The sequence below is a fragment of the Lingula anatina genome, chromosome 5, assembly GCF_051362555.1.
Source record: "Lingula anatina isolate TDL-2025a chromosome 5, LinAna3.0, whole genome shotgun sequence".
Taxonomy (NCBI): domain Eukaryota; kingdom Metazoa; phylum Brachiopoda; class Lingulata; order Lingulida; family Lingulidae; genus Lingula; species Lingula anatina.
The window spans coordinates 2368475-2512653 of record NC_141771.1 but is presented as its reverse complement, the minus strand read 5'-3'; the positions used below and the strand labels follow the sequence as shown (position 1 = coordinate 2512653).

Sequence of the window (144179 nt, the reverse complement as noted above, 5' to 3'; positions counted from 1 at the left end):
ACCTTCCGCTGCAAAGGGGCTGCTATTTCATGACGACAATTGAAATGTAATTTTTTTCTGGTTGTGTAGGTTATTGTTTCTGCGACGCCATGCTACGACTTAACGCCGTGCTGTCGTAAAGTCCCACGTCGCGGAGAGTTCAGAGCGCTCGATAAAGCAATCAACTGTCTACTGACTGTCATCTACTTCAGTAAAAACGTCAGTGATCCAAGATGCCGACAGATACTGAACTCGTTCACGCTGGAGCTACTATACCCAATAAACAGTTTAGTGGTCCTGCATGCATGTTGGAGAGAAATAGAAACGAAGCAGGATCGAAATGGCTTTAGTCAGTGTGAACGAAGCCTAAGTCACCGGTTTGCTCTGCCGTTGTGCCTTCTAGCCGAAGTGAATTAATGGAGTATATAATAGACGCCGGGTTAGATGCGAATGATATTGGAACATTTCCTCTGTCTCCGTAGGTTGGTTAGACTGGCAGACATGGTTGTCGCTTACTCACATCGATGTGGCGACCAAATCTCTTTTTGTGATCAGTCAACAACAGAAATTCAGTCGTCCTACTTACATGTGGGAAGCATTTTTAAAATATTATTGTTATTTTAATTCGTTCTGCGGGTGTTACCCACCCCCAACCCGGCTCGAAGACCCCTGCTCCCATGAGGCATTTCACCAGCTTTATTTTTCGCACATAAGAGCAGCGGTGTACTGGAGCGGGCTTAAGTCGTGTTTTGGATATGTTCCCCATAATTTTCTTTGCTGATTTCACGTGTCCGATTTATTAAAACATCTCACTTTTGGGAATATAACTTTTTTCATATTATATTACGAAAATGGCAGTTACGTTAGAGATCGTTAGATTCTTTTAGATTCCTTTTAGTCGCGCCCCACATGACTTCCATTCACGACACACAAAAAAAGATGAAAAAAGACAACAAATTTTACAGACAACTCGAGTTTAACCACTGCATTACCCATATTTCATTATTACTCTTTTCACTTCAACCTGGCGTTACACATCTACAAATCAAGGGTTAGACATCAAACTTGTATTAGTTGGAATGAAGAGGAGGAAAAGCTTTGTTTCTTTGATTGCGACAGTTGAGACAAACCTGCAATGTTTTGTTGTATTTGAAACCAACACGCAACAACTGAAATTGTTCACATCAGACCAGCAGACTGCAAGAACAGGTGCTCTTGTTCGAAAAAGAGAGAGTACGCAGGTGTGTGTGTGTGTGTGCGTGTGGGAGTGTGTGCGTTCGTGCGCGTGTGTCTGGAAGGGGATGCTGATTCTGCATGGCTGACACCTTGATCAGTTAAAGAATCCAAAAACCACTTAAAATGATTTAAAATACCACACTTGTGTATTATGATAAAATGAATGGCATTAATAACAATAGTGATTTTTTCCTTGTCCGTTTTGATAATACAGAAACTAACTCTGCTATGTTACGAGCAAAAACAACGTGGCGAGTTTTCTACTTCTAGCTGACGACACAACAACGACGTTTTTGGGATGAAACCTGAAATAACGATTTCAAATAGATCTCCCTTGCCCGAATAGTTATCAATATACGCGTAGTGTTCTCATGAGTAATCTGACATTTCTGACATATTTTTTGAAACAAGAAATAATTCATTGCATTCATAAAATATTGTTTTCCCAAATAATTTGATAATTTTCCAATAGGTAAACAAGAAGTATTTTTCTTCATTTAATTATTTTATTCTGATCAATAGGTATTTCATACTGTGAGATATACATGTACGTCCAAAGTTCTTTCTCTGTCGTGATATGTCACACTGCTGTCTGCTTTGTAGATTCATATTTTTGTCTTTCTGCATTTTTTAATTGTACATTGTTGAATGTTTGCTGAAGTCAGTATTTATAGATATACATTGTAACATTGCTGCTACCATATTGATACAGTGGCGCAAAGTGTGGCATCAATTAGCCATGCTCATGATGAATATTGTTCAGAAATACAATCTACATTGTGGTACAAAAAAAACATTGTGTTGTTTTTTGTATCTTTGTATTTATCTTTTGTAGGCTCATGCTCTTAATGTAAATATATAACTAACACATAATGTTTACGGTATGCAAAATATGATGGTTTTGTTAGAATATCAACCAATTGGCATTGCAGAGGAAATTCGAAGTTAACAGTGACAAGTCAAGAATTATACAGTGGTAAACGTATGCTGGGCTGTACATGTACCTTACATAACCCGGTACATGTACATCATGCCCCCGTGAACATCGGCGATCCAATCTTCGACCCTTCTAATCTCTACTTTCTTCCATAGCCCATTGTCTTCGTGGATCTTCAACCAGTCGTCCCAGCTCTTGCCGTCATACCCGGAGTTCGGAACATTATCTTCCCTGGTTGCTATGAAAACATACCCACCTGAAGAGACAGAAGAAGCATCGTGACCCACAATGGACTGAAGATCTTATATGATTGATTGATTGATTTTTAGCCATTACCTACAGTAAGGTAGAATGAGTCTACATGTAGGGCCTGCTTTCTGAATTTAAACCAATGCACAAGCAAGCCTATGAAGCGCTTGCTTCAGAAATGTAGACTGTTATTCTTAAGCGCAATGTTAAACTATCCCCTCTAATATACCTGATTTTGTGATCCGAATCAGTTCTGGAAGGCAACCGGCATTTGCATGGTTAGCCGCCACACTGCCAATGCACACCACGCAGTCATAATAACCTGTAAAACAGTGAATTGATTTTGATTTCCTATAGCAAGTAATAGTAGGGGAGCCAAACTCCAAAAGCCTTCAAAAAAGGGTAGTAAAAAAAATTTACTGATATAAAATTTTCGAACATATCGTTGGAGAGCCTGATACCTGGGGTTTATGAATCTGCTTATTGGACAAATGGGCTCAATTGCGAAAGTGCCCAAAAATCCAAGATGGCCGCCAGCCATGGTGAATACACAGAATAAGCATCAATTATGAAAAGTGATTAATAATATTTCTTTGCTGAAGTGTAGATTACTTATATTATGTATATATTGTGGAAATATGTACTTCCTGGGAGTCTGTTGCAATAATTTGTCAATTGGATTCAAAATGGCCGCTTCATCCAAGATGGCGGACAATATTTCACTATTTTTTTTCAATTAAGTCATGTTTTCTTCAATCTAGAATTTCTTTTAATCGTGATATAAGCAAACTGTCATCAAATATAGCTTTTCTATAATATTTCACACATTTCTGTTGTCTGCATGCACTATGGAGGCTTTTTGATTAAGAGAAAAATCCAATATGGCCGCCACATGCCCCTCACCATTATGAGTCAGAAGCACAATGTATATCTTTTTGAAAGTTGAAATACCTTATAAAATGAAGTATATTTTATTTTTATTTTACAATATGCAGGTATAGGACAATTGTTTTAAATTTTAAAGGTAAATTTGAGATGGTGTCTTGACCCAAGATGGCTGCTTTATTCAAGATGGCGGCCAAGATTTTGCCAATTTTTGCAGTTAAGTCATGTTTTATTTAATCTAGAATTACTTTCAATCATGATAGAAGCAACACAAAATCAAATATAAAATATGTACAGTATGACCTGTATTTTTCTCTCTCTCTACAGTATAAAGCTTAATGATTAGAAGAAAATCCAACATGGCCACCATGTACCCCGACTGTTATGGCCTAAAGGTGCCCACAGCATGCACCTTATTTGCAAGATCAAATATCTTCTTAAATGAAGTATATTTCATGTTTCCTTTGCAGTTTATTGATAAAGGACAATTGTTTATTTTTAAAGGTAAAGTTAAGACCATATCTTTTTTTCAATATGGCTTCTTTATCCAAGATGGCTGCCATTATTTTACCAATTTTTGCAACTGAGGCATATGTTCTATGCTCTAGAAATTATTTCAACCATGGTAAAAGCTATATTTCAAGAAATATAGATTCTCTTAAATATTTCCTACGTTTTAATATCTGTAAAGAATACGTTTAGGCCTTTTTCATTGGATTTTTCTCTAATTTATAATGGTAAGGTGTATATGGATACCCCTTACCATTATAAATCAATGGTACCATGTGTACTTTACTGATAGTTGAAATCTCTTATTTAATGAAGTATATTTTTCAGTTGGCAGTGATATATATTTTATAGATGACATTCAATTCTAGATGGCATGTAATGAACTTTTCCTTATATATGGAGTGAATGACGTAAACTTTAAAAATTTAGGATGCTTAATTCAAGTGTGGGCTTGAATTAGGAAATTACAATTTCGCCTAACTTAGTGGATAATGCAATCTAAAGATTCCATGGTTCATGTCAGATTTACATAAGGTCGCGCAAAGAAAACCCAAGTCCACATAATGACCAGTTAAATGATTTATTTGTTGATGTTTCTAAGTCTCCAACTCCTAACTTCTTGAAAACACGTCTGTCCCGTCTTTCCCAATCTCTTCTGCTCTTCTTCTTTCTCTCCCAAAGGTATCAATTCTCATCGCTTATATACCAATTTCTTATCTTATGTGGATCTAAACGTTAATTGCTAACAATTGTATAGTTAAATTCTTCACATGAGCATTATACAAAGAGGCCGCCACAAATCTCAAGAGCTGTTGGACCACAACAGGTTACATCATGTGATCTCATAAAATATCTTTATCTTAATGTCGGACACGACAGGCATGTATGTTACTATAATGTTGCCATGGAACATTACTTTTAACTTAACAATTAATATTAAGTTGGGCTTATTTAGATGATATATTGACCTTTAAAACTTGATTTCAGAGGTAAAACAGGATTACAAACAGATTTCAAAGTATGTGGTAATTATCCTTCACATGGTATATGAAAAATTATGAACTTTTTTTTCAATATAAAGCACCTATCTAATGAAGGAATAATTAATTGAATTTTTTTCTTGTATGAATTTTTTGGATCACAAACTTCAAAAAAAAAAAAAAAAAAAAAAGAAAAACAGGCTTATGTTAACTTTTCATAACATCTCCTGTGTTTGATATTTTTGCTGTGGAATGTTGATCCATCATTCCTGACAAGCTCTCTCCAACTATAACATGTTTCCACAGCTCTGGATGCTGTCCTGACAGTTATTTTTTTGGATAAAGGCTTGGGGAAGATGCTGGCCATACCAAACTAACCAGCAGTTTTGTTAGCAGTTTCGTAGTTCTCTGCAGAGTGAAGCCTTTTTTGTCCATAAAAATGAGTTGCTATTGGCTGTGCACCTGAATATGAAGGGACACTACATTGAACAATACTTCTTCCCTGTATCTAGCTCTGTTAAAGTATCATGGAATAACAACCAAGGACAATCTGTGGTCAAGTGTGTATCCATCTCTTAACATTATGAATCCTCCACCATCCTGCTGCCTTGGAAGGATACAATACATGTATGTTCCACAGGTTTCACCAGCTGAAATCAGCATAGTAGATACAGGGACAAGATCCACGTGTCCAAATAAAACATCTCGAGTACCCTATGTTATGGTTCCTTCAGTACATTGCCCATGGGTGAAAAATCTTTTTGTGCTTGGTGATCAGATTTTCTTTTCCCAAAGGAGAGTGGAAACTAAAGGATCAGACTCATCTCAGATTCCTCCTGAGGAAACCTGGTGTTACAGTGGATTGGAGACTTGGAGCATTTAGTACTTGGGTATTTCATCAAGCATATGGGTAAAGAGGTCATGGGTATATTCCTCAGAACCTAGCTATACACATAGGTCACTGCAGGTTGCAAAAATTGGAAGGTTTCTTCCAATTCACACATTGATATTTGTCTTACATGAAGCACTTATGGTCCACATGGGTGTGATTTGAGTACAGTTTATGAGCTTACTGGGCGCAGTTTCATCACCTCTTCTTATAAGCATGGGAAGTGCAAATGCTTGGCATTTTGCAACCTTTTCCAGCATGGAGGGGAATGTCACCACCTTACAGTTACGTGGTATTATGGAAGAGGTGCGCATGATTTTTGTACAGCTATATGGATTTTGGGGTCTTTAGATATGACCAAAGGCCCTGCATATTTGCTTTTTGCAAAGCAGATCTTAGGTCTCTCCTACCAACTGAGGATGCTCTTCATTTCTATACTTTATGAGCTTTACCCTTACCAAAATATTAGGCCAGTTGCAAATTTGCTGCAATATTGCTGCAAATCTGCTGCAAATTGCAATTCCTTCTTTCCATTTTGCTGCAATATTCTGCAAATTAGCAGAAATAAAATTAAGATCTAAAATCTAGACTTAATGATGTGGGACATAATAAATTGCTAAATAGCAAAATGCATAGTTGTGGCCACCATCTGTATTCCCCAAAAAAAAATTGCAACTAGAAAGGCACTCCGAGAGCACAGACCTCCACCAAGGCAGCAAAGTCTCCACCCAAGGTCGTTTCACCCCTAAATTTTCATTCTATAATGATTAAGTTTATTTTTATTGATTGATTCGAATCACCACCAAATACTAATCATCTGTTAATTCCTTGGCCCACTTCTGACAGTTCCTGAAAATTTCATCAAAATCGGTCCATGACTTAATTTTTTTATTTTTGATTATTGGTTATCATTGATCCAGATCACCACCAAAAACTAATCACTTCTAAGTTAACCCATTTCTGACCTACCCTGAAAATTCCATCGAAATTCATCCATAACTTTTTATGTTGATGACAAACAAACGAGTGAAAACATAACCTACTTGGCGGAGGTAACTAAAACACCAATGTAATAAATGAAACTAGTATCTGTTGCATAGTTCAATGAATGTTGTGTGAAGTTTCAATAAAATATGAGTTTACCTTTGATTCCATGAAGCGAAATTGGCATGGAATCGGAATTATTATTATACAAAACCTTCGAGCTTCTTTTTGATAAACAAATAAATAGATAATGATGTCATTCTAGACATGTACTTTGACAACATAGTTCTTATGCTGTAAAATACAATGGTCCAAGAACATGCATATGAAAGTGAAAAAAACTTGTAAATAATTGACTGTGAATAAACATGCCATCTTAAATTTATCTGCAAAAAGTGAAAACATTCTCATATACACATATATTGTAAAATAAAAATGAAATGTATTTCAACAAAGGAGATGTTTCAACTTTTGATGAGATACGTGATTTTGATTCATATGAAGGTAATGATAAGGGATTTATAGTGGCCATTTTGGGTGTTTCTATAAGCATAAAGCCATCATTCTGTATATATATAGTAAAAAATGCAAAAGTTAGGGTAGAGTATCTATGTTTGATGAAATTTTGCTTCTAGAAGATTGAAAGAAATTCTGACGTAAAGAAAAGGAATTAAATTGCAAAATTGGTCAAATTTTGGCTGCCATCTTGGATAGAGTGGCCATATTGGATTTAAAGGCAGTCTATAATTAACCTTTATAAAATTAAAACACGTGTACTTTACCCATATGTTTTAAAATGAAAGTATAATGTACTTCATTAAATGAGATATACCAACTTTTGATCTGATATATGTTTCGCCTTTGACACATATTGGTAAGGGGTGTATGGCAGCCATATTGGATTTTTCTCTAATAATCAAACTTTAATTATGCATTCAGATAGCAAAAATGCACACAGTATTGAAAAGATTCTATATTTGATAAAATTTAGCTTTTTCCATGATTGAAAGTAGTTCTAGATTACAGAAACCATGGCTTCATTGCAAAAACTTGTGAAAATTTGGCCGCCATCTTGGATAAAGTAGCCATCTTGGATTGAGATAGCTCTTTGAATTTAACTTTAAAATATTGAAGCAATTCCCCTTTACCCCAAAATTGTAAAATAGAAATAGCACTTGCTTCATTAAAGTAGATATTTGAACTTTTTTATAAAAGACAGATGGTACCTTGACTCATAATGGTAAGGGTTGTGTGGCGGCCATATTGAATTTTTTTTGTATTCACAAAGCCTCTATATTATACATAGATGGTACAAATGCAGGAAATAGTAGAGGCAATCTTTATTTGATAAATGTCTGCTCATATCAATATTGAAAGAAATTCTAGATCAATGAAAAGAGGATTTAATTGCAAAAAATGTTGAAATATTGGCCGCCATCTTGGATAGAGCAGCCATTTTGAATCCAATTGACCAATTCCTGCTACAGATCACCAGATAGTATATATTTCCACAATATATGGACAATAAAAATATCTACCCTGAAACAAACTGAAAATATCAACCATTTTTCATAATTTATCCATTTATTGCATATTCCTTAGGGGTGGCGGCCATCTTGGATTTTTGGGCACTTTCGCAATTGAGCCCATTTGTCCAATAAGCAGATTCATAAACCCCAGATATCAGGCTCTCCGACAATATATTCGAAAATTTTATATCATTAAATTTTTTTTTCACCCTTTTTTTTAGCCTTGGCTCCCCTACTATAACGGAATTTCTTAAATTAAATATTCTTTGAATACATAAAAATGACCAATTGAAATAACTTGATGGACCACGTCATTTCCTTGTTTTGACATTTTGGCCATGCGGCAGGGAAAGGGAACCGATTATATTCCCCACTCCCCACACTTAAATAGGATCCTGTGCATTGCACTGTTTACATGTGGGGCTCAAAAGCTTTTGAAATGCTACATAAAACCACTGACCCTATACTTTGCCAAGGATCACAGATGCTCACCAGAGCAATAGGCATTTAAATAAGGGGCTTACACTGGGCATTAGTATTTCAAATGGTTGAACAAGTGGGTTTAAGTTTCCAACCACGGGAAGTCATGCATTGGTGCATCCAATGTGTGTGTACAAACGTTAATGAAAAGTTTTCTGAAAAAAAAAAAGAGACTGCAGGGGATAAGTAGAAGGTAAATTAAAAGTTGCGTAAATTTCCAAGAAAAATCGTTATCTTGCTATTTAAAAACTACCACGTATTGTGTGTCTTAAAACGTTTTTTATTGTAGAATCAAACCTGAATCGATGTCCAATCGGCTCGGCCCTAACAAACTGCACATACTCCTCTTGTAAATCCCTTTCTGATTGGCTACATCTAACATCTCCTGACTTCCGTCTAGAGCCTCCAAGTTTGTGAATCCAAGATTCTGCAACTGTCAATAAAATTCAGTGAGCTGATGTTTAACAAGCCAGTATTCTTAGTTTGAAAGAAATCGTCATCACCAGCAGTATAATATGAGAGTAAAATTTACAAGCTGCTTATAAGAGAAACCAAAGAACTCGTACAAGAAATGAGACTGGTTTAAAAAATGTTACCCGTGGAATGGAGACAAAAAAAAAAAAAAAAAAAAAAAAAAAAGCAGGATCTTATTCATACCTCTTTCCCGACCAAACCAGTTCCAGCCCCTGCGTCCAGTATCAAAACATCTTTGTTTTCTCCAAACAGCTGGGCTATTTTCTGCGCACTCAATTTTGGACCGTTGTAATGAATGTCCTGTAAAACTATCAACTTTGAGAAATTTTTACTTCAAATTAGGATTAAATTTAAGTCGATGTAACATTTAATATGGTATATTTCAGTTTATGAGGTATGGGTAGGTTCACATGTATATTTTTATGAACTTTATCTCATACAATTTGAATAGAGAAATGAACAGTTTACCTATAAACCTAGGCCTACTATGCACCTTGAACAAATTTAGAATAAACCGGATCACTACTTTTAATGTAATTAAAGACCCATACCTAGCCGCTTGAGAGCAGAAATAGGACGTCACCTCTGACCCTTTGCATGATTAAGCATTGGTATGACTGTTCATTTCTGGGCGCGTCACGTTTTGGTGATTTGGAAATTATGCAGCTTAAAAAAATCGCATTTTTATGATTGCTTTATCATTTTAAATCAGCCATGTATTTTTAATGCCCCACTGATAAAGATAACTCTGTATAACTTCGAAAAAATCCGAAAAATGTAAGGTAACTATTATTTTGTTTTGGCGATTATTAATGATACAAGGCTTGAGTATATATACTTTATATATAAATGCGTTGTTCCTGGGACGTGACCTTAAGGGATCCTTCTGTCAGACTTGTTCTTGTAACAAGACCACTTTTTAAATATAACCACACTTAAAGAATAGCTTAAAAGAATATCAGATATCGGTGACTTGGAGGACACCAGATGCTTGAACTATGTTTGTATGTATCCATAGTAACTTATAACTTGAACTTTTAGTCCCCGTATACAAACCATAACATTCAGATGCCGTGTGTATTAGCTTATGGAATATTGTTTTCCTAACAGTAAAGTCCTATACAATAATTGCATAAAGAATCGGTTATATTACCACATTGTCTCGGTCATAGTCTGGTGCCCACTGTCTATAGAGGTCCTGACTGGTTTCCACACTATCAGCCGCCGCACTTAAATCTGTGATTATATCCCATACTTCTTCCATACGTGAGGTGGACATTTTGCAACGAAAAAACTGAAATGAAATTGTACAAATATCGATAATAAAATCGTGTCTGTTGAACCAAAGTAACCCACAAAATAACCTTACGACAGACTGTGGCAGTTGATAAAATATCGGAGGATTCAAATGCAGATGCTAAATACTTCACAATTGTGAACCACATTTGCAACAAAATCTCTTGTAACATTGTTGTGCTTGATGCAGATTTAAATCCTTGATATTGTATAAATATGAGAAACGTTTACTTAATTATACTGTAAATTAGATATCGGTACTCACCTCACTCTTGTATCAGCCAAAGTGTGAACGGCCTGAATCAACTGATAAGTAAAACACCTTAAACATTGAGGGACACTCTGTATTGGGGTCAGCGTGCACTTTTATCACTTGCGCTCTCTCAGGTCGTGCAAGGCCGGTGGGCAGGATGCTCACACGTGGTCGTTGATGTCATCTATGAAACCTGAAGATGTTTTATATTGGATGCATGATGCCCTTCCCCCCAGTCGAGTTGCCAGAATGCCAAGCCTGCATTGTTCTGTCCCGTAAACTTTTCTTTGCAGAATTGAATTCCTTTTGGCTAGACTAGTAAAATTAACTACTTCCGAGGCATTGAGCAAAATTCAATCTGTACGCCAATTTTTTGTGGGAAAATAGAAAAACAGCCAGAAGTCGAAAATATATTTTATTTGTGGCTCTATTTTCCGTTGGAAGAACAGAGTTGGATAATCGATCGGTAGCTTCCATGCAATCCACGTTAATGGTATTTAAAAATCAAAGTGGCCACCAAAAGATACAGAAGAGGGTAAAGAAGAACCGTAAAATCAGTATTTTTCTGATAAAATTAGTCCCATTAAAAAACCATACCCGCCTTTGTTTTGCTTTTTTTTGTTAGCCATGGTCCTAAGCTATCGGTCACCATTTCGTTCAACCATTTCCTGCTGGGGCCCTACGGCACCCTCGTTTGCGAATATGGAGAGTTATTGTATATGTGGCCTACATGTTCACTGTAACATGGCAAATTAAACGATGAAAGTGAGGTAGGTCTTTTATCCTTGGAAGTTGGAACCTATCTACTTATATAAGTTTATCGAATTATCTGACAGATAACTAATTAAATAACGGGAAACGTACACAGAGCTACCCTTATATAACCTGGTACACGTATATAACACCCACATAAATACCGGCCAGCCAATTTTCCACCTTCTTAATCTCTACTTTCTTCCACAGTCCGTTGTCTTCGTGGATATTCAGCCAGTCGTCCCAGCTCTTGCCGTCATAACCACATTCTGGAATGAGCCCCTCCCTCGTTGCTATGACAACATAGCCACCTGTAGAGAGAGTATTTGCAGCCTGACTCACATCAATTGACTGCATGGATGTGATTTTTATTTAAAAAGTATGACTCACAGTAGTGTAAGGATGCAGCTACATTCTGTTTTCCAAATTTTTAAGAATCAATTTGAAAATCAATTATCCAGGACGGGTGTGGACCACTTGGTACACAAATATACAACATAACCAAAACTACCATCTAGTAGCATATGCCCCCTAACATACCAGACTTTGTGATCCGTATCAGTTCTGGAAGGCAACCAGCATTGGCGTGGTCCGCCGCCATTGTACCAACACACACCACACATTCATACTGTCCTGCAAACAAAAAACTGACTTTGCTTTTTAAAGCAGGTAGGTGTTTTTATCACGATGTTCTACAAACGGCCGATGATTACGAACTATAAGATTTTTTACGATTTTGGTAGTGTGACAGGTAAACGAAGGCGTCAAAAGTTCTTTAATCAATCAATCGATCAATCATATAGACTGCAGTTGAGCGTCAACATCATTAGCATGTGGTCCTCCATGACACATGATACCAGAACATTAATTACTCTGCTCTAAATAAAGTTCTACTGCATACTGTATGCCTTTAATTGTCTTTTATATGCTAGCATTTATAAGCAGTAAATACGAATTATCGCACCGTGAATCACCTGGATCAATATCCAACCTGTTCGGCCCTAACAAACTGCAAATACTTCTCTTGTAAATTCCTTTCTGATTGGCTACATCTAACATGTACTGACTTCCGTCTAGAGCCTCTAGGTTTGTGAATCCTAGATTCTGAAGCTGTCAATAAAAGTTATAAGCTGCTGTAGAATAATTCAACGTTCGTAGTTTGAAGGCAATCGCCTTTAAAACATGAAGGTAAAATTGACCAGCTGCTTATGAGGGAAAAATGAAGAAATCATATAAGCTGCTAAAATGTTACCCGGGAAAAGATAAGGTAAAGAAGTAAAAGCAGGATCTTGTTCATACCTCTTTCCCGACCAAACCGGTCCCCGCCCCCGCGTCCAGTATCAAAACATCTTTGTTTTCTCCGAACAGTTCGTTTATTTTCTGGGCAGTAAATTTTGGGCCATAGTAGTGATTGACCTGTGAGAGTGAAAGTTCCAAAATCATGAATTTTTTAATTACATAAAATTCCTTTAGAAATTATCAATATACAGTATATGTTACATGTATTATCACAGGAGTATACTGTTCCTTTTATTAGTTTTCCAGTGGATCATTACACGCGGTATATGCTCAGGTTCGCCTCCCTAACCTAGAGAACTCTGCCGTCATCGAAACATACCTTTATCATTTCCATACAGTGGCAAATATGTGTACAATAAGGGGTACCGGAGGAGATCAGCATTGGTCCAAATTGTGTCGGAAGTGACGTGAAATAGTGTAAGACGTAAAGCTGAGTGGTCATTTTTAGCTGGAGGTAAATGGGAATGAAGGCGTGGGCTTGGAGAAAAGAGCAGTTATTCTAACATCACGTAAATAATTCTTAGATATAGACATATCAGATTATATTAATGTCAAAATTCCACATGACAACAATTTATTGCCTCCCGGGAATTCTTTTCCCTTTACTCTCTTTGTCGCGCTGGCGATCGATGCAGCATGTATTTCAAAACAAGTTGTCAAATTAAGCACGATTTTGCACATTTCGTGACACGTTTTCATATCATGTGCCTATTGTTTCTACAAGTATTCTCTGTCCAAAATGCGTAAAGACGAAATGTTATCTTACCATGTTGTTTGAAAAACTGCTTTTTTCTCCGAGTCCACGTTTTCTCTACCGTTCACCTCCAGCTAAAAAATGACCACTCAGCATCGCGTCTTACACCACTTGACGTCACACTTCCGGCACAATTCTGACCAATGCTGATTTCCTCCGGTACCCCCTATTGCACCACAATTGTGCGTCCATTGCCAGAAAGGCCTATACAAAATGTTTAAAAAATGCTTTTATTACCAAACTTGATTGGTCATAGTATTGCGCCCGGTATTGACCGTAGGAGTTCTGACTTGTTTCTGCATCCCAAATATCTATTTGGCGTGTCGTGGACATTTTATATAATTCTGAAATTAAATTACACATAAATTTTTCTCTAAAATTCGTGTTCGTTGATTAAAAAAGAAAAAACACAAAGAATCGCCTAGCGACAAATATATTGAGGGATTGATATGATATTGAGGGGTTGAAAAACACGTAGTCTCTGTAAAGTTTAAACTATTCAATGACACAAATGTAGTGGAGGAGGTTAGTCTCTCAAGGGAGGCAGGAAGGAGGCTTTATATAGATTCTCCGTGGTTGCAGAATGGATATACAGTGGTTGATCTGTGTTTGTCACGTAAAGCCTAGATTACATTTGAAATGCAATGCCCGCACGGTGCAAGTTTACTGCCCGTAATACCCTTTTCGTACGGTTTCTTAGCGGAGTAGTCAAGTAGCCAGAACGCTTATCCTGCAATGTTTTTTCATGTAAACATTTTTTTATTTGCTGAAATGCATTCTTCAGGTCGAGAGAAGCAAAATAAGCTTGGTTGCTATTTCCAAAACATTGAGCATTTTTCAATATGGCCCTCAATTTATGAGGAAAAATAGAAAAACGATCAGAAGTCCCAGGGTAAACTTTATTAAGAGCTTCTTTAAATGTTTATCCTATTAGGAGAGCACAGCAAGACTAGTGAATACACTTAAAATATAGTAAAAAAGCCAAAATGGCAGTCAAAACAAAACATTTACGTGCTTAAGTGTATTCAATAGTACTGTTGTGCTCTCCTGATAGGATACACGTTCAAAAAAAGCTGTCAATAAAGGTTACCCTGCAACTTGTGGTCGTTTTTCTATATTTCCTCATAAATTGACGACCATATTGAAAAATGCTCAATGTCTCGGAAATAGCAACCAAACGATAGAACGATATTCAGGATCGTACGTCCCCTGCGATTTTCGGGTGTTACGGAGGCCGTGGAGGTCGTAGAGGTAGAGGAAAATCTGTCTTGCGAGACGCTAGGGCCACATGAGATGTCCCAAAAATCGCAGGGGACGTACTATCCTGAAATTCGTGCGTCCGGTTGTGCCCGAGGCTTTACCCATCGGCACAACGCTGTACAGACGTTAGCATAACGTCGGCTAGTTAACCAGCCGACGTTGGACCCACGTCTTTTGTCCAACCGTAGGCATGTGGTGCCAATGTTGGATTTCTGAAGGTTTGACTGCCAACGTTGTCCCGATGTCATATGCCCTACTAATCATCATTACGTTAATAATTTCTTTCAGTATAAAAGCGTCTTATTTACGCAACATCTTTTTAGAGTCTTCAGCTGAGGTGAGCTCTCTGGACAGGAGAGAGGACGAACATTACTACCACTAACAGCACATGTATTCCAACAAAAAACAAAGATGATGATCACGCATTGATCTTAGGGGTTCCGAGTCTTAAACGAATTAATGTACGAATACTAACACTGAATATCATCACTTACTTGCAATAATCTTGAATGCTTTTTTCTGTTTCATAGGAACGATCATAAATGCGTCTAATGCAGCTGCTGTCTGCACTGAGACTGTTATGAGGTCAAATCGAGATGCGCAATGATGGAGTTTCAATTCAAGATACCCCTCTACTGGCTATTGCAATAGGATTAGAGCATGAAAATGCACACATTTACTGAATTAAAACTATAATTAAGGCTAAAAATGTCATCGTCATAAATCGAAGTTTGGCTGTTCCAATCTTTTACTTATGCCAGACACGACACAGCTTAATGTAACCAAACGGTCTTTGGATCCATCGTGAGTGTTGAACGCATGTCAGATGAACACATTTTACACGTACTGTATAAGCCTCGTGCTTAAGGAGTAAATATAATATGGTAATGCTCTTGCCATTCAAAGACGTTTAAGTATCTTCCGAAGGATTCAGATTTTGCAATGACTTTTCTTGTGAAAATGCAAAAATGTACAGCCCGTGTGAAATAAATGTTTTCGTTTAAAACCATGTCCATTATATAAAAACATAAATAGTCCTGGGATATCACAAAGAAACTCTCTATTCTAATCATGATAGGAAATTCACAGTACCTGCCGTGATTTGAAAATTAGATTTTTTTTCACAACTGTTCACTCACCTGCATAAACGATGCTCCAACCTTGACGCTCTGCACTGCACTGTGCCTGTTATTGCCATCGCCTTTTCACGTTGAATTGTGATACAATATGCGTATTAATACCTTTCTGACAATTGAAAGTAGAGCACAGACACTGAGTATCTACACAGAGAGTCAAGGGGACTGCCTTTTTGGTCGCTTTCACGGGAGCGGACTAACTAGTCCACGGATCAAATACACACGATTTTCAAAGGTTTGTGTTATCTTGGTTTTATTTCAATGAATATTTTGACAATTTCTTTGTATATTTTTTTCAACTGAGAAATCAAGATAAGCTGAAACGTCTACAGTGTATTCAAAATATTGATGTCTGTTTTAAAATTGAAAAGTGACAATCACATCACACCTACAATCCACAAAAGATATTTAACAACATAGGGTGTCTCTTTTTATTTAGTTTATGCCCATGCGTTGCTATTGATTGCTAAGCTCTGACATAATTAGATCACCTTGTCTAGCTCTACTGGTTTCTCGCCAGATGCAGGTTCTCGCATGGTTTAACACTATGCAAGGACAGATTTATTTATTTAAGACTTATTCGACAGGCCTTGATTACATTTAAAGTCAAATGTGTTCAACTTGTAAATTTACCGACTATAGGGGATGTACATTCAAATACGGGATCACAGATTTTAAAAGCTTAGTTTGAACAAAAGCTGGCGGGTTGTTCTCTATTAATTTGATTACTGCCTTCCAAAGCTTCAAGATTAATTTTAAAGTAAAGCATGCGTATGATGTTTATTTTATAAATTAAGTACTGACTAACTGCCACTTTAACATTGACCTACTGAGCTACAGTAAAAAAAAAAAAAAAAAAAAAAAAAAAAAACGTCTAGGAAGAAATTCAGGACTGGCGCCACTAGATTTCTGAAATTTTAGCCTGCTGCACGCAGCTAGGATATTCAATACAGATGGGCTTGCTTTAAATCGATTGTATTAATTTCTTTCTGACAGGTACATGAGGTGTTTCTCTACATTATCTGTTCTATAAACGTAGTGGGATACTTTTAATTCCAGGCGATGGCTGCTCACAGGTGATCAATTATACATGTATGTATATGAGTGTGATAGTTTTTTTCCAATGGAACCATATTTATATCTAAGTATCTATAAATTAACCAAATGACTTGCAAATGCACTAGCCATTCCGAGATAAAATTGATAAATAACTATTTAAATGACGGGAAACGTGCACAAGGTTACCATTATATAACCTGGTACACGTAAATGACGCCCACATAAACACCGGAAAGCCAATTTTCAACATTTCTAATATCTACTTTCTTCCATAGCCCGTTGTCTTCGTGAATCTTCAGCCAGTCGTCCCAACTCTTGCCGTCATATCCACAATCTGGAATGTGTATCTCTCTCATCGCTATGACAACATAGCCACCTGTACAGAAAGCAATGCAACATGATTCGCAGCAATTGACTGGATGTGCTTTTAATTAAAACCCTATCACATTAAGTGATAGCACGTAGCTACCTCTTCATTTTTTAAACTTTTAAGTTTAAAAAATGAAGAAGTAGCTACGTGCTATCACTTAATGCTATCATTAATTTAAAAATTAATGATCCAGAAAAGGTAAGGACCACTTACAAATATGGAGTTTACAAATATGAAGTTTAATAAAAAGCTTAACCTTAACTACTTTTTCGAGGACTATATCTCCTTACATACCAGACTTAGTGATCCGAATCAGTTCTGGAAGGCAACCAGCATTGGCGTGGCCTGCTGCCATAGTACCAACACACACCACGCAGTCATACTGTCCTGGAAACAATAAATAGGTATGTATTAATGAACCTTTTCCTCCAAAGAACCGAACACGAAGAATGAGATTTTTTACGTTTATAGTGGTGTGACAGGAAAGAAACTCGACATCAATATCTGAAACCCGTTGCATGACACTGTTTCCATTTGTCGTTTCAAACTACAATGTAAGGTAAGAAAATATGACCCCAAGACGAGACATGAACATTGGCCACATTTTACACTTTGAAAGTCTATAGCTATCTCTGATGTGCCTATACAAATAACATTAAAGTCACGCAAGATGCATTGGGCATTCACATTTATCGGAAATTGAACTTTCATTGACATTTCAACATATTCCTCTTTATCATCAAGATGTAAGCCCACGCTGCCCCAAACCATTGGTAAAGTTATGGTCTAATTACTCGATTCACAGATTTTAAAATTTTGAGCCTCTTCCCTTGTGCGGTAGTAGGAGTGGTGAGATGGAGACGCATGTGCTTCACAGTACCCGTGACAATAAAAATAATTATTACCAACTGGAAACCATGTTAATAGACTGCATTTTTATAACAGTTTTACAACAGAAATTGCTGGAATTTCTATGTGAATTTTGAATACTCTGCTGTAAGAAATTCTACCGAACAATGTATGCATTTTAATGCTCTATAGATTCTTGCATTTATAAGCAGTAAAGACAAACTGTCGCATCGTGAATCACCTGAATCAACATCCAGTCTGTCAGGCCCTAGCAAACTGCAAATACTGCTCTTGTAAACTCTTTTCTTATTGGCTACATCTAACATCTCCTGACTTCCGTCTAGAGCCACCAGGTTTGTGAATCCCAGATTCTGCAGCTGTCAAGAAAAATCAGTGAAATGCATTCCAACAATTCAGTGTTCGTAGTTTGAAAGAATCCGCCACTTAAAGTTGAAAGTAAATTGACAAGCTGCTTATGAGAGATTGAAGAAATAATTTAACAAAAATAAGAAAAGACAGGTAAAATGTTACCAGGGAAATTAAATGAATCTACTTATAAATCTAATACTGTACTAATAAATACTTCATAGTAGAATCTTGCTCATACCTCTTCCCCCACCAAACCAGTTCCTGCCCCTGCGTCCAGAATCAAAGCATCTTTGTTTTCTCCAAACAGTTCGTCTATTGTCCGGGCAGTAAATTTTGGTCCGTTGTATTGAATGTCCTATGAAAGTGAAAGTACCAATTTCATGGCGTTTTTCTACTAACAATGGGCTCCGACAGCCTTTTATGAGGATAAACATATACACATATATGTATTTTCTCGGGATAATACTTGAAATCTAATGTTTACGCCATCGACCTTAACCTTAATATCTTTATTTAATGGATTTTCCAATAAACCATTACTCGCGGTATATGCTCAGTTTCGCCTACGTGACGTACACTGCACAGTTCTTCATGTTTCCCGTTGTGACAGGAATGGTAGTTCTATAAATGGAAGTCCCGTGTCCCATCCGATTGGTTCAAATTAGGATTGGTCGTATTGGGCTCAGCATATTGAAAGATTTCGCCTGAACAAAGTAATGGGGAACGGATTGCGGTTCTTAGAGGACCACCATTCCTGTCACACCATAGAAAGATATCTTCGTCATTTCTATGCAGTGGTAAACATGTTTATTCGTACGGTACATGCACCATACTTGTTTTTAATAACCAGAAAGGCGTATACAAAATGTATAAAGAATTGCTTTTATTACCGCATTATCTTGGTCAAAGTTTGGTGCCCACTGACGGTAGAGGTTCAAGCTCTTTCCCACATTGTTAGTCGCCGCATTTACTCCTTTGACCATAGTCCATATTTCTTCCTGCCGTGTTGTGGACATTTTGTATAATTCTGAAATCAAATTGAGCATATTTTTCCTAAAATCGTGTTCGTTGATTTTAATTACACCAAGAATAGGAGCAATTGTAACATTTGATATCATAATCAAGCACGCAAAGTTCACGGAGGAGGTTTGTCTCTCAAAGGAGTAGGGAAGGAGGTTTAATTTAAGAACCTCTGTGGTTGGAAAATGGATATCCAGTTGTCGCCACGTCTGTGTTCGCCACGTAATGGATTCTCTGTGTATTCGGGCGATGCTTCTTTCCCGTTACGTCCATCACGCGTCACCCTTGGTCGATCATTAGCGTCCTTTGAAGGATGAAATTTTGAGGTGACATGGGGAATTTTCTTCTTCGTTTCTACCCTTTTGTCTCCCATGAGTTTAAAAGCAGCGGAAGTACATTATATATATATATACACACACTGGACAAAAGAAGTGTCACCCCTACTGAGCTAATACTATGGGGGAGATAAATGACTGTGGAATGATATGCTCCTGGTATCATTTTATTAACATCAAATTTCACAAAAAAAAAAACACAAAATAAGAACAAAATATACATTCTACCAAAATGTGTAGTTTCAAGTCCAAAATTAGTACTGAGTGGCATAGCCACGTGACCTAATAATAGGTGCCAGTCTACGAAGCAAGGATTCATTTAATTGTCTGATGCGTTCAGGGCTTATGCTGGCCCAAGCATGAAACACTGAATATAACAGAGTTTCTCTGCTGGTTAGACGGGCATTTCTAAAAAGTTTTGACATATCATTCCACACATTTTCTATTATGTTTGTATCCGGACTCTGGGCAGGCCACATCACCCTGCGAATGTCCTGTTGGTCAAACCAAACATCAACTGCTCTGGGCCTGTGACATGGAGCATTGTCATCCTGGTGAACAGATGGATAATTCCTTTCACCAAACATGTTAGTAATAGATGGTAGCAAGCCTGACTCCAAAACATCGATATATTTCTAGTGATTCATGTTTCCATTAACCACTATCAATTCGCCCAAGCCATGAATGCTGATGCAGCCCCACACCATGATGAATATGCTGCTCCGGTTTCGAAAATTCAGTGCATGTGGTTCAAATGCTTTACCAGCAGTTTGCCAGCATAGTGCCCGTCTGTCATCAGAGGTCAGACCAAAGCGACACTCATCAGAAAAAAATATATAGGACCAATTGTCATGAACTGTCCAGTTCCAGATCCTGTTGACCCTAGTTTACTCTACGTTGCCTGTTTTGTAACGATATAAGAGGTTTCAGTCTTGCTACCCTGCTGTACACTCTCTGAGCATGTAACCGACGCCTAGCAATTTTCACAGACAAATTCTTATGTGTGAAATTGTTCCACTGTGTTGTCAACTGACAAGCAGTGTCGAACAACCTGGACATCAAAATCAGTCGTCGGTCTTCACGGCCAGTATTTTTTCTTGGACGACCCTTCAGAGGCAATCTGTCTCTTGATCCAGTGTTTCTATACCGAGACCAGACCCTGTGCACGGTTCTGACTGAACAATTCAATTGTATCGATATTCTGACATTGCTTATATTCCGCCTCTTCAGGTTAATAACTTGCACCTATAACCGTTGGATAATTACCTGTATCTTGCCATACTGGAGGAAGACAGGAATAACATTTGCTGTACATTCACAAGACCAACAATACAATTCCATGGTATAGCGGTTTTATACTCATTAGTCACATTATAAGTAGACCAGGCATTATAAGTACCCAAGATCTGCCTACTTTCACTACTCTGAGTTAGGGGGTGACACTTCTTTTGTCCAGTGTATATATATATATATATAACATAATCTTACACATCAACAACTTTATCTTTGACATCCCATTGTAGATTTGCTTCCTCAGGCGACTGAATTCTAGGTCAAAACGTCAATTAAGCATGTCTATACAGATGTACAATGCATTTGAAGCAGGATCAGATTTGTATACCGGAGAGGCGGAGGGTATAAGCAGACTATAAGCACGACTAAGGGTGCATTAAACTGTGGCAATAAAAACATATATTTAAAAGGGGCAATTTTCAATAATATTAGAGAAAGAAGAAAAAACAGAAAAATAGATGAGTATATGAAAGATATATACATTTTGTTCAGCATTCGCAACATTTGAAGGACACCGTGCATATATAGTAAAGTAGGCCTGCTACAGCACATATCGGATGAGTAGAAATCCCACATCTGAGGCAGTCAGCCGGCCATGTCCAACTCAATTATCAGATTTTAAAGGGGTTAGAAATGTGCAACGGATAAACCTCAATTTTGCCCGAAAATGTAACTCTACTCACGGTGCGGCGACGGTCTGCTCTCTGATGTGGAATGTAGAGTAGTATACGGTTGCTCGTGTACAACGCTGTGCAAGGCTGGTATTAGGTAAGATATTTATTAGGCACTGTCACGAGATGTGATACATTCCCAGCTGTCTCGTGAATTTGGGACAAGTGGGGGCCAGTGCTAGTCCGCCCCCGGGGCAAGTCCCCACATCCCCTTATCTCGAAATTGACACGATGAATCTCGCCTTTCGGTATTTTGGGAGGTCCCGTGGTATGTGTAAGAATAATAATACAAAAATTGCGGGTGCAACGCACCTTAAACGTGACTTGCAAGCCAAAACTCCTATTTCACCTTGGAAAGTAATTTGGTGTCTATTTTTGTGAGTTGCGTATAGATATTCAGTTATAGTAACTTATGTGCATTCTATGCAGGCTGTAATTGGCCTGTGTTGTGACAAATAATTTTTTGCATAACTCTTGAAAATATTGTTCAGTCACGTAATGCTTAAAAACTTTAGAAGATACCACTGGGGGGAGGTCCACCCCTTTTTTATCAGTCTAGTTTGTATATATGGCCGGTACATGTATATCTAGGGTGAAGACTCTGATGGAGACTAAAGAAAATGATATTCTCATTTTAATGTTATAACTAAACCTCTATCAAAATATACTGACAGTCAATGAAAACGCATAAGAAAACTTTCTTGTCCTTTTTTTATTTTTTTTTACCGAGAATCGATTCCAACCGTATAAACGTGTACAAATGCACTTGTTTGGTCATAAGAGAGTGAGCTGACCACTATTTCATATTTCACATATTTCAAGACAAATTTCAGGATAGGAGAAGTGTACATGTTCAGAAGATGAAAACTTGCAGACATGTTCATGAGTAGAAATTAAACATTGGCATTGAAAGTAAATACTATATAAGTATCCAACGTTCCCTTTAATTGTTTTGCGGTATATCCCCCGTTAAGGACATTTTAAAGATATCGACTAAGATGGAAATAACTTATGGAATTCTTTAACGTCTTCAAACATGAATGATATGATATAAAGGCCATTTTTTGAGCCAGTAACTGACAATGAGACAATTTAACATTTTCTGTTTTCCAAAGGTTTCAAGGCTTTCCCGCTTCATTTCTGAGACCACATTTCGTAAGCCCCGCCGGTCTGCGTAGACCAATCCAACTTTGCGGGGACTCTCGTTGTTTCAGTCGCACTCGTAAACTCACAGACTTTCTATATACTACTCAACGCCTATGTTTTCATTTATAAATGAAATGTTCATCTTGTAATATTGATAGGGGCAATAGGGGATGCACATTGGAATACAGGATTATTTTATCAGACATAAAGCAGTGATACAGTATTGGATGTAAACAGACATCAGGTAATAGATATCAGCAAAGACACGGCTACATTTAGAAAAGTAGGGGAATCGTCTGGTAAGTAATACATACAATGGTATGCAGCGAATGTAACGCTCCAAGCAAACTCTGCGCGTGATCAGTTTTAAAATGAACTTGACTTTGGGACATTTAGTATCTTGTGAAAGCGAGCTCTGAGAAAACTGATTGTTAAAATCAGTTTCACCTTAACTGTATGTTTAAGTATTTTCGACTTAAGTGTTCATCATTTGTTTTTATAGACCCATACAAGGTGAACATTTTTTATCGAAATAATGGTCATCAATCCGAGAGTTCTGCTGCAACTGATAGCTGTTGAAATAGTCGTTTCATTGAATGCTGTTAAGGTAGGGACAGACTAGCGGCCCTTAATTTGTGCTTGGCTGCAGATAATTGCCAGAAACTTAGACCCCATTCCCATAGATTTTAGATCGATCTATCCCTGTGGGGAGTCTCACTAGATTACTGTCAGCTTAGCCGGCTTAAGCGTCTGTCCCGCCTACTAAAAGCTGTAAGGGGGTAATTAACTATGGTGCGCGAACGTCTGACTGCAATTTAGCGTGAACCCCCAGGGAGTTAGGTCGATCTAAATCTTAATCTCTGGATCGATCTAAATCTGTGGGAATGCGCCCTAAGGTTGCTCATGGAAATCGGTTATGAACCTTCCCCTTAGCCATATCGCACTAAGTTAATTCCTCGGGGATTCTCGCTAAATTTCATTCAGTTTGAGTGGATTAAAAGTCTGGCACACCCCCTTGTGACTTTGCGGTCCACGATGTTGTTCATGGTGTTTCTGGAGGGCGTGCCAGAAAATTAAGCATTATTACATTTACTGCGCCTTGGCGAGAATCTCTGCTGAGATAGATCGATCCTGCTAGTACAATTAGGTTATGGGAACGCAGTCTTAGATTTTAGTATGAGTTAACACTATTTATACGTGTTTACACTATCAGTATGATGTTTACACTATTAATAATATGTTTTCCGTGAAATAAAGTTTTCATTTAACTGTGGTTGTGGTTTATATATTTGCATGTGTATGTACCGGGGTATGTGTTTCGTATATTATTTACGTATAACCTTGTTAATCCGCAGGAGTCCAATGTGAATTTTACTGTGCACTGGCTTTCTAAGCATAAAGCAGTCTTCGACATCTTTGACGTTAACAAAGACGGTGTGGTAACCAAAGAGGAACACATCGATTTGACAACAGAGCGAGCCAAACGGGTCTTGGAACCTTGGCGGGCTAAGGCCGTGTACGGGATCATGTCCGACTCATATAAAACCTGGTGGTCGAACAAAGACACCAACTATGCAACATCCATAACATTTGAAGAGTTGATCCCAGCTCTCGAGAAGGAAGTCGAGTATACAAGTGAGGCAATCATCCAAAACTGTTGGGATTGGTTTCACACATTTGACCTCGACTGCGATGAGAAGCTGGCGGTAGACGAGTATTCCAAATTCCTTACGGTGTTCCGCAACACAGCCCCCGTTCAAAACGTTTTTAAAGCTATCGACCGAGATGGGAATGGTGTAATAAATGGCAAAGAATTCCTTTACGGATTTCAGCATACATGGTATAACACCAAAGCCAGTTCCGCTGATTTTATTCTAGGTGCTCACCACTGAGGAATTTCGGTGTAAATATAAAGGGGAATTAGATTCATCCTCTTTTCTTAAATATTACATAAATCCTCCTCATGCCATTGCTTTGCCTTTCCATTGTTTTTCCAGTTCCCTGTGCAGTGGTATATAATTCAGGTGCAAGGGTAGGCTATTAAATATTCCTAGCAGGTGTGGAGCTTTCTTTTTCGATTCCCTAGTCAAAGTTGTGCTTATTTATTTAGATATATGTGTGTGTGTGTGTGTGTGTGTGTGCTCTTGTGCACGCATTCTAACCGAGGACACACACCCGCCCGAAACCCACTAACCGAGGACACACCTCCAACCGAGGACGTCCTCGGTTGACATAAGCAGTGGAATGCATAAAGGGGCCCATTTCAAGTTAGGTGGTGAAATTTGACGCTATTCTGAGCCAGTCCTCGGTTATGCTGTATAGCGCGGGCCAAATTCCCGCCACGAGTGTATCAGAAATACTGTCCAACTTTTTGTCTGAAATCGGGCTATACACACGCGTCCTCGGTTGTGCTGTAAAGGGCGGACCAAATTCCGCGTCCTCGGTTGTGCTGTAAAGGGCAGACTAAACTGAAACTATTGTTATATCTCAGATGTCTATATATTCAGTAAGTTCATATTTTTAAACTAAAGGTCTTCTTTATCAAATTAAGCTCTCCTAGGCCGTTACGTAACTACATAACTATCATCGCACTGTACATATTACGGCACGCTTCTTTATTAGTACAACTGACTTGGAGTGGTTTAAATAAAGAAGAACTGTCTGAATTTGTGGCTCACTCGTTAGATCTTAGGACCGACAATCTTTTGAGGGTGCAAGAATTACTCTGAAGTATCAAATAAACGTACCGGTACGTTAATTAATTTTCCAAATTTCTTCCCGCCGGTACGCTCCATTTTCACCCAGTACGCTTATTAATTTTTCAAAAATCTTCCACCCGGTATGTTTATTAAATACATATTGTACCGGTGGGAAATTACACAAGTACAAGTCACGCTTTTTATTTTCTTAAATTGAAGTATAATGAGAAGAAAATTGAGATCTCAACTCATTACCGACTGTTCTACCAACAGCACTGGAAAGTAGGTCAAGCGGAAGTCGCTCTCTGAACACAACAGTACATGCGTCACCTGATTTCAGTTCCTGTAAATAGACGTGCTTTCCCTTCAACAGTGACAACTACTCATGTACATCGATCGAATGATGCAATGTCGCAAGGTGATAGGTACCATGGCCCATAGGAGCCTACGCGTGCGTCTTTTAGACGCCCCTTTACATGAGAAAACGACAAGGCCTATGCCGAGTTCGTCTTTTACTACAGAGCTTTGAGAGCCGAAAATGGCATGGCTGTGTCTCTTTTGCCTCTTACTGAACTCCAGAGATGCGAGATTAACACGACCCATGTCGCGTTTGTCTCTCAAAAGACACTGTTATAAAACATGAAATAGGCATTACGTGTGATTTTCGCAGCTGAATAAGTAGACCCTTATAAACGAAGTTGACGTGACCTTAGAGTCATGTCGCTTTCAACTTTTACAAACCTCCAACAAAATCTATCTCCACACAGACGCGCGCGACATGTACTATTGGACATGGGTCAGTTGAAAGCGACATTAACCTAAATGGCTCATGTTACTTTCAGCCAATTAATTTGAAACAGAAGGACCGTCTTAAAACCCTTTATATTTGAATCCTTGAAAATAAAAATATGAGGCCATATAATTATTACAAGCAATTAGCCACACTGTTAATTATCTAGATAGCACTAAATTATGATGGGATTCAAATGAAAAAAATGTTTTGGGACAGCACAACACTGTTTCAAATTAATTGGATTTGACATATAAGAGTTGGCTGAAAGTAACATGAGCCCTTTAGGTTAATAGGGTTTCAACTGACCCATGTCCAATAGTACATGTCGCGCGCGTCTGTGTGGAGATAGATTTTGTTGGAGGTTTGTAAGAGTTGAAAGCGACATGACTCTCAAGTTACATCAACTTCGTTTATAAGGGTCTCGCAATCTCGCATCTGTGGAGTTCAGTAAGTGGCAAAAGAGACACAGCCATGTCATTTTCGGCTCTCAAAGCTCTGTAGTAAAAGACGAACTCGGCATAGGCCTTGTCGTTTTCGCATGTAAAGGGGCGTCTAAAAGACGCACGCGTAGGCTCCTATGGGCCATGGTAGATAGGATCATATTTATAGCTAAGGAGGTCATTTCAAGTGCAGCAAAGAAGTTGTGCCTGTTTTCAAACGTCAATTATTTCATGCCGATTTATGATTTAAACGATGTTAAATCACATTTCTATGTAAGATAAACCCTTAGGAGTTTACAGGTATGCAAAACGAACCTTACATCTGAGAATAAATTTACTATGAATAACGTCTCCGTATGGCTCTCGGAGGCGGCTTAGGTGCGACATATCTGGGTCTTCGGCCCCTGACGATTATGAAATTTAACTCTTGGCAAATATATATATATATATATATATATATATATATATATATATATATATATATATATATTTATATAAATTAGATATCCCGTTTTTAAGATAAATTATAATACTGAGTGAATTTTACCTGGTGAATTTTTTTTTTTTTTACAATGATCAAAAGCTAGCTTTTTTCTTTCTCTTCTTCTTCTTTACTTTTATTTATTTATTTCATTTTTTTTTTTTTGGGGGGGGGGGAGTGGTGCAAAGGTTTTTTCCACCCAGTACTTTTATTCCATCCAGTACTTTTATTAAATTTCGAGATTTTTTACACCCAGTACTTTTATTCCATCAGTACTTTATTAAATTTTGAGATTTTTTCCACCCAGTACTTTTATTCCATCAGTTCTTTTATTCAATACTTCAGAGTAAATGAAAAGGGTAAATGGATCGTCCGTAAACCCCCTTTACACTGGGGCGGCGTCCTTTGTGCGACCAAGAAACTGGCATCACTGTGGTCGTAGAAAGGAGGTACAAGCATTGCTTTGGTTGAAAAAAATGAATATTTGGTGATTGGCCAGTTGTCAGAAAGTTAAGTATTATAATTTTGTACTCTCAAATGGATCCGTACTACAGGACGCAGAAAGGACGCCGTCCAGTGTAAAGGGCCCCTTAGCTAACTATGAATTAATCTACCCCTGACAGTTTGAAGAAGGCTATGACATTATGAAACATTTATTATTATATAATGGCTCTGCGAACTACAGTCACTTCTTTTCACCTGTAGATCTGACCTGTTTGTTATACACCTGGCTGCTAGAATAAATACTAAATCTAACAACTGAAGTGAAATTATATTTTGAATGGGCCCCTGTCGGTCCATGTCGCTAACACAGAGCACACATATTCATAAACACCGCATTTGCAAGAACCGCTTTGTGAAATAAAAAAAGAAAAAAAAAAGACGCCCCGACAATTACGCGTCCTGATATATAGGCCTACAGTTCGGATATGCACACGGCAAAAACGATTAAGGGACCGTTCCCAGATCCTATCGTACTAACTATGGATCGATCTCTCCCAGAAGGAATGCTATATAAATTGCAATCAACGTAATCGGTGTGATCTGGCCAATTTTACAAAGTTGCTGTTTTTCCCTTTTCTCAGCATAATATTATATGCGATGCAACATTTTAAAGAGAACCGATAGGTCTATTTTCATGAAACTCACAGAACTGATGAATATTAGTTAAACGCAGGTCAAGTTTGAAAATCTTCATAATGGGCTGCTTTTTTTTTTCAGAAAATTTGCTGTTGTTTTTGCTTTTTTCAGCATACATGCAACACTGTAAACACAGTTCAAGGAGAAGCAATAGGTCTATTGTCATGAAACTCACAGAACTGATGATTATTGGTAAAAGGGTTGTCAAGATCAAAAATCGGCATATCCGGGCCATTTTTTGTCAAAAGTTATGCTGTTTTTTTCTGCCATTTTCAGCATATAAGTAACACTGTAAGTACATTTCAGGGAGAACCGATAGGCCTGTTGTCATTAAACTCACAGGAGTGATCAATGTTACCAATATACAAATCAAGTTTGAAAATAGGATTGATTGGTTGAGTTTTGTGGAAGTTGTGCCTTGTTTTGATATATATAAGTGGTTTTCCTCAGATTTGATTGTCAGGCATGTTGACAGTTTCGTTATTGAACTAACAAGATATGTAAATATGTTAGTGTTTGTCTGAAATTTTCTGCATCTTTACAACATTGCTAGTTGATTATATAAATATGACGGTAAACATGTTATCATGTACTGTGTAATACAGTGTCTCAAAATGGAGGCAATTGGGCGATTATTTTCAAAAGTTTTGCATTTTTCTCCTTTTTTCATTGTACATGCAACACTGTAAACACATTTCAAGGAGAACCAATAGGCCTCTTTTCATAAAACTCACAGAACTGATGATTATAAGTAAAAGAATGGTCAAGATTGAAAATCAGCATGACCAGGCCCTTTTCTTTCAAATGTTATGCTGTTTTTTTTTTTTCAGCATATAAGTAACACTGTAAGCACATTTCAGGGAGAACCAATAAGCCTGTTTTCATGAAACTCACAGGAGTAATCAATGTTATCTATATACAAATCAAGTTTAAAAATAAGATTGATTGGTTGAGTTTTGAGGGACTTCAGCTTTTATTTGTATATAAGTGGTTTTCCTCAGATTTGATTGTCAGGCATGTTGACAGTTTCGTTATTGAACTAACTAGATATGTAAATATGTTAGTGTTTGTCTGAAATTTTCTGCATCTTTACAACATTGCTAGTTGATTATATAAATATGACGGTAAACATGTTATCACGTACTGTGTAATACAGTGTCTCAAAATGGAGGAAATGGGGTGATTATTTTCAAAAGTTTTGCATTTTTTTTCTCCTTTTTTCAGTGTACATGCAACACTGTAAACACACTTCAAGGAGAACCAATAGGCCTGTTTTCATGAAACTCAGAGAACTGATGATTATTAGTAAATTAAAAAGAATGATCAAGATTGAAAATCAGCATGACCAGGCCCTTCTCTTTCAAATGTTATGCTGTTTTTTTTCAGCATATATGTAACACTGTAAGCACATTTCAAGGAGAACCAATAAGCCTGTTTTCATGAAACTCACAGAACTGATTATTATGAGTAAAAGAATGGTCAAGATTGAAAATCAGCATGACCAGGCCCTTTTCTTTCAAATTTTATGCAGTTTTTTTTTCAGCATATAAGTAACACTGTAAGCACATTTCAGGGAGAACCGATAGGCCTGTTGTCATTAAACTCACAAGAGTGATCAATGTTATCTATATACAAATCAAATTTAAAAATAAGATAGATTGTGTAACGGATTTTATGTTGGTACTTCAGTCCGTACAGTGTTAAAAGGGATGCGTCATTGTTTTAAAGGTTCAAATCCAAGAAACAAACTGCTGATGTAAAAAGGTTCAAAATGTTTATTAAAATCCAACAAAAAGCAATGTGGTAATAATGCCCACTCTGATATTCAGTTATTGTCTTTAAGTCCACGTTAATTATGTGTCCTTTGGATATATTCAGTTAATGTCCAGTTTTAGTTCTGCATAAACTTCCAATCGGTGGGAGACTGTGACAGCAGTGGCTCCTCTTCTACCGGCCCACAGCTACAAGTGCCAACACGGTGCGCACCTTTGGGAGAGTCTAAGCGGTAGACTTCCCTCCTTCAATCAACGCCTTAGGGTGCTGGCACGGCGCACACCCTCGGGACAGCTTGCTTCCCGTTTTCCAACCAGCCACTTGCCTAGAGTTCCGACACGACCCGGACTCTCCGACCAATCACCTACTTAGCGTTCTGTCACGGCAGAAACCCACGGGAGAGCCCAACTTCCCGTTCTCCGTCCAGCCACCTGCTAAGGGTCCCGACACGGCGTAAACCCTGCGACAAACCACCTGCCTTGGATTCTGTCACGGCACGAACCCACGGGAGAGCCCAACTTCCCGTTCTCCGTCCAGCCACCTGCTAAGGGTCCCGACACAGCGTAAACCCGGCGACACCAACCAACAACTAAGGGTCCCGACTCTGCGTGAACCCTGCGACACCAACCAACTGCTTTTACTACCGCCCCAGTGAACCTGCCAGAGAGAACAAGTCCTCTCAATCGGAACCTCGAGTGTAGCTCTACTGCGTCTGGGTATCTTCACCCAACGAGTGCTTGGCAGCTGAAAATGGGGTGGATGGTGGCTCTTACCCAGGGGGTTTTTGGACAGGGAGAGAACCACTGCTAAACGTGTTTACACTCACGTGTAACTACCGTTTAGCAGAAAAGTCGAGTTTTCTGAAAATCTTCTGAATCTCCGCAATAGATATTTACAGGGCTTATTACAACAGCACTGGTAGATTAAAAAGGAATAAATTATACATTAACTAAGTTTAAATATTCAGCGCATGAGTCAAATGCACTTAAAGGCACTTTTTTTCTGTGTTCACAATAATTTAATTGAATTTTTCATTACAATTGGTTGAGTTCTGAGGGACTTCAGCTTTTATTTGTATATAAGTGGTTTTCCTCAGATTTGATTGTCAGGCATGTTGACAGTTTCGTTATTGAATTAACTAGATATGTAAATATGTTAGTGTTTCTCTGAAATTTTCTGCATCTTTACAACATTGCTAGTTGATTATATAAATATGACGGTAAACATGTTATCATGTACTGTGTAATACAGTGTCTCAAAATGGAGGAAATGGGGTGATTATTTTCAAAAGTTTTGCATTTTTTTCTCCTTTTTTCAGTGTACATGCAACACTGTTAACATATTTCAAGGAGAACCAATAAGCCTGTTTTCATGAAACTCACAGAACTGATGATTATTAGTAAAAGAATGGTCAAGATTGAAAATCAGCAAGACCAGGCCCTTTTCTTTCAAATGTTATGTTTTTTTTTTTCAGCATATATGTAACACTGTAAGCACATTTCAGGGAGAACCAATAACTTAAAGCCTGTTTTCATGAAACTCACAGAACTGATGATTATTAGTAAAAGCATATTAGTAACACTGTAAGCACATTTCAGGGAGAACCGATAGGCCTGTTGTCATTAAACTCACAAGAGTGATCAATGTTATTTATATACAAATCAAATTTAAAAATAAGATTGATTGGTTGAGTTTTGAGGGACTTCAGCTTTTATTTGTATATAAGTGGTTTTCCTCATATTTGATTGTCAGGCATGTAAACAGTCTCATTATTGAATTTACTAGATATGTAAAATGGGTTGTTTGACAATTTCTGCGTCTTGACAATATTGCTAGTTGATTATATAAAAATGGTGGTAAACCTGTTATCTTGTATTGTGTAAAAAAAGTGCCAAAATGGAAATGAACTCGTATCATTGTAGTTTGTCAGATTCAATCATTCACAATGTTCGGAATGGAGGAAATTGGACATTTAAACTTGTTATATTGATATTTTTGCCATCTCAACACTTTCTTTAGTTGATCATGTGAAATGGCAGTAAACTGTATTATTTTATGTAAAAAAGTTAAAAATGGAAAGAAACCCATTTCAGTACAGTGCTCTCTTGTATACATTTAGCATTTTCAAAGTATGACTTTGGAGTTCCATGAACCTGAAAACCTTTGCTAGTCACATTTTCTGAATATTCATGATACTAATATTTTATTATAAAAAATTGATGATCATTATGCTGTTAAGCATTATATAATATTGCATCAAATTGAAAGAAAGCACAATTTTGGGTGCTGCTGGCATGATGTCCTCAATTGTAAAATTGTGTACTGTGCAAGTCTGTATCCAATGGACGACACTTTGTGTTATCAAAATATAAAATTCATGATAATAAAAGAGTGCTAAATAGAAAATAAGCATTATGAAAATAAAATGTTTGAAAACGAATTTCTTTGGTCTTTTATTTTATTTCATCAGTATCCTTTCTTTTCCTAAATTAATTGATGTTTTATCTCATAATCTTCAATTCTAAAAAAGTGGCAAAGCCCAGCATTAAATATTGTATAACTGTTCATTTAATCATCACCTCTGGTGTTATTTTGGAATTTACCTTAAATATGAAAGAATTTCATAAAAATGTGAATTGCTGCAAAGTAACGCTATATAAAATTTGCTTTGCATTAAAAGTACAATCATTATTACATGTAGATGCATGCATGTCCTCGGTTGTAATGTGTAGTGTCTGTCCGTGTGTGTGTCCGTGTGTGTCCTCGGTTAGAATGTAAAATTCTTGTCAGCAAAAAATTAGTTTTTATAAAAAATTAATTTATAACATTCATACTCGAATAGATTTTACCCTAAATTGAATGTTTTTATTTTGATTTAACCAAGGAATAAGATGTCCTCGGTTGTATGGTGTTGTGCTGATGTCCTCGGTTGGTACACATAGACAAGTATGTGTGTGCGCGTGCATTAGTGCGTTCTTGCGGGTTACTGCTTTGTAACTGACAACTGACAGGTTCACTATTTTCAAAGGTACTTATTATCTTGTTTTTAGTTCAATAAGTAATTGGTCAATATCAAATCCTTTCTCAATTAATGACTTCCAACGTTTACAACGTATTAAAAATATTGCTGTTTGTTTCTAAATTTAAAATGACAATCACATCATGCCTACAATCCTTTGATCCATTTCGTTTTAAAGCATTTGAAAAAGGAGATTGAAGATGTCCTTTCGTCAATTATACAACTGAATCTTGTGCATTTAAATGACTTGTATTGAAGTAGCATTTGAAAGAAATGAACTGTCATATAGTCTAAAATTCAATTTCGTAAATATTGGTTTCATGGCTTGTATTTTAAATTGCACGGTCTATTGAACACATTAAAAATTAATACTATAGCAATAATAACAATAATAATTATTATTATCGTCTGTAAGTCTCAATAGCTGTCAATCTCTTAAAATATATTATATTTGAAGTGAAACGTAAATAGGTTTGATGATTATATTCTTTATGACAAAAAATAGTAAATAAAGCTTTGCACTAGGAATCTAAGCGTGTTTCCAAACCTATCTGCCTATGTACATCTATCAAATACTGTCAACAGGCGCCATTTAATAATAATAATAATAATAATAATAATAATAATAATAATAATAATAATTTATTGTCATATTTATACAAATATAAAATGAAAATGAAACATGCATAAATTTTCGTTGTCATTGAAGCCCATATTGCAATGTAAGTCCTTGATTACATTTAAAGAAAAAGGTGTTCAACTTGTAAATTTGGCGACGATAGGGGATGTACATTGGAATACGGGATTTGAAAAAACTTAGAACTTGAGAAAAAGCTGGTGAGTTGTTGTCTATTAATTTGAAACCTTCCAAAGCTTCAAGAATAATTGTGCATGAAATGTTTATTACTTAAATTTCATTGTTACGCGCTGCCAATTTAACACTTACCTCTTGAGTTACAGTAAAAAAAGAAAGGCCTGGGAGGAACTTGACGATTGGCGCCACTATATTTGTTTTCTGAGAAGGCTACGCGCAGCTACACATCGGACCATAAGCGAAACCGTGTTCCTCATTAACTTATTGGAAGTTAGATTTCAATTATTTAATTTTTTTCCTGATTTTTTAATTGTGCCGTATTTTCGAATGTTCCTCTTTTTCTTTAATAATATATTAATAATAGTAATATATTTATTTAAAGTCTAAAATCCATAAAATATGTTCTGTAGACTTTACAAAATTAAAAAACAAAAAAAAAAAAAAAAAAACAAAAAAAAAAAAAAAAGTTAAGATGAATTGAATTAATCAAATTATGACCTAAGAGTCTGAGTTAAGATAATGATGTCCAGTTAATATTTCCGAGTTATAAAATATTCTTTAATAAAATTTGTTAAAAAGGTAAGTTTCTAAAGCTTTTTTTAAAATCCTCCACTGAGCTAATGCTTCTCAAGTCCAAAGGTAATTTATTCCACTCACGTGGTGCCGCGTACTGGAATGATTTTTCACCAAAATATTTCAGTCTTGCATTCTGTGGTTTTAGTAATAATTGATCCTTAGATCTTAAGGTACGATTTGGTGTGTAATGAGATACAAGTTCACAAATAAAATCTGGTGCAAGTCCATAAAAAGCCGCATGAGCATGAGTTAAAAGTTTGCCAGTGAAGTTGTTTTAATATCGGTGTCATGTGATTCTCTATAGAATTTCGGGTAAGAAGACGTGCTGATATATTTTGAATGCGTTGGACTTTCTTTGTTCTTTCTATGCCGCATCCATAGAGCAAGGAGTTACAGTAATCAAGCCTTGATGTTACTAGGGCATGCATGAATGATCGTGGCAGTGGCAGAATCTGTTAAATTATTTCGTAGGGAACTGATGTTTTTTATGTAATACAAACAAGATTTTTTCACATCGGCTCTCACTTTTCACTTCCTATTGTAGAAGAACATACTCAGTCGAGCAAAATAAAATATAGTACATGTGTATTCAGAGCTTTGTCCAGCTTCCAAACTTTTCTGATAGACCAAGGTGTACGATCAATGTCGTAAATAAAAAAGGACGTGTACCCCTTGCAAAATATAGAAAAAAGTCACTCAAAATGATATTCATATCTAAAAGGGATAAACATTTGACCATGCAGCAAACACAGAAGGGAGTTTTGACCCTCAGGGTTTTTAGAAGTTTAAGTTTATCCAAAAAATTAATTGCACGTCATTTTGGCACCATGGCATGATCGAAACGCGTGGACTGCGTTGTCCAATACTAAGATATGACTTTGATCCTCTTTAATTATGGTCAGTCCAGAATACGAATAAATATCATTTGCTTTTTACTTTTGTCTGTAACATTTTGCTGATTGCAGTAGTTGTAACACCTTTTTGGTGTGAGAGCTGCATACGATATATGGCATTAGGTAGAATAGATTATTAAAAAGTCGCGTTCTCCAAAACAAATATGTGAATTTGATTCTCTATAATTAGTCAGTTGAACAATCTTCCAGAATATTAATAAATATCATCTGTTTATGACTTTTTATTGTAACATTTCACGGATTGCCGTAGGGTAATGCTACTTTGGTATTGGAGTAACATGAGACGTATCGTATTGGGCTGAATAGATATATTTTAACCTTCAAATGCAATTCTGTTGATAAAATGCTACTCACTTAACGTGTATTCGAGTCTGCAGTAACATCTATACATTTATTCCAGAATGTAAAAAGCCACAATAACTTAGCATCGTTTTTGTCCTGGCAGCCCACATGACAATTAAGTTCCATGTTTACATTTTGAAATAAAGAAATGTTCAACTTGCAATGGTAAAATTGAAAAAGGGATGCATATCTAAATACGGGATAGCTGTTATTACATTGAAGGCAATGAAACATTCTTGGGTCTTCAACAGTTTGATATATCAGACAAAATACTGCCGCATTAGAAGAGTTGAAAAACCAAACGGTAAGGCACGTGATGCGCGTTTCGCAGTCTGCTCGTGTTCAAAACACACCTTGACAAAGTGTCTGGATACGTGTAAACATTTTCTTTTGTTTTGTTTGACACGGGTTTATTTTTGAACATTACACGTGTGTTTGGGCATTCCCTGTCTCGTGTGGACTGAAAAGCATTTCGTTGATTTACGTGACAATTTTAACTTGACAACCCGCGTGAAAATGTAGTTGTGTTTACATTAAAGGGATAATAACTCTTCGCTTTGGCAAAAAAAAAAAAAAAAAAAAAAAAAAAAAAAAAAAAAAAATTCCTGGAGTAAACAACAAATTTCCCATACTTAACAGTGGTTAATGAACCCATTTTTACATTCAAAGTTAGACCCAGTTTTTTTTTTCTTTGCAGTTTTTTTTGGAATATTTTTGTTATGTGAAGGGCTACCTTGCATTGTAAATGTGGATAATAGAGATGAGTTTGAAAAGAATGAAGAGCAATCATTTATTCAGTATTAACTTAAAATAGGCGCAGCTTTAAGGATTAATATCTCATAGGACTCCAAGGCACATTTTTCTATAACTGGATTGGAATTTACTACGATTACCGGAGACGAAGGTCACGGACATACCAAGAGACTCAAGGAAAGAAGTTCTGAAAAAAAAAAATGATAATTATTATAATTATAATAATAATGTAATCTCATGACAAATTTCACAAGAAATGTAGATGTCCAGAAAATGAAATCTGTGTAAACAAGAAATATCAGTGGTCAAATACCACTAAAAGCACTAGAATATAATTTGTTTTGTCTTTTTTTCACTTGACAACCCGCATGAAAATGTAGTTCTGTGTTTACATTATATGAAAAAAACATTACAGCTAGAAAAACTGGAAATATGGTATCATCGTCTTTTCGCTATAAAACACCGTTGTATCTTCAACAAAACAGCAGTACTGCAACACAACGGATCCGACAAGGCACGATTCAAAGAGAAGAGTAGGACACTATGGTAAGTCGATTCTAGGACAATTTCCCCCCGGACAATTCCCCCCCGGACTATTCCCCCCGGACAATTCCCCCCCGGACAATTCCCCCCCGGACGATCCCCCCCCAAGAAATATATATTTATATACAAATATAAAGTAGAAAGTGTAAAGTTTAAAACATTTCATCTATTTTATTAACATTTTTAGTGTGATAATATAACTTCACCATGAAACAAATTATTTTATAACAAATTCCCTTTTCATTGAGTACAAGTACAGGAAGATTTATTAAGTATCTAATGGAAGTATTACCACCTATCCTTCAGGTAAAAGTGGGGTAAACAGATGAACAGGTAAACAGATATTTTATAAATATTTTAGTGTGGTGGGTGGTGGGTGGTGGTCAAGCAATTAAAAGTGACAAATAGTCACAGGGATACCTGGAGAAGCGAGAAAATCTGTTTACCCCACCTCTCCCTAGAGATGCAGCTTGATTCAAGACTTACTGAATCAAGGGGGGGGGGGAGAAATAAAGCAATTAAAAGTAACAGTTAATTCATCAAAGGGCTACCTGGATGAGTGAGATCATCTGTTTACCCCTTCTTTACCTGGAGATATATATTCTTTGATCAGATTTGTAATAAAATGTTCTGTACTTCTATCTCGAAAATTTCATGTACTTGAACTCCAAGAAAATAAATTGTTTAATAGAATTAATATTATCTATCCTTGATTTGCATCATCACACTAAGAAATATTCAAAAATGGGTGAAAAGAACTTTGAACTTTGTATTCTTTACTTTATATTTGTATATAAATATATATATTCTTTGGGGGGGAATCGTCCGGGGGGGAATTGTCCTGGGGGGGAATTGTCCGGGGGGGAATTGTCCGGGGGGAATAGTCCGGGGGGGAATTGTCCGGGGGGGAATTGTCCTGATACCTGGTAAGTCATATAAACAACGTCGGTAGTCAAATTGATATTTTCTATTTACATTTCTCTTGTTCACAGACTGGGTAGAGAGAGATCTAGTTGATAACAGTGCATACGAATCAAATTTCGGTCATCGAGTCTGCTGAGGACAAAAAATTGGTAAAGCAGATATACCAGACGACACAGTGGTAGTGAGTGAGGGGGGAAGGGAGGGTGGCACTTGCTAGACTTTTGTGTTGTGCATATATATATTTTTTCAGAAACCTCGCCAGGGTAAAATTATAAAAATGTCAGCTATGAAGCACAGAGTCACGCTGCTGTTGGTGACGGTGGGAAGCATTGCCTATACTTTTGGTGTAAAGGTAGGTCCACACAGGTGTCCTGCTATTAAACCTTGTCTGAAAGCCATTGCCAAAAGCTAAAGGATCATAGAAAAATGGTCTATAAGAACATTATTACATTACATACTTTAAATCATATCAGACTGCAATGTGTGAACTTGAAAATCAATTTACTCCTAGCATAGGTGAAACCGTCTTTGACATAAACATGTAAGATTTAAGACCTATATAACGACAATATTTTTTGGAGATTTTTTAAAATTGTACTGAATTTACGGTGAGATACCTCTTATTTTTCGTCTCCCGCAGGACTCCAAGGAACATTTTACTAAGCACTGGATTGTTAAGTTTAAGTCGTTCTTTGACCACAGTGACGTCAATGGAGACGGAGTAGTCACTAAAGAGGAATACATCGATGCAACAACAGAGAGAGCTAGAAAGGTCTTGGAATCCTGGAGAGCTAAGGCCGTGTATGGTATTATGTCCAAAATGTATCTATATTGGTGGTCTAACGCAAACACAAACTATAAGACATCCATGACGTTCGAGGAATGGTTTCCAGCCATAGAGAAGGAACTCGGCAATTCAAGGGAAGAGGTCTTCCGGGACTCCTGGGATTGGTTTTACACGTTTGACCTCGACTGTGATGAAAAAATGACGGTAGATGAGTATTCCAACTTCCTTTATGTAATCGGCAACACGGCCCCTGTCCAAGACATATTTAAAGTCATTGACCATGATGACAATGGTATTCTTGATGGTGAAGAATTCACAAACGCATTCCATCATGCATTTTTTGACCAAAATGCCAATCCCGATGAAATTATATTTGGCTCCCGAAAAATGACGATATGAGGTAAAATGAAGAAGCAGTCGGGTCGTCAAGTTTTTGCCTTAAGCTAGCTCATAACTTTTTTGCTTTTTAAATATGTCACTGCTTTGCTGATTACTCTCTGTACTTTATTTGAAGAATTCATTGATAATACTGTTATGTTACACTTTAGGCATAATAGGCTGTTAAGTGCAGCTTTTGACTTTGGTTTACTATCAGATATATCTAGGTGGAATGTTTCTCTTTTTTCTATGAACTTCTGGTTTTAGTGCTGCTCATTCAGTGGGGCAATATACAATATATGTATGCATAGTTTTGTTCAGTTGTAATTAATTCCTATTTTAAACTCAGTTCTAAAAGACCAATGCTTACGAACAATGAAGTAGCTCAAAACGGACGTGTTCCCCTCTTGAAATTTAGAAAAGTGACACAAAATTAAATTCACAAATGAACGGGATACTGTTTGGCCATAAAGTGAACACAGCAGAGAGCTTTAACCCTCAGGACTGTCAGAAGTTTGACTTTATCCAAACTATTAAGTCTAAGTCCTTTAGGTACCATGCCCAAATCTACATGTGTGGATTGTATTCTCCAAAATTAATATGTGACTTTGATTCTCTCTATAAAAGGTCAGTCGAGCAGACTTCAGGAATATGCATTAATAGCATTTGTTAATAACTTTTTTTGTTATACTTTGCCGTAGGGATAATGGTATTGGGGTTACAAATGATGTAGGGTATTAAGTGGAATAGATATGTTTAAACCTATATACACTATTCTTTCGACAAAATGCTACTCACTAAACCTATAATCGAGTCTTCAGTCACATCTGCACATATAGTCTAGAATGTATGAAGTCACAATAACTAATTAGCATCTTTGTTGTCCTGTCCGTGTTCACATTTGAAAAAAAAAATTCAACTTGCAAAATTGACAATGGTAAGGAATGCACATTTAAATACGGGATAGCTGTTATCACACTAAAGGCAAGATTACATAATTATACTTAACCAGACATTATTCCTTCCAAGTCGGACAAAACATTTCAGTATTCAAAGAGTCAAAATATCAACTGGTAAGGTACGTGTAGTGAGTTTCGCAGTCCTAGTGTGTTCAAAACACACCTTGGCACCTTGGATACTTGTGATTAGTGAATGTAGTTTTGAACGATTCCCACCTAACCTGCCTACCACTGAAATGTCTTTATAATTGTAATATTAAAATATTTAAATGACATCCCATTGTAAAAGGGATATACATTTGATTGTGCCTTTTTGATCAGACAATTAGGTTGTTCTGAATGTACCATTCATAAGACAGAATAAATTTAAAAGCCTGCATAAATATAGGCGAGTGGGATGGGTTCTTCTATTCAGGGGATCCTTAGCAAAATGCTGAGATGTGGCTTTGAATGTGTACTGACAAAACAACAAAGGGGCTAATTAGTTATGGTGTTATGACTGTCATTGATCGTGTGATGGGGTGAGGGATTGGTGATCGGTCTTGTACTGCTACACGGACATGCCTATAAAGGGTATAGTTTCAGGGCCTTTTATTTCAAATAAATTGATAATAAAGACCTATTTAACAAGAATTTAGACTAATATTTTAGACTAACATTTATAAATTAAAATCGGTGCACCTCTACGGATTTATATCTCATAGGACTCCAAGGCACATTTTACTAAACACTCTCTTGCATAATTTATAAGGATTTAGAACTGGATTGGAGTATACTACGAATGCCGGATACTAAGTCACGGTCATACCAAGAGATACAAGGGAAGTGGCTTTGTATAATAATAATATAGTCTCAAGACAAATTTCACGAGAAATGATGTCTAGAAGACGTAAACTGTGTAAATAAGAAATATCAGTGAACAAACACTGCTAAAAACGCTAGCATATAATTTGTTTTGTCTTTTGTCACTTGAAAACCAGCATGAAAATGTAGTTCTGTGTTTACATTATATGACAAAACTTTACAGCTAGAAAAACTGGACGCATAGGGGGACTTAAATATTAAATAATTAAATGTGGTATCACCACCGTCTCTTTTGCTATAAAACACCATTGGATCTTCATCAAAACACCAGTACTGCTACATAACGCATCCAACAAGACACGATTCTAAGAGCTAGAATAGTTGGACACTATTGGTAAGTCATATAAACAACGTCACATGACAGGGTCGGTATTCAAATGGTTGTTTTCTATTTACATGTACATTTACCTTGTTCACAGACTGGGAAGAGTGAGATCTAATTGATAACGGTGCATATGAATAAAAATTCGGTTATCCGGTCTGATGGGGACAAAAAAACGGTAAACGGATATACCAGACGATACAGCAGTTAAGGGGGGGGGGGGGGTATGTGGCACCTGCTGGAATTATATTGATATACATAAATTTTTTCAGAAACCTCGCCGGGGTAAAGATCATACACATGTCAGTCATGAAACACAGAGTCACGCTGCTGTTGGTGAGGGTTGAAAGCATTGTCTCTTTTAGGTGTGGAAAGGCTGTCGTCAATCAGTAAAAGATATTGTGTTCTGGTTTATTGACCTAATGACCCCTTGCCTTAATTTTGAGTTATGTTAACAAACTACCCTAAGGCAATACATCCGTATAATAGCGGGTATATGGAGGTAAGACATAGGCAAAAATGACAAATAAAGACAAATTGACCTTTGAACTTGAAAGCAATGGGCACGTACAAGGTCATGTGAAGGTCATGGGATAAATTTGACCCCAAATTCTAAAAGAGCATATGCGAATTGGGTGGGGGGGGGGGGGGGTCAACAAAACATCACTTTTACCCCACGTCAATATTTCTCCATGAAATAACCAAATGACCTGGAAAATGATGGTCAAGGTCAAATTTGACATTTGATTTGGCGGTTTAGGTATATGTTTGGGGTAGTTTACTATATCATGCTATGACCCCGGGTCTGATGGGGCAATGATTTGCAATTGGTTAAGCCGATTTAAAAGACGATGCAGTGGTTATGCTTGAGAGAGGGGCATGTTGAACCTGCGGGGCTTTGAAATTATACTTAAATGTGGTTTTCTTGCAGAAATCTCGCCAGGGTAAAAATCATAGACATGTCAGTCATGAAGCACAGAGTCATGCTGCTCTTGTTGGTGGTTCGAAGCATTGCCTCTAAATATGGTGTAAAGGTAGGTCCACACAGGTGTCCTCCTATTAAACCGTTGTCTGAAAGCCATTACCAGTAGCTTAAAGAGCATAGAGAAATAGGGTAGGAACATAATCACATTATTTATATGCATCACAGCCTGCACACTTGGAAATCAATTTTACTTGCCCCATAAATAAACTGCCTTCGATTATTATAACGTGAAGGATTTAAGAATATGTTATATTTTTTAGAATTTGTTTTATTGTCCCGAATTCACAGTGTGTAAATTCTTATTTTTGTCTTTGGATGTACCCTTTCATATCCCGTAGGACTCCAAGGCACATTTAAATGAGCACAGGATAGCTAAATTTCAGTCATATTTTGACATCATCGACCACAACAGAGACGGAGTAGTTACTAAAGAGTAATACATCGATGCAACAGCGGAGAGAGCTGGAAAGGTCTTGGAATCCTGGCGAGCGAAGGCCGTATATGGTATTATGTCCGAACTGTATCTGTATTGGTGGTCTAACAAAAATACCAACTATAAGACATCCATAACATTCGAGGAATGGCTTCTGGCTATTGAGGAGCTTGGTTATTCACGCGAAGAGCTCTTCCGGGACTCCTGGGAATGGTTTCACATATTTGACCTCGACTGCGATGACAAACTGACTTTAGATGAATATTCCAACTTTCTTTTTGTAATGCGCAACAAAACCCCTGTTCAAGACGTATTTAAAGGTATTGACCATAATGAAAATGATATCCTTGATGATGAAGAATTTACAAACGCATTCCATCATGCATTTTTTGATGAAAAGGCTAATCCCAAGGAAATGGTATTAGGCCCCCGAAATTAACGATGTAAATTGAAGTGAAGAAGCATTTCAGTTATAACATTTTCCCTATAAGCTAGTCCATATCTCTTTCATTTATCAAACCTGTCAATACTGGTATCTCCGTGTATCTCTACACTATAATTATAACATTCAGTAACAATATTGTTATGTCACACTTGAGACATAGGTTGTTAAGTGGAGGTTTTGGTTTCGGTTGATTGTCATATTAATCTAGGATGAATGCTCCTTTTTTTCTTTTCACTTACAATTGTAGAAGTACATATTCAGTAGAGCAAAAATACTATTTATAGTTATGTTCAGTTTCCAAAAGTTTCCGATGGACCAAGGTGTACGATCAATATCGTTAAAAAAAAGACGTGTTCCCCTCTTCCCCTGCAATTAAGTTCCACGCTTACATTTGAAAATAAAGAAAAGTTCAACTTGCAATTGTAAAATTGAAAGGGGGTATTGTATTTTTAAATGCGGAATAGCTGTTTTCACATTGAAGGCAATAATACATTATTGGGTCTTAATTATTTTTATAAATTTATCAGACAAAACACTGCCGCATTAGAAGAGTTGGAAAACCAAGCGGTAAGGTACGTAGTGCGTTTCGCGTCTAAATGTGCTCAAAACACACCTTGGCAAAGTATCTGGATACGTGTGATTAGTGAGGGTAAATTGAATGAATCTGATCTGATCTGGCTACGGTTACCACTGAAATGTCTTTATACCACTAACATTTTAAATATCATGTCCCTTCATGAAGGGATATATTTTTGATCATGCAGTAGACATAGGAATAATACTGATATAGAAAACTTTTTTTCAGAGACCTCGCCAGGGTAAAAATCATAGACATGTCAGTCATGAAGCACAGAGTCACGCTGCTGTTGGTGGTGGTTGAGAACATAGTCTCTACCTATAGTGTTAAGTAATTGACTGCATCCCCCTTTAGGCAAAGGTTTTATGATTAATTCTTGTAGTTAATAACCTGAATTATTCATTTCTGCTTGTTTCCAGCTTGAAAAAGTGTCTGTTTTTACCGGAAACAAGCAAATCAAAGATGGCCGCCAATAAATAGATTTGTCAACTGAAAATACAAGAATTGATTTTAAAGTTACTTAACGACTAAATATTATTAAAATTTACACGAATCACAAGTACTTAGGCATTCTTTGATTTTTCAGTCATTTTACATTTTTTCAAGATAGCGACCGAATCCAAAATGGCGGCCATTTCCTTACTTTTTGTGAAAAAATATGAATACCTAAATTTATAACTTTTTTATTAACTATAAATTAGGTATATTTTAAGGATTTATAACTTGATTGGAGTTTACTACGATAAATGGAAACGAAAGTCGCAGTCATAACAAGAGACACAGTGGAAGTGGCTCATAATAATAATAATAATAATAATAATAATAATAATAATAATAACTAGACTGCAACTGGCTAAAGCCAGTGGCGGAGGATTCCCCTGCAAAATGGGTGTGGAAATGCTCTTACAAGGCCATATGAAGGTCATGGGTTAAATTTGACCCCATATTCTGAAAGAGCATGTGCGAATGGGGGGGGGGGGGGGGGGGTTAACAAAACACCACTTTAAGCCCACGTCAATATTTCTCCATTAAATAGCCAAATGACCTTGAAAATGAGGGTCAAGGTCAAATTTGACATTTGATTTGGCAGTTTTGGGTATATGTTTGGGGTAGTTTACTATAGCATCCTATGACCAAAAACCAGTCTTTCATGGAGAAATTGCCAAACTCAAGATTTCTGCAATGTCATAAATATTTAAAAATCTATAATTAAAAAAAATAATTAGGCAGTCGCTACCAAAGTAAAGCTAACCTTAGACATATATATATAGGGCATCATTTGCCACTATGATCGGGGCTCTGCGCCTTCCGGTTTTTGAGATCTCGGAAACAAACCTTTTTTGAGCTAGTTTGGCCATTAGCGGCCTTGACCTTGACCTACTTGCATAAAAGTGGGTCTTTATCTGTATCATATGGCTTATACTTTAGGCCTAATGGCAATTTCAAATTTTACAAATTTTGCCTTTAAAAGCTCCTGTGACCTTGAAAAGTAGGTCAAGGTCACTGAAACTGGGTCTATGGCATATTCTTACCATAGGCTATTTTTGACAATTATTTCAGATTTTTTGCGAAAAAAAAAAAAAAAAAAAAAAAAACGCGCTGAAAGAATAACTATAATAATAATACCAAAAACAATAGTTTTCCCCTATGGGGAATCCTAATGATAGTCTGAAGACAAATTTCAAGAGTAGTGTAGATGTCCAGAAGACGAAAACCGTGAAAACAAGGAGTATCAGTGTACACATACTGCTAAAAACGCTAGCATATAATTTATTTTGTCTTTTCAATCTTGACAGCCCGCATGAAAATGTAGTTCTGTGTTTACATTATATGACAAAGCGTTACAGCTAGAAAACTTGACGTAATGGAGGACTGATAATTAAATATGGGATCAAAGTCTGCTATAAAGTGACACTGTGTCTACAACAAAGCAGCAGTTCTGCGAAACAACGGATCCGACAAGACACGGTTCTAAGAGAACAGTAGGAAAAACACCTGGTAAGTCATATATGCAATGTCACAGAACTGGTACGGTAGACAAATGTTTTTAAAATATTAAAATATTTTCCATTACCCCTATCCACTGGCTAGATACAGATCCACAGGGGGGTAGTTGATAACGATGCATATTAATGAATTGCAGTGATCGGGTCTGATTGGGCAATGGTTTGCATTTGGTTAAGCCGATTTAAAAGGCAATGCAGTGGTTATGCTTGGGGAGGGGGCATGTTGAACCTGCGGGACTTTGGAATTATACTGACATGCATATATTTTTTCAGAAATCTCGCCAGGGTAAAACTTATAGTCCGTCATGAAACACAGAGTTATGTTGCTGTTGGTGGTGGTTGAAAGCATTGCCTCTGCCTATGAAGTAAAGGTAGGTCCACGCAGGTGTCCTGCTATTAACCCTTGTCTGAAAGCCGTTACCAGAAGCTTAAAGAGCATAGAAAATGGTCTATAAGAACAGAATTACTTTACATATTTTAAATGTATCACAGACTGCTGTGTGAAAGCTTGGAAATCAATTTACTAAAATACTCTCACCAATTTTGATATTAAAGGGATAAGAACTCTTCGTTTTGTCCAAAAAATAAATTTTCCTGGAGTAAACAACAATATTCCCATACTAACCGATGGTTAATGAATCTATTTTTACATTCAAAGTTAGTCCCTTGTTTTTTTCTAAAAAGTTTGTTTTTTTGTTAAAGTCTCTTAAGAGAGTATAACAGAGTATAGCCATCAATGGAGGTCACGGGGTCTGAAGACAAACTAAGATATCAGAATAATAGCTATAACTGCTGTTTTGTCGTAAAACAGAATATATTATATTTCTATGAGTTATTTACAATGGTTTTTATTGTGAAATATAGATCTCATACGAAGAGTTATTATCCCTTTAATGTGAAGGATTTAAAAATATGGTAATGCATTTTTTCTTTAGAGTTTTATTAATTGTCCCGAATTCGCAATGTGTAAATGTCTATTTTCGTCTTTGGATGTACCTTTTTATATCCCATAGGACTCCAAGGCACATTTTACTAAGCACCGAATTGCTAAATTAAAGTCAATTTTTGACATCACTGACCCCAATGGAGATGGCATAGTCACTAAAGAGGAATACATCGATGCAACAACAGAGCGAGCTGGAAAGGTCTTGGAATCCTGGCGAGCCAAAGCCGTATATGGTAAAATGTCCAAACTGTATCTATATTGGTTTTCTAACGAAAATACCAACTTTAAGACATCTATAACATTCGAGGAATGGCTTCCGGCTGTTAAGAAGGAGCTTGGTTATTCACGCGAAGAGCTCTTCCGGGACTCCTGGGAATGGTTTCACATATTTGACCTCGACTGCAATGACAAACTGACTTTAGATGAATATTCCAACTTTCTTTTTGTAATGCGCAACAAAACCCCTGTTCAAGACGTATTTAAAGGTATTGACCATGATGAAAATGATATCCTTGATGATGAAGAATTTACAAGCGCATTCCATCATGCATTTTTTGATGAAAAGGCTAATCCCAGTGAAATGGTATTAGGCCCCCGAAATTAACGATGTAAACTGAAGTGAAGAAGCATTTCATTAAAGCTAGTCCATATCTCTTTCATTTATCAAACTTGTCACTACTGGTATCTCTGTGTATCTCTACACTATATTTATAACATTCAATAACAATATTGTTATGTCACACTTGAGACATAGGCTGTTAAGTGGATGTTTTGGTTTCGGTTGATTGTCATATTAATCTAGGATGAATGCTCCTTTTTTTCTTTTCACTTACAATTGTAGAAGAACATATTCAGTAGAGCAAAAATACTATTCATAGTTATGTTCAGTTTCCAAATTTTCCGATGGACCAAGGTGTACTATCAATGTCGTTAAAAAAAGACGTGTTCCCCATGCAAAATATAGAAAAAGTGACTCAAAATGATATACATACGGGAAAGGGATAAACGTTTTACCATACAGCAAACACAGAAGGGAGTTTTGACCCTCAGGATTGTCAGGAGTTTGAGTTTATCCAAAAAATTAGTTGTACGCCATTTTGGTTCCATGGCAAGATCGAAGGGATTGAGTGGAATGTGTTCTCCAATACTAAGATATGACTTTGATCTTCTTTATTAATGGTCAGTCGAACAATTTTCCAGAATATGAATAAATATCATTCATTTATGACTTTTGTTTGTAACATTTTGCAGATTGCAGTAGGTGTAACACTTTTTTGGTGTGAGAGCTACATATGATATATGGCATTAGGTAGAAATCACTATCAAAAAGTTGCGTTCTCCAAAACAAATATTTCACTTTTATTCTCTCTGTAATTGGTCAGTTGTACAATCCAGAATATAAATAAATCTCATTGTTTATGACTTTTTCTTGTAACATTTCGCGGATTGCTATAGGGGTAATGCTACTTTTGTATAGGAGTAACACAAGATATATGGTATTATGTGGAATAGATATGTTTTATCCTTGATATGCCATTCTGTCGACAAAATGCTACTCACTAAACAAACGTGTATTCCAGTCTGCAGTCAAATCTTTTCATTTATTCTAGAATTTAAAAAAGCCACAATAACTTAATAGCATCGTTTTTGTCCTGGCAGCCCACATTGCAATTAAGTTCCACGCTTACATTTGAAAATAAAGAAAAGTTCAACTTGCAATTGTGAAATTAAAAGGGGGTATCGTATTTTTAAATGCGGAATAGCTGTTATCACATTGAAGGCAATAATACATTATTGGGTCTTAATTATTTTTATAAATTTATCAGACAAAACACTGCCTTATTAGAAGAGTTGGAAAACCAAGCGGTAAGGTACGTGTAGTGCGTCTCGCAGTCTGAATGTGCTTAAAACACACCTTGGCAAATTATATGGATACGCGTGATTAGTGAGGGTAAATTGAATGAATCTGATCTGACCTGGCTACGGTTACCACTGAAATGTCTTTATACATGTACCTCTAATATTATGTCCCTTCATGAAAGGGATATATTTTTGAACATGCAGTAGACATACGAATAATACTGATATAGATAACTTTTTTCAGAGACCTCGCCAGGGTAAAAATCATAGACATGTCAGTCATGAAGCACAGAGTCATGCTGCTGTTGTTGGTGGTTGAGAGCATAGTCTCTACCTATAGTGTAAAGGTAGGTCCACACAGGTGTCCTGCTAATAACCTTTGTCTGAAAGCCTTGCCAGAAGCTTAAAGATCATAGGGATATGGTCTATAAAAACAAAGTCACATTACATTATTTACATGCATCACAGACTGAGGCATGTGAGCTTAGAGATAGATTTACACGTACCATAAGTGAAAGTGTGTTTCATATTAACTTACAGGAAGTAGGACTTAAATTATGACAGTTTTTTAAAGATTTTTTTTTAAATTCTCAGTGTGTATCTTTCTATTTATCGCATTTGAATACACCTTCTTATTTCCCGCAGGACTCCAAGGGATATTTTACCAAGCATTGGATTGCTAAGTTTAAGTCATTCTTCAACATCACTGACCCCAATGGAGATGGCGTAGTCACTAAAAAGGAATACATCGATGCAACAGCAAAGCGAGCTGGAAAAGTCTTGGAATCCTGGCGAGCTAAGGCCATATATGGTATTATGTCCGAACTGTATCTATATTGGTGGTCTAACAAAAATACCAATTATAAGACATCCATGACATTCGAAGAATTGCTCCCAGCTTTCGAGAAGGAGCTCGGTAATTCAAGCGAACAGGTGTTCCGTGACTCCTGGGATTGGTTTCACACATTTGACCTCGACTGCAATGACAAGCTGACAGTAGATGAGTATTCCAAGTTCCTTTTTGTAATCCGCAACAAGGCCCCTGTTCAAGACATATTTAAAGTCATTGACCATGATGAGAATGGTATCCTAGATGGTGAAGAATTCACAAACGCATTCCATCATGCATTTTTTGACCAAAAGTCCAATCCCGATGAAATGATATTAGGCTCCCGAAATTGACAAAGTAAGCTGAAGTGAAGAAGCACTTCAGTTATAGCCTTTTTCCCTATAAGCTAGTTCATATCTTTTTCATTTTTCAAACCTGTCACTACTGGTATCTCTGTGTATTTCTACACTATATATTTATAACATTCAATAACAATATTGTTATGTTACACTTGATACATAGGTTCTTAAGTGGGGCTTTTGGTTTCGGTTTATTGTCAGATTAATCTAGGATGAATGTTCCTCTTTTTCTTTTCACTTCCGATTGTAGAAAAACATATTCAGTAGAGCAAAATAAAATATAGTACATTTGTATTCATACCTGTGTTCAATTTCCAAACTTTTCTGATAGACCAAGGTGTATGATCAATGTCGTAAATAAAAAAGGACGTTTTCCCCTTGCAAAATATAGATAGAAGTGACTCAAAATGATGTTCATACGTGAAAGAGATAAAAGTTTTACCATACAGCAAACACAGAAGGGACTTTTGACTCTCAGGATTGTCAGAAGTTTGAGTTTATCCAAAAAATTAATTGTACTCCATTTTGGTACCATGGCAAGATCGAAACGCATAGACTGCGTTCTCCAATACTAACTTTGATCCTCTTTATTAATGGTCAGTCGAACATTCTTCCAGAATATGAATAAATATCATTTATTTATAACTTTTGTCTGTAACATTGCAGTAGGTGTAACGCTTTTTTGGTGTGAGAGCTACAGACGATATACGACATTAGGTAGAAATCACTATTAAAAAGTTGCGTTCTCCAAAACAAATATGTGACTTTGATTCTGTCTATAATTGGTCAGTTGAACAATCTTCCAGAATATGAAAAAATATCATTTGTGTATGACTTTTTGTTGTAACATTTCACGGATTGCCGTAGGGGTAATGCTGCTTTGGTATTGGAGTAACATAAGATACATGGTATTAGGTGGAATAGGTATATTGCCATTCTGTCGATAAAATGCTACTCAGTCGTGTATTCCAGTCTGCAGTTACATCTGTACATTTATTTTAGAATGTATAATGCATCTTTTTTGTCCTGGCAGCCCACATGGCAATTATGTTCCATGCTTACATTTGGAAATAAAGAAATGTTCAACTTGTAATTGTGAAATTGAAAGGGGATGCATATTCAAATACGGGATAGCAGTTATCACACTGAATGCATTATTGGGTCTTTAACAGACAATATTCCCTTTAGGCTTGATATATCAGAAAAAACACCGCCGTATTAGAAGAGTTGAAAAACCAAACGGTAAGGTACGGGTAGTGCGTTTTGCAGCTTGAATGTGCTCAAAACATACCTTGGTAAAGTCTGTATACGTGTGATTAGTGAGGGTAAATTAAATGAATCTGATTTGACCTGGCTACGGTAACCACTGAAATGTCTTTATACCACTAATATTTTAAATATTTGTCCTTTCATGAAAGGGGCATATTTTTGATCATGCAGTAGACATAGGAGGGAGTTTCGGCTCTTTGAATTGTCAGGCAATTGGGTTGTTCTAAATGTACCACACATAAGTTAAGACAGAATATTTTTTAAAGCATGCCTAATTGTATGCGCGTGGGGTGCGTTCTCTTATACAGAGGATACTGAACGAAAAATACTGAAATGTGGCTTTGACAGTGTGCTGCCAAGAAAAGAAATATCAGCGAACAAACACTGCTAGAAGCATTAGCGTGTAATTTGTTTTCTCTATTTTCACTTGACAACCCGCGTGAGTAAGTAGCTCTGTGTTTACATCAAATGAAAAAACTTTGCACCACCAACAACTTTGCAATTTTTTTTCAGAAAGCTGGCCAGGGTAAAAATCATAAACATGTCAGTCATGAAGCACAGAGTCATGCTGCTGTTGGTGGTGGTTGAAAGCATTGTGTAAAGGTAGGTCCACACAGGTGTCCTGCAGCTGCCCTTGTCTAAAAGCCATTGTCAGGAGCTAAAAGATAAGACCATAAAAAATCACATTTCATGATTTAAATACATCACTGACTGCAGCGTGCTAGCTTGAAAATCAATTTACTCGTACCATAAGTGAAACCGTATTTGATATAAACATGTAGGATTTAAGACATATCTCATGGTAAAAAAATTTTTAGGAATTTTTTCAATTGTACCGAATTTTCGTTGTGGTACTTTCTATTTTTCGTCTCAATGGTTCCAAACCTGTCCAATAGACCAAAGTGTACTATCAATGTTGTAAATCAAAAATGACTTTTTTCCCTTGAAAAATATAGGAAACTGACACAAAATGACATTCATACGTGAAAGGGATAAACATGATTTTAGGGCTTTTATTTCAAATAAATTGGAATATTTTTGCTATGTGAAGGGCTACCTTGCACTGTTAATGTGGATAATAAATACCAATTTAACAAGAGTTTAGACCAATCTTTTAAAGCAACAGTTATAATTTGAAATCAGTGCACCTCTATGGATTTTTATTTCATAGGACTCTAAGACACATTTTACTAAGCTCTGGATTGCATAATTTATAAGGATTTATTACTGGATTGGAGTTTACTACGATTATCAGGGACGAAGGTCACGGTCATACAGGGGAATAATAATAATAATAATATAACCTCAGGTCAAATTTCACGAGAAATGTAGATGTCCAGAAGATGAAAACTGTGCAAACAAGAAATATTAGCGAACAAATACTGCTAAAAGCACTACCATATAATTTTTTTTCACTTGACAACCGGCATGAAAATGTTGTTCGGTGTTTACATTATATGACAAAACTTTTTCACCTAGAAAAACTGGACGCATAGGACTTAAAATTAAATATGGGATCATCGTCTGCTATAAAACACCATTGTACCTACAACAAAACAGCAGTTCTGCGAAACAACGGATTCGACAAGACACGGTTCTAAGAGAACAGTAGGAAAACCACCTGGTAAGTCATATATGCAATGCTACATAACGGGGTCGGTAGTCAAATACATGTAGTTACTATTATTTGTTTACATTATCCGTATCCACAGTCAAGATCTAGTTGATCTAGTCTAGACAGATGTAGTTGATAACGGTGCCTACGTATGGTACACACCACAGGGCAATAGAAGTGTCACCCCCTGAATCAGAGAAATCAAAGTTATAATGCCTGTTCTACTTATAACGTGACTAATGAGTATAAAACCGCTGTACCATGGAATTGTATTGTTGGTATTTTTGTGAAATTTTATGTTAATAAAATGATACCAGGAGCTTATCATTCCACATCCATTTATGTCCCCCAAAGTATTGGTTCAGTAGGGTCGACACTTCTTTTGTCCAATGTGTGTACTTTGGTGATAGAGTCTGATGGGGACAAAAATTTGGTAAAGCCGATTTAAAAGATGATGCAGTGGTTATAATGAGGGGGAGGGGCGTGTGACACCTCCTAGACATAGGAATTGTACTGATATGCGTTTTTTGGTTTTCAGAAACCTGGCCTGGTAAAAATCATAGACATGTCAGTCATGAAACACAGAGTCATGCTGCTGTTGGTGGTGGTTGAAAGCATTGTGTATACAAATGGTGTAAAGGTAGGCCTACACAGATGTCATGCTGTTAACACAGAAAAATGGTCTATAATAATAATCACATTACATAATTTATATGCATAATAAACTGCAATATGCGAGCTTGGAAAGCAATTTACTCGCACCATAAATAAAACTGCCTTGATATTAACGTGAAGGATTTAAGAATATGGTAATTCTTTTTTTTTTTTTTAGAATTTTATCAATTGTCCCGTATTCACAGTGTGTAAATTCCTATTTTCGTCTTTGGGTGTACCCTTTTATATCCCGTAGGACTTTAAGGCACATTTTACTAAACACCGGATTGCTAAATTAAAGTCAGTTTTTAGCATCACTGACCCCAACGGAGACTGTGTAGTCACTAAAAAGGAATACATCGATGCAACAGCAAAGCGAGCTGGAAAAGTCTTGGAATCCTGGCGAGCTAAGGCCATATATGGTATTATGTCCGAACTGTATCTATATTGGTGGTCTAACAAAAATACCAACTTTAAGACATCCATGACATTCGAAGAGTTGCTCCCAGCTTTCGAGAAGGAGCTCGGTAATTCAAGCGAACAGGTGTTCCGTGACTCCTGGGATTGGTTTCACACATTTGACCTCGACTGCGATGACAAGCTGACAGTAGATGAGTATTCCAAGTTCCTTTTTGTAATCCGCAACAAGGCCCCTGTTCAAGACATATTTAGAGTCATTGACCATGATGAGAATGGTATCCTAGATGGTGAAGAATTCACAAACGCATTCCATCATGCATTTTTTGACCAAAAGTCCAATCCCGATGAAATGATATTAGGCTCCCGAAATTGACAAAGTAAGCTGAAGTGAAGAAGCACTTCAGTTATAGCCTTTTTCCCTTTAAGCTAGTTCATATCTTTTTTCATTTTTCAAACCTATCACTACTGGTATCTCTGTGTATTTCTACACTATGTTTATAACATTCAATAACAATATTGTTATGTTACACTTGATACATACATGTAGGTTCTTAAGTGGGGCTTTTGGTTTCGGTTTATTGTCAGATTAATCTAGGATGAATGTTCCTCTTTTTCTTTTCACTTCCGATTGTAGAAAAACATATTCAGTAGAGCAAAATAAAATATAGTACATGTGTATTCATACCTGTGTTCAATTTCCAAACTTTTCCGATAGACCAAGGTGCACGATCAATGTCGTTAATAAAAAAGGACGTGTTCCCCTTGCAAAATATAGAAAAAAAAGTGACTCAAAATGACATTCATACCTGAAAGGGATAAACATTTGACCATACAGCAAACACAGAAGGGAGTTTTGACCCTCAGGATTGTCAGAAGTTTGAGTTTATCCAAAAAATTAATTGTACTCCATTTTGGTACCATGGCAAGATCGAAACGCATAGACTGCGTTCTCCAATACTAACTTTGATCCTCTTTATTAATGGTCAGTCGAACATTCTTCCAGAATATGAATAAATATCATTTATTTATAACTTTTGTCTGTAACATTGCAGTAGGTGTAACGCTTTTTTGGTGTGAGAGCTACAGACGATATACGACATTAGGTAGAAATCACTATTAAAAAGTTGCGTTCTCCAAAACAAATATGTGACTTTGATTCTGTCTATAATTGGTCAGTTGAACAATCTTCCAGAATATGAAAAAATATCATTTGTGTATGACTTTTTGTTGTAACATTTCACGGATTGCCGTAGGGGTAATGCTGCTTTGGTATTGGAGTAACATAAGATACATGGTATTAGGTGGAATAGGTATATTGCCATTCTGTCGATAAAATGCTACTCAGTCGTGTATTCCAGTCTGCAGTTACATCTGTACATTTATTTTAGAATGTATAATGCATCTTTTTTGTCCTGGCAGCCCACATGGCAATTATGTTCCATGCTTACATTTGGAAATAAAGAAATGTTCAACTTGTAATTGTGAAATTGAAAGGGGATGCATATTCAAATACGGGATAGCAGTTATCACACTGAATGCATTATTGGGTCTTTAACAGACAATATTCCCTTTAGGCTTGATATATCAGAAAAAACACCGCCGTATTAGAAGAGTTGAAAAACCAAACGGTAAGGTACGGGTAGTGCGTTTTGCAGCTTGAATGTGCTCAAAACATACCTTGGTAAAGTCTGTATACGTGTGATTAGTGAGGGTAAATTAAATGAATCTGATTTGACCTGGCTTCGGTAACCACTGAAATGTCTTTATACCACTAATATTTTAAATATTATGTCCTTTCATGAAAGGGGCATATTTTTGATCATGCAGTAGACATAGGAGGGAGTTTCGGCTCTTTGAATTGTCAGGCAATTGGGTTGTTCTAAATGTACCACACATAAGTTAAGACAGAATATTTTTTAAAGCATGCCTAATTGTATGCGCGTGGGGTGCGTTCTCTTATACAGAGGATACTGAACGAAAAATACTGAAATGTGGCTTTGAAAGTGTGCTGCCAAGAAAAGAAATATCAGCGAACAAACACTGCTAGAAGCATTAGCGTGTAATTTGTTTTCTCTATTTTCACTTGACAACCCGCGTGAGTAAGTAGCTCTGTGTTTACATCAAATGAAAAAACTTTGCACCACCAACAACTTTGCAATTTTTTTTCAGAAAGCTGGCCAGGGTAAAAATCATAAACATGTCAGTCATGAAGCACAGAGTCATGCTGCTGTTGGTGGTGGTTGAAAGCATTGTGTAAAGGTAGGTCCACACAGGTGTCCTGCAGCTGCCCTTGTCTAAAAGCCATTGTCAGGAGCTAAAAGATAAGACCATATAAAATCACATTTCATGATTTAAATACATCACTGACTGCAGCGTGCTAGCTTGAAAATCAATTTACTCGTACCATAAGTGAAACCGTATTTGATATAAACATGTAGGATTTAAGACATATCTCATGGTAAAAAATTTTTTAGGAATTTTTTCAATTGTACCGAATTTTCGTTGTGGTACTTTCTATTTTTCGTCTCAATGGTTCCAAACCTGTCCAATAGACCAAAGTGTACTATCAGTGTTGTAAATCCAAAATGACTTTTTTCCCTTGAAAAATATAGGAAACTGACACAAAATGACATTCATACGTGAAAGGGATAAACATGATTTTAGGGCTTTTATTTCAAATAAATTGGAATATTTTTGCTATGTGAAGGGCTACCTTGCACTGTTAATGTGGATAATAAATACCAATTTAACAAGAGTTTAGACCAATCTTTTAGAGCAACAGTTATAATTTAAAATCAGTGCACCTCTATGGATTTATATTTCATAAGACTCCAAGACACATTTTACTAAGCTCTGGATTGCATAATTTATAAGGATTTATTACTGGATTGGAGTTTACTACGATTATCGGGGACGAAGGTCACGGTCATACAGGGGAATAATGATAATAATAATATAACCTCAAGTCAAATTTCACGAGAAATGTAGATGTCCAGAAGATGAAAACTGTGCAAACAAGAAATATTAGCGAACAAATACTGCTAAAAGCACTACCATATAATTTTTTTTCACTTGACAACCGGCATGAAAATGTTGTTCGGTGTTTACATTATATGACACTTTTCACCTAGAAAAACTGGACGCATAGGACTTAAAATTAAATATGGGATCATCGTCTGCTATAAAACACCATTGTACCTACAACAAAACAGCAGTTCTGCGAAACAACGGATTCGACAAGACACGGTTCTAAGAGAACAGTAGGAAAACCAGCTGGTAAGTCATATATGCAATGCTACATAACGGGGTCGGTAGTCAAATACATGTAGTTACTATTATTTGTTTACATTATCCGTATCCACAGTCAAGATCTAGTTGATCTAGTCTAGACAGATGTAGTTGATAACGGTGCCTACGTATGATACACACCACAGGACGATAGAAGTGTCACCCCCTGAATCAGAGTAATCAGAGTTATAATGCCTGTTCTACTTATAACGTGACTAATGAGTATAAAACCGCTGTACCATGGAATTGTATTGTTGGTATTTTTGTGAAATTTTATGTTAATAAAATGATACCAGGAGCTTATCATTCCACATCCATTTATGTCCCCCAAAGTATTGGTTCAGTAGGGTCGACACTTCTTTTGTCCAATGTGTGTACTTTGGTGATCGAGTCTGATGGGGACAAAAATTTGGTAAAGCCGATTTAAAAGATGATGCAGTGGTTATAATGAGGGGGAGGGGCGTGTGACACCTCCTAGACATAGGAATTGTACTGATATGCGTTTTTTGTTTTCAGAAACCTGGCCAGGGTAAAAATCATAGACATGTCAGTCATGAAACACAGAGTCATGCTGCTGTTGGTGGTGGTTGAAAGCATTGTGTATACAAATGGTGTAAAGGTAGGCCTACACAGATGTCCTGCTATTAACACAGAAAAATGGTCTATAATAATAATCACATTACATAATTTATATGCATAATAAACTGCAATATGCGAGCTTGGAAAGCAATTTACTCGCACCATAAATAAAACTGCCTTGATATTAACGTGAAGGATTTAAGAATATGGTAATTCTTTTTTTTTTAGAATTTTATCAATTGTCCCGTATTCACAGTGTGTAAATTCCTATTTTCGTCTTTGGGTGTACCCTTTTATATCCCGTAGGAATTTAAGGCACATTTTACTAAGCACCGGATTGCTAAATTAAAGTCAGTTTTTAGCATCACTGACCCCAACGGAGACGGTGTAGTCACTAAAGAGGAATTCATTGATGCAACAGCAAAGCGAGCTGGAAAAGTCTTGGAATCCTGGCGAGCTAAAGCAGTATATGGTATTATGTCCGAACTGTATCTATATTGGTGGTCTAACGAAAATACCAACTTTAAGACATCAATAACATTCGAAGAATGGCTTCCGGCTATTGAGAAGGAGCTCGGTGATTCAAGCGAACAGGTGTTCCGGGACTCCTGGGATTGGTTTCACACATTTGACCTCGACTGTGATGACAAACTGACTGTAGATGAGTATTCCAACTTCCTGTTTGTAATCCGCAACACGGCCCCTGTTCAAGACATATTTAAAGTGGTTGACCATGATGAGAATGGTATTCTTGAAGGTGAAGAATTTACAAACGAATTCCATCATGCATTTTTTGATCAAAAGTCCAATCCCGATGAACTGATATTAGGCTCCCGAAATTGATGATGTAAGCTAAATGAAGAAGCATTTCGGCTGTAACCCTTTTCCTATAAGCTAACTATTAACTTTTCCATTTTTCAAATCTGCCACAGCTTTTTAGGTGTATTTCTAAACTATATCATAACAATTATTTATAATATTGTTTATGCTACACGTGAAGCGTAGGTTGTAAAGTGCGGCTTCGGTTTACTGTCATAGGGGGATGTTTCTCCTTTTTCCTTTATGTTCTGGTTGTAGTGCTAAATACTCAGTCGAATTAAATAAAATATTTGAATTCATAGTTTTGTTCAATTGTAATTAACTCCTATCTTAAAGAAGGTTTCTAAATATGTTCAATTGACAAACAATGCCGTCGATCAAAATGGACCTGTTCCCCTTGTAAATATATATTCCTTGCCCCACTTCTGACAGTTCCTCAAAATCGGTTCATAACTTTTTGAGTTATGTTGATGACAGACAGACAGACAAACAAACAGACAAACAGGGGTGAAAACATAACCTCATTGGCGGCGGTAATAAGTTATAACTTTCATGTGCCATTCTGTCAACAAAATGCTACTCAGTAAACGTGTATTCGAGTCTGCAGTCACATATGTACATTTATTCTAGAATGAGTAGAGCCACAATAACTAAATAGCATCTTTTTTGTCCTGGAAGCCCACATGGCAATCAAGTTCCATGCTATCATTTGGAAATAAAAATATGTTCAACTAGCAATTGTAAAATTGAAAGGGGATGCTCCTCTAAATACGGGATAGCTGTTATCATATTGAAGGCATTATTGGGTCTTTAACAGTTTATATTCCCTCCGGGCTTGATATATCACACAAAACACTGCCGTATTAGAAGATTTGAAAAAGCCAAGGTATATGTAGTGCGTTTCGCAGTGTGTATGTGCTCAAAACACACCTTGGTAAAGTGTCTATTTGAGTTATGTTGATGACAGACAAACAAACAGACAAACAGGGGTGAAAACATAACCTCCTTGGCAGAGGTTATTATTCAAATCTTATTTAATAATGAAAGACAGTTCGTTTTAAAAGTGCATTTAATAGAGGAGTGAAAGACATATCCCATTTGCGGTATTTTATGGACTAAAGAGGGGCATTTTTCATATTCTATATATCCTTTACTTAAATATCTGAATGCAAATATAAAACTATCAATGTCTCCTGCACCATGCGCAATCCAAATATCATGTCAAGATTTGACAGGGTGCAGGGGAGTACAGGTACATAATGCATAATACATATAAACAACCAAGCAAATTTTATTGATTGTGAAAGAGTACGTAAAGCAACTGTGGATAGAGGTGAAGCAATGAATTTATTAAGTGGCATGCATTAGTTAAACAAGACATGTTATATTACTATAAGTAGTAATAAGGCTAAAATCTATTGATATTGTAAAATTTTCATCTTCAGGTGGCCTAGAGAAAAGTATAAAAAACTGTCTGTTACACCTTATTTTAAGTCAGTTTGGCAAAAATATATTAGGATACTCGCATCGAGCAGTTTTATTATAATTCGTGTAGCAGAATGTGCATGCGTGGGTGTGAGTATATTATATTTTCTTTATCTATGTATTCAGTATTTTGTATCTGGTGTGAAAGAAAAAAAAATATTGTTCAGCCGAAAAGCAGTAAAATTAAGTCATATGTATGTGTGATGTGCATTGCATTGTCTGTAGGATGTCTTTATAGAACGCGATACATGTAAATGATGCCAGTATGGATATCGGCAAAATACCCATCTTTCTTCTGTACATCTACTTTACTCCAAAGTCTGTTGTCTTCGTGTATCTTCAGCCAGTCGTCCCAGCTCTTGCCGTCATACCCACAGTCTGGGATGTGTATTTCCCTTGTTGCTATGACGATATATCCACCTGTTTAAATACGAGATATATTATCAATACCATCAATTGGTCGCAGGGCTATATGTTACTATCAGTTATTACCTACATGGACATTTAAGATGAGAATGCCTTCAATTCAGTGACACCATCATGTGCCTGCGGAGTCGCTATATAAATACCGACACATGTAGTGAGCACAATAAATATTAAAACCACGAAGCACTAAAGAGGATCATATAATCGCAGAACTTAATTAAGATACTACCATAATTTATAATCTCCATAAAGCATTTTGGGGGAGATATACGCGTATTTCCTAACATACCAGATTTCGTGATCCGAATCAGTTCTGGAAGACAGCTTGCATTGGCATTGCCCTTCGCCACAGTACCAACACACACCACACAGTCGTAATGGTCTGGAAATCAGTTTAATTAATGCATTGTTTTGCATAAAGTCACCAAAGCTGTACTGTGTATACCACGGAAGTTTACCTTCAGCATATTCTGCTTTATGTCTCGAATTCTGTCATAGAGAATATAAAGATGTAACCAAGGAAACTGATCAATTAATGAAGCCGATGCTGCAGCGAGTAAATTGACTCCCTTGTAAGCTACACTTGAATGGAAAAATATGATGAAGGTTTGCATCACTGCTTAATTGACGCATTTGAAACTACAACTAACACAATTTATGCAGTGCACCTGAATCAATATCCAGTCTGTTCGGTCCTAGCCAATCGCAGATACGCCTCTTGTAAACTCCCTTTTTATTGGCTACATCTAGCATCCCCTGACTTCCGTCAAGTGCATCCAGGTTTTTAAATCCCAGTTTCTGAAGCTGAAAATATTTTTTTAAATCTTAACTAAGAAAAATCTCAGATTATTCTATTTGGTGTCAAGTCACAATATATAAACCGCCAACGTCCAGATGGAAGTTTCCAATGGAGCGAAAAAGAATAATGAAAACGGAGGTATATTCTTGTCTGAAGAGCCTATATACTAACTCGAAGTTTTAAATAATTATTTAGCCAAAAGAGTACATACTTCTTCCCCGACAAGGCCGGAACCCGCCCCAGCGTCCAATATCAGAGCATCTTTGTTTTCTCCGAGCAACAGAGCGACTGACTGTGCACTCATCTCTGCCCCTTTGTAAAGAGAACCCTGTAACAAAGGATTGGTTTGTATCATCATTTATTCCCTACAATTCTGTCTATGAATTGGTTTATCTTCATTTGTTGCTTTTGACGTGAAAGTTGTGTGAATGTATCTGAACCCGTCTTGCAGAGAAAATTGTGCAGTCCGGTGAACTTTTTGTATATCCTTAAGGAAATTAAACTATGGCATAATGCTGACTGTCATATAAGTAGCATCCAGATTTTAATGTCAACTAATAAAAGTGCATATCAAATACAACAATACTGAGAACACTTCACATTGTTGTAAATGCAAGTTTTCAGTTTCAGAAATATTTTTGTTAGCACAAGTGTATCGACCTCTTTTATATTCTTGGACTTCGGCTGCTGTAAATGGGATCAAAAAGCTGTACATTACCATGCTTTTGTCATAATCTGCCGCCCACTTGTCGTAGATATTGGCCAACTCCTCTCTGCTGTTTCCATTCTGGGTTGCTGCAGCGATGCAAGTCCATAAATCCCCTTGGTTTGCTGTAGACATTTTTTACAGAATCCTGAAATGCATATGTTCACTCATTTATATGCTTATATAATATGTGTTCACTGCTTTGATATTACTTACAGTGTCTCCCTGTCCCAGCATCTGCATTATACTTACCATGCTAGAGATATAGGCCTACTACAAACATTTTTGTGAGAAGACATACGAATTTAATTTTAAGGCAACGTCATAAGAACACTAGTGCAATAACTAATTACTGCAACTTCACTACAACAAAACAACAACAACAACAGTAATAATAATAATAATAATAATAATAATAATAATAATAATAATAATAATAATAATAAATATAAGGGGAATTCAGACTAAGAATTGTGTTGAATCAGCAGAAGTGTGGTGTCAATTTCCCGTACACCCATATCACCCTCCCCCTATTTTGACAATGACAAACTGTATGATGAATGAAATTTACTGCTAGAAATAGTACTTTCCACACCGCTGACCACGACCAGTGGCATGTTTCACGTGCTGGTACGTTTTATAAAACTGGTTCAAAACTGACCTTTGCCTACGTGTGCTTTGATGTTGTAAGTTGAGAATCGGGTATGAACTTTCCGCAATATGTCAAGTTGGCACTTAAATTACTGCAGCTATGCAGTCAATGGTGCATATGACCTGTAACTCTTTTTTGTAGGTTGTTACGGGTCACCTAATCACTGATACTCTGGCAGTGTGGAATATTTCAGATACGCAACCCTACTGCTCATATGTATCACATCTAATATACCCTTACACTTGAACAACACCTGGGCATATTTGAATTCAGATAAGTAATGTGTTATTATGACAGATGGTGTCTTGATTGCACAGTTAACCAAGACATCGATTACAGTACCCACCTTATGCTCTTGTTTAAAATGCGATGTGACTACTGACGTGTCAGGTCACGTGACGTCTGCAATATGGGGCCACAGTTCCCTGAGGATGTGATAAAGGACGAAACGTCGGAGTCTCTGCATAATATATACCAGATCTACGTAAGTATCCAGTACGAATGCAAAATGTTGTATGGGTCCGTCATTGACAATAGGTTTTAGAATGATGTTTAAAGAAGGAATCTTTCATGTTCGGTTTGTTTTATTTTTTTTTATTGTAATTAGATATTTGTTAAATATGTACATCTCGATTTTATGTGATGTCGTGTGTGTTACATGTAATTTAATATAAATGTGTGTGTGTGTCTGCATGTTCGAGCGTGAGAGAGAGAGAGAGAGAGAGAGAGGGAGGGGAGGGCAGTTGTACAGGAGAAATCGATGTCACACATCCTTTTATTTTGTTGAAACTTAGTCAAAATGTGTAAAGTGTGATGTTATGCCAAACATTGTATCTGAAAAGTCAACAAGTATGATGTCAGAAAATTTTGTCAGTATAAATAAAAAGGATTTTGTAGTTAATGCAGAATTAGCAGCTGTATCAGTAAATGGAAGTCCTGACAAGGCACATGCAGTGCTGTGCCACAGGTTCAGATAAGAAGGCCAACTAGAGTAACGAAAACATGTTGAAAGATTTCGAGAAGTAGCTGTTTTTTTTTTTTGTTCACTTTATGTAGATAAAAATATAAAGGGTTTAAGAACATGTCGTTTATACATACACTGTTAGCTTACAATAATGTTAAACCAGATCAGTAGGTAAGGTTTGAGGAGATTAGTCGTTTTTGGAAATTAAGCTGCTGGATTTTACTGTACCTTGATCTACATTAATACATTTTATATAGTGTCACTCTGTGGACTTCACTGCAGAGGTGTATCATTAATATCCAGCAATTCGTGATATGTTCATTTCAGTGTTTTGCAAGATGGCAGCCGCAAACAGAGAAGAAGTATTGGCCAAGGCCACTCGTGCAAACACGGCGACCAACAGCTTAGAAGAGACCTTGGAACTCTACCGTCAGTGGGCGCCTTTGTATGATAAAGACCAAGAGGTAATTATTCCAATTATACCCAATGATAAAGTAAAGGATATTAAGGAGCAGTATTAAAACAGGATAGACAAATCCGCATTGACGCGGAATGATACAATGACACAACTTAAACTAACGAAAGAAAAAATTATTATTTTACAGGACTTCCCGTCCAAGGGACCAGGTATGGTTGCCCGGGCAGTCGACCTGTTATTTGGCGACAACAAAGATGTTTTGATATTGGACGCTGGAGCAGGCACTGGGGTGTCTGGGAAAGAGGTACGTGTAAGATCTCTCTCTCTCTCTCTAGATGTATACATACATCTTAATCCGTCCCAGTTTGGAAGTACAGGGCAAAGACCACAGCTCCCCAGAAGCCTTAGTAAGTGCTTTATTCAACTACGGTAATGAGAGACTGTCGGTTTTATTTCTTCTCTTCATCCTAACGGCATGGTGACTTCTACTGTGGAGATCCGTCTCCGTTTTATTTCTATTGGTAAAACAATGGTTGTCCGGAATCTTGATAAATCTCGGTAAATCAGGAAAATTATTATTAGATGCATTTCATTTTACTCACGTAAAAGAAACGTACTGGTTGCACTGATGATGGGTTCAAGTCTAAGGCCAAGGATTTGCAAATTTTAATAGTGTGGAACTTTACTTTACAGCTTCAAAAACTCGGTTTCTCAAACCTGGAGGCTCTTGACGGGTGCCAGGCGATGTTAGATATAGCCAATCAGAAAGGGTATTACAAAAGGACTATTTGTGATTTGTTAGGATCAAACAGACTGGATATTGATTCAGGTGATTCAAAATGTGTTTTACATAGTTTCCTACTTGACACAGAATAAAAAGGAAACAACGTTATTTGAATGTGGGTACGTAGTAATAGAGAGGTCTTCAGCCAAATTAACTACGCTCGTTTGAACGGGTCATGTATTACCGTTCTTTTGTTTTTGCGCGATATTGAATCCATATAGACAAAGCCATAGCCTTCGCCCTGGACCGCCTATATATAGGGTGAATTTTTTTTTGTAACATATAGGCCTTCTGGAGTCGACGGATACCATTATATACATGTACTAAATTACTATTTCGTATCGGAGTTACTGTTATACTTTTAGTGTTCTTTTAGTTAAATTACGATATGTAAATATTGTAGAGAACAAGGGATTCAAAATGCAGTCGTTTCATTTACATACTAGTAAGTATCTTAACTGGAAATAGACGGGCGGTACGTACATGTAAGCTTAGTCGCTCTATAAATGACATGTCCCGCACGAAAATGCAGTAGTATCGAAATAGCAAAAAAGCATTAACGCAGTAGTGGTGTAGAGCATATTTGCAGTAGAAATGCAGCATAACCTACTGCAATTCTACTCCAAAAAGTACATAGGTTTGTACAGAGAGGAGCATAAATGCAGTAGATTAGCAGCATGATAGAAGCATGTTTCAAATATGCTAATTAGGTCCCAAATTGAAGCAGATTTGAAGCATGTTTGCAGTATGATTGCAGTAGTCTACTGCGCTGGAGTATCTACTGCGTTTTCTTGCGGGGTTACTCATCGGGCTGGTGAGTTTGCAGTAGAAATGCAGCATAGCCTACTGCAATTCTACTCCAAAAAGTACATAGGTTTGTACAGAGAGGAGCATAAATGCAGTAGATTAGCAGCATGATAGAAGCATGTTTCAAATATGCTAATTAGGTCCCAAATTGAAGCAGATTTGAAGCATGTTTGCAGTATGATTGCAGTAGTCTACTGCGCTGGAGTATCTACTGCGTTTTCTTGCGGGGTTACTCATCGGGCTGGTGAGTTGCCTTTTACAAAAATATTCCAGTGAGAAACTAGTCTGTTTCCTTTATAATTTTTATTACAACTTTGAAATGTCTTAGGTCATTATGACTGCGTCGTATGTGTTGGCACTATGGCGGCGGGCAACGCCAATGCTGGTTGCTTGCCTGAACTTATCAGGATAACAAAATCTGGTATGGTTATTTGTACATTTATGCGTGTTTATCTGTATATTCGTGCTTCTGTTAAGGTTTGAAACACACACACACACACACACACACACACACACACACACATGCGCTATCTGTTTGGGTTAGAGAAAATATATCGTGATTGACGAACTGTTAGCATTAATACTCACACCACACTGATATTGATTTTAAATATAAAAGACGATATGCTATTCGTATCCTTCACAATGTTAAAACAAATATTAACTAATACTTATGATTCATGCATTACCTGTAGCTACCTGTTGTAAATTGTGCTGAATGGATTATCTTTACAGGCGGGTATGTTGTCATAGCAACGAGAGAGATACACATCCCAGAATGTGGATATGACGGCAAGAGCTGGGACGACTGGCTGAAGATCCACGAAGACAACGGGCTGTGGAAGAAAGTAGAGATAAAGAAAGCGGATGACTATTTTTGCGGATACAAGGGCATCGTTTATGTTTATCATATCATGTAAAGTCCAGTCCTCCACCCTTTAACTGTGATATCCGCAGATGTGGCATAAGAGAAATGTGAATTTAACAGCGTGCACTTTATCTTGTGTTAGTATATATCAACCCACTACCATACTGTTGCATTATAAAATAGAACATTCAAAAATAAAGGCTATTTTTTTCTCAGAACCCAAGATGTCACTTTTTTCGCAAATCGTTGGATTATATCTTTTTTCGTGACGTAATAGAGCACGATAAGTGCGGTTTAAGTTTTGAGTAGTCTTTGCCTTTTCAATGTCCACTGTGGAGTTGCCCCGGGTAATGTCCGACCATATGAACAGTCTTGATAAGCAGACCAGAAAGGAAGGGAGGGTATAAAAATGCAGGATTGGGTAAAGTAATAGCGGCGACAAGAGTTTTGAAATAAATAAAGAAAACAACATCTTCTTTATACTCCCACCGAGAAGACGGCAATCTCAGATGAAGGGCAGCATGACATGCAAGGTGTCTTGCCGATTAATCTATAGATTCAGTTCAAGTTTGATCTGTTGTGTAGCTGGTAAAAGAATAGAGATCAGTGCCCATCCCCGCCTAAGCATCATTAAAGAAAATTGTTGACGTTGACTTAATGGTAACCACCAGCAATAGATCGTTGTCCAATCGATCAGTTCTGCTAAACTATACCGGATTTTTTATGCAAAAGGTAATTTGCCCAGACCCAGGAGGGCCTGCATTCGTTTTCGCGCCTTCCCGATCCCGGGGCCAGCTCGTAGGTGTGGGCAGGTGACATGCCTCATCTGGGACCGGACCCAGGGGAGCCTGCATTCGTTTTCGTGTCTTCAGCATCATTAAAGAAAATTGTTGGCGTTGACTTTATGGTAACCACCAGCAATAGATCGTTGTCCAATCGATCAGTTCTGCTAAACTATACCGGATTTTTTATGCAAAAGGTAATTTGCCCGGACCCAGGGGAGCCTGGATTCGTTTTCGCGCCTTCCCGATCCCGGGGCCAGCTCGTAGGTGTGGCCAGGTGACATGCCTCATCTGGGACCGGACCCAGGGGAGCCTGCATTCGTTTTCGCGCCTTCACGATCCCGGGGCCAGCTCGCAGCTGTGTGTAGGTGGACACGCCTCATCTGGGACTCGAACTCGTGACTGCCCTCGTGACACCCGTTACCATGGTAGATGATGGGTTTAGATGTTTTAGCAGCCATGCACTCTACCGTTTGCGCCGCGAGTGCCCCTCCCACCCTCCGTGGTCACGTGATCCCTCTTATAGTAATCAAACAAAAAATTTGAAATTATTTCTATTAGCAAAAGTTACTGCGGACGTTGTGGAATTCGAACCCACGAAGGATAGTTTTCTTGTATCTCGGTCAGCGTAGTTACCACGCAGCCAGGGAGGCTTCGTTACAAGCGCTCGATCAATTGCAAACTTTCTACTTTGTCACGTATAGGGCCGGTGTAACATGAAAATCTGACTCCCATGAAAATCTGACTCCCCCAGTCAGATTTTCATAATGAAATTCTGACTCCCCCCATGAAAATTTGACTCCCCCTCCACAAAACTTCATAAATCTTATGTTATTTGAGTATATGACTGTGATCTTGTAGTATGTAAAATGGAGGATACATTGGCACTTTTTTAGTTTGCAGGTGAATATTTTCATGAAAAAATAAGAAAATTAAAAATGTGCACTTAACCGCCCATTGTCTCCCCTATGAAAAAGCTATTTATTTGATATTGGATGATCATTTCTACATCTTTCCTTTAAATTAACTTTATGAAGATTATGTTGGAAATATTTGAGAGTTTGATGGTAAACTATTGGGTGAAAAAACTAAATAAACAAGAAAAATAGAAAATTAAAAATGTGCATTTTATCACCCAATAACTCCCCTATGAAAAGGCTATCTATTAAATATTTGATGATCATTTCAACACCTTTCCTTAACTTTTACTTTATGAAGATTTTATTGGATATATTTGAAAGTTTGATGGTAAAATATTGAGTGAAAAAACAAAACAAATAATTAAAAAAAAAAAAAAAACATGAAAAATAAGAAAATTAAAAACGTGCATTTTATCATCCAATAACTCCCTATGAAAAAGCTATCTATTTAATATTTGATGATCATTTCAACACTTTTCCTTTTAGGACACTTTATGAAAACTATATTGGAAATATTAAAAGTTTGATGATAAAATAATGAGTGAAATAATGAAAAAGAAATCATGAAAATCTTCATTTTTATACTCATGAGATTTGGACTCCCATGAAGAAAAAGACCTATTTTATATTCAGTCACCATACCATTGTTTTCCACATAGTTTGCACAGAGATGTACATTTTGTTATTATTTGAAAGTTTGGTGGTGAAAATTTTGGTGAATATCTTTAAAACAAGTATTCATCTTACTACCTGTAGGTTTTGCACTTCCATGTCAAAACGCTACATTTTTAACTCAAGAAATTGGCCCCATCGCATTTTTACTGAATTCTTATATAGCATACCCAGCATTTTACCATTTAAACTTTCAAATATTTCCAATATATATTCTTCATAAAGTATCCTTAAAGGAAAGATGTCAGAATGATCATCAAATATCAAATAAATAGCTTTTTCATAGGGGAGTCATTGGGTGTTAGAATATAAATCTTTAATTTTTCTTATTTTTAATGTGTTTTTTTTTTCACCCAATTTTTTAACCATCAAACTTTCAAGTACTTTCAATATATTCCTCATAAAGTATCCTCACAGAAAAGATGTTGAAATGGTCATCAGATGTCAAATAAAAAGCTTTTTCATAGGGGAGTCTTGGGTGGTAAAATACAAATCTTTAATTTTTTTTATTTTTTCATGAAAATTTTCACCTGCAAACTAACAAAAAGTGCCAATGTGTCCTCCATTATGCATACAACAAGATCATAGTCATTTACTCAAATTAAATGAGATTTGTGAATGTTTTTTTGGGGGGAGTCAAAATTTCATAGGGGGAGTCACATTTTCATAATGAAAATCTGACTGGGGAGTCGCATTTTAAGGGAGTCAGATTTTCATGGTACACCGGGCCAGCTAGTTGTTGAGGTGAATTGACATGCGTCACCTGGGATTTGAACTCGTGCCTTGCTGTCACCATGGTTTTCTGATTGCTTGTTTTTTTGTTTTTTTTTTTTTGCAACAATTTTTTTCGCAAGCACTCTACCAACTGCGCTGTGACTGACCTACCCACCCTCCGCACCTACGAGTTTCCTCTTATAGTAATCAAACGAAAATTTTAGAAATTATTTCAAGCAAAAAAAAAAAAAAAAAAAAAAAAAAAAAAAAAAAAAAAAAAAAGAAAGAAAAATCACAGTGGAGATCTCAAGATTTGAACCCACGTCTAGCTGTGCGTAGTTCTGTAGAAGACAGCGGTGATAACACGGAAACACAGAATCTTTGGTGGTAGCAAAGGGATCAAATGGAAACTTTCTACTTTCTCACAGAGAGGGCCAGTTTCGCTGTACATGTATTAATCTGCCATAACAATCAATAGGCCGAGAGCCGTACTCACTAATTCATCCCGTACATCGATAGTCTGCAAACATGGTATTATTGTACCACCAGCGTTGGCGCTGGCGGTACACATGGTTTTAGTCCCGTCCGGATCTTTCTGCCGGCTCAGCCGCCATGTTACCGTTACCGCTTCTCCTCCTAGACGGTAAGGGCCTCCGTACCCATCTCTTGGATTTAGGTCACCAATAATCTCAACTCGTTCCACGTAAAATTTGGGCTTTGTCGGTATTGGAGTCTAGGTGTGGCACTCATTGCAATGCACCCTTGTCCAAAAATGGCAAAATTAAATGCTAATTATCTACCCTACGGAAGGAATTATGGGAAAAATTTCTACAGACGGCTTGCCAAAAGTCATATGTGTAGTTTTCAAATATGCCCTTGGATTTGACCTTTGACCTTAATTTCAAGGTCAAACGGGCCAAAATTTAAAAAAAAACGAAATTTTTTACGAAAAAAAATTATTGGCGCTGTTATTCAGACACTACAGACTTAACCAAAAATATTATTGGAAAGTGTTACCCTTTGGGTCATCTTTCATCTCCGTGAATTTGGGGTCAATCGGTGCATTTTCACGGGAGTAGCGGCCATAAGATACCGAAACTGAAAACTGTCTCTAATTCGGGAACCGTTAATGCTAGAGAACCATTCTTTTTTTGCATTTTGTAGAGCTTGTAAAGCCCAACAATAATTGTGGTCTCCGTTTTTTTGTATTCCATACGGTTTTCGAGTTACGCTGTATCAAAAAGTACATATTGGTGGTGAAGGCAAAATGTGCAGTACGGTAATGGATAATAAACTTTGAACCCCGGGAAAATAAAACATAGGGCTTAGCGAGGCAGACAACTTCTGGTAAAAAATGACATTATTTCATGAAATTTGAACATCTGGAACTTCTGAGCAACTCCCATTTCAAGAATTTCAACCAAAATGACCTTTTCTTTATTTTAATTAATTTTTTCTGTAGGAAATTTATGGCACGTTATTGTAACTCCAAAATTACAACATTTAGTCCCTTATATCTCCAAAACTGACAGAGATAGGTCCATAGTAACTATTGAATTTGAATAGGAAGTCATATACTGGCAATCTTAATGAGACCTTGAAATTGACCTTATACCTACTTTTCATCATGAATTGAACTTTTCAAATTTTGGTACCCTTTTATCTCCAAAACTGGCAGTGATAGGTCCATATTTACTATTGAAGTTGAATAGGAAGTCATATACTGGTAATCTTACTCTGACCTTGAAATTGAACTTTGACCTACTTTACACCATAAACTAAACTTTGCACCTTTTTTAATGCTTCCACTTTCAAAACTGGTAAAGATACGCCCATAGTTACTATTGAATTTGAATATCAAGTCATTATAGACAATTTACTGTGACCTTAAAATTGACCTTTGGCCTACCTTTCACCATGAACTTAACTTTGCAAATTTTGGTTCCCTTTTATCCCAAAACTGACAAAGATACGCCCATAGTTACTATTGAATTTGAATAGAAAGTCATTAGAGGCAATTTACAGTGACCTTAAAATTGACCTTTTACCTACTTTTCATCATGAATTGAACTTTACACATTTTGGTTCCCTTTTATCTCCAAAACTGGCAGAGATAGGTCCATAGTTACTATTGAACTTGAATAAGAAGTTATATACTTGAAATTTACTGTGACCTTGAATTTGACCTTTGACCTACCTTACAATGAACTGAACTTTGATTGTACCATTTTCAGTTATATATATTTTTTGCATATTTTGAGAATTATTGTTGATTGCATTTTTTACAGCTTGTCAAACACAAGACTGGTGGTGGTGTCCATTTTTTTGTGTGTGTGGGGTCTATACCAATGCGCTTACTCCAGCTGGTGGTACAATATTTGGAGGCGGTATCGCCTCTCTGATCCTCTAGTTATCAATGTTGTTAAAATTCATCATTTGCACACGAGCACTTATTTGAGAATCCGACACGGAGTGTTCCCAGATAGATTACTTTTCTACTTTGAGTATTAGTTTTATATTTTTAGAAACCGAAGGGATGGGGGTTCAGGACCGCTCCTCTATATTATTTTGGGTGGTGTGTGTGTGTGTGTGTGTGTGTGTGTGTGTGTGTGTGTTGAGTTACTGTGGAAAAAGTTACATAGATTAGTAGGCCTATATGAAGGGATGGATGGATAGGCATAAAAAAAAAAGTAAATAGATGAAAACATACTTCTGAAATGAATATTTCACGAATGAAACCTTTGTGTTAGCAATAGCAGAAACAAGCGAAATGAATTGAAGCATAATTATAGAATTAATATCAAATGAATTAAACCTTTGTGAAACACAATAACTTCAATTTTGTGTATAAAGCGAAAAAAATAGATTTATTATGAACATTTGATCATGATAAATTTTAGTGAAAACATATCCCAGTCGTCTGTATGTAAAAATCTGTATTATTATGGTAACCTTCGGTTCTACTTTTACCTAACGCTCTTTTTTTAATTTTATTCCTTTTCAATACTACTCTGCCCAATATTTTAACCTGGCCACATTATTTCAGAATGATTTTATGTACATTAGAACGGTTTAATTGTGTGCTTTTATTCTGTGAATTATGATGCGATTTTATTTATGTAGGCTATTCTTGAACGTGTTTTACCCTTGAGGTTTAATGAATAAATAAATAAATAAATAAATAAATAAACAAATAAATAAATAAATGTTTATATCTATCTGAAGGTGCGAGCCTCTATGTATGAAGCACAGAGCACGGATCCAGCAGCGCCAGCGACGACTGCTGACGAACAGAATGACGACAGCAACGCAGAAAGTGCCACCTTACTCACCCCTAGTGGACGCAAGACGATGACAAGATACCCCACCCTCAAAACTTATAAGGTGAAAAGTCAATAATAAATATATGTGAGAGCATCATCACCACATGGACTGTTTTTTTGTGACACTTGCTTTAGTCTTGAAGAAATTTACACGATTTATTTGTTTGGAAGTTCATATTGTCTTTGTAAGATATAGATTGGAAGAGAAAACATTGCTTTACTTTGAGCTAAGAAATGTTGAACTTAAATTTTCACAAAAATTGTTATTGTTTTACTTGGCATTTTTTTAATAAAGGGCTATATTTCTATCATATTGAAATAAATAAATCTGCTTATTTTATTTGTATTTTTATTATTCTTTTTTAAAAAGGACTTCGAAGACCATGGCAATAAAAAAAAATTGAACTTAAATTTTCACACGAATTGAAATAATTTTATACTTGGCATTTTTTTTCTTCATAAAGGGCCAGGCGCCATTTAGGCTATAGGGTCTATTTCTATCATATTGAAATACATCATTTCGCTTTATTTAATTATTTTATTTATTTATTTATTTATTTATTTATTTATTTATTATTATTATCATTTTTATATTTTTAGTTAATTTTTCATTTATTTTATTCTTTTGTTTAAAGGACTTCGAAGACTTCATGGCATATTTGAAGCCCAGCGCGAACTGGAGAGAAAACAAAAGGAAGAAGAAGACTCTCTCTTTAAGAAATTCCACTTGCAAAAGGAAGAGCGTATGCGGAAGCTGGTACATGTAGAAGAGATTATGGCAGAAAAAGAAACCTCTGTCAAAGAACTCGTCGCTCTCTTCGACAGGTTAGGGATGAAGAGTCCTAGCCGAATTATCAAAGGGACTCAATTAGTTTGGAAAGGCGCCCCCCTAAAGCGAAGCAGACGACGCAGGGGCTGATGATGATGATGACGACGACGTCATCACCGAGGACCTGAATCTGGATGACGACGCTTCTGAAGGAGATACAAGCGCGACCAGCTTGCTGGAGAAAAGTAAGCACATTGATGACGAATACCAAAGTCGTCTTGACGAGAGAATGCAGGAGCTGATGCGATCTCTAGAACAACAAGAGCAAGAGGAGCTTGCCAAACTGGTAGAGAAACACAGCAAAGAGATGCTGTCACTAATAGCTGAGAAGGTGAGACTTTAATAATAATAATAATTATAATAATAATAATAATATTAATGTGTATTCTAAAATCCATATAAAATGTTCAGTAGACTTTACATGGATAAAATGAACATAATAAGATGAATAAAGCTCCCAAACCTACTCTAAATACAGCGGAATTCGCTTGATTTGACGTTCAGTCGCGAGACTTTGTGTCATCTCGGAGAGATTCCGCCTCAATAGTTTGAACATTCCAGAAGTGAGTGTGCTAGTGCTATCAAACTGAATACAGCTGTTGCAATAGAAGCAGAGGACTAAATTGTGATAGTGGTGAAAGTCAAGTCGTGGGCGCATCGTATTGTGTATTTGTTTATTTTCACAAGGTGTTTATGCTCATGTATCTAAAATTGATGAAGTCTAAAACAGATATAGACCTAGTCACTTATTTTAACTATTACTAACTTGCAGTTCTTATTTTATTCATTATGACTTTATCTGGTAAAAGTGTAGCCTAATAATGTCTTTAATTTTCATTCGTTTATTATTTTATTTCAATTCATTTATTTATTTTTATTGTGATCATTATTTTTTTTTACCTTTCGACCAGGCCGGTTCAGTAAACAGAAGTATTAATTGACTGAACTCCCCCTACTCGTCAATTAGTGCTTTTTATCAACAATTTTAATCAGTATCTGCAGAAACCACATTTCCGAGGCCAATCTGACAGTACGACATTTTGTCTCGGGATTTTGATTTTTTATAAATGAGCAAACCTTGTGTTTCTTAACTCGCAATAAAACTTTGAAACATTTCAGGAAAGAGAGATCGACACAGAGAATGATTTCAACCGATCACTACCGCCAGATGTCGCTCCACCAGAGGTTAAAAAGATGGACCTCTTTGAAAAGTCGGATTCCGCCGTCCAACGCCTCGATATGCAAGCGATCGAGGTCAGTATTGTATGGCTTTATTTATTTATTTATTTATTTATTTATTTATTTATTTATTTGAATGCGGTTGGATTGTTTGAATTTCCGCCATTATTTTAACCACAGGGTATTCCAAGTCTTTTTATCATCCAGATACGGAAATATAGTTTCTTCCTGCATCTTATTATTCAATAATGCATTTATCTTTGTGCTGATATAAAACAACAATATAACATCCAAAATGTAAAATATCGGTGTGTATATTTACCGTTGCAATGTATAAGCATAGGCAACTCAAAGCTTTAATCGTCAATAAAACATGTTTCTATTTAGAGGTGAGATAGCAATCGGTATGGGGCGTAACTTCATCCCTAATAACACATTTTCGTTAAACAAAGGCATTATTTTGCTTAATCAACAATAAAATCTGAACGAAGTCTTTCAAGACAAATCGCTGGCAGAATGGTGTCATTAAATTGGTGTTGAAACGGTGTTCGTAGATTCTCAGGTAAAGGAGAAATTTGAGAAAACAATCTTTCAATATTTTACCACAAAGTCGCAATTATGACCTCACTCGTAAGATAACATACGTGTAAATGTTAATTAATTTAGTCACTGACCACTGAAGATTTATCTATTATCCAAACGAATGTATGTGAGGCAGTTAATGAGGAGCTTTGGCAAAAGCTAACAGTATCCGTAACTAAAAGAAAAAAACAAGATATGTTTCTTTTAGACTCTTCCTACCTCAAAACGCCTACATTAGTGAATGAACCTGTGCAGATGCCAAGACGAAATAAAACTTACAGAACGGTATACAAGTGTCAACGTTGACTGATTAAAATAAATCTATTTTATCTTGATTATTTAAATATCTATTGATATTCTTATTTTTATTGATCAGTAATTTTATTTGAATTCTATTTATTGATCTAACGCTTCGTGGGTTGCCAGGGTAGATAATAAAGTTTGACCTTTAAAAAGGATGAAAGTCGATCGCTGTGTGATGCAGGAGCAAATAATATTTGTCTAACTCTATAACACATGCCTTCTGGAGGAAAGCAGCCAGACGTGTTTTATTGTGTTGCTTTGGAAGAAATAACAATGAGTCCATTTGAAAAATCGTTGTTTTGAGAATTTAGTTCCATTCTTGCGCAGTGGGGTCACACGTAGTCTAGATATCACACGCAGTGGCGGAATTAGAGCGGGTGGGTGGGGGTCAATGGGGTCCTGACCCCCCTTCGATTTCTTAAAAAAAAGAAAAAAAATCACACCAATGGTCCCCTCTTGAAATTAGAATGTTGACTAGCTGAATCATACTTCTAAACAGTACCAAATACCAACATTTTTCGGGGCCTTTTAGCAGGCCCTTGGCCCCACGCCAAGGGGGACAGGGGAGGGGTCAGTTTCGCATCCGCGGACTATCTGAAGACGGTCAAAAATGGAGGATGGTTCAACAAAGATAATTTGGAAGACTGCCAGAAAATATATCTGGATCCGCCTCTGCCCTTGCCTGTCATACTACCAAGCCTTCACAAACGGTGTGTTTGGTACTCTCTAGCCACAGGGGGCGCTAGTAGGCTGGTACAAAAATGTTGAAAACCCCACAGTGTGATTCTGTACAGTGTTTTGGGGGGGATTGTGATATCAGGGGGTATATGGTGGGGTGGGGTGGGGGGTTGCTGGGGTGAGGTGTAATCGATACAGTGTGGGAGATGTGGGGGGGGGGGGGGGGGGAGGGTTGAGATAAAATATGTTCTGTTTGGGCTTAATACCCAGGCTAAGAATTCTCAGTAGGCCTACACCGGCTGAGTAACCCATTTGAGCGACGAGAGGGGGAGGGAGGAGGGGGGGGAGGAGGGTTTTTCTATCCAGGACAAGAAATCAAGAAATCAAGTTCAGTAAACAAATTAAAAAGAATCCTTCCGTTGAGACAAAATATTCAAACACTGAAAACCGTACTGGCAGACTCGATTTTGGAAATGAATTAAAATGAATAAAGAAAGCGAAATATTAAATAATCCCAAAATCAATGCAATGTTTCATAACTATGAAATGCCGCAACACACTTCTTATTAAAAACACCTTGACGCTTTCGTCGCAAACGGGAAATGTGGCTTTGTGCAAACATCACCAGTGAATTTAATAACCGTTTTGAATCGCGGTGGCTTCTATTATTATTAAAACCCGTCAAGATTCACCACCAGATCAATGTAAGCAAGTGGGGGGGGGTTAAAATAAACATTTTCTGTTTGGACTCCCTACCAAGGCCAAGAATTCTCAGTCCACCAGCTGAATAACTCATCATGAGAGCGACGACGGGGTTGGGGGGGGGGGTATCTAACCAGGACAGGATGGGGAGGTGTGAGACCAAGTATTTTTTTACTCCGTTTACGCATCAAAGTGCAGGAAAGTTGACCCCAGATTCTCTGTACAGCAGCATAAAGCTCTGCCAGAGAGACACCACGTTGTTACCTCGTCAGCTGTAGAAACACAAGTTCAGTAATCAAATTAAAAAGAAGTGTTCCGTTGAGACATAATTTTTAGCACTGACAAACCAAACTCAGGTTTGGAAATAAATTAAAATGAATAAAGAAAGCGAAATATCTGAATATGACAAAAGCCAATGCATTGTTTCATAACTATGAAATGCGGCAACACACTTCTTATTAAAAACACCTTGACGTTGGTGTCGTAAACGGGAAATGTGGCTATGTGCAGACATCACCAATGAAATTAATAACCGTTATGAAACGCAGCGGCTTCAATTATTATTAAAACCCCGTCAAGATTTACCACCAGACCAATGTAAGTGAGGGGAGAGGGGGGGGGGGTAGTTGAAATAAACGTTTTCTGCTTGGGCTACCTACCAAGGCCAAGAATTCTCTGTCCGCCAACTGAATACCTAATGAGATCGAAGAGGGTGGGTGGGTGAGGGGGGCTGGGGGTAAGGGGGGTTTCTATCCAGGACAGGGGGCTGTGAAACCAAGCATTTTTTGCTCCTTTTACGTACTAATTTCAAAAAAAAGTTGAAGCCAAATTCTCTGTACAGCAGCAGAAAGCTCTTCCAGGGAGACGCGACGTTGTTACCTCGTCAGCTGTAGAAACACAAGTTCAGTAATCAAATTAAAAAGAATTGTTCCGTTGAGACATAATTTTTAGCACTGACAAACCAAACTCAGGTTTGGAAATAAATTAAAATGAATAAAGAAAGCGAAATATCTGAATATGACAAAAGCCAATGCATTGTTTCATAACTATGAAATGCGGCAACACACTTCTTATTAAAAACACCTTGACGTTGGTGACGTAAACGGGAAATGTGGCTATGTGCAGACATCACCAATGAAATTAATAACCGTTATGAAACGCAGCGGCTTCAATTATTATTAAAACCCCGTCAAGATTTACCACCAGACCAATGTAAGTGAGGGGAGAGGGGGGGGGGTAGTTGAAATAAACGTTTTCTGCTTGGGCTACCTACCAAGGCCAAGAATTCTCTGTCCGCCAAATGAATACCTAATGAGATCGAAGAGGGTGGGTGGGTGAGGGGGGCTGGGGGTAAGGGGAGTTTCTATCCAGGACAGGGGGCTGTGAAACCAAGCATTTTTTGCTCCTTTTACGTACTAATTTCAAAAAAAAAAGTTGAAGCCAAATTCTCTGTACAGCAGCAGAAAACTCTTCCAGGGAGACGCGACGTTGTTACCTCGTCAGCTGTAGAAACACAAGTTCAGTAATCAAATTAAAAAGAATTGTTCCGTTGAGACATAATTTTTAGCACTGACAAACCAAACTCAGGTTTGGAAATAAATTAAAATGAATAAAGAAAGCGAAATATCTGAATATGACAAAAGCCAATGCATTGTTTCATAACTGAAATGCGGCAACACACTTCTTATTAAAAACACCTTGACGTTGGTGTCGTAAACGGGAAATGTGGCTATGTGCAGACATCACCAATGAAATTAATAACCGTTATGAAACGCAGCGGCTTCAATTATTATTAAAACCCCGTCAAGATTTACCACCAGACCAATGTAAGTAAGGGGAGAGGGGGGGGTAGTTTAAATAAACGTTTTCTGCTTGGGCTACCTACCAAGGCCAAGAATTCTCTGTCCGCCAAATGAATACCTAATGAGATCGAAGAGGGTGGGTGGGTGAGGGGGGCTGGGGGTAAGGGGGGTTTCTATCCAGGACGGGGGGCTGTGAAACCAAGCATTTTTTGCTCCTTTTACGTACTAATTTAAAAAAAAAAGTTGAAGCCAAATTCTCTGTACAGCAGCAGAAAACTCTTCCAGGGAGACGCGACGTTGTTACGTCGTCAGCTGTAGAAACACAAGTTCAGTAAACAAATTAAAAATAATTGTTCCATTGAGACATAATTTTAAACACTGACAAACCGTACTGGCAAACTGAATTAAAATGACTTTAGAAAGCGAAAATTTGAATAAGCCCAAAATCATTGCATTGTTTCATAACTATGAAATGCGGCAACACACTTCTTATTAAAAACACCTTGACTTTGGCGTCGCAAACGAGAAATGTGGCTTTGTGCATATATCTCCAATGACATTTATAACCGCTATGATGGTTCCAATTTAAATTAAAAACCCGTCAAGATTCATCACCAGACCAGACAAATGTTATTGAGTGAGACGTCTGCACCTGGAAATTATAGCCACCTTTGTGACTTTTGTGTTCTTTTGTCACAGTTACGAGTAAATACGGCAGCTTTCATCTCTAGGACGAGAGTGACTAGCATTCCTTATTAATTTTAATGGTAAAACATTTGTATATTCCCTTGCAATAAATAAATAAATAAATAAATAAATAAATACAGTAAGTTTAATTATGGAGAGACGATATTCAAATTTTCTAATGGATTTTTATCATTGGTGCAATTTTACCTTAATCACGCTTCTTGATTTCGTGAGGACAGGTTGTACTCCTTCTTCAAGCGGGGTATGACTAAGACTTTTTTACAATTGTTATTAAAGGTTGCGAAATCCGACGATTTGACTACATTTACAGACCTTGTAAGGAACCTTACCAAGGACTGCTGTAACGAATTAGAAAAAGCAAGGTGCGAGTCATTCTTATTATTTAACATTACTTAAGGCCAGCATTGCATTCTGATATCTGTTTTATTTTATTTTATTTATTTTGATTTTAATTAATTTTAATTTTAATCTTATTTATTTATTATTTCCCCGAACAAACACACACTGAGCATGATTGCAATTGCATATTAGAAAAATGACTGATTTTTTGAAGAACATTTGCCTATTTTATCTCATATACTACTTAGTGAAATTCTTAGGGCAGATGCAACATCATTGATTTTAACATTTCTTTAATCTGTTTTTGCGCTGTCTAAACCAACAAGGCGCACGTTTGTTTTATTTTTTAAATATAATTTTAATAATTTAATTTAATATCTAAAAATGTTACACGCTTTCAGAGCCATATTCCGTTGGATTACCGTAAAGAACCTGAACAAGATGGAGTTCAGCGATGACCTTGACCCAGACACTCCCCTGGGACTGCTTAGAGGGATCAAACTGGGGATTGAAAGTTATCATGTTCTTTTTAAACGACTATGCAGGTAAACCTCATTGCCTCTTTTGTCTCATGAAACTCTATACCACTTTCAGTGAAGATTTTATTCGAGGAAACCACCTGCAACGTCGAGGGTGGGCTAAACTGTATTCTGGATTCTGGGTTGGGGGGGAGTTGGCATAGCAAGTACCCCTCAATCTTATCTTCGGTGGTATCCACCTCTTCTTCTTATTTTTCTTGAACTTCTTTTCTTCTTCTTTTCTTTTCTCAATGAAACCCTGTGTCCTCATTCTAACAGTGAACTGAATGTATCCGTCGAGTCTTTCTTCCTTATGACTGCTTATTTTCGGGGATTCAATTAAATTGATGTAACTTTTTATTATTTATTTTTGTCATTTCAAAAACATTTTTTTAGACATTTATTTAGTCTTTGTTCCTTAAAGCTGCCTTTTTTCGGGAAGTCAATCAAAATTCATTTTTAATTTTTATTTATTTATTTTTTTTGGGGGGGGGTTCTATAGTTTTAGCTCACGATGATGACTCTGGAATTCGGACATTGCCTTTATATGCATGCAAGTACTTTTATTTGAGTATATCGAATTTATTTGCTTATTATGCAATAAAAATATATGTCAGATAGTTTTTACTTTTGAACCATGACTTTGAACTGAGAAGAGGGGGTTGAACCTAATGCATGGTTATATAAAAATAAAAATAAACAGAAATCAACATCAAGTGCAAAGGAGTAAAAAAAAATTTTTACAAAACAACCCGGTATTCTAAAAATAGTCCACAACACCTTTGAACTCCAGAACCTCGGATACAAAATACTTATGTGTCCGAGCCTCAACTTAACCAAAATGGCCCTCATGTGTCCCAAACCTTTTGATATTAAGACACCCTGAAGTTCAACGTTTATATTATAGTTCGTTAGTTTTAAAATGACAAGTTTGGCCAAAATGGGTAATACTTCCTAGATCGCAAACCTCAGCCTCAGATACTTTGACTTCAAGGAGACGCCGCCCCCCCTTTCCTTGCGCTCCCAATTAGTATTAATACTAATGGGAAGATAGCTACCAGTATCACTTATTTTTCAATCCAATCATTAACGTGCAAGTTGAAAGGATTAATACCCCATCTCAGCCCTTCCCACAAAACTGCCGCCGTTGTCACTCATCCTTACATGTCAATGAAACAAAATTGCTAATACTCGCGTTTTATTTATCATTAAATATGCTTTATTCATACCTTCTTCACCAGGCTGAACTGGTGAAAATGTGCAAAGATAAAAAGTAATAGTAATAAATAAATGAATAGATAAAAAAATAAATAAAGAAAGAAAGAAAATGAAATAAAGAAAAATAGAAAATTACATATATAGCAATGCATCGTTATTACACATACATATCCAGTATTTCATGATGATAAGCTAGGTGCGGTCTTAATGCCGAGTCAACTGCTCACAGCACTGATCATACGCTAGCATCACACTACAAGTACATGACTAAGATATTGAAATTAATTATTCACGAGCCTGTTTTCTACTATGTGAAATGAACCTAAACATTTGCAGTAATTATTCACATCACTAAGTGGAAGATGCAGCGCAGTTTCTTTTCATAAAAGCGAGGTTAAATTAAGAAATTTGGCTAAAGATATTATTACAGTCTCGTTTGGGTTGTTCATTATGATGGAGAATTTATCTTTGTTGTTAAAATGTGTAAAGCATGTGTGGCCGCTTTGCACTATTTGAAAGAGTTCTTTTCTGTATTCAGTATACAGAGAGCAGGTATTTAAAAAGTGCTCTGAATCCTATAACTCTAGTGTGGAAAATGCGACATTTTCTTTTTTCATCTGGTGTTGGTTAACCATTGACATGGCGATCTGTTTCAATGTGCAAATTGTGGTTGCTGATTCTAAATTTGGTTAGGGCTTGGCGTAATTCTTTATCTTGAATTATATCAAGGTATTTTTCTTTCCCAAAATAAAGTTTAATAGTTTTATACGTTTATACGTTCTCAGCTTGAGATTTTCTTGTGATACTTTGCTAGCCAAAGTTGTATATTGCTGTCTCTAAGTATAACACTAAAATTCTTCATGAACTTTTTGTCCGTTTTCTCTTTGAACCATACATGCCCAAAACCATTTTCTACAATAATTTTCTCTCCGTGGCATAGCGTGGCTTGTGTTATGAAGGCCAGTGCTTGAAAGAAGATCAAAGTGTTTTAATTCATCTAGGTATGCCCGTTTAAGTGGAACACAGTCATCTTATTATAAAATATTGACCCAGTATTTAATTACTTGTATCTGAATTTGGCGCCCAAGTTCCCCCCGAACAGCATAATCACTAGATTTAGAATGCACCCCTAAAAGGTGCTAGCGAATTTGGAGATGTATTTTTTCTGTTGGGGACTTATCATAAAATGGAGTGTAACCCAATGTTACAGCTCCATATGCTGCAACTTGGAAAATCATTGTTTCATAAAGTCTATTTTCTTTTAAGGAGATGGGATTGTTACTAGCTTGACTGAAGAAGGCTTTATATATACATTTTGTTGTGCAGGGGCTAGTGTGCCAGACCTTGTGAAAAGGAGACCTACATGTAGTTACACATGTAGCTAGCTTGTTACTACTGGCACCAACTGGTTATGAAAGTAAAAAAAAAACTCTCTATTTCCAACAGTGTGACCATGTATTTCTTCCTTAACATTAAAAATAACAACTTTCGTCTTTTTTTAATGAATAGTTAACCTCTAACTATGACAGTGTTTTTCTAAGCATTTTAAACTACTGGTATTCTGAAGGCCTGAGGCACTTGCCAAAAACAAAACTAGATCGTCTGCATAAAAAAGACCAGTAAAAGGTTTGGTGGGGCTTTGCTTTTTGATTTATCTGTAAGTCTAAGTATGCCATCAATTAATATATTCAAAAATAAAGGGTTCAGTGTGTCTCACTTTTGAACTTCTCTAAATTTTGGGAATGAATTTATTTCAAAGAAATAATGGAAGGTATTGCTTCTTTTGGCAAAACATCCTTATTGATCTAAAACCGCATATAAGTAATTTCCACTGAAACCAGTTTGGTAGGCTCCTTTAATTGGGTTTCATTAATGGAGCATGTCATTTTTTCAATTCAAGCCGTGTAAAATCGGCTCCCTTCCTCTTCTTGCTGAGTTGTGCGTCATTCTGCCGGGGATGACAAAAACACGATCATATTTCAACTTTAATTTCAGGCCTGCAAATCTTAAAGGTCAAATAATAAAACTAAATTGTTTATAGCCTGAAATTTTAGGTAATTTTCTCTGAAACGTCAAAGACTACCTCCGTTGACAAGTTTCCAGATTTTTAATTTACCTTTACACAATGTAGGGGCATATCCAATGAAACTGTCGGTCTACGTGGATCGATCCAACTCCGCAGGGGGTCTCGCTGAATGAAAGCAGATCAACAGCTTACCTCCCGGCGCCGAGCAGAACAGAAAAGCTGGGGATTCTACGACCACGTTGATTTCAAGAGTGGGCGTGTTCATTTGTTGACCTGATTGCATTCACCTTGAGTCCCCGCAAAGCTGGATCGATGTGCTTAGAACGATAGTCTCAGTAGGAATTAGCCCTTAGTGACGGGTGCAACGTGGTAGCGTATCAAATGTTAGAGACAATTGTCTAGATCCACCCAGATGGGGCGTGTCAACCGAAAGGATTTTCAAACCTGTCATCTATCGAAACGCCCACGGGAAGAGCACAGAATTCTATATAAACCGACGGCAACGCAGTTTTAAAGTTATTGCAAACGTTCAAGTTTGAGACGCCAAATTCCACTCACGGAGAACATCAGTCGACAATAAGGAGAAGAAACAAGTTTACGAAAATGAACAACTTCGTCAAGCTGTTTGTTGTCTTCGTTCTGGGTTTGAACCTGTTTCACCGTGGCGATATGTTACAGTTAGCAGGTACTTGGTATTGTACTCATATTGTCGTTATTCTCAATTGCTGGTAACCGAAAATGCTGTCTTTTTGTATTTGTGCTCTTACTGTGTTTGTAGATTTGTTATTTAAATGATCTGCCTTAAAGTACATGAACAAAACGTTTAAATTGACAAGATGCAATGGCGCAAGCTAGCGCGATACCTTTAGTTTTGACTTACAGGAACGTTTTCTCAAACTCCCGCGATAACACTACAAGGACAGGTAGACATGAGGGGGTAGTTTTACCAGTTCCGTCTTCCCTGAGCACGCGCAAGAGCCAAGATAACTTTTATCACGAATGACGTACGGTGAAATCGTAAATAGTATTTTCAAGGTTACAGGCTGTGGCGAGCTTACTATATATTGCGTGCAGGGACATTTCTCCCCATATGACATTGAGGTTATGTGGGAAAATATCGGTTTGCCGGTTGAAATGTTAGCGCGTTGAAATACCCCAACAGTCTCATTACAGTTGCCTTACATCCTCCGTGTGGCTTCCTCGAAAATGGAGCCGTTGTTGCCGCGGATTTTAGCCATGGTTACAACTGGGCGCACGAATTTTAGGATCGTATGTTTTTGGGTTTGAACCTGTTTCACAGTGGCGATATGTTACAGTTAACAGTTAACTGTTTTCTCAAACAGTTTACAGTTACTTGGTGTTGTATTCTCATTGTCGTTATTCCCAATTGCTGGTAATCGAAAATGCTGCATTTGTTATTTAAATGACCTGCCTTAAAGTACACGTACAAAACGCTTAAACTGACAAGAAGCAATGGCGCAAGCTAGCGCGATACCTTTAATTTTGACTTACAGGATCGTTTTCTCAAACGCCCTCGATAATGCTACAAGAAAGGTTAATAGTATTTTCAAGGTTACAGGCTGTGGCGAGGTTACTATATATTGCGTGCAGGGACATTTTTTCCCCTATGACATTGAGGTTATGTGGGAAAATATCGGTTTGCCGGTTGAAAAGTTAGCGCGTTAAAAACCCCAACAGTCTCATTACAGTTGCCTTACATCCTCCGTGTGGCTTCCTTGAAAATCAATCTCTACGACTGTGGCACCCATTTAAGCCACGGTCACATACTTGCGTGAGACGCTTGTGATGACGTAGTGGCGGCGCACGTCAGTTTTGCCATTTGTTCTCCCCTTCCAACTTCCTCCTCCCTTCTTTTCAGCTCTCTAAGCTATTTTCCCTTGCCCTTTGTAGGCATATTGGAAGCTGATTTTAGCAAAATTCAAATTTTCTGAAAGTTGTAGTGCAAGTTGCATACTCGACGTTCATTGGCAAAACACGAACGTGTGCCTTGAGCACTCCGTGTGTTCGTTTTTTTTCTTAAGTTGTGACGCTTGCACCTTATTCAACACGCAAATGGCACTTGTTCCTTCACTGCTTGTGACGTGCCTCTTGGACCTATTGCTCTCACTTACGAACCTCCTTGCAAACTCCGTGTTAATGGAGCAAGTTACACTTGCGGCCTGGCAGATAATTGACAGTTTTTTGGACATGTCCGATATCCTCCGTGGGTACTTAAGGGCGGGCTTTCTGCGAACTCGAAATTTCGTAAGAAGGACTTGAGTGGGACGTGAGATTCTGCGCAAAATTTGGAAGCAAACAGGACGCAAGAGCCCAAACGGCCGGTAGTGACCGAGGCTTAAAATCAGTATAAGCAAACACACAACATTAAATCCATGCAAGTGAATTACAATAAGTTTTAGATTTCTTTACTTTTGTTTTGCCTCCAAAAACCACAAAAGGCGAAATGGAAGAACAACCCAAGGTTCAACCCTTATTACGATCAAGTTTTGAAGGGAAGTCCAACGAATAAATGCCCCTTAGAGAACTGTGCAGTTCCACTGGCTCGAGTGTTGTGTCCATGTGTGGTTGTGTGTGTGTGTGTGTGTCCGTGTGTGTGTGTGTGTGTGTGAGTGTGTGTCCGTGTGTGTATGTAGGCTATATGTGTGTGTGTGTGTCTTTGTGGCCGTTTGTGTGTGTGTCCGTGTGTGTGTGTGTGTGCGTGTCGGTGTGTCTGTGTGTGTGTGTGTTTCTCTTCATAACAGTCTGTCCGCAGATTCCGAGCTGCGCGTGCACACTGTCTGAAGCGACGGCCATTTTCGCACTACTTTAGCAAAATCGAGTGAAAATGGACGACTTTTGAGCTCTTCGTATTTTCATGTGTAGGCCCTATTTTTGTCAGCAGTTGATGTGATTAAACGATTGATATATAAAAGGAAGCGGGAATATCTAAGGATTCGGAATTTTAAGGTTAGTTGTCATAAAAAATAGATTCAGAACGGTAAAATGGAAGATTTATCCACGCGGGTGATTGCAAATGGTGCCCCGTTTCAGGTGTCCGAAATTTTCTATTCAAAGATTTCTATAAGAAGTTTAATTTGTACAAAGTTTTAAAAACTAAATCATGAAAGCTGGTAAAACTGGGTCTCTGGCAGTATATATATATTGAAAATTCAGCTTTGTCCATTTTTTTTAGCGCGAGGTGAACTCGACGCCAAGCACTCGCATTTTTAAAGCGTGTGACACTAGGGTGTTTCAATTTAAACAAAATTGCTACAATGTTGAAATCACCAGCGTTTTATATATATTCTAAAAGATTAACAAGTGTGCTCTGTGTTGATATGAAACACATGGGCAAAATCGATTTTTTCAAGTGCAGTAGGTTACTGTGATTATGTATCGCAGGAAACTCAAAATGTTTTCAAACAATTACATCCTGCAGAAAGATAAGATCATAAACTTTCAAATGATATATCATAAGGTATGTCTCCCACATTTTTACCCATTTCGTGTGGGGAAATTATTGCATCTCCAAAACGACGACAAAAATGGAACCCCATTTTCATCATAATGTTGTAAAGCAAATTACTTACACTTTCACTAATTACAGATAGCAATTAAAGCGGAATCAAAAGAGTAAAAAGACAAAGAGTTATTGAGTGTAAGTTAAGTTTCTCCAAGAGTCAACAAGTGTAGAACATGTTTTTAGTGTCAGAAAAAGATGGAAAAGGTCAAAGTCAATAACAGTTAATGTGATTGGTTAATTTCATAACATATTTTAATTTTGATCATCTATTTATCACATGATAACTGAGTTTTGGATAAGATCCAAGTATGAGTAATCCAAATAATATTTTAGATATCTTTAATTGAAAACAAGTCTCTTAGGGATTACCTAATAAGGAAATGTTGCATAGTGACTTGCAACATGAGAAAGGAAAATATTTTGTAATCACGCAAAGACAATGGAAAAGAAAACAAGTAAGTGCGTGATCAGTACGGAGAAATTGAGTATAAATATTTGTGAAGTTGTATGAAGAGAGAGTCGGTGAATAAACGTTCGGAAGCTCCAAACTGCTGTCGTTATTCCTCACTATAACAATAATTTATAGCGTCACGTGACCAACCTGAAGCACTGACCCGACTTGGCAAGACTACAAGTTTTCTTAAATATTCTGAATATCAGAGCAAACAAGTTACAATAAAATTATAATACGAACAAGTGCTGTGCATCTAACATCAGAAATATTCCAAGAGTTATATGCTTCATTCTTAAAACATCAAAAATTGTATAGTTATGATCCACTCCACAAGAAATCCAGTGTGAATTTTGACAAATATAGAAAGATATTGCTAGATCTACCTGTAGTTATAAATAAAGCAAGATTTTTTTAATTTGATAAATATTTACAATGAAGTACTGGCCTATGGCCAGGTTGTACTTTTAAAAGCCTGAAAGGGTTTTGATAAAAAAAATCATTCAACACCGGTTTATTCATTATATCAAGATCTGCACTTCTGCCTTGTTCTCTTATTTTACTGCTCAAGATTTATTTCTATGTACTAGTACTATTTTTGTCTCTTTAAGTCTTACATATTAAACTATTTAAAATAAGACCCTTACAATTGTGATTTGAAAAAATATCCCTAATCTATTTAAAATTTACATTTCTCTTTTTAAAAGTGCAAAATTTTGAAATCTGTGTGATAAACAAAACTAAGTAAACATTTAAAACTCATGTCCTTAAAGCACTGTCCCTGGGAAATGTTCATTCAGCGTCATGAATATGCACTGAAATTTTTGAAAGTTTTTTTTTTTAACTTTTTGCCTTTTAAATTAAAGCAGTTAACAAGGCTCCAATAAACTCGTTGGCCAACTTGATATGTCTGTTCTGAGGGCAGGAGAAGCACCTGCCCCAGCAAGTTATGAATATTACTTTAGCCAAAACTGACATACAATTAAAATCATCCCCAACTGAAAATTCTTGAATATAATTTGTAATTGAATACATATCAAAGTGCATTAAAATGAAAAAAAAAAAAACTTCAGTATACGAGTATGTTTCAATTTTTTTTATTTCCTTAGAATCTTCAATGGCCAGGTCATTTACCTGGATATGACAATCAGAAAACAAAATCAATTTTCAAGTTCAAAATTGGGCTGTTTTCCCAGAGTGCCACCCTGCCACTCAGTGGTTGATAGATTCCTTGACTAAATGATCATCAAAACTTGGCCCCTATAAAACTGCTGTCAAAATTTTGTTAACTTAAGCATAATATTCCCCAAACTTGACCTCCAGTCAGATTCGATTCTTTTGAGAGCACTGTATCCTCTCTCCACCTGAGAAGTGGACAGGCTGAACAAGGCAATTTCAATTAACATTATTGTATGTATTCTAATCTTTGTATGGTCTCCTAGCCTTAAAACAAATCAGTACACATATCTTTACTTTTATTCACTATAAACATGCCACCTATGTGCTCTTTAAAGGCAGGAAGTCTCAATGGAAGTCTTTTGGGTCAAAGCCCATCCTGTATAATACTTGAAGAAAATAATGTTCCAGAACTTGTCTGCTATGAGAAAGTTTTCTAGGGTAAACAATATCCAAGACTCTACACCATCTCTTGTTCAGTCACACCTGCATCAACAGCACCATCAAACAAAATCGTACAGAAAATAATTTTTCCTGGTCTTGACCAGAACACCTCTTCCCTTATTGTCAGCTGAATGAGGTCTTAGTTTTAATAGTTTTCATTGGAATATTCTATTGCAGACAGTGGCAGTACTTCCTGTAGCTGCATGCAACCAACACTAATGGCAAAAAAGTTTAAACTCCATTAACACGCATTTATATTGTAGCAAAGGAGAGAGTGGAAAAAAAGTGGTTTTCGTTAAGTGCAATCAGCTTAAGCGAGTGACACGCCTCATCTTGTTTCCAACATACTCGTATAATTGGCAGCTTTTCTGTATTCTACTTTACGCCATGGGAGGCTTGTCATTCAGTTAAACTGATTGCAGTCAGCGAGAGCCCCCGCAGAGTTTGGTCGATCCACGCAGACCAGTGGTGTTTTGATGGGAAAATGGCCTCAATGATTTTTTTGCAATTAACGTTTATACTTTTCTTGACCCTAGGTTCAAGACGAGTGAACACTCGGTCCTCATGTCTGAATGCCCCAGGCCTCCTGACATGCTGGAATTCTGAGCTGCAGTGGCTCTTTCGGTCCACACTGATCTGTGCCACTGAGTCCAACGAAGGTACTCTCTCTCTCTCTCTCTCTCTCATATTTTCTTTCGCTTCCTCTACCTGTCTGTACGTATTTTCTGTGGTCCCATCTCTCTTTCCCCCTATCTCTCTACCTCTTTCCGTATTTTTTCCTCATCTCTCTCTCTCTCTCTCTCTCTCTCTCTCTGTGTGTGTGTGCGTATTTTCTTTGCCCCCATCTCTCCCCCTCTCAGTAATTTACAGTAATGCGAAAAGTAAGTGTACAGTGGCTTTACCCTCTGTTCCCCCTTTTTCTTTCTTTTCATTGAAGTAAATAGTAAATACTGAATGAAAATCATGAGTACTTAACAACCGAGCCCACGCAATTGTACATGTGATTACACTATTTTGTTTCTGCCCGAAAGTCTACTAGTATACTCATGATATATTTTCACTTTTTTTTTTTGCAAAGTGTTAATTATGCCAGTTCTAAGAGGTGTGAAATTTATCGAATGTGCATAATTATTTATTATAATTGATCAATTAAGTCATTCCGTTTGCATTCAGAGCCCGCCAGAAACGGACGGTATACATTTGACGTCATTCGTCTCGGACCGCAGCCAAGCACCAGACGCCTAAGACGTGTGTATTTGTTCGTTCCAACCGGCAGCGCAGAAATGTGCCCAGTTCTGAAAGTCACCAACGAAGACACCGGCATGGACGCCATCTATCGCCAGTGTGGCCCGACCTGTCTGCATTACGACATCACCAACCTCGTGCCCACTCTCGGCAGATACCAACTGGATATCCAGTTCACCGGGCGTATGCTCTACCACCCTTTCATTGCCTTTCTCATGTAATCTGAATTATAAGGCATGCGAAATACTTGCGCTATAGCATCGAATGTAATACAGCTGGCATGTTTACATGGAGATGCAATACCACAGCCAACTGAGACTCAAATTGTTCTCATTTTCGAACATTAATTTTGCTTTCGGACTTTCTGAGAGGGTCCCATGGGAGAGGGGGGGGGGGCGTTCAGACCACGGGAAATAAAACCAGCAAATCACAAATCACAGTAAATAAGACTTTATTCATATCTCATTGAAAATGCAAGCCCGGCAAGTTGAAAACCACGTATCGCTGAATATAATGACTTCGTTTAACGACGAACGAGAAATAAAAATCAGCATTCAGATGCCGCTCCAAATAATATGAACGTTTCATGCATCTGGGGAAATAAAAAGTTGCTTTCAAGGGTTACAAAAATACCCAGTGGGACCCTCATTTAAATCTCCGTTTGAAATAAAGTGCAAAATCGACCGCTTTTATTTGGACTTTCTTGGCAAGATTTTTCGTAGTTATTTGCCTTTGGTTCTCATAGACTTGAAATTAATATAACGGTACACAAAAACTCAATGCTTAAGTTTTAACATCTTTCAAAAAAGCGCAAATGCCTTGAAATGATTTGACGATTTGAAGAACGAGTTTGCTTCGCGCAACTCTTTTATGTTTAGCTGTTGTGATATATGTGTTGTAAGCCTTCAGTTTTAAATTCTCTAAAACAGTGCATTATGATACAGATAGATGGATGGTTAAAGGGATCTTGCTAAAGGTATTGAACGTTTGATAGCTTGCCACATGGTATAGAGTGTGTAGTATTTGATTTTTCTCAACTTTTATCATGACTATTTTCACAAAGGCAAATAAATACTTAGCCATAGCAAAATATATTTTAAGAATTTTCAGTCTACGGAAATGACAGATTTTATTTAAAGAAGAAGAAAATTACGAAGATGCCTTTAATGCAATGACTGCAATGCACAAGTGGTGATACTTTGACTTTAATTTTTCTCAACTTTTATCATGACTATTTTCACAAAGGCAAAGAAATCCTTAGCAATTGCAATAGATATTTTAAGAGTTTTCAGTCTACGGAAATGACAGATTTTATACAAAGAAGAAGAAAATTTGCTGATTATGAAAATGCCGTTAATGCAATGACTGCACTGGACAAGTGGCGGTACTTTGACTGTAGATTAATTGCCGCACAACTACCTCATGATTGTTAGCAGATCTTTATCATAATTGTTGCCTGAATGCTACTCGAAGGCATGAATGATGCGAGAATGTTTTTTTTTTTTTTTTTTGATCAGATGTGATATGTCACCCTTGCTTCATTAAATGTCTTAAATTGCTTGAATTCTTGCGTTCTTGTCCTTTGTCTCTACAGTTAACAAAATAAACATACGACAGGCCCGTTGCCAGAAATTACAAAAGGGGGGGGGGGTCTTTTTCTGAAAAATCTTGAGCCTGAACGAACAAATAAGTAAAATTTATTAAATAAACAGTGAAATGGAAAAGACATCGTGGTATGATGGGAGCAGACAAAAGTTTTTAAAACTTCCCTTATACGTGTAACTCACATGTAATATCAAACTAATTAGAATCATCAGACGTTTACAACTTACGTGAAACTAAGAGTAGTTTCGGTGCCTTTAACATGGCGCTTGAGAGTTGGTCACCCGCAAGCCAGGTCACCGTCCAGCTGCCCTTTTAGACTTCCTGTTTCAAGTTTGGGCACAGATATGTCCAGAACCTTTGTTTTTAAAGCAAATGAACTCGAGACATTCTTCTCAATAAAAGAATTTTTATACCCATCATTTCAAAATCCTCACCAACCTCCTTAATTCGTTAATTATTTAATTAATTATTAATAAATTCATTAATTTATCGGTGATCGGTGAATCCAGCAGTTGCAACGCTGCTCAGAAAAAAGAATGTGAAAAAGTTTTAAGTAAACTCTTATAGTGCCCTTACTGCTTTGGGTGCATATAGAGGCACAGCAATGTGGTGCACAAAAATACACATATCCTGTTTCCTGGATTAATCTCTCCTCCTATCTTATTATTAATAAATCAATCAAATTCATAATTTTAAAATTACCCAATCAACATTGGTTTCTTAGTCACCCTCTCTTTACTTGACGAGCGAAAATGTTCGCACTTAATTTCTGGTTGTTGGTTAGGTATAGCGACATCACAGAAAAAAAGTGTAAATTAAGTGGACGTTAAAAAGTAATCAAAAAATTTTAGACAACGCCTGTGTATAAAACGTCCCTTTAGAGATCAATTAATGCCCTTATCGCTTAACAAAGACCCAGTGGGGAGAAACGGGAATGACGTCACGACCAGTTGGACTAAAAAATCTACTTCTTGGTCAAGATGGTGAATAAGATGCGCGTGTGTTTGTGCGTGTTTGTGTGCATGACGTCGTCCCTCAATATGAGAACCAAGCTAAGCCTCTAAGCCTCTGCAAAATATTAATTAATTGGTCTCGCATACGAATTTGTTCTATCCTAATGGCGGATGCAGGAATTTTTGAATGAGGGGGGGGGGGGTCCGCGAATGCAAACTCGACCCCCCTCTCTTAGTCTGGGGTCCGGGGACGAAAAAAATGGCATTTTACAGGGCGAACGGTGCCACTTGGTACGGTTTAAATCTTTGATTCAAACCATTTGAATCAAAGGGGACCATTGGTTTGATTTTTTTTCAGAAATCGAAGGGGGTCAGGACCCCCCAGACACCCACTAAAGCCGCCATTGCTTATCAAACCACTTTACCGGGTTCTTACAGGTAATTCGTCCGGGGGGAGACTCCCTTTCACTGGCCTCAAGGCACCCAAAAGTCAGCCATTTAGGTGACAATCTTACGTGATAGCCAAACATTTTTAAGATGATGATTTGTAAGATGATTTCAGATGCTGTTATTTTCATTTTGCTTTACACTGAGTTTACGTTTGATTTCACCTGTGACGCTATAGAGCACGTTGAGAGCCAAAGCGGTTCACAAATTGGCGGTTTTTAGCTGTGAGTAGTCTTAGCCATTTCAAACGTCCACTGTAGAATTGCCCCGGGTATGAATGTACGGTATGTACAGTCTTGATAAACAAGGCCAAAGAAGGAGTGGGGGGGGGGGGGGGGGGGTAAAAACAAAATGTATGATTACAAGTATAGCAATAGCGGCAATGTGACTTTTGAAAAAAACTTTCTTGCTGATAGTCCCAACTAGCAGATACCTTCTTTCTTTTCATGAAAGGGCTGTATGACATGCATAACTCCATGCTGGGTAAGGTATTGCCTCAATTCAATTTTGTTCTGTTGCGTAGCTGGTAAAGGATGGAGATCAATGACCATTCCCGCCTAAGTATCATTTTAAAGACTTTAAAGCAGAGAAGAGAAATATAATTGACCACACAGACTTTATGATAATGTCGAGCAATAATTTGTTGTCAAAACCAATCACTAATTCTAAACTATACCGGATTTATTGCAAAAGGTAATTTGCTCGGACACACGTACCGGTATGCCTGCATTCGATTTCGATTTCGGGCCAGCTAGTTGTTGTGGTTAATTGACATGCGTCACCTGGGATTTGAACTCGTGCCTTGCTGTCACCATGATTTTCTGATTGCTTGGTTTTTTTTGCAACCATTTTTTTTTGCAAGCACTCTACCAACTGCGTTGTGACTGACCTACCCACCCTCCGCACCTACGAGTTTCCTCTTACAGTAATCAAACGAAAATTTTAGAAATTATTTCAAAAGAAATTATTTCAAAAAAAAAAAAAAAAAAAATCACAGTGAAGATCCCAAGATTTGAACCCACGTCTAGCTGTGCGTAGTTTTGTAGAAGACAGCGGTGTTAACACGGAAACACAGAAACTTTGGTGGTAGCAAAGGGATCAAATGGAAACTTTCTACTTTCTCACAGAGAGGGTCAGTTTGTCTGTACATGTATTAATCTGCCATAACAATCAATAGGCCGAGAGCCGTACTCACTAATTCTTCCCGTACATCGAGAGTCTGCAAACATGGTATTATTGTACCACCAGCGTTGGCGCTGGCGGTACACATGGTTTTAGTCCCGTCCGGATCGTTCTGCCGGCTCAGCCAGCTCCTAGACGGTAAGGGCCTCCGTACCCATCTCTTGGATTTAGGTCACCAATAATCTCAACTCCTTTCACGTAAAATTTGGGCTTTGTCGGTATTGGGGTCTAAGTGTGGCACTCATTGCGCAACGCACCCTTGTCCAAAAATGGCAAAATTAAATGCTAATTATCTTCCCTACGGAAGGAATTATGGGAAAAATTTCTACAGACGGCTTTCCTAAAGTCATATGTGTAGATTTCAAATATGCCCTTGGATTTGACCTTTGACCTTATTTTCAAGGTTAAACGGGCCAAAATTTTCAAAAAAAAAAAAAACGAATTTTTTTACGAAAAAAAAAATTATTGGCGCTGTTATTCAGACACTACCCAGACTTAACCAAAAATATAATTGCAAAGTGTTACCCTTTGGGTCATCTTTCATCTCCGTGAATTTGGGGTCAATCGGTGCATTTTCACGGGAGTAGCGGCCATAAGATACCGAAACTGAAAACTGTCTCTAATTCGGGAACCGTTGATGCTAGAGACCCATTCTTTTTTGCATTTTGTAGAGCATGTAAAGCCCAACACTAAGGTGGTGTCCGTTTTTTTGTATTCCATACGGTTTTCGAGTGACTCTGTATCAAAAAGTACATATTGGTGGTGAAAGCAAAATGTGCAGTACGGTAATGGATAATAAATTTTGAGCCCCGGGAAAATAAAACATAAGGCTTGGCGAGGCAGACAACTTCTGGTCAAAAATGACATTATTTCATGAAATTTGATCATCTGGAACTACTGAGCACCTCCCATTTCAAGAATTTCAACCAAAATGACCTTTTCTTTATTTTTAATTAATTTTTTTTCTGTAGGAAATTTATGGCACATTATTGTAACTCCGAAATTATAACATTTAGTCCCTCATATCTCCAAAACTGGCAGAGATAGGTCCATAGTAACTATTAAATTTGAATAGGAAGTCATATACTGGCAATCTAAATGTGACATTGAAATTGACCTTTGACCTACTTTTTATCATGAATTGAACTTTGCAAATTTTAGTTCCCTTTTATCTCCAAAACTGGCAGAGATAGGTCCATAGTTACTATTGAAGTTGAATAGGAAGTCATATACTGGCAATCTTAATGTGACCTTGAAATTGACATTTGGCCTACTTTTCATCATGAATTGAACTTTGCAAATTTTGGTACCCTTTATCTCCAAAACTGGCAGAGATAAGTCCATAGTTACTATTGAAGTTGAATAGGAAGTCATATACTGGTAATCTTACTCTGACCTTGAAATTGACCTTTGACCTACTTTACACCATAAACTAAACTTTGCACCTTTTTTAATGCTTCCATTTTCAAAACTGGTAAGGATACGCCAATAGTTACTATTGAATTTGAATATAAAGTCATTAGGGACAATTTACTGTGACCTTAAAATTGACCTTTGACCTACTTTTCACCATGAACTTAACTTTGCAAATTTTGGTTCCCTTTTATCTCCAAAACTGGCAAAGATACGCCCATAGTTACTATTGAATTTGAATAGAAAGTCATTAGAGGCAATTTACAGTGACCTTAAAATTGACCTTTTACCTACTTTTCACCATGAACTTAACTTTGCAAATTTTGGTTCCCTTTTATCTCCAAAACTGGCAAAGATACGTCCATAGTTACTATTGAATTTGAACAGGAAGTCATATACTGGCAATCTAAGTGTGACCTTGAAATTGACCTTTTACCTACTTTTCATCATGAATTGAACTTAACACATTTTGGTTCCCTTTTATCTCCAAAACTGACAGAGATAGGTCCATAGTTACTATTGAACTTGAATAAGAAGTCATATACTTGAAATTTACTGTGACATTGAAATTGACCTTTGACCTACCTCACAATGAACTGAACTTTGATTGTACCATTTTCAGTTATATATATTTTTTGCATATTTTGAGAATTCTTGTTGATTGCATTTTTTACAGCTTGTCAAGCACAAGACTGGTGGTGGTGTCCCTTTTTTGTGTGTGTGGGAGGTCTATACCAATGCGCTTACTCCAGCTGGTGGTACAATATTCGGAGGCGGTATCGCCTCTCTGATCCTCTTGTTATCAATGTTGCTAACATTCATCATTTGCACACGAGCACTTATTTGAGAATCCGACACGGAGCGTTCCCAGATAGATTACTTTTCTACTTTGAGTATTAGTTATATATCTTTAGAAACAGAAGGGATGGGGGGTCAGGACCGCTCCTCTGTATTATTTTGGGTGGTGTGTGTGTGTGTGTGTGTGTGTGTGTGTGTGTGTGTGTGTGTTGAGTTACAGTGGGAAAAGTTACACAGATTAGTAGGCCTATATGAAGGGATGGATGGATAGGCATAAATAAAAAAAAGTAAATAGATGAATATTTCACGAATGAAACCTTTGTGTTAGCAATAGCCGAGGGCGGATCCAGGGATATTTGTAGGGGGGCGGGGTCCGCGCATGCAAAGCCGAACGTCCTTACTCACCCCTAGTGGACGCAAGACGATGACAAGATACCCCACCCTCAAAACTTATAAGGTGAAAAGTCAATAATAAATATATGTGAGAGCATCATCACCACATGGACTTTTTTTTTTTTTTTTTTTTTTTTTTTTTTTTTTTTTTTTTTTTGTGACACTTGCTTCAGTCTTGAAGAAATTTACACGATTTATTTGTTTGGAAGTTCATATTGTGTTTGTAAGATATAGATTGGAAGAGAAAACATAACTTTACTTTGAGCTTAAAAAATGTTGAACTTAAATTTTCATAAAAATTGTTATTGTTTTACTTGGCTTTTTTTTTTAATAAAGGGCTATATTTCTATCATATCGAAATAAATAAATCTGCTTATTTTATTTATATTTTTATTATTCTTTTTTAAAAAAGACTTCGAAGACCATGGCAAAAAAAAAAAATTGAACTTAAATTTTCACACGAATTGAAATAATTTTATACTTGGCATTTTTTTTTTCTTCATAAAGGGCCAGGCGCCATTTAGGCTATAGGGCCTATTTCTATCATATTGAAATACATCATTTCGCTTTATTTATTTATTTATTTATTTATTGTTATCGTTTTTATTTTTTTATTTATTTTATTTGAAGCCCAGCGCGAACTGGAGAGAAAACAAAAGGAAGAAGAAGACTATCTCTTTAAGAAATTCCACTTGCAAAAGGAAAGAAATTCCACTTGCAAAAGGAAGAGCGTATGCGGAAACTGGTAGAAGAGATTATGGCAGAAAAAGAAACCTCTGTCAAAGAACTCGTCGCTCTCTTCGACAGGTTAGGGATGAAGAGTGCTAGCCGAATTATCAAAGGGACTCAATTAGTTTGGAAAGGCGCCCCCAAAAGCGAAGCAGACGACGCAGGGGCCGATGATGATGATGACGATGACGATGACCTGAATCTGGATGACGAAGCTTCTGAAGGAGATACAAGCGCGACCAGCTTGCTGGAGAAAAGTAAGCACATTGATGACGAATACCAAAGTCGTCTTGACGAGAGAATGCAGGAGCTGATGCGATCTCTAGAACAACAAGAGCAAGAGGAGCTTGTCAAACTGGTAGAGAAACACAGCAAAGAGATGCTGTCACTAATAGCTGAGAAGGTGAGACTTAAATAATAATAATAATAATAATAATAATAATAATAATAATATTAACGTATATTCTAAAATCCATATAAAATGTTCAGTAGACTTTACATGGATAAAATGAACATAATAAGATGAATAAAGCTCCAAAACCTACTCTAAATACAGCGGAATTCGCTTGATTTGACGTTCAATCGCGAGACTTTGTGTCATCTCGGATAGTGTCCGCTTCAATAGTTTGAACATCCCAGAAGTGAGTGTGCTAGTGCTATCAAACTGAATACAGCTGTTGCAATAGAACCAGAGGACTTAATTGTGATAGTGGTGAAAATCAAGTCGTGGGCGCATCGTATTGTGTATTTGTTTATTTTCACAATGTGTTTATGCTCATGTATCTAAAATTGATGAAGTCTAAAATAGATATAAATAAATACAGTGAGTTTAATTATGGAGAGACGATATTCAAATTTTCTAATGGATTTTTATCATTGGTGCAATTTTACCTTAATCACGCTTCTTGATTTCGTGAGGACAGGTTGTACTCCTTCTTCAAGCGGGATATGACTAAGACTTTTTTACAATTGTTATTAAAGGTTGCGGAATCCGACGATTTGACTACATTTACAGACCTTGTAAGGAACCTAACCAAGGACTGCTGTAACGAATTAGAAAAAGCAAGGTGCGAGTCATCCTTATTATTTAACATTAGGCCAGGATTGCATTCTGATATCTGTTTTATTTGATTTTATTTATTTTGATTTTAATTAATTTTAATTTTAATCTTATTTATTTATTATTTCCCAAAACAAACACACACTGAGCATGATTGCAATTGCATATTAGAAAAATGACTGATTTTTTGAAGAACATTTGCCTATTTTATCTCATATACTACTTAGTGAAATTCTTAGGGCAGATGCAACATCATTGATTTTAACATTTCTTTAATCTGTTTTTGCGCTGTCTAAACCAACAAGGCGCACGTTTGTTTTAATTTTTTAATATAATTTTAATAATTTAATTTAATATCTAAAAATGTTACACGCTTTCAGAGCCATATTCCGTTGGATTACCGTAAAGAACCTGAACAAGATGGAGTTCAGCGATGACCTTGACCCAGACACTCCCCTGGAACTGCTTAGAAGGATCAAACTGAGGATTGAAAGTTATCATGTTCTTTTTAAACGACTATGCAGGTAAACCTCATTGCCTCTTTTGTCTCATGAAACTCTATACCACTTTCAGTGAAGATTTTATTCGAGGGAACCCCCTGCAACGTCGAGGGTGGGCTAAACTGTATTCTGGATTCTGGGTTGGGGGGAGTTGGCATAGCAAGTACCCCTCAATCTTATCTTCGGTGGTATCCACCTCTTCTTCTTATTTTTCTTGAACTTCTTTTCTTCTTCTTTTCTTTTCTCAAGGAAACCCTGTGCCCTCATTCTAACAGTGAACTGAATGTATCCGTCGAGTCTTTCTTCCTTATGACTGCTTATTTTCGGGGATTCAATTAAATTGATGTAACTTTTTATTATTTATTTTTGTCATTTCAAAAACATTTTTAGACATTTATTTAGTCTTTGTTCCTTAAAGCTGCCTTTTTTCGGGAAGTAAATCAAAAGTCATTGTTATTGTTTTTATTTTTTATATTAGTTACGCTGGAATTCACTGTGAGATCATCCGTGGGTACTCGAAGGGTTCTGGCTACAAGGCTGGTCGTAAAATGTCCAGGCGCTTCAGAAATTCCTGGACAGCGGTCTGCGTGGACGGGTCTGGGCACTTCATCAACTGCCAATGGGGTGCACGATTCACCAGGGGGAAACACTTTGAGGACGAACTAGGTCAAGGTCAGATCACATCACCAGGTCAAGCTCAGGGGAATGTCATCAACGAAGAGCTTCAGTATCGGTGTGAGAAGTTTTATTTTCTCACAGACCCCGAAGATCATATTTTTGAACATTTTCCAGACGACAAAAAGTGGCAGCTAATGGAGCCTGCCATTTCCATTGAGGAATTTATTAGACTCCCGGTGGTAAAGGCACCATTTTTTAACAAAGGCCTGCGCTTCGCAACCCGGTACATATCGATTCTATGGACGCACTCCGGCAGGGCTGAGGTGAGAATAGGAGTGCCGAATGCCAGTCGGGCAGACTTTGCCGCTAAAATTGACCCACACCACCCCCCGTCTGCAGCTAGTCGAGAATCGGTGACGGGAAGCGTTCTTTGTCGAAGAATCGACAACGAGGTTCTTTTCACTGCCAAAGTCCCACAACCAGGCATATACTTTTTGAAAATATTCGTAGCAGACGATCCTTCGACCACCATGGAGTGCGCATGCGTGTTTCAGATTAACTGTACTGACGTCGACAGATCTTCTAGCAGACGTCATTATCCAAATGTACACATTTTGGGCGCCACTGCACATGCCAAGGACCTGGGCATTTCTCCTGTAGCTCGTTTTGACCCATACGTTGTACATGACAAAGAAAGTGATTATTGTTTTCGAATACTTACAAAAAGAAACTGCTGGGAAATCGGTGTCGTCCGCTCTGGAGAACGCTCAGTTCGCCATGATCTACAAAAAAGACCCAGATCACGTGGGATTCAGATTAAGAATGATAAAAAACGGATTTTACATGCTTTCTGTTTTCGCTGCGGAATTAGACTTGAATGTATCCCAAATCTCAGTTTCGCAGTCGGCAGTGGAAGACCAATTTGAGTGTGTTTACCGCGTGCTTGTTCGCTGCTCTGTGTCGTCTATGGAACAATGCCCCTTGCCCATCGCGTTATGGCGCTGGGATGTAGGGGTTCTCCATCACCCTTTCACGGGGGTCCTTGACGTCGGAAGCCTGATAAGTCTCAAACCTCAGGTTCCAGGAGCGCTGCAGGTCTCCGCCATGGTGAACCGGAAATGGCAACCGTTGGCTAGCGACGGGGACACGTGGGATGGAACAGTTTATACAGGAGACTGTCCCGGGAAGGTGAAATTGTGCGCCAAGTATGACGAATCAAGGGGGAAATATATCCCTCTGTTTGAGTACACCCTAATCTAGCTGAAAGATGTTAGAATAAGACCGTTCAATTTAAAACTTTTTTATAATAAAATGTTGTGAAGTCAACCCGTCCCAATGCACCAGATCCCCTTACAATACAGGGCTAAGGGCAGTTCCAGAGATATATTTCAGTCAGTCTTCTAAATTTATCTTTGATTCATCATTCACCTTTGACCGCCTTTCGTCAGGAAAAATTAGATATCCGTTAATGTAAACGTGAAACCTGTATAAGTACTCTTCCCAGAAGGCAATCCACTTACGTCACGGTAACGCCCAACATCTATAAATTTAATGGAGGAAAGACTCTGTTACAACCAATATTTGGGCTTGTTCCCATAGATGTCATCGGTCTACAATGTACGTAGATCAAACTTAATCTGTAGGGACTCTCGCTGAGTGCCATCAGTTTAACTGAATCACATGCTTCCTCTTATTTCCATCGTACGCGTACAGTCACCAGCTTTTCTGTTTTCAACTAAACGCCTATAAGAGACGTGTTAATCTGTAAAACTGATTGATTTTTGCGAGATTCACCGCGGAGTTGGATCGATCTCCGTAGACCAATGGTGTCTGTGGGAATGCGCTCTTGGGCTGTATTCCCAGAGCTTTAAGATCGATTTATCCCCGCGGGGAGTCTCACTAGATTACTGTCAGATAATCCGGCTTAAATGTCCGTCCCGCCTACTACAAGCTGTAAGGGGGTAATTAAATTTCGTGTCCGCCCGGCTGACAGCTATTTAGCTTGAACCCCCAGGGAGTTAGGTCGATCTAAAGTAGATGATCTAATCTCTGGAAATGGGGTGTTGGTTTCATCAGAAGGGTATGAACTGAAAGGGTGGAAAGGAGATTACCGGGGGGGGGGGGGGGGGGGGGGGGACAGTTGATTACTCATCATGTTAAAAGTTTTATTTATCAAATGGTTTTATGAAAGGAAAACTACTGTCATTGCTTACTTTTGTTGTAGCCTTACACCCCATTTCCATAGATTTTTAGATCGATCTATCCCTGTGGGGAGTCTCACTAGATTACTGTCAGCTTGGCCGGCTTAAGCGTCTGTCCCGCCTACTAAAGGCTGTAAGGGGGTAATTAAATATGGTGCCCGCTCGGCTGACTGCAATTTAGCGTGAGCCCCCAGGGAGTTAGGTCGATCTAAAACTTAATCTTTAGATCGATCTAAATCTCTGGGAAAGCACCCTTACTTTCTGTAGAAGACTCATATTATGCGTTTATGACAGCAAATGAGTAATATGTTAAAGGCAGTTTTTGAAACCGAAAATGTTGCTAAGATAGCACTTTGTATCTGGTATGAAGCCCTTCTACATTTAGAATAGATTGTCTTTTTTAATTTTTATGTTGTTTTTTTTTTTTTGGGGGGGGGGGGGGGGGTTCTTTAGTTTTAGCTCACGATGATGACTCTGGAATCCGGACATTGCCTTTATATGCATGCAAGTACTTTTATTTGAGTATATCGAATTTATTTGCTTATTATGCAATAAAAATATATGTCAGATAGTTTTTACTTTTGAACCATGACTTTTAACTGAGAAGAGGGGGTGGAACCTAATGCATGGTTATATAAAAATAAAAATAAACAGAAATAAACATCAAGTGCAAAGGAGTAAAAAGAATAATTTTACAAAACAACCCGGTATTCTAAAAATAGTCCACAACACCTTTGAACTCCTCAACCTCGGATACAAAATGCTTATGTGTCCGAGCCTCAACTTAACCAAAATGGCCCTCATGTGTCCCAAACCTTTTGATATTAAGACACCTTGAAGTTCAGCGTTTATATTATAGTTCGTTAGTTTTAAAATGACAAGTTTAGCTAACATGGGTAGTACTCCCTATAAGACCGTCAACCTCAGCCTCAGATACTTTGACTTCAAGGAGACACCTCCTCTTTCCTTGCGCTCCCAATTAACATTTTAATGTTAATATTAAAATACTGATGGGAAGATGACTACTCATATAATTATGTTTTAATCAATTCAGTTTTTACAAGCTGCATTATGTACAGGTGGATAGAGTAAATGCTAAAGCTAACCACTCAAGATGGCGTCTTGGTCATTAATCTTTGCATGTCAATCAAACAATAAGTCTAGCTTATACCCTCGTTTGATTTATCATAAATGATGGAACATACAGGTTGTTTTGACAAAGCGGGTCTTATTGCTTTAAAACCGCCAATAAAGAAGTACCTTCCCATTGGAACCACAGTTTTCTTTCGGTAAACTCCTTACATGGGTTGCATAAATCATTTTTTATGCAATATCCCACATAACAGAATTGTTACCCGTGTTGAAGGCTTGTCGTGCCGTCTACAGAAGATAATTGCAGTGCGCGGCAGACGCACACGCTGTTAGGCACGTGACCTTTAACGAGCATACCCTAATGCTAAGTGTGTGTGGATTTGGTGACATTTGATGGCTTCTTTTCAATTTAATAGACGTTTCTTTACATCTGTAGAAGTCAAAGTGAAACGGTGGATTTGAGGGGGTTCCTGTTATAAATTTTACTAAGGGGTATATGTGTGTATATTTTCACCACTATTTTGTATTTTTTTAACCATTAATCATGTTATACACGGAATTTGTAATAAAAAGCACTATATCTAACAATTTACAGCTGTGAGGTGATCATTTGTAAATAAAAGTACATGGAAATGGGGGTGGGACAACCTTTTTGCCCAATGTTGAGTTCACAACACCTTTGAACTCCTCAACCTCGATACAAAATACTAATGTGTCCGAGCCTCAACTTAACCAAAATGGCCCTCATGTGTCCCAAACCTTTTGATGTTAAGACACCCTGAAGTTCAACGTTTATGTTATAGTTCGTTAGTTTTAAAATGACAAGTTTGGCCAAAGTGGGTAATACTCCCTAGATCGCAAACCTCAGCCTCAGATACTTTGACTTCAAGGAGACGCCGCCCCCCTACTAATGGGAAGATAGCTTCCAGTATCACTTATTTTTCAATCCAATCATTAACGTGCAAGTTGAAAGGATTAATACCCCATCTCAGCCCTTCCCACAAAACTGCCGCCGTTGTCACTCATCCTTACATGTCAATGAAACAAAATTGCTAATACTCGCGTTTTATTTATCATTAAATATGCTTTATTCATACCTTCTACACCAGGCTGAACTGGTGAAAATGTGCAAAGATAAAAAGTAATAGTAATAAATAAATAAATAAATAAATAAATAAAATGAAATAAAGAAAAATAGAAAATTACATATATAGCAATGCATCGTTATTACACATACATATCCAGTATTTCATGATGATAAGCTAGGTGCGGTCTTAATGCCGAGTCAACTGCTCACAGCACTGATCATACGCTAGCATCACACTACAAGTACATGACTAAGATATTGAAATTAATTATTCACGAGCCTGTTTTCTACTATGTGAAATGAACCTAAACATTTGCAGTAATTATTCACATCACTAAGTGGAAGATGCAGCGCAGTTTCTTTTCACAAAAGCGAGGTTAAATTAAGAAATTTGGCTAAAGATATTATTACAGTCTCGTTTGGGTTGTTCATTATGATGGAGAATTTATCTTTGTTGTTAAAATGTGTAAAGCATGTGTGGCCGCTTTGCACTATTTGAAAGAGTTCTTTTCTGTATTCAGTATACAGAGAGCAGGTATTTAAAAAGTGCTCTGAATCCTATAACTCTAGTGTGGAAAATGAGACATTTTCTTTTTTCATCTGGTGTTGGTTAACCATTGACATGGTGATCTGTTTCAATGTGCAAATTGTGGTTGCTGATTCTAAATTTGGTTAGGGCTTGGCGTAATGCTTTATCTTGAATTATATCAAGGTATTTTTCTTTCCCAAAATAAAGTTTAATAGTTTTATACGTTTAATCGTTCTCAGCTTGAGATTTTCTTGTGATACTTTGCTAGCCAAAGTTGTATATTGCTGTCTCTAAGTATAACACTAAAATTCTTCATGAACTTTTTGTCCGTTTTCTCTTTGAACCATACATGCCCAAAACCATTTTCTACAAGAATTTTCGTCCCTCCTTCTCTCCGTGGCATAGCATGGCTTGTGTTATGAAGGCTAGTGCTTGAAAGAAGTTAAAGTGTTTTAATTCATCTAGGTATGCCCGTTTAAGTGGAACACAGTCATCTTATTATAAAATATTGACCCAGTATTTAATTACTAGTATCTGAATTTGGCGCCCAAGTTCCCCCCGAACAGCATAATCACTAGATTTAGAATGCACCCCTAAAAGGTGCTAGCGAATTTGGAGATGTATTTTTTCTGTTGGGGACTTATCATAAAATGGAGTGTAACCCAATGTTACAGCTCCATATGCTGCAACTTGGAAAATCATTGTTTCATAAAGTCTTTTTTCTTTTAAGGAGATGGGATTGTTACTAGCTTGACTGAAGAAGGCTTTATATATACATTTTGTTGTGCAGGGGCTAGTGTGCCAGACCATGTGTAAAGGAGACCTACATGTAGTTACACATGTAGCTAGCTTGTTACTACTGGCACCAACTGGTTATGAAAGTAAAAAAAAAACTCTCTATTTCCAACAGTGTGACCATGTATTTCTTCCTTAACATTAAAAATAACAACTTTCGTCTTTTTTTAATGAATAGTTAACCTCTATCTATGACAGTGTTTTTCTAAGCATTTTAAACTTCTGGTATTCTGAAGGCCTGAGGCACTTGCCAAAAACAAAACTAGATCGTCTGCATAAAAAAGACCAGTAAGAGGTTTGGTGGGGCTTTGCTTTTTGATTTATCTGTAAGTCTAAGTATGCCATCAATTAATATATTCAAAAATAAAGGGTTCAGTGTGTCTCACTTTTGAACTTCTCTAAATTTTGGGAATGAATTTATTTCAAAGAAATAATGGAAGGTATTGCTTCTTTTGGCAAAACATCCTTATTGATCTAAAACCGCATATAAGTAATTTCCACTGAAACCAGTTTGGTAGGCTCCTTTAATTGGGTTTCATTAATGGAGCATGTCATTTTTTCAATTCAAGCCGTGTAAAATCGGCTCCCTTCCTCTTCTTGCTGAGTTGTGCGTCATTCTGCCGGGGATGACAAAAACACGATCATATTTCAACTTTAATTTCAGGCCTGCAAATCTTAAAGGTCAAATAATAAAACTAAATTGTTTATAGCCTGAAATTTTAGGTAATTTTCTCTGAAACGTCAAAGACTACCTCCGTTGACAAGTTTCCAGATTTTTAATTTACCTTTACACAATGTAGGGGCATATCCAATGAAACTGTCGGTCTACGTGGATCGATCCAACTCCGCAGGGGGTCTCGCTGAATGAAAGCAGATCAACAGCTTATCACGCCTCCTCCCGGACCTGAGCAGAACAGAAAAGCTGGGGATTCTACGACCACGTTGATTTCAAGAGTGGGCGTGTTCATTTGTTGACCTGATTGCATTCACCTTGAGTCCCCGCAAAGCTGGATCGATGTGCGTAGAACGATAGTCTCAGTAGGAATTAGCCCTTAGTGACGGGTGCAACGTGGTAGCGTATCAAATGTTAGAGACAATTGTCTAGATCCACCCAGATGGGGCGTGTCAACCGAAAGGATTTTCAAACCTGTCATCTATCAAAACGCCCACGGGAAGAGCACAGAATTCTATATAAACCGACGGCAACGCAGTTTTAAAGTTATTGCAAACGTTCAAGTTTGAGACGCCAAATTCCACTCACGGAGAACATCAGTCGACAATAAGGAGAAGAAACAAGTTTACGAAAATGAACAACTTCGTCAAGCTGTTTGTTGTCTTCGTTCTGGGTTTGAACCTGTTTCACCGTGGCGATATGTTACAGTTTGCAGGTACTTGGTATTGTACTCATATTGTCGTCATTCTCAATTGCTGGTAACCGAAAATGCTGTCATTTTGTATTTGTGCTCTTACTGTGTTTGTAGATTTGTTATTTAAATGATCTGCCTTAAAGTACATGAACAAAACGCTTAAATTGACAAGATGCAATGGCGCAAGCTAGCGCGATACCTTTAGTTTTGACTTACAGGAACGTTTTCTCAAACTCCCGCGATAACACTACAAGGACAGGTAGACATGAGGGGGTAGTTTTACCAGTTCCGTCTTCCCTGAGCACGCGCAAGAGCCAAGATAACTTTTATCACGAATAACGTACGGTGAAATCGTAAATAGTATTTTCAAGGTTACAGGCTGTGGCGAGCTTACTATATATTGCGTGCAGGGACATTTCTCCCCATATGACATTGAGGTTATGTGGGAAAATATCGGTTTTCCGGTTGAAATGTTAGCGCGTTGAAATACCCCAACAGTCTCATTACAGTTGCCTTACATCCTCCGTGTGGCTTCTTCGAAAATGGAGCCGTTGTTGCCGCGGATTTCTGCGACTGTAGCACCCATTTTAGCCATGGTTACAACTGGGCGCACGAATTTTAGGATCGTATGTTTTTGGGTTTGAACCTGTTTCACAGTGGCGATATGTTACAGTTAACAGTTAACTGTTTTCTCAAACAGTTTACAGTTACTTGGTATTGTATTCTCATTGTCGTTATTCCCAATTGCTGGTAATCGAAAATGCTGCATTTGTTATTTAAATGACCTGCCTTAAAGTGCACGTACAAAACGCTTAAACTGACAAGAAGCAATGGCGCAAGATAGCGCGATACCTTTAATTTTGACTTACGGGAACGTTTTCTCAAACGCCCTCGATAACGCTTCAAGAAAAGGTTAATAGTATTTTCAAGGTTACAGGCTGTGGCGAGGTTACTATATATTGCGTGCAGGGACATTTTTTCCCCTATGACATTGAGGTTATGTGGGAAAATATCGGTTTGCCGGTTGAAATGTTAGCGCGTTAAAAACCCCAACAGTCTCATTACAGTTGCCTTACATCCTCCGTGTGGCTTTCTTGAAAATCAATCTCTACGACTGTGGCACCCATTTAAGCCACGGTCACATACATGCGTGAGACGCTTGTGATGACGTAGTGGCGGCGCACGTCAGTTTTGCCATTTGTTCTCCCCTTCCAACTTCCTCCTCCCTTCTTTTCAGCTCTCTAAGCTATTTTCCCTTGCCCTTTGTAGGCATATTGGAAGCTGATTTTAGCAAAATTCAAATTTTCTGAAAGTTGTAGTGCAAGTTGCATACTCGACGTTCATTGGCAAAACACGAACGTGTGCCTTGAGCACTCCGTGTGTTCGTTTTTTTTTTTTTTTTTAAGTTGTGACGCTTGCACCTTATTCAACACGCAAATGGCACTTGCTCCTTCACTGCTTGTGACGTGCCTCTTGGACCGCTTGCTCTCACTTACGAACCTCCTTGCAAACTCCGTGTTAATGGAGCAAGTTACACTTGCGGCCTGGCAGATAATTGACAGTTTTTTGGACATGTCCGATATCCTCCGTGCGTACTTAAGGGGGGACTTTCTGCGAACTCGAAATTTCGTAAGAAGGACTCGAGTGGGACGTGAGATTCTGCGCAAAATTTGGAAGCAAACAGGACGCAAGAGCCCAAACGGCCGGTTGTGACCGAGGCTTAAAAGTCAGTATAAGCAAACACACAACTTTAAATCCATGCAAGTGAATTGCAATAAGTTTTAGATTTCTTTACTTTTGTTTTGCCTCCAAAAACCACAAAAGGCGAAATGGAAGAACAACCCAAGGTTCAACCATTATCACGATCAAGTTTTGAAGGGAAGTCCAACGAATAAATGCCCCTTAGAGAACTGTGCAGTTCCACTGGCTCGAGTGTTGTGTCCATGTGTGGTGTGTGGTTGTGTTTGTGGCTGTGTGTGTGTGTGTCCGTGACTGTGTGTGTGTGTCCGTGAGTGTGTGTGTGTGTGTGTGTGTGTGTGTGTGCGTGTGTCCGTGTGTGTATGTATGTGTGTGTGTGTGTGTGTGTGTGTCCGTGTGTGTATGTATATGTGTGTGTGTGTGTGTGTCCGTGAGTGTGTGTGTGTCCGTGAGTGTGTGTGTGTGTGTGTGTCCGTGTGTGTATGTATATGTGTGTGTGTGTGTGTCCGTGTGTGTATGTATATGTGTGTGTGTGTGTGTTTGTGTGTGTGTGTGTGTGTGTCCGTGAGTGTGTGTGTGTGTGGTTGTGTGTGTGGCTGTGTGTGTTTGTGTGAGTGTGTGTGTCCGTGAGTATGTGTGTGTGTTTGTGTGTGTGTGTGAGTGTGTGTCCGTGTGTGTATGTAGGCTATATGTGTGTGAGTGTCTTTGTGGCCGTTTGTGTGTGTGTCCGTGTGTGTGTGTGTGTGTGTGACGGTGTGTCTGTGTATGTGTGTGTGTTTCTCTTCATAACAGTCTGTCCGCAGATTCCGAGCTGCTCGTGCACACTGTCTGAAGCGACGGCCATTTTCGCACTACTTTCAGCAAAATCGAGTGAAAATGGACGACTTTTGAGCTCTTCGTATTTTCATGTGTAGGCCCTGTTTTTGTCAGCAGTTGATGTGATTAAACGATTGATATATAAAAGAAAGCGGGAATATCTAAGGATTCGGAATTTTAAGGTTAGTTGTCATAAAAAATAGATTCAGAACGGTAAAATGGAAGATTTATCCACGCGGGTGATTGCAAATGGTGCCCCGTTTCAGGTGTCCGAAATTTTCTATTCAAAGATTTCTATAAGAAGTTTAATTTGTACAAAGTTTTAAAAACTAAATCATGAAAGCTGGTTAAAGTGGGTCTCTGGCAGTATATATATATATTGAAAATTCAGCTTTGTCCATTTTTTTAGCGCGAGGTGAACTCGACGCCAAGCACTCGCATTTTTAAAGCGTGTGACACTAGGGTGTTTCAATTTAAACAAAATTGCTACAATGTTGAAATCACCAGCGTTTTATATATATTCTAAAAGATTAACAAGTGTGCTTTGTGTTGATATGAAACACATGTTGCGTTTGGGTCCCATCTCGTTGGCAAAGTGTTCATATTTATGTAGCCAAATGTTCACAAGCACAACGAAGCTCTGTTTTTGCTCCAAATTAAGTAGGATAAGTCCATATGACTGAAATTGTCATTTATTAATGACGAAAACTAATAAGATACAAAGTTTCAAAACTGGGGAGATAATAAACTTCCCCCAAACTATATAAGTGCTAAATATAAAAATAATAAAGTATGTTAATGAAATGTAACCAGGATTAATTATGAAAAATATGAGAAATCACAACAGCTATAGGAGCAAAAAGTTGGCGCAAATGAAAATAAAAGGCCGAAAACTAATAAGATACAAAGTTACAAAACTGGGGAGATAATAAACTTCCCCCAAACTATATAAGTGCTAAATATAAAAATAATAAAGTATGTTAATGAAATGTAACCAGGATTAATTATGAAAAATATGAGAAATTACAACAGCTATAGGAGCAAAAAGTTGGCGCAAATGAAAATAAAAGGCTTATGAAAAATATGAGAAATCACAACAGCTATAGGAGCAAAAAGTTGGCGCAAATGGTTGGCGCAAATGAAAAGAAAAGGCAAAAGGCACATTCTAAAGCCGGCCTAGGCTGAGAGCGAGCTACGCAACCCCTACCTTTTTAGGACGGGGACGTAGGTTTCCTCATTGCTCTGACAGCCCAATCATAGAGTTGTCTCTCTTGGCCTACGTACTGCCTCATATGCCCTGCATAGTACATTTACCTAACTATAGTTTTAAAGTAATAATCTCACATGTATGATATATATCAATAAACAAATGATAACCAGATAATCTGAAATGACTAATTAATGTGCCAAATGAGTTATAGCTAACAAGCATAAATACAACCATGTTACATTGAGACAATGCTCAAATCTGCTTCATTAGTCATGGAAAGAGAAAAAAAAAATATGGGGGGAGGGGGGGGTTTGAATAAGTTTACCAAACATCACCTTAAAATTTTTACTCCTGAATAATGCACTTCTTAATGTTGTGAATTTTACGAGAAAAGTGAGGGAGAGCATTAACTGTCTCCTGAATAATTGAACTCATATGCCTCTGATTAGCAGGCCTACCAGAGGCCAAGTGGCACTGTCCAAATAGGTGCCCCCCTTAATTATGTCACACAGGTGCCGCTTGAAAGTAAATAAGTTTAAGTGTTAAAAACACCACAAGGATGAAGGCAGGTGGTAGGGGAGGGTGGAGGGTGTACAAATAACAATAAAGAAACGTAAGTAATAATACAGTGTAGCTGCTAAAACTGCGGGTAAATATATCCGCAGCTACAAAGCTGAATGACTTCTCACTGAATGCAGCTCGATGGAATAATCTCCAAAACATCTTTCATAGAATATACTTGTGTGTGCCTTGATACACAGCAGCTAAGACATTCCTTAACCCTGGACATCTGTTAACACCTTGTCTTGGTCAACTACTTAAGGTCAAAATGTGCAGACACAAGACCCAAACAAAACGTTGATGTATTACCAAAAAGTTAATAGCACCACTAAAACAAACCATTTGCTACATAAATACAATTAATTCTCTTAATTGTAGTTTCCCGTGAAGTCGGTGTAAAAGTCGGCAAAATCGATTTTTTCAAGTGCAGTAGGTTACTGTGATTATGTATCGCAGGAAACTCAAAATGTTTTCAAACAATTACATCCTGCAGAAAGATAAGATCATAAACTTTCAAATGATATCATAAGGTATGTCTCCTACATTTTTACCCATTTCGTGTGGGGAAATTATTGCATCTCTAAAACGACGACAAAAATGGAACCCCATTTTCATCATAATTTACAGCGTCACGTGACCAACCTGAAGCAATGACCCGACTTGGCAAGACTACATGCAAGTTTTCTTAAATATTCTGAAGCAAACAGAGCAAACAAGTTACAATAAAATTATAATACGAACAAGTGCTGTGCATCTAACATCAGAAATATTCCAAGAGTTATATGCTTCATTCTTAAAACATCAAAAAATGTATAGTTATGATCCACTCCACAAGAAATCCAGTGTGAATTTTGACCAATATAGAAAGATATTGCTAGATCTAGTTATAAATAAAGCAAGATTTTTTTTAATTTGATAAATATTTACAATGAAGTACTGGCCTATGGCCAGGTTGTACTTTTAAAAGCCTGAAAGGGTTTTGATTTAAAAAATTATTCAACACCGGTTTATTCATTATATCTTGAGATCTGCACTTCTGCCTTGTTCTCTTATTTTACTGCTCAAGATTTATTTCTATGTACTAGTACTATTTTTGTCTCTTTAAGTCTTACATATTAAACTATTTAAAATAATACTCTTACAATTGTAATTTGAAAAAATATCCCTAATCTATTTAAAATTTACATTTCTCTTTTTAAAAGTGCAAAATTTTGAAATCTGTGTGATAAACAAAACTAAGTAAACATTTAAAACTCATGTCCTTAAAGCACTGTCCCTGGGAAATGTTCATTCAGCCTCATGAATATGCACTGAACTTTTTGAAAGTTTTTTTTTTTTTTAAACTTTTTGCCTTTTAAATTAAAGCAGTTAACAAGGCTCCAATAAACTCGTTGGCCAACTTGATATGTCTATTCTGAGGGCAGGAGAAGCACCTGCCCCAGCAAGTTATGAATATTACTTTAGCCAATACTGACATACAATTAAAATCATCCCCAACTGAAAATTCTTGAATATAATTTGTAATTAAATACATATCAAAGTGCATTAAAGATGAAAAAAAAAACTTCAGTATACGAGTATGTTTCAATTTTTTTTATTTTCTTAGAATCTTCAATGGCCAGGTCATTTATTTGGATATGACAATCAGAAAACAAAATCAATTTTCAAGTTCAAAATTGGGCTGTTTTCCCAGAGTGCCACCCTGCCACTCAGTGGTTGATAGATTCCTTGACTAAATGATCATCAAAACTTGGCCCCTATAAAACTGCTGTCAAAATTTTGTTAATTTAAGCATAATATTCCCCAAACTTGACCTCCAGTCAGATTCGATTCTTTTGAGAGCACTGTATCCTCTCTCCACCTGAGAAGTGGACAGGCTGAACAAGGCAATTTCAATTAGCATTATTGTATGTATTCTAATCTTTGTCTGGTCTCCTAGCCTTAAAACAAATCAGTACACATATCTTTACTTTTATTCACTATAAACATGCCACCTATGTGCTCTTTAAAGGCAGGCCACTCTCAATGGAAGTCTTTTGGGTCAAAGCCCATCCTGTATAATACTTGAAGAAAATAATGTTCCAGAACTTGTCTGCTATGAGAAAGTTTTCTAGGGTAAACAATATCCAAGACTCTACACCATCTCTTGTTCACCTGCATCGACAGCACCATCAAACAAAATCGTACAGAAAATAATTTTTCCTGGTCTTGACCAGAACACCTCTTCCCTTATTGTCAGCTGATATGAAATTCGGGAATCTGTTAAAAATAAATATAATAAAATGATAAAATCATACATGTAGAAACAAGACATTTATACAAAGCAGATAAAAACTGAAATTTATGAAAAATCCATAGATTTTCTAAAATCATTTCATTTTAGGGTACAAAATTACACGATCTGCTTGAGAAAAACTGATACAAGGCTTTCTTCGAAATTGAAATGTTTATTTTACATTTTGCGTTTACATCAAGTTCTAAATTTTATTTTTTGAAAGTTTCAAGCGGAATAATGAGTTATTCACAGAGCTTCATGGCTTTATATAACAACTACGGATTTTTGAAAACATGGCGCGAAACACACGTCGCGGACTATTTTGTGCAAGCGCGTAGGTGTTTTTGTAATGATCACCGCTTACGCATTGATATGCAAGATCTGCGGACAGACTGTAAGGGGTTTCCACAGAAGGTCATAGACTTGGTGACTTACAATTCCTTAGAACTCATTCAGAACAGGGGACTAACAGATCCGCGGATCAAACATGGCATACCCACTTAAATGTTTGTTGCGTAATTCCCGAATGAATCTATTCATTGTCTTATCCTAAACTAAGGGGCAAGCTTTTTAGTGGGTCGCCATATTTGATCACATATCTGTTAGTCCACTGTTCTGAATGCACTCTTAGGTCCCTTTGGCCCCATTCAGAATGAATGATTCGAGTACTAACTGATCCGCCGATTACATATAGCAGACCACACTTCAAAAGAGATGATGGTCTCCCCGCCTCCACACGCGCCATTAAACGGATTAAATTGCGGCTCCGAGGTTTAATTGCTAGGCCCCTGCAGCGACGGCGCGTGTCGAGGCGGGGAGACCATCGAGAATCTTTTTTGAAGTGTGGTCAGCCATATTTCGTCGGCGAATTAGTTAGTTCCAGATGATCCATTCTGAATGGGACCATTTAGAACAGGGTACTAACTTGTCCGATGGTCAAATATGACACCACTTGAAAACTTCCCAACGGGATATCTATTTAGTGTCTATTAGCAGATTAGACGGCAAGCTTTGTAGTGGGACGCCATATCTGCTCTGTGGACAAGTTAGTCCCCAATCCTGAATGAGGTCTTAGTTTTAATAGTTTTCATTGGAATATTCTATTGCAGACAGTGGCAGTACATCCTGTAGCTGCATGCAACTAACACTAATGGAAAAAAAGTTGAAACTCCATTAACACGCATTTATATTGTAGCAAAGGAGAGAGTGGAAAAAAAGTGGTTTTCGTTAAGTGCAATCAGCTGAAGCGAGTGACACGCCTCATCTTGTTTCCAACATACTCGTATAATTGGCACCTTTTCTGTATTCTACTTTACGCCATGGGAGGCTTGTCATTCAGTTAAACTGATTGCAGTCAGCGAGAGCCCCCGCAGAGTTTGGTCGATCCACGCAGACCAGTGGTGTTTTGATGGGAAAATGGCCTCAATGATTTTTTTGCAATTAACGTTTATACTTTTCTTGACCCTAGGTTCAAGACGAGTGAACACTCGGTCCTCATGTCTGAATGCCCCAGGCCTCCTGACATGCTGGAATTCTGAGCTGCAGTGGCTCTTTCGGTCCACACTGATCTGTGCCACTGAGTCCAACGAAGGTACTCTCTCTCTCATATTTTCTTTCGCTTCCTCTACCTGTCTGTACGTATTTTCTGTGGTCCCATCTCTCTTTCCCCCTCTCTCTCTACCTCTTTCCGTATTTTTTCCTCATCTCTCTCTATCTCTCTCTCTCTGTGTGTGTGTGTGTGTACGTATTTTCTTTGCCCCCATCTCTCCCCCTCTCAGTAATTTACAGTAATGCGAAAAGTAAGTGTACAGTGGCTTTACCCTCTGTTCCCCCTTTTTCTTTCTTTTCATTGAAGTAAATAGTAAATACTGAATGAAAATCATGAGTACTTAACAACCGAGCCCACGCAATTGTACATGTGATTACACTATTTTGTTTCTGCCCGAAAGTCTACTAGTTTACTCATGATATATTTTCACTTTTTTTTTTTTTTTTTTTTTTGCAAAGTGTTAATTATGCCAGTTCTAAGAGTTCTGAAATTTATCGAATGTGCATAATTATTTATTATAATTGATCAATTAAGGTATACATTTGACGTCGTTCGTCTCGGACCGCAGCCAAGCACCAGACGCCTAAGACGTGTGTATTTGTTCGTTCCAACTGGCAGCGCAGAAATGTGCCCAGTTCTGAAAGTCACCAACGAAGACACCGGCATGGACGCCATCTATCGCCAGTGTGGCCCGACCTGTCTGCATTACGACATCACCAACCTCGTGCCCACTCTCGGCAGATACCAACTGGATATCCAGTTCACCGGGCCTTTCATTGCCTTTCTCATGTAATCTGAATTATAAGGCATGCGAAATACTTGCGCTATAGCATCGGATGTAATACAGCTGGCATGTTTACATGGAGATGCAATACCACAGCCAACTGAGACTCAAATTGTTCTCATTTTCGAACATTAATTTTGCTTTCGGACTTTCTGAGAGGGTCCCATGGGAGAGGGGGGGGGGGCGTTCAGACCACGGGAAATAAAACCAGCAAATCACAAATCACAGTAAATAAGACTTTGTTCATATCTCATTGAAAATGCAAGCCCGGCAAGTTGAAAACCACGTATCGCTGAATGTAATGACTTCGTTTAACGACGAACGAGAAATAAAAATCAGCATTCAGATGCCGCTCTAAATAATATGAACGTTTCATGCATCTGGGGAAATAAAAAGTTGCTTTCAAGGGTTACAAAAATACCCAGTGGGACCCTCATTTAAATCAAACAAAGTGCAAAATCGACCGCTTTTATTTGGACTTTCTTGGCAAGATTTTTCGTAGTTATTTGCCTTTGGTTCTCATAGACTTGAAATTAATATAACGGTACACAAAAACTCAATGCTTAAGTTTTAACATCTTTCAAAAAAGCGCAAATGCCTTGAAATGATTTGACGATTTGAAGAACGAGTTTGCTTCGCGCAACTCTTTTATGTTTAGCTGTTGTGATATATGTGTTGTAAGCCTTCAGTTTTAAATTCTCTAAAACAGTGCATTATGATACAGATAGATGGATGGTTAAAGGGATCTTGCTAAAGTTATTGAACGTTTGATAGCTTGCCACATGGTATAGAGTGTGTAGTATTTGATTTTTCTCAACTTTTATCATGACTATTTTCACAAAGGCAAATAAATACTTAGCCATAGCAAAAGATATTTTAAGAATTTTCAGTCTACGGAAATGACAGATTTTATTTAAAGAAGAAGAAAATTATGAAGATGCCTTTAATGCAATGACTGCAATGTACAAGTGGTGATACTTTGACTTTAATTTTTCTCAACTTTTATCATGACTATTTTCACAAAGGCAAAGAAATCCTTAGCCATTGCAATAGATATTTTAAAAATTTTCAGTCTACGGAAATGACAGATTTTATACAAAGAAGAAGAAAATTTGCTGATTATGAAAATGCCGTTAATGCAATGACTGCACTGGACAAGTGGCGATACTTTGACTGTAGATTAATTGCCGCACAACTACCTCATGATTGTTAGCAGATCTTTATCATAATTGTTGCCTGAATGCTACTCGAAGGCATGAATGATGCGAGAATGTTTTTTTTTTTTTGATCCGCTGTGATATGTCACCCTTGCTTCATTAAATGTCTTAAATTGCTTGAATTCTTGCATTCTTGTCCTTTGTCTCCACAGTTAACAAAATAAGGCCCGTTGCCAGAAATTTCAAAAGAGGGGGGTCTTTTTCTGAAAAATCTTGAGCCTGACGAACAAATAAGTAAAATTTATTAAATAAACAGTGAAATGAAAAAGGCATCGTGGTATGATGGGAGCAGACAAAAGTTTTTAAAACTTCCCTTATACGTGTAACTCACATATCAAACTAATTAGAATCATCAGACGTTTACAACTTACGTGAAACTAAGAGTAGTTTCGGTGCCTTTAACATGGCGCTTGAGAGTTGGTCACCCGCAAGCCAGGTCACCGTCCAGCTGCCCTTTTAGACTTCCTGTTTCGAGTTTGGGCACAGATATGTCCAGAATCTTCATTTTTTAAAGCAAATACAGCCTAGACAGTCTCCCCAATAAAAAGAATTTGGAACCCTTATTTTAAAATCCTCACCGAACCCTATAATCGGTAAATCATTTAATTAATTATTAATAAATTCACTGATTTATTGGTGATGGGAATTGAATTCAGGAGTATCAACGCTGTTCCATGGGAAAAAAAGAAAGGCAAAAAGTTTGAAGTAATCTATTATAATGCCCTTACTGCTTTGGTTTCATACAGTGGCACAGTGATTTGGTACTAAAAATGCGCTTGTCCTGTTTCCTGAATTAATCTCTCTTCCTATCTTATTATTATTAAATCCATCAAATGCCAAACTTTAAAATTACCCTATCAACATTGGTTTCTTAGTCGCCCTCTCTTTACTTGGCGAGCGAAAAATGTTCTGGTTGTTGATTAGGTATAGAGACATCACACTGAAAAAAAAGTGTAAATAAAGTGGACTTTAAAAAGTAATCAAAAAATTAAGACATTGTCTGTGTATAAAATCGTCCCTTGTAGAGGTCAACTAATGCCCTTATCGCTTCACAGAGACCTAGTGGGGAGAAACGGGAATGACGCCACGACCAACTGGACTAAATTTTTTACTTCTCAGTCAAGATGGTGAAAAAGATGCGTGCTTGTTTGTGCGTGTATGTGTGCATGACGAAGCACACGAATAAAACGTCGTGCCTCAATATGAGAGCCAGTCTTAGCCTCTAAGCCTCTACAAAATATCAATTAATTGGTCTCGCATAAGAATTTATTATATCACAATGGTGGATGCAGGATTTTTTGAAGAGGGGGGTGTCCAGGGACGGAAAAAATTGGCACTTTAGAGGGCGAACGGTGCCAGTTGGTACGGTTTAGAACTATGATTCAGCTAGTCAAATTTCTAATTTCAAGATGGATCATTGGTCTGATTTTTTTCAGAAATCGTAGGGGGGTCAGGACCCCCCTGACACCCCCTAAATCAGCCACTGTTTACCGTACCACTTTACTGGGTTCTTACAGGTAACTCGTCCGGGGGGGGGGGGGGGGGGTACTCCCTTTCACTGGCCCTTAGGCACCCAAAAGTCAGCCATTTAGGTGACAATCTTACGTAATAGCCAAACATTTTAGTTAGATGATTTCAGATGCTTTTTTTTTCATTTTGTTTTACAATGAGTTTACGTTTGACTTCACCTGTAAAGCTATAGAGCACGATGAGTACGGTTCAAAAATGGTCGATTTAAGTTGTGAGTAGTCTTTGTCATTTCAAATGTCCACTGTGGAGTTGCCCCCTATACTGTATAAATACATGTACAGTCTTGATAAGCAAGGCCAAAGGAGGAGGGGGGGGGGCATAAAAAATGTATGATTATAGGTAGAGCAATATCGGCAATATGACTTGAAAAAACTTTTCTTGCTGATAGTCCCAACGAGCAGATAGCTTTTTTATGAAAGGGCTGTACGACATGCATGGCGCTATGCCGGGTAAGGTATTGACTCAATTCAATTTTGATCTGTTGAGAGATCAGTGACCATCCCCGCCCAAGTACCATTTAAAAGACTTTAAAGCAGAGAAGAGAAAAATAATTGACGACGCAGACTTTATGATAATGTCGAGCAATAATTTATTGTCAAAATCAATCACTAATTCTAAACTATACCGGATTTATTGCAAAAGGTAATTTGCTCGGACACATGTACAGGTACCGGTATGCCTGCATTCGATTTTGATTGCCGGTGTAACATGAAAATCTGACTCCCATGAAAATCTGACTCCCCCAGTCAGATTTTCATAATGAAATTCTGACTCCCCCCATGAAAATTTGACTCCCCCTCCACAAAACTTCATAAATCTTATTTTATTTGAGTATATGACTGTGATCTTGTAGTATGTAAAATGGAGGATACATTGGCACTTTTTTTAGTTTGCAGGTAAATATTTTCATGAAAATTAAGTAAATTAAAAATCTGCACTTAACCGCAAATTGTCTTAGTCCATGAAAAAAGGCCTTATTTAAGGATTTGGCTGCACCCCCCGTCAGGCAAAGGTTTTATGATTGATTCTTGTAGTTTAGAACCTGAATTTTTCATTTCTGCTTGTTTCCGGCTTGAAAAAGTGTCCGTTTGTACCGGAAACAGACCAAATCCAAGATGGCCGCCAGTAAATTCATGTGTCAACTGTAAATACAAAAATTGATTTAAAAGTTACTTAACAACTTAATATTATCAAAATTTGCACTGATCACAAGTACTTTGGCCTTCTTTGATTTTTCAGGCACTTTACATTTTTCAAGATGGCGACTGAATCCAAGATGGCGGCCATTTTCCTTACTTTTTGTGAAAAAATACAAATACCTAAATTTGATTTTTTTTTTTTTATTAACCAAAAATTAGGAATATTTTACATGTTTTGATGTATTTGAATAAGTTGAAGTCTATATTTTTAATTTTTACCAGTTACTTTATCACAAAATTGTACATTTGAACACAGATGGCTCTAATCCAAGATGGCCACCACATAAAATGGGCTTTTTGTTTTGATATGTCAACAAGAGTTTCTCAGTATAAAACATCTCAGACTACTTAATGGAGGATTTATTGCACGGGTCATGGTATGAAATGTATGACTGAATAATTTAAATTGTTTTGAGATTTTGTTCAGGGTATAAAAATCCAAAATGGCCGCCAATTTCTGAATTCAAAAAGTACATTATTTTGATTTGCATGTTAAAAAACATTAAATTGAATAATTAGCAAATTAAAAATATTTATTTTTAGATAAATTTACCTGTATTGCAATCTCATTTTGTTTCTTGGACACTTTAATCTGTCAAAAAGTGGTTAATTTTTCTTCATTTATCATGATTCCAAGTTTGCCATTGATAAAAATGAACTGCACGCTACCCGTATGGACAATACCACATGTTGTGAGCCTTACTTAAAAGGCTATTTCTGAGCTTTATTGTTGAAGTATGGAATGGAATATATAACTGAATAATTCGATGCTTTTAGGCTTGTAGTTTAGGGTTGAAAAGTCCAAAATGGCCGTCAATTTCTGGATTCAAAACAAACGACATTTTGATTTGCATGTTGAAAAGCATCAAATTGAATGATGGGAAAATGATTAAAGACTATATTTTGATAAACTGCAGTGTCCTTTTACTGTTTAGAATCTAATTTTTCCAAAAAGTAATTATCTAAGCTCCAATCATCAAAAAAATCCAAGATGGCCACCAACAAAAATGAATTTTAGGTAAACATGGATGAAAACACACTGTTGAGTCGTAATTATATATATATATATATATATATATATATATATATATATATATATATATATATATATATATATATATATATATATATATATATATGTCTGTGCTTAATAAGGTTGAGTGAATCTCAAATGCTTTGCCGTTTTCTTGAACAGAAATTGATGCATAACACACAAGGGACAGCAATTTTTTTCAGCAGCAACTATATGACAATTTTCAATATTGCAGACAAAATGTATGCCCAAAATGCCCTAACAAGATTGACGTACATCATTTACAACTTAAGGATCAATAGTTTGTTATATGGGGGGTGGGCTGTAAAATTTAATTTTCATATGATAGCACTTCTATTGTTACATTTCAAATGGACTTGGGTTACTGGTACAGTGCTTGTTGGAAGTTCCCTGTCAAGCTTGACGAAAGAGCCAGGATCTCAGTCAAAAAAGGGACTTACTAGTAGTAGTGATAAGATTTCTCACATTCTGCTAGGTGTTGATCGTAAAGAAGAATCAGAATTATCCTAATCTCAAGCAACCAAAAGGTAAAATCTTTAATTTATCTGAAAAAAAGGGATGGATAACATGCAGCTGTAGCATTATTCTACATGTATAAATCCGGGAAGCAATCACTATCATAAACTAAGGGTGCTTTCCCAGAGATTTAGATCAATCTAGAGATTAAGATTTAGATCGACCTAACTCCCTGGGGGTTCATGCTAAATTGCAGTCAGCCAAGCGGGCACCATAGTTAATTACCCCCTTACAGCTTTTAGTAGGCGGGACAGACGCTTAAGCCGGCCAAGCTGACAGTAATCTAGTGAGACTCCCCACAGGGATAGATCGATCTAAAAATCTATGGAAATTGGGTGTAAGACCAGCAAAGAAGTTGCAAGAAAATGTCTGGATCTCCAAGAACATCTTTTGTCTCTTTAGAGAACAGTGCTGGATAATAATACATTCAGGAAACTCATGAAGTGGTGCTGCAAAGTGAAGTACATTGATGGTGAATGATGTATGGCACATGTAAGTGACGATGAAGGAGTTCAAGCACAACATGACAAATGATGTTTATGATACAATGTATATATAGGTGCAGGTAATTCTTGCACTTCACGGATAGGTACTGCTCAATATGTTCCATGAATTCTTTTAAAATCCAACATTATTCTGTTGAGAGAAAAATATTTGGAGATCCAAACATTGGAGAAACACAGACTAAAACAAACTTTCTTAATAAACTAATTATCAAATAGATCACCACCAAAATCTACTTACTTTTAGCCTAAAAAATGACCTATCCTGAACACTTCATTTAAGTCTATCCTGAAATTTTTGAGTTAGGCTGATAACAATATGAGAAACCATAACAAATGGACAAGCGAAGGTGAAAATGTGACCTTCCCGGAAGAGGTGATAAAGCATGCATACTAAGCTCCCGCATACATGTGTGTATATGGATCAGAGACCTGAACACAAGGCAAGAGGCTCACTCTCTTAAAACAAAGGTGTTTGCACACAACCTTTGGCATCATCAGGCAAGCCAGAGTAACTATTACAGAAGTTTTAAACAGGCATTTCTGTGCTAAAGAAGACTAAGTTGACTTGGACATGTGAACTAGATGAATGTTGCATAGCAAAATCCCAAAACAGCTGTCACCTGTACTATTTGACCAATTGGTTTTGGGTAGCAATCTCAGAGGAAGACCATGGTTGAGACTGAAGGACTGAAACTTGCAAAAGCAGCTTGTTTAATTCCACACAGTGACACACTGGCAAAGGAGTAAACATTATCTAGAGCAAAGTAAAATAAATCTAATTGTCTCTCAAAGAAAGACTAAAAGAGGTCAACAACTCGCTACAGCAAAATGAACAGACTTTGAAGCAAAATCACCATGAAATACTGACATAAACCCTGTAACACCTCCCTTGCTTGTAGATTCTAAAACAGAACTTGCTTATAAAACATGGAAAAGATGAGCCATGAGAGAATCCGACGTTAGAAGACTATGGATACCAAATTGAGACATTCATTGCTGCATAAGACTCTTAACTTGAGTGGTGACCATATTGAATATTGTAGACATGAAACTGGTTTAAAATATAAAAAAATTAAACTTCTTAATAAAGCCTTAACTTTTTAAAATTATGTATTCAAGAAATATTTGACGTAATGATTGTCCCAGCCCCATTATTTGAAAATCATTTGCAGTGGCACCCCATCTTGACTTTATTGATGTTTTTGGCCATTACTTACTAGCAAAAGGAGACTGGAATTCAATCAAATTAATTAAATGTATAACTTTTTAGAATAAACATTTGATTTCGATTATTTTTACTTTTTTATTTACATGAATAGCTTATGGTAAGAATTCACAGTTAATAGTAGTATGGTTGCCATCTTGGATATCCTGTCATATTTGAAACATTTAAAATATTTTAAATAGTGAAAGCTGCGAAATCATACCAAAATAGGAAAAAGGAGTCTGCAATATATACAGTTTTATCAAAAACATGTACATTACGCCTTCTGTATTCATTTTCAATGCAGTTTGATTTTTTTCTCATTATGTACAGAGAATTGAAGGGCATAAAACCAGAAGGGATCATTTGTTCAATTCTGTAGCCTTCCAAAAATTGGAACTGAATTAAACAATACTGTAGATGAATTATTGCATGAAAAAGACATTCAATTTGAAATCTAGAAAGACATAAATCTTTCGTTCATAATCAACTCACTATAATCAACTCTTTTTCATTGGTAGCCGTCATTGATTTATGGCAATCAAGTAAAATATGATGAATTTAAGGAAATATGAATGGTCAAAGTAGCAAGAAAGGCCTGGATGTTAAAGATACATGAAAGATATACGTCACAGTGGTTTTAAAAAATGTTTCTTTAATTTCTCTCTCTATATATATTATTAGTAATGAATCAGATAGGTAAGCATATTTAATGTACGTAATAGAATGGACCCCAAGGTATGGACAAAGAAAAAGAGGAAGGCCGGTCAAACAATGGAGGGATGAATTAGATGACTACTGGAAGTCTTGGAAGAAGAAACCTTGGCCAAACTGGAAATCTGAGGCTCAGGATAGGAAACAATGGAAAAAGCATGCTGAGGCCTTTGTCCAACAGTGGAACACTATAGGCTCTAAATGATGATGATGAAATGATGAATAGCAGCCATCTTGAATATTAATTGCAATGTAAAAATCTTAGAAAGTTTCTTTGAAATAATTCAAAGAAAAAGTTATTTAGGATAAAAAGTAATTTAAAAATGAGTTCAAAAGAGTACAGAAATACTGTGTACGCAATTTAGTAAGGCTCTCAACGTGGTATTGTCCACACAGGTAGTTGCAGTTCATTTTCAACAATGGCCAACTTGGAATCATGATAAATGAAGCAAAAATAATCACTTTTTGACAGAATGAAGTGTCCAAGAAGCAAAATGAGATTGCAATACAGATAAATTTATCAAAAAATAAATATCTTTAATTAACTAATTATTCAATTTGATGTTTTTCAACATGCAAATCAAAATAATGTATGTTTTGGATCCAGAAATTGGCGGCCATTTTGGATTTTTATACCCTGAACAAAATCTCAAAACAATTTAAATTATTCAGTCGTACATTTCATACCATGACCTGTGCAATAAATCCTCCATTAAGTAGTCTGAGATGTTTTATACTGAGAAAGGCTTGTTGACATATCAAAACAAAAAGCCCATTTTATGTGGTGGCCATCTTGGATTAGAGCCATCTGTGTTCAAATGTACAATTTTGTGATAAATTAACTGGTAAAAATTAAAAATATAGACTTCAACTTATTCAAATACATCAAAACATGTAAAATATTCCTAATTTTTGGTTAATAAAAAAAAAATTCAAATTTAGGTATTTGTATTTTTTCACAAAAAGTAAGGAAAATGGCCGCCATCTTGGATTCAGTCGCCATCTTGAAAAATGTAAAGTGCCTGAAAAATCAAAGAAGGCCAAAGTACTTGTGATCAGTGCAAATTTTGATAATATTAAGTTGTTAAGTAACTTTTAAATCAATTTTTGTATTTACAGTTGACACATGAATTTACTGGCGGCCATCTTGGATTTGGTCTGTTTCCGGTACAAACTGACACTTTTTCGAGCCGGAAACAAGCAGAAATGAAAAATTCAGGTTCTAAACTACAAGAATCAATCATAAAACCTTTGCCTGACGGGGGGTGCAGCCAAATTGGATTTTTTGGCCTTTGGCTCATGGACTATCTCCCCTATGAAAAGCTATTTATATATGATATTGGATGATCATTTCTACATCTTTCCTTTAAATTAACTTTATGAAGATTATGTTGGAAATATTTGAGTTTGATGGTAAACTATTGGGTGAAAAAACTAAATAAACAAGAAAAATAGAAAATTAAAAATGTGCATTTTATCACCCAATAACTCCCCTATGAAAAAGCTATCTATTAAATATTTGATGATCATTTCAACACCTTTCCTTAACTTTTACTTTATGAAGATTTTATTGGATATATTTGAAAGTTTGATGGTAAAATATTGGGTGAAAAAACAAAACAAATTATAAAAAACATGAAAAATAAGAAAATTAAAAACGTGCATTTTATCATCCAATAACTCCCTATGAAAAAGCTATCTATTTAATATTTGATGATCATTTGAACACCTATCCTTTTAGCCTAGGACACTTTATGAAAAATATATTGGAAATATTAAAAGTTTGATGATAAAATAGTGAGTGAAAGAATGAAAAAGAAATCATGAAAATCTTCATTTTTATACTCATGAGATTTGGACTCCCATGAAGAAAAAGACCTTTTTTTATATTCAGTCACCATACCATTGTTTTCCACATAGTTTGCACAGAGATGTACATTTTGTTATTATTTGAAAGTTTGGTGGTGAAAATTTTGGTGAATATCTTTAAAACAAGTATTCATCTTACTACCTGTAGGTTTTGCACTTCCATGTCAAAACGCTACATTTTTAACTCAAGAAATTGGCCCCATCGCCTTTTTAATGAATTCTTATATAGCATACCCAGCATTTTACCATTCAAACTTTCAAATATTTCCAATATATATTCTTCATAAAGTACCCTTAAAGAAAAGATGTCAGAATGATCATCAAATATCAAATAGATAGCTTTTTCATAGGGGAGTCATTGGTTGTTAGAATATAAATCTTTAATTTTTCTTAATTTTAATGTGTTTTTTTTCACCCAATTTTTTAACCATCAAACTTTCAAGTACTTTCAATATATTCCTCATAAAGTATCCTCACAGAAAAGATGTTGAAATGGTCATCAGTTGTCAAATAAATAGCTTTTTCATAGGGGAGTCTTGGGTGGTAAAATACAAATCTTTAATTTTTTTATTTTTTCATGAAAATTTTCACCTGCAAACTAACAAAAAGTGCCAATGTGTCCTCCATTATGCATACAACAAGATCATAGTCATTTAGTCAAATTAAATGAGATTTGTGAATGTTTTTTTTTGGGGGGGAGTCAAAATTTCATAGGGGGAGTCACATTTTCATTATGAAAATCTGACTGGGGAGTCACATTTTAAGGGAGTCAGATTTTCATGGTACACCGGGCTAGTTTGGATGCACATGTCTGCAATAACGATCGGATGTACTTGAGCCGTACAACTGTAATTCTTGCTGCACAACGCCAGTCCCCGAACATTGTCTTATTTTTGGAAGTTGAAGTTCAAGATGTTCACAAGGCTTTGTCTGAGAAGCAGACACGGATATCGTTCCTAGATAGATTTTTTTTTTTTGCACTGTGTCTTTGTTTTGAGCTGAAATTTAATTTGGTATCGGCTATGACTGTAAAGAGTAGAATGGGACGGATTTAGTTTTAGCAAGCACCTAAGAAGAGCGAATTATTAAAAAAAGCTCAAATGTTTTAAAGCTGGCGGGTTTTCCATTCAAGCAATTGCGACGATGTGAATTTTGAAAAAAAAAACAGATTTGGCAGGTAATTCCGCCGTGAAGATACCTTTTCTAACTGGTAAACGTTGTGCAGTAGCAGGAAAGCTACTAGATCTATTTCAAGTTTGGTGTCTTTTATTGAGAAGACTTCCAGGAACGATCCTAATCAGATGACTTCAGATGACTTCAGATGCTTTTATTTTCATATTGGTTTACAATGAGACAACGTTTGACCTCATCCTTGGCGTTATAGAGCACGATGAGTGCCAAGGCGTTTCTCACTTTGCCGGTTTTATTTCTGAGTAGTCTTTGCCATTTCCAATGTCCACTGTGGACTTGCCCCGGGAAATGTATGACCATATGAACAGTCTTGATAAGCAGACCAGAAAGGAAGGGAGGGTATAAAAAACAAAATGCAGGATTGGGTATAGTAATAGCGGCGACATGAGATTTGAAATAAATAAAGAAAAAAAAAAAACATCTTCTTTATACCCCCACCGAGAAGACTGCAATCTCAGATGAAGGGCAGCATGACATGCAAGGTGTCTTGCCGATAATTCTATAGATTCAGTTCAAGTTTGATCTGTTGTGTAGCTGGTAAAGGATAGAGATCAGTGCCCATCCCCGCCTAAGCATCATTAAAGAAAATTGTTGACGTTGACTTTATGGTAACCACCAGCAATAGATCGTTGTCCAATGGATCAGTTCTGCTAAACTATACCGGATTTTTTATGCAAAAGGTAATTTGCCCGGACCCAGGAGGGCCTGCATTCGTTTTCGTGCCTTCCCGATCCCGGGACCAGCTCGTAGGTGTGGCCAGGTGACATGCCTCATCTGGGACCAGACCCGGATGAGCCTGCATTCGTTTACGCGCCTTCACGATCCCGGAGCCAGCTCGTAGCTGTGTGTAGATGGACACGCCTCATCTGGGACTCGAACTCGTGACTGCCCTCGTGACACCCGTTACCATGGTAGATGATGGGTTTAAATGTTTTAGCAGCCATGCACTCTACCGATTGCGCCATGAGTGCCCCTCCCACCTTCCGTGGTCACGTGATTCCACTTATAGTAATCAAACAAAAAATTTGAAATGATTTCTATTAGCAAAAGTATCTGTGGACGTTGTGGAATTCGAACCCACGAAGGAGAGTTTTGTTGTATCTCGATGAGCGTATTGACCACGCAGCCAGGGAGGCTTCGTTATAAGCACTAGATCAAATGCAAACTTTCTACTTTGTCACGTATAGGGCCGGGCTAGTTTGGATGCACATGTATGTCTGCAATTACGATCGGTTGCACTTGAGCCGTACAACTGTAATTCTTCCTGCACAACGCCATTCCCCGAACATTGTCTTATTTTTGGAAGTTGAAGTTCACGGTGTTCACAAGGCCTTATTTGAGAAGCGGACACGGATATCGTTCCTAGATAGATTTTTTTTTGTACTGTGTCTTTGTTTTGAGCTGAAATTTAATTTGGTATCGGCTATGACTGTAAAGAGTAGAATGGGACGGATTTAGGTTTAGCAAGCACCTAAGAAGAGCGAATTATCTAAAAAATGCTCAAATGTTTTAAAGCTTGCGGGTTTTCCATTCAAGCAATTGCGACGATGTGAATTTTGAAAAAAAAAAAAAAAAAAAAACAGATTTGGCAGGTAATTCCGCCGCGAAGATACCTTTTCTAACACGCGCCATTAAACGGATTAAATCTCGGCTCCGAGGTTTAATATTTGCTAGGCCCCTGCAGCGATGGCGCGTGTGGAGGCGGAGAGACTATCATCGCTTTTGAAGTGGTTCAGTTAGTACTCGGGCCATCTATTCTGATTTGCTACATAGATAATTATGACCTTGCAGACCGTCATAAATACGTTTATGTTCAGCCAAGAGGACATAAGACACGGTACTCTTCTGGTTACTGTTACTATTACAGACCACGATACATGATTCAAAACATAAGTTTGCCACAGCGCGAGTTTCTTTACCTTTGATGAGAATTCTATTGAACTCCCAATTTGTAATAAAGGACTTTAAAATAAATGTTGAAGATCAAATGCATGGTGATCTTGTCGGACTGCCATATTGGATACAATTTTGCACAGGTTAGGCAAAGAGTTCCTTAAGAGATTGTATGATTTGACCTCAAAGTTGCGGGGAAGCAAAATATATTCCGTTTACACTTTTTAGCTAAAGTCATATCGTTACACACAATCCCATCCAAAGGTGTGCCGCAGGTTCAGCAACAGCAACGGCGGTGATCTTAACTCCTTTAATTGATACCATGGGCAAGATCGAAAACTTCCGCTACATTAAGGCCGCATTCAGTACAGTGGAGTAACTAGTCCGAGGGTCATATATGGACGACCTACTGGAATATGTTACGGTTGCTCAAACATCGCTCAAGGGCCGCCTGCATCGTCTGTAATCGCAGTGGACGCAGTAGGTCACAAAGAGTAGACAATGTCGCTGGTTTGTTAGCGTTCGCCTTATTTTTCTACTTTGGGTATGAGTATGCAATGTCACAAGTGCAAAGCCTCAATGCACTGCTGTGTAAAATGCATCAAGTTAAATTGACCTATTACCTGTATATACTTGACACAAAAATGTTACATGATTTCAAAGTTGTAATATTGGTACTGCAGCACATGTAGTACATGAAGATAGAGTGGATAATAAATGTTGATATAAACAGCTAATTCGCATTCTTTTCGCATTTAGTAATGATGGCCCCGGGTGTCGTGATAGAAATACATTACACATATATATCGGCATGCTCTGTAATTAAGGAGTGGACATATATATATAAATAGACTGTGGGCGGCAATCATGTCTTATTTTGCGCACTGAGCCAGGGAATAATCTTCAAAAATCCTATTGAAGTCGAACGCTGGTCTTCACTTTGAGACTTGTAATTAATTTTTGATAACCCCCCCCAAAAAAAAAAAAAATAATAAAAAAAAAAAAAAAAAAAAAAAAAATCAGCAGAAGGTGATATTGAGTCTGCTTCAAAGCAGAACAAAACGGCCTAGCTGTTTTACTGATGGCAAATGTCATTTAATGGAACGCTGCGCATCCCCTTTAATCCACTCCCTTAAATATATTCTGAATTGTAATCATCATTAGTTAATGTCGAATTGTCATGCTTCGTATGCATTCTTGCTCAGCTCAAATGAGAAATAGTGATACGCTAGATTGGTCGCTGCCCTGGTGGAGGAGACACGCTCATCACGAGATAGGAGAACGCAGGTTAACTGTAAGTAACATATAGTTTTGAGATGTGCATTTTTGGTCCAAATTCGCGATAACTACACGCACTCGACATGGAATTTATGTGAATAACCGTATAATATGTCCATACTGCTGATGGTAAACTGATTTGAAGTTTTCCACGCCAAACTCATGATCATGTACAGCACTCTGGCACTTAAACCTCCTTTAGACTGGGCGGTGTCCTTTCTGCGTCCTTTGTGCGATCGTGAAACTGTCCAGGTGGCCGTTGGACGCTCAAAGAACGTTCAAGCATCGCCGATGACATTTGGCTTCTTTTGACGATGAAGTTCTTGTCGCAGTTTTTGCAGAATGCGTCCTTTGAAAACGGATTAAAATTCTGTTTTTCAGTCAACCTTTCTCGTCTTGGGTGCCTGTCCATCCGTCTTATAAGCACAACAATGATAATCTGGCTTATTATCAGGTCATGCTGACCTTTCATCACTGAAGTTTGAAAAATAAGTTTATTACTAATTATATGTTTCGTTTTCTGAAGATTTTCTTAATTGGGTGACCTGGGTGACCGGGTTAGAACTGATATAAAAATATAAAAGAGTCAGAATATAACGAGGGACTCCAAAAGAACGCTAACCGGTCTAGAAGGAGGCAAAATGGTTGCCACTGATCGCCGATGAGGGAACAGAGAACGCAACGGGGATATTCAATGGTCGCTCATTCATCGCGATGGGCGCATTGGGTTGCACAGGGGACGCAAAGGGGAGGCAGGCAAGTCGCTCAGCGGACGCACAGGTCGCTCAATGGATGCACAGGTCGCTAGCAGTTTTACGGGTAAAATCAAGATTCAGTCGTTCAAAGGACGCAAAAAAGACTCCTTTACACTGAAACACGATTTAATTGGCGACCGTTGAGCGACCGTTGAGCGTCTGGACCACATCTTTTATCCCACAATAGACGCAGAAAGGACATTTATACCATGGGCATAATCTCAAGCATTTATTTGTGTTAATTCGTTCATTTTTTAATAATCCGTGTGACGTATGTGTGTGCATGTGTGCCTGAGAGAAAGAAAGAGAGAGAGGTAGAGTAGGTGTGCAACTAAGTTTTAAGCACACTTGGCAGTCAAGTTATCTTGTTACTGTTATTAGTTCGTTGTATTGTTAAAAGCGTGTCCCATATAGTATTCTATAGGACAAAGACGAACTCTGGTTTGCCACTGTAGCATATGATGTATTTTATTGTATGGTTCACTGTCTTGAAAGGTGTGCATCAATAGGAGCTATGAGGATAAACCCAATAAAGTGAATAATCTGCCCCTGAGTTACGCTATCTATGAATCTATGAAAACTGAACTTACGCACTCGCCTGAGTTAATGACCGTTTGCAATAGAGTTCGGTCAATATTTGGTCTTAAGATGTAAGGTTGAGAAACAGGTCACTGCATGAACATAGCGAATGATTATGTAAGCCCGATATCTCTAGGTAACATTCGATAATTTTAATGTAAATAATTGTTTTTAAAAATTAGCAACTGGATTTTAGTGACTCACGTGAACATCTACAGGAATCATATTTTAGATACTGCACTGTGCGTTGAGATGCGTATGTGCGATACGTCTATTAAGCAATTCGTAATATGCTCATTCCAGTGTTTATCAAGATGTCAGCTTCAAGTATGGAAGAAATGTTGGCAAGGGCCGAGCGTGCGAATAGGGCGACCAACACGGTAGATGATACCATAAAGGCCTACAGCCAATGGGCGCCTACCTATGATACAGATCACGGGGTGAATATGTCAATAACTCTCATTGGTTACAAATGGAGGTTAACTTATCTCTTGTATTAAAAGTAACTGGTTAACAATATCGAAAAGAAAAAATCTGTTAAAAAATGATATACGCACAAAAGGCAAACATGCATGCATCCTTGGTGTATCGTTTCTCAAATTTTGTAAAAGTGAACATATTTTATTTGCAGTTATGAAGTATAATAGATCAAGAGATTTGGTTTATGTATGTTGCTCCCGTCCTCCAATGTCACAATGCCACGGAATGATACAGCATTAATTATACATATAAAGCTAAGCGAAGAAACAAACCTCTAAATCGATTATTTACAGCACTTCCCGAGCAAAGGACCAGGTGTTGTTGCCCGAACAGTGGGCCTATTGTTTGGCGTCAACAAAGATGTTTTGATATTGGACGCAGGAGCAGGCACTGGGGTAGGAGGGAAAGAGGTACTGTCGTACAAAGTCTCTCTCTTTATGTATATACATGTATGTGTGCTTCTTAATCTCTTCCAGCTTTGAAGCACTGCTCGTGCAAAGACCACATTTCCCCAGCGGCCATATTGAGTGCTTTACTCAAGTCAGGAAAAAGGCGTCGGTCTTGCATCATCTCTCAGTTAGTTTATGTTTTGAGAACCGGATCATGTTGCGAGTAGTTGTGACGTCGTTTTTGACGAGGATTAGAATCCAAATAAAAATAATTGCTGTTTGCTCTTTGGAGGAGGAAGTCATAATATTATGTCCAATTTGTTTTTGAAATTTCAGTTTTGATGGTAATATTTTAAGACTCTAGTTATCCTCATGACGTCTTCGATTCATTTACAGCTTCAAAACCTTGGATTTACAAACCTGGAGGCTTTGGATGGTTGCCAAGCGATGTTAGACATAGCCAATCAGAGGGGAGTTTACAACAGGACTATCTGTGATTTGTTAGGACCAAACAGATTGGATGTTGATTCAGGTGATTCAAAATGTGTTTTATAGTTTGCTTCTTGAAACATGGCTTTATGTCAATGGATATAGTAATATGGCGGTCGTCAGTCAAAATAAGCTATGCCCGTTTGAAAGGGCCATGGATGGACATTTGATAGTTTTAACACCTCCATATTGGCAAACCCACAGACTTCACCCTTGGCTGCCTATCACCTGTATACAGTGACATTTTGTTTGTGTCGCATACTATAATCGGCGGATCCAATGATAAACGGAATAAGTGTCTCGTATCGGAATGAAGTGGAAAGAGTGAGTTGAAAGAAACAGGCGATATGTAAGCTCATTAGTTCTATAAGTTTTTGTTATTTAACTTAAAAAAAAATTAACATTTAACATTTTTAGACTTTAGACTTATGTATGTTTTTGATATCTATATATCTTTATTTTTACAGGCTATTACGACTGTGCGGTGTGCGTTGGAGCTATGGCGGCGGGCAATGCCAATGCTAGTTGCCTTCCAGAACTGATCAGGATCACAAAATCTGGTGTGTTCTTGTGAATGTGTGTGTGCGTGTGTGTGTGTGTTCATGACTCGATCTGTGTAAGTGTGAGGGCATGCGTTTAAAAGCTACATATATCATTTTTTTTTGCACTTGTGCTACATGTACGACTTTGAGCAAGGGGAATGTATTTGACGGTCGAACTGTTACTATTGTCATATGCATCACAATGATGTTTGAATAAAATATGCAAGTTATTCGTCCCTCTATCTATATTATTACAATGATAACAAAACCCATGATATATACATCAACTGTATTCAGCTGTAATCATGGTGAATAAATTATCTTTAATCATGATGAATAAATTATCTTTACAGGCGGCTATGTTGTCATAGCAACGAGAGAGATACACATCCCAGACTGTGGGTATGACGGCAAAAGTTGGGGCGACTGGCTGAAGATTCACGAAGACAACGGGCTGTGGAAGAAAGTGGAAATAAAGAAAGTCGAAGACTATTTTTGCGATCACATTGGCATCATTTTCATTTACCGCATCATGTAAAGACCAGACCCACAGTTTCACTGTGATATCTGTATATGGTACATTTTGAGAAATGTTAACGTAGGAATGCGTACCAATCGACTACCGTCCCATTGCTTGATATGCGGTAAATCATTTTGTAGTTTTCTGACGGCTGACCTAGGCAAATAATTGTAACAATGCATGTTACTGTATAGAGAATCTGTGATTAAAAATAAAGTTTGCGACGTTGCAAGCCTTGCAGACTTGGAGTTTTGTTTTTTTTTCATAATAGAACTGTAAAATATAATCGAGAAAAAAAAAAAACATGTTGTGAAGCCTATTGAAAACCGTTAGGGTTGCAATAAAATGAAAAAAAAAAAAAAAAATATATATATATATATATATATATATATATATATATATATATATATATATATATATATATATAAAGTTTTGCGTTTTTTCAAGACTTTCTCAGATTTTAAACGCATCATACTAAAACTAAACGCATGAGTTTATTCATTAATTGTAAAAAAAGTTGGATTTACCTCTACTTTTTTATTTTGTGTTTCATTATCCCTTTTTGATATTTTGTAATTTTCTATGGGGGGAATTTCTTTACTCATTTGCTAAAATGTCTCGATTTGTTAAAGGGATAATAACTGTTCGTTTTGGTCAAAAAATGAATTTTCACGGAGTATACAACAAATTTCTCATACTTACAAATGGTTAACGAATCCATGTATACATTCAAAGTTTTTTTCCAAAAGTTTGGTTCTCCCCTGTAATAGATTATTATAAGAGATAATTACAGAGTATAGCCATCTATGGAGGTCACGTGGTCTGATGACAAGCTCAGATATAAGAATAATAGCTATAACTCCCGTTTTTGTGGTTAAGCAGAATATATTTCTATGAGTTGTTTACACTGTTTTTATTGTGAAATATAGATCTCATACGAAGAGTTATTGTCCCTTTATGTGATACAATTGGGGGGGGGGGGGGTTGTTCGGGACTTTTTGTGGCATCAATTTTGAAATAAATGTTTCTTTTTTATTGATATGAATGTCTTCGTTCTTTCATTGTTCTTATGAGAAAAATCTTGCTTACACTTTATGGTATGTCTGGTGCCATGGTCGACCCGACCCTCGGCGACTTACCTTGTATGATGTCAGTTTCAGCGTTAGATTTCTTGCGCATAGAAAAAACATGGGATGCAGCAAGAAATCGGACACTTTATGGTACGGTACGAAAATGATACACCATGGGAAAGAGAAATGATGTTTAGCATTTTTGAATCAACTACAAATATGTTCTACCAAGTTAGCTGTATATAGTTTCCTCAAATGAAATGTTAAGAATCCAATCAATTAGCAAATTTCATTAAAAATAAAGATGGGCAGCAATGGCCAATCAAATCACGATCCTTTTGAAAAGAATTTCAAACAAGCCAGTACAATGGCTGATTGCTGATATATAAACGCGCACACACCTGTCAAATAACAATATTTTTTACACCACTAATAAACCAAAAACTTGACGTATATTGCACCAGTATTGGACCCATTGCTGCATCATTTGACTGGATCGAGGCAAGGATAGATAGGGGTAGGTAATCTTTTGAAAATAAAATGACATAGCAATTATTGGTTAGTTTATCTTACAGTTGACCTTGATTTGGTATAAGTAATGTTCACACGCAGACAACTTCTAAATACCGATGTTTATTTCATGCATCACCATATTAACTAAAATCTTGCACCAGTATTGGACCTAAGGGACCATTCCCAGACCTTATCATACTAACTGTGGATCGATCTATCTCCTAGGGGATTCTCGCTAAAAAGCAATCAACTTAAGTGGCTTAGATATCTAGCTGGCACGTCCAATAAAGCTGCTAAATGATAATTAATTACCCCCTTGCAGCATCTAACCCGCTTAAGGTGGAAGCAATTTCACGAGAAACCCACCGGAGATAAATCGATACTGTTAGATCGATCTAGGTATGGGAACCCAGTCTAATAGTGTAGATGCTTTATCTGACTGTTTCGAGAACTGGATATACATGGGTTTGAAATTTTGATATTTTGACATAGAAATCAGTGGCTATACAGGGATAGCTTATAGTACAATTCAACTAAACTTGTGATGTGTGATGACCAACGAACTTGATGTCTTTTTACAGTTTGGATAAGAGACTGGTCACGTGAGATAAGACTAAACTGACCAAAGCCAACCGTATGGAAACTTTAGCAAAATTGCAACTGTCGTGTAACGAATCCGTGATGCTGCTTAGTGGTCATTTTACTGCTTATGTAACCCAAGGATTGTACAAAGGCTTCATGATAGGTTGGGATTCGACAGGCAGTGCGATCTGCCTCCATTAGGTCATTCTCCCAAATCTTCCCAGTTTGCTATTAATATTCTACAATTGCTTCTGGATAAATCAGCACCTACTTAAGATCAGCCCACCCCCTCCCCGAGAAAAAAATCCCTGACTAGAGTTTATTAAACAACGTAATTAACACCCTGCGTCACTGAGTCGTGTTTCATGAAAAATCTAAAAGGCTGCTTACCTCATTTTTATTGCAAATCGACGAAGCCTAGCCTCCTGTATTTCTCAACCTTTTTTTCCTCAAGTGAAAACGTTGTATGTAAACAAAATTTATCATTATGTGAAATTACAGTTATTCATTTTGTAAGTAAAAACACTGAAACATGCAGGGTTTTTTTCCGTTCAATAATTTTACTTGTCCGTGCATGTGGTATACATGTTTGCGGGTCTTCCTCAATGCGCAGATCTGAATTGCTATTGTGGATATTAACAACTAATACATGCGGTACATTTCCGTAAAAATATATCACTTTTGTTTTTCTTTCAACAAACAAATGCGTGCTATACGGGCTGTCCCTTCGACATTTTTTCTGGCCTTGTTAAAAGTACACGCAGGCCCTCTTAAGTATTATGAAGCGAAATTGTATACCCTGTTCATACATAAATTATCAACGCCAATTTAATAAACTACACGAACTGAACCCACATGCAAATTAAAAAAAAAATCTCCCAGGCTGCAATAAAAGGGTTTTCAGCTTTTCGTTCTCTAAATGGCTGCATGTACCCCATGAAATTACTACCCTTCTTCATTTATTTATGCAATGGAATAGGATTTTCATAACAAAAAACGTGCAATTTAATTTCAGGCATTTTCAAAATGTCCACAACACGCCAGGCGGAGGTATGGGCTAAGATTCATGCTGCCAACTCGGCGATCAATACCGTGGAAGAAAACTTGAATTTCTACAGCCTATGGGCAGCACACTATGACCAGGATTCGGCAGTATGAATTGTTTCATAAAAATACGCTTCATTTTTTGTATGATTTTGCACTCTTAATGCACCCCTATCTCTTTATGTTTAGTTTATTTATTAATGTAGTCTAGTACAATTTATCACAAGACTGACGCAGAGCAGACAAGTCATTTTTACTTTACTATATTTAAAAAGCGCGAATTCATTTGCAGGAAATGCTACCCAAAGGACCAATAATTGCTGCTGAAGCCATAGCTTCACGTTTTGGGGAAGACAAAGATGCTTTCATATTTGATGCAGGGGCTGGTACTGGACAGGTCGGAAAAGAGGTTTGTCTTGTCTTTGCTCAGCCTTGAACTTAGAACAAACATTAAAAGAAAACACCCAATGCCGTTTAACCCCTAAATTTTCATTATATAATGATTAAGTTTTTTTTTTATTTTTGATTATTGATTATTGATTGATTAATGATCCTGATCACTTGTTCCTTGGCCCACTTCTGACAGTTTCTGAAAATTTTATCAAAATCGGATCATTACTTATTTTTTTTGGTTATTGATTGATTATTGATCCTGATCACCACCAAAAACTTATCATCTGTTCCTTGGCCCACTTCTGACAGTTTCTGAAAATTTCATCAAAATCGGCCAACAACTTTTTCTGTTGTGTTGCTAACAGACAGACAGACAGATAGACAGACGGACAAACAAACGGAGCCAAAAACATAACCTCCTTGGCGGAGGTAATAACGGGATCAAGTTACCATTTGTGTGCCCAAAAGTCATTTTTTATCAATTAAAATTGATTACGTTTTATGAGCTTTTACAGATTTTATACAGGTGTGAGTCTAGTTTAAGATACGACCGCGTGGTGGCGCTGCTAGGGAGTAGGCTAAGCGTGTGAAGACATTCTATATTCAGGTAGATTTAGTTTCGGGTGCGGTAACTTCACTCCAGTCTTTCAACAATTATTTTCACACAAAACAAGAATAAACCCCTGAACAGGGATATTATTTATAAACAAACAAAAACAAAAACTACAGTTCCATGTTTACAGTAAGGATTATGTAGCAGAGCAGCTGAACTAGTTTTCTCACACGTGCCGGACCTGTAAGCAAATGTGTATCAGTTAACATTTTGTGTTTAGAAGAAAGCAGAAGAAAGCACTGTTTTTAATTTTTTTCCTATGGGAACGTTAAAGGATTGGCGTGGATTTCCCAACCCTACCCAATAGATTTGTGTCGATCATGGTTTTTATGTATTTTTATTTTCAAATGTTGGTTCGTACATATACAACGTTTTTGAACACACAATCCTGCACCGAACTATTGATACGACTGACTAAAGAAAAACACATTGCAAAATTACAGCTTTAAATGCTTGTATGTCAGTATCTTACTTGCTGGGGAGGTAGTAGAGATAAAATAGTAATCTATCATGCCCGATCTTCCTTATTACTATTTGTTAATGTCAATTTTTTTGAGGTGGACCTTGACCCAAGGTATCAAGCGAAGTTCTTTGAATGTTTATATGCCTAAGTCTTCTAAATCAAATAAAAACAGGTTGTTGCTTTTTACCACAAGGTTCAAAATCTTGGATTCAAAAACCTGGAAGCTCTCGATGGATGTCAGGAGATGCTAGATGTAGCCAATCAGAAAGGAATTTACAAGAGGAGTATTTGTAATTTGTTAGGACGAAATAAACTGGATATTGAAACAGGTAATCTGGTTTTTCACATCATTCAATGTGTCCTAAATCGTAAGCACAGTTTGAAAGAAATTTCATCTCTTATGTTCCGAGTCACTATATACGTTTACCGATCGCATAGCGCATTTTGAATTACTTAATATTAGCATTTCATAAAGTGATAAAGGCATAAATGATGACGACCTTTGATGTTGCAATAAGTAAGGTGGGTTGGATTATTGTCCTAAAATGTATAGCAATGCATGTAACAAAATCAGCTAACTTATTTTAAATAGTTTATTTGGATTAACTCTTTAGAAAGAGAAACTACCTAATCGTGTCCACGCAAATGTTATAAAATATAATAACATAAGCCTTAAACTTGAAAACGTGCGGTGTGGTGAAACAAAATGCAGTTTGTAAGAAAATGAAACGCATTAGAATAATAAAATGATACCAGAAAGGTATTCCCAGTAACGTACATATATATATATATATATATATATATATATATATATGATAGATTACTATAGGAAGGTATGGAAGATGAAATGTTGCGTGCTTTATTAGTAGCATTCTGCTTGATCTAGATTACAAGTGGCCTTAAATATGGCATTTTGTGTCAAAAATTATGTAGAAAAACACTTGTTTTTTCTAACATTAAATACCATCCTTAATGATTTGCAGGATATTATGACTGCGTGGTCTCAGTTGGTTGTTTGGCGGCGAACAACGTCGATGCCAGCTGTCTTCCAGAACTGATTAGAATCACCAAGCCAGGTATGAAAGTCTCAGAAACAATGTTCGGTTGTAAAAAGTGTCAGTCTTAGTAAACAAATATCAGCATTCGTGGAACTCACAGGTGGTAATGGGAGGCATTCGAGATAAGGTAATACATTGCACCTGAGTATGCATGACGTCATACGAAAATATAAAAATTACGAACGGGTGTAGGTTCTTAATTTTTGCGATGAGGGTGAAATATTTGGGAATGCCTTCTCAAAGCTATATCAAGGTAACACCTAAAAAAATTGGGACGACTGGCTGAAGATTCACGAAGACAACGGGCTTTGGAAGAAAGTGGAAATACGGAAGGAAGACAAATATGTGGCCGATGTAGCTACGGGCATCGTTTATGTATACCGGGTCATATAATTAGAGAGAGCTACCAGTCGTACTGCCCAGTGGACTAATTTGCTTTAATTTATCACTCTTGCAGAGTTGAATCATTGGTACTTGTATCTCTTAATGATTGCATTCTTATTATCATGTATTTGCTGCAGTAAGCACGTGTGAAATTTAATGATTCTATGATACTGATTTTATTTATGCGTGATTGTTAAAAAAGAATGTAAAGTTAATACTTATAGAAAGCAAAAACAACCAGTAAAGATTTTTATTTATCAGCCTGTATACCTTGCGGATGGAGAATTTAACATGATTGAGTTCTCATGTGTGTGGGTGATATAGTTTATAGATATTGTTCAGGATTTAAGTATCAGGTAATCATAAAACCAGAGTATTGCTTTGATGAATCCTGCAATGGAAATAATTTGATCAGTGATATTTATAATTATAGAAATAGATCAGTTTACTATACGCACCAAAGAAAGTTAGAAAGAGGCAACTTCTAGAGGTACAGAGAGTAAGCTGCTTGGAGTTATACATTTAGCACCTTTAAAAGGAAATTTGGAAATAGAATTTACATAAGACACATCACGTGAAAATCGGTGTTTGGCTATCGTTTGGGCGTGGTAGTCAAAAGGGTATAAATAGAGACCACTGGCTCTCTTTTAACACTTACCTACACTTACCTTCTTACTTACTGACTTACTATTTACTTATTTGCTACAGTTCTTCGTGGGACTAAAGTATCGTCGGCTACAGTGATCTCCAGGCTGCTTATTTTCGCATAGCTACTTTCTAGACAGTTGCTACTAGCTTGGAGTATATTTATCAATAGTTATACTCACGAAATAAAGACTTTACTGGAAGATCAGTGACTTGTCCGTCTTTTGATTATCACCGAGAGAGAGATTTATAACGGGAATAGACCCCCACGCACATATACAACAAATTCGGTTGATAACTCCAATTCCTTTTTGATCATTTTTGTCAGTAGGACATACTAGCAGCAATATCACACACACACACACACACACACACACACACACATATATATCAGAGTCCTGAAACAATACATGAATATCACTGGTAGAATAAAAGAGATTTTGTCAACAATACAGAAGAAAGCAAAATAAATATTTTTAACCATAAAATGTCCTTGTAACGAAATATCTCTTTATAATAATTTTCTCTGACATTCATTTTCGGAAGGCGCCATGGATCTCAGCACGCTCGAGGAATGGAGTGCTTCATTTCTTTTGTTTCACCAACACTGTTGACAAACAATTTAACTTACCTTTTTTGACCATCAGCGGACTCTAACGTTTGTCTTATCTTTATCTATTCCGGTCAATAAATACCCACACCTGACACCGCACGGGCAGGGACCATTCCCTCCGATCTAATATTTGGACCAAAAGCAGTGATGCACCATGTCAATAATCAATACACGTTGAATAGACCTTCAATCTTCAACCCGCATACTACCTCTTTAAGCGCCATATACCACCTGCACTGGACTGCTTCTCTTCTTTTCATTCTTTAACCAAATGTTTTGACAGTGCTTGCAAAGAAACATAGGTGAGTTAATATATTTTAGGCAGTAGTCTGCGCTATTCTGTCATTCAGCTACGAGAGTTAAATGTTACTGTTTTATTTATGTTTTACAGACAGCCCTGGACTGCAGGATTGAGTCAGTTGGGATTCGACAATGACTTGATTAATTTAGACGAATTCGTTGATTCTTTTAAATATTTAATATTGAATTCGGGAGATACAATTTCATCCTACATATACATTTCGGCAACATTGATTGCGATGATGACTTTTTATGCAGAGGGTCGAGTTGGCTTGCGCACGCAGAAATATCTTATTAGGCCATGGATGGGACTATTTCTGTGGGGTTTATTAAAGACAAGAATGACATAAAGCCACAGTGAAACACCATGTGTAAAGTACCTGTCAGTATGCAATAAAAACAGACTGCCTATTAGAATATCCAGATAGATTACAAACAGCTTGAAGCGCTGGTCTCCGACAATTATCAGTACACCGCTATGTTTAACAAGTAAATTTTAATAGGCAGCGACACATATCCAATATTTAATCAACGGTGTTCTAACATACAGTCAGCAAGGGCTTTAGATGAGTTTTTTGACAGGCATTAGCAATATATTTTGCTCTTGATGTCAAATGGAGTGATGTCCACTGTCGATGACGATATATCTTGATCAACACACCCCGAATATTGTCACTTCCAATGCCATTAACTGCCGCCTGCATCAGGTTATTTTTCTTCTTTTTTTGCATTTTATTAAATATGTCATTTTCTCATCTTAGTCAATGGAAACCCGTATGTATGAGGTCTTCAGACATATTGAAATGGAGAGTTAAATAATACTCCTTCATTGCTTGTTTCAACGGAGTCATACTGTGGACACAGACACCCCCCCCCAAAAAAAAATAATAATAATAATAATAAAGATAAAATAAATAAATAAATAAATAAATAAATAAATGTTCTCCAAATGGCTTTCGCGGTATTGGAGGTACACTTGCAGAAGTCGTGCAAAATTGTTAATTTCTCGAACTTAAAAAATAACTTATGCGTGTTAATTCAAGCTCCTAGTATCACATAAAGGTACGACTGAATAATATTAATGATACGATTCAACCTAGAAGTCATCACGATCGTCAATTTAGCGTTAACACATGATGCGGGCGCCAAGTATAATCAGTCAGTCATGTTGCTCACATTTCAAGCTTATAATGTCACATCGTATATGATAGAATAAAACACAAGACGGAATGTTTCCTTACCGTCAGCTAACAGCCAACCTGGGCTCCGTAACTCGAAAGCATCACAAATTACGACCAAGCGCAAGCGCCTCTTTTCCATAACTCGGCATTTACTAGCCCTATATAATAGCCTCGAAATAAAAGGTGTTATCGCTTTTGCAATTCGCAATGTTTTCGAGCCCTATATAATAGCCTCGAAATAAAAGGTGTTATCGCTTTTGCAATTCGCAATGTTTTCGAGTTACGGAGCCATGAACGTAAGTCTTCATTATTTAGTAAACATTTTACTCACTGACCGCTAGGTGGTTTAGCGGTCCAGACCATCTTTTAAATGTCCGGTGGATCGACTCCCCGTCGCTAATAGCAAGCTACTGGGTAATTTTGCTTATATGAGAGTAAGTATCGTTTACTAAACTTCTCTATGTGTGTGCATGATATGACAAACGATATCACAAATTGAATCCTACTGAACATATACTGTGCGCTCATAATGTTGTCATGCCGTGGTTGCATTATTTATAACTTATCACAATACGCATTTGAACGACAAGCCATCTTATGTAATACATGCTATGTCTGCACCAAAGAACTGTGAACAGGCGCCGCTATCTGTGGTGAGAGTGGAGGGTAAGTTAAACGATTAATAGGGTAAGTATGGTGGGGGGGGGGGGTCTGTAGCTTCAATTTGTCCTTCTTTTTCATATTAGACTTCTTTTTCATATTAGACTGTTCTATGGTGTATAAGTGCACTTTTGTAAACTGATAAGTGAGGAAACTGGAGCACATGCTCCAAGCACTGTGTAATGACGACAGATATGAAGTGTCTTGTCAGACTGTATATAGGGTTTGGAGAAGGATGGAGGGCATTGGTGATGTCCATAAGTCACCAAGAAGACTTATAGGGTATTTTAACTGTGCAGCCAATTAGTTTTGCACTTGTTGCGCAATTTACTGGTTGAGGTTATTAAACGAAATATTCAAAGGAGTCCAAATGTTACAGGAATTCACACTCTGGTCGCCAAGAGGAAACTACTTATCGCCTCCATAAAAA

The 144179-nt window shown here is 37.2% G+C and overlaps 12 protein-coding genes across 13 annotated transcripts; 8 read left to right on the top strand and 4 right to left on the bottom strand.

Annotated features, from left to right (window-relative positions):
- Positions 1-1716: 1716 nt before the first annotated feature.
- On the bottom strand, positions 1717-10889 carry LOC106172799 (methyltransferase-like protein 27). The gene is made up of 6 exons (XM_087012384.1): positions 10694-10889; positions 10286-10426; positions 9316-9432; positions 8956-9091; positions 2631-2723; positions 1717-2408 (listed from the first exon to the last, which is right to left on the bottom strand). The coding sequence occupies exons 2-6, from the start codon at positions 10409-10411 to the stop codon at positions 2221-2223; spliced, it is 660 nt and encodes a 219-aa protein (XP_086868510.1). The 5' UTR covers positions 10412-10426; positions 10694-10889; the 3' UTR covers positions 1717-2220.
- A 668-nt stretch (positions 10890-11557) lies between these two features.
- LOC147761477 (methyltransferase-like protein 27) lies at positions 11558-13061 on the bottom strand. The gene is made up of 5 exons (XM_087013204.1): positions 13053-13061; positions 12734-12850; positions 12409-12544; positions 11975-12067; positions 11558-11745 (listed from the first exon to the last, which is right to left on the bottom strand). The coding sequence occupies exons 1-5, from the start codon at positions 13059-13061 to the stop codon at positions 11558-11560; spliced, it is 543 nt and encodes a 180-aa protein (XP_086869330.1).
- A 3677-nt stretch (positions 13062-16738) lies between these two features.
- Positions 16739-19620, bottom strand: LOC106172798 (methyltransferase-like protein 27). The gene is made up of 5 exons (XM_013553700.2): positions 19421-19620; positions 18769-18885; positions 18403-18538; positions 17607-17699; positions 16739-17318 (listed from the first exon to the last, which is right to left on the bottom strand). The coding sequence occupies exons 1-5, from the start codon at positions 19574-19576 to the stop codon at positions 17131-17133; spliced, it is 690 nt and encodes a 229-aa protein (XP_013409154.2). The 5' UTR covers positions 19577-19620; the 3' UTR covers positions 16739-17130.
- Positions 19621-23530: 3910 nt separating this feature from the next.
- On the top strand, positions 23531-24887 carry LOC106172797 (clytin-like). Its single transcript, XM_013553699.2, has 2 exons — positions 23531-23602; positions 24351-24887. Exons 1-2 carry the CDS (start codon positions 23531-23533, stop codon positions 24885-24887), a joined length of 609 nt encoding a protein of 202 aa, XP_013409153.2.
- Positions 24888-46228: 21341 nt separating this feature from the next.
- Positions 46229-47512, top strand: LOC147761476 (uncharacterized). The gene is made up of 2 exons (XM_087013203.1): positions 46229-46333; positions 46976-47512. Exons 1-2 carry the CDS (start codon positions 46268-46270, stop codon positions 47510-47512), a joined length of 603 nt encoding a protein of 200 aa, XP_086869329.1. The 5' UTR covers positions 46229-46267.
- A 1528-nt stretch (positions 47513-49040) lies between these two features.
- On the top strand, positions 49041-49950 carry LOC147761475 (aequorin-2-like). The gene is made up of 2 exons (XM_087013202.1): positions 49041-49115; positions 49414-49950. Exons 1-2 carry the CDS (start codon positions 49041-49043, stop codon positions 49948-49950), a joined length of 612 nt encoding a protein of 203 aa, XP_086869328.1.
- A 9302-nt stretch (positions 49951-59252) lies between these two features.
- LOC147761474 (methyltransferase-like protein 27) lies at positions 59253-63040 on the bottom strand. Its single transcript, XM_087013904.1, has 6 exons — positions 63015-63040; positions 62029-62164; positions 61522-61638; positions 61180-61315; positions 60801-60893; positions 59253-60505 (listed from the first exon to the last, which is right to left on the bottom strand). The coding sequence occupies exons 2-6, from the start codon at positions 62149-62151 to the stop codon at positions 60318-60320; spliced, it is 657 nt and encodes a 218-aa protein (XP_086870030.1). The 5' UTR covers positions 62152-62164; positions 63015-63040; the 3' UTR covers positions 59253-60317.
- A 38-nt stretch (positions 63041-63078) lies between these two features.
- Positions 63079-66664, top strand: LOC147761473 (uncharacterized). Its single transcript, XM_087014171.1, has 6 exons — positions 63079-63152; positions 63960-64096; positions 64238-64354; positions 64744-64879; positions 65970-66062; positions 66377-66664. Exons 2-6 carry the CDS (start codon positions 63971-63973, stop codon positions 66559-66561), a joined length of 657 nt encoding a protein of 218 aa, XP_086870297.1. The 5' UTR covers positions 63079-63152; positions 63960-63970; the 3' UTR covers positions 66562-66664.
- A 7031-nt stretch (positions 66665-73695) lies between these two features.
- Positions 73696-80591, top strand: LOC106173925 (uncharacterized). The gene is made up of 5 exons (XM_087013201.1): positions 73696-73745; positions 73816-74080; positions 74869-75003; positions 79980-80065; positions 80444-80591. Exons 1-5 carry the CDS (start codon positions 73696-73698, stop codon positions 80589-80591), a joined length of 684 nt encoding a protein of 227 aa, XP_086869327.1.
- Positions 80592-84171: 3580 nt separating this feature from the next.
- On the top strand, positions 84172-92224 carry LOC147761472 (uncharacterized). The gene is made up of 3 exons (XM_087014326.1): positions 84172-84489; positions 89935-90057; positions 90572-92224. The coding sequence occupies exons 1-3, from the start codon at positions 84408-84410 to the stop codon at positions 90862-90864; spliced, it is 498 nt and encodes a 165-aa protein (XP_086870452.1). The 5' UTR covers positions 84172-84407; the 3' UTR covers positions 90865-92224.
- Positions 92225-99713: 7489 nt separating this feature from the next.
- Positions 99714-101601, top strand: LOC147761471 (hillarin-like). The gene is made up of 3 exons (XM_087013199.1): positions 99714-99747; positions 100202-101037; positions 101237-101601. Exons 2-3 carry the CDS (start codon positions 100272-100274, stop codon positions 101599-101601), a joined length of 1131 nt encoding a protein of 376 aa, XP_086869325.1. The 5' UTR covers positions 99714-99747; positions 100202-100271.
- A 17752-nt stretch (positions 101602-119353) lies between these two features.
- LOC106163937 (methyltransferase-like protein 27) lies at positions 119354-134386 on the top strand. Of its 2 annotated transcripts, none has more exons than XM_087013649.1 (6): positions 119354-119501; positions 132114-132250; positions 132584-132700; positions 133076-133211; positions 133636-133728; positions 134064-134386. In XM_087013649.1, exons 1-6 carry the CDS (start codon positions 119465-119467, stop codon positions 134246-134248), a joined length of 705 nt encoding a protein of 234 aa, XP_086869775.1. In that variant the 5' UTR covers positions 119354-119464; the 3' UTR covers positions 134249-134386. The 2 variants fall into 2 exon arrangements, with proteins under 2 accessions (XP_086869775.1, XP_086869776.1); XM_087013650.1 differs by lacking the exon at positions 119354-119501 and adding an exon at positions 129972-130492.
- The last annotated feature ends 9793 nt before the right edge of the window (positions 134387-144179 follow it).

What these genes read in the sequence shown, in the direction of transcription:
- LOC147761473 (XM_087014171.1), top strand. Translation starts at nt 63,971, where the DNA reads ATGGCAGCCGCAAACAGAGAAGAAGTATTGGCCAAGGCCACTCGTGCA. An exon ending in TGTATGATAAAGACCAAGAG is followed by an intron (nt 64,097 to 64,237) that starts GTAATTATTCCA and finishes ATTATTTTACAG; the next exon opens with GACTTCCCGTCCAAGGGACC. An exon ending in CTGGGGTGTCTGGGAAAGAG is followed by an intron (nt 64,355 to 64,743) that starts GTACGTGTAAGA and finishes TTTACTTTACAG; the next exon opens with CTTCAAAAACTCGGTTTCTC.
- LOC147761474 (XM_087013904.1), bottom strand. Translation starts at nt 62,151, where the DNA reads ATGTCTACAGCAAACCAAGGGGATTTATGGACTTGCATCGCTGCAGCA. An exon ending in CCGGCCTTGTCGGGGAAGAA is followed by an intron (nt 61,316 to 61,521) that starts GTATGTACTCTT and finishes AAATATTTTCAG; the next exon opens with CTTCAGAAACTGGGATTTAA. An exon ending in GATTCGGATCACGAAATCTG is followed by an intron (nt 60,506 to 60,800) that starts GTATGTTAGGAA and finishes GTATTTAAACAG; the next exon opens with GTGGATATATCGTCATAGCA.
- LOC147761476 (XM_087013203.1), top strand. Translation starts at nt 46,268, where the DNA reads ATGAAACACAGAGTTATGTTGCTGTTGGTGGTGGTTGAAAGCATTGCC. An exon ending in CCTCTGCCTATGAAGTAAAG is followed by an intron (nt 46,334 to 46,975) that starts GTAGGTCCACGC and finishes TATATCCCATAG; the next exon opens with GACTCCAAGGCACATTTTAC.
- LOC147761472 (XM_087014326.1), top strand. Translation starts at nt 84,408, where the DNA reads ATGAACAACTTCGTCAAGCTGTTTGTTGTCTTCGTTCTGGGTTTGAAC. An exon ending in CGATATGTTACAGTTAGCAG is followed by an intron (nt 84,490 to 89,934) that starts GTACTTGGTATT and finishes TCTTGACCCTAG; the next exon opens with GTTCAAGACGAGTGAACACT. An exon ending in TGCCACTGAGTCCAACGAAG is followed by an intron (nt 90,058 to 90,571) that starts GTACTCTCTCTC and finishes GTTTGCATTCAG; the next exon opens with AGCCCGCCAGAAACGGACGG.
- LOC147761475 (XM_087013202.1), top strand. Translation starts at nt 49,041, where the DNA reads ATGTCAGTCATGAAGCACAGAGTCATGCTGCTGTTGTTGGTGGTTGAG. An exon ending in TCTCTACCTATAGTGTAAAG is followed by an intron (nt 49,116 to 49,413) that starts GTAGGTCCACAC and finishes TATTTCCCGCAG; the next exon opens with GACTCCAAGGGATATTTTAC.
- LOC106172797 (XM_013553699.2), top strand. Translation starts at nt 23,531, where the DNA reads ATGGTCATCAATCCGAGAGTTCTGCTGCAACTGATAGCTGTTGAAATA. An exon ending in TTTCATTGAATGCTGTTAAG is followed by an intron (nt 23,603 to 24,350) that starts GTAGGGACAGAC and finishes GTTAATCCGCAG; the next exon opens with GAGTCCAATGTGAATTTTAC.
- LOC106173925 (XM_087013201.1), top strand. Translation starts at nt 73,696, where the DNA reads ATGGCAGAAAAAGAAACCTCTGTCAAAGAACTCGTCGCTCTCTTCGAC. An exon ending in TCGATATGCAAGCGATCGAG is followed by an intron (nt 75,004 to 79,979) that starts GTCAGTATTGTA and finishes TTGTTATTAAAG; the next exon opens with GTTGCGAAATCCGACGATTT. An exon ending in AACGAATTAGAAAAAGCAAG is followed by an intron (nt 80,066 to 80,443) that starts GTGCGAGTCATT and finishes ACACGCTTTCAG; the next exon opens with AGCCATATTCCGTTGGATTA.
- LOC106172799 (XM_087012384.1), bottom strand. Translation starts at nt 10,411, where the DNA reads ATGTCCACCTCACGTATGGAAGAAGTATGGGATATAATCACAGATTTA. An exon ending in CTGGTTTGGTCGGGAAAGAG is followed by an intron (nt 9,092 to 9,315) that starts GTATGAATAAGA and finishes TTTTATTGACAG; the next exon opens with TTGCAGAATCTTGGATTCAC. An exon ending in GATTCGGATCACAAAATCAG is followed by an intron (nt 2,409 to 2,630) that starts GTATATTAGAGG and finishes CTGTCTCTTCAG; the next exon opens with GTGGGTATGTTTTCATAGCA.
- LOC106163937 (XM_087013649.1), top strand. Translation starts at nt 119,465, where the DNA reads ATGAAAGGGCTGTACGACATGCATGGCGCTATGCCGG. An exon ending in CTGGGGTAGGAGGGAAAGAG is followed by an intron (nt 132,701 to 133,075) that starts GTACTGTCGTAC and finishes ATTCATTTACAG; the next exon opens with CTTCAAAACCTTGGATTTAC. An exon ending in GATCAGGATCACAAAATCTG is followed by an intron (nt 133,729 to 134,063) that starts GTGTGTTCTTGT and finishes TTATCTTTACAG; the next exon opens with GCGGCTATGTTGTCATAGCA.
- LOC147761477 (XM_087013204.1), bottom strand. An exon ending in CCGGTTTGGTCGGGAAAGAG is followed by an intron (nt 12,545 to 12,733) that starts GTATGAACAAGA and finishes TTTTATTGACAG; the next exon opens with CTTCAGAATCTAGGATTCAC. An exon ending in CAGGTTGGATATTGATCCAG is followed by an intron (nt 12,068 to 12,408) that starts GTGATTCACGGT and finishes TTTTGTTTGCAG; the next exon opens with GACAGTATGAATGTGTGGTG.
- LOC147761471 (XM_087013199.1), top strand. Translation starts at nt 100,272, where the DNA reads ATGTCCAGGCGCTTCAGAAATTCCTGGACAGCGGTCTGCGTGGACGGG. An exon ending in CGTTGTACATGACAAAGAAA is followed by an intron (nt 101,038 to 101,236) that starts GTGATTATTGTT and finishes CCCAAATCTCAG; the next exon opens with TTTCGCAGTCGGCAGTGGAA.
- LOC106172798 (XM_013553700.2), bottom strand. Translation starts at nt 19,576, where the DNA reads ATGCTCAATTTGATTTCAGAATTATACAAAATGTCCACAACACGGCAG. An exon ending in ACTTTGACCAAGATAATGCG is followed by an intron (nt 18,886 to 19,420) that starts GTAATAAAAGCA and finishes TCACTTTCATAG; the next exon opens with GACATTCAATACAACGGACC. An exon ending in CAGACTGGATGTTGATTCAG is followed by an intron (nt 17,700 to 18,402) that starts GTGATTCACGAT and finishes TATTGTTTCCAG; the next exon opens with GACAGTATGACTGCGTGGTG.